At 35.2% G+C, this 130,950-nt stretch overlaps 9 protein-coding genes and 2 long non-coding RNA genes across 12 annotated transcripts; 6 read left to right on the top strand and 5 right to left on the bottom strand.

The window, feature by feature from the left end:
* Positions 1 to 1,458: 1,458 nt before the first annotated feature.
* On the bottom strand, positions 1,459 to 5,968 carry LOC119070478 (innexin inx2). The gene is made up of 2 exons (XM_037174836.1): positions 5,734 to 5,968; positions 1,459 to 5,639 (listed from the first exon to the last, which is right to left on the bottom strand). The coding sequence occupies exon 2, from the start codon at positions 5,632 to 5,634 to the stop codon at positions 4,549 to 4,551; it is 1,086 nt and encodes a 361-aa protein (XP_037030731.1). The 5' UTR covers positions 5,635 to 5,639; positions 5,734 to 5,968; the 3' UTR covers positions 1,459 to 4,548.
* A 22,724-nt stretch (positions 5,969 to 28,692) lies between these two features.
* LOC119070714 lies at positions 28,693 to 29,382 on the bottom strand. The gene is made up of 3 exons (XM_037175170.1): positions 29,238 to 29,382; positions 28,890 to 29,177; positions 28,693 to 28,834 (listed from the first exon to the last, which is right to left on the bottom strand). The coding sequence occupies exons 1-3, from the start codon at positions 29,361 to 29,363 to the stop codon at positions 28,751 to 28,753; spliced, it is 498 nt and encodes a 165-aa protein (XP_037031065.1). The 5' UTR covers positions 29,364 to 29,382; the 3' UTR covers positions 28,693 to 28,750.
* Positions 29,383 to 30,580: 1,198 nt separating this feature from the next.
* On the top strand, positions 30,581 to 37,313 carry LOC119070401 (innexin inx7). The gene is made up of 5 exons (XM_037174729.1): positions 30,581 to 31,155; positions 34,043 to 34,139; positions 34,426 to 34,603; positions 36,331 to 36,868; positions 36,933 to 37,313. Exons 1-5 carry the CDS (start codon positions 31,016 to 31,018, stop codon positions 37,291 to 37,293), a joined length of 1,314 nt encoding a protein of 437 aa, XP_037030624.1. The 5' UTR covers positions 30,581 to 31,015; the 3' UTR covers positions 37,294 to 37,313.
* A 6,953-nt stretch (positions 37,314 to 44,266) lies between these two features.
* On the bottom strand, positions 44,267 to 66,299 carry LOC119070789. The gene is made up of 4 exons (XR_005086551.1): positions 66,286 to 66,299; positions 50,259 to 50,328; positions 46,563 to 46,566; positions 44,267 to 44,278 (listed from the first exon to the last, which is right to left on the bottom strand). It is a non-coding gene; the product is annotated as an uncharacterized LOC119070789 (long non-coding RNA).
* LOC119070795 lies at positions 49,828 to 60,141 on the top strand. The gene is made up of 4 exons (XR_005086553.1): positions 49,828 to 49,840; positions 50,093 to 50,264; positions 50,632 to 50,636; positions 60,130 to 60,141. It is a non-coding gene; the product is annotated as an uncharacterized LOC119070795 (long non-coding RNA).
* LOC119070443 (innexin inx1) lies at positions 60,540 to 76,820 on the top strand. Of its 2 annotated transcripts, none has more exons than XM_037174805.1 (7): positions 60,540 to 60,592; positions 61,195 to 61,687; positions 69,001 to 69,108; positions 72,604 to 72,759; positions 72,859 to 73,211; positions 73,285 to 73,496; positions 76,748 to 76,820. In XM_037174805.1, the coding sequence occupies exons 2-7, from the start codon at positions 61,439 to 61,441 to the stop codon at positions 76,810 to 76,812; spliced, it is 1,143 nt and encodes a 380-aa protein (XP_037030700.1). In that variant the 5' UTR covers positions 60,540 to 60,592; positions 61,195 to 61,438; the 3' UTR covers positions 76,813 to 76,820. The 2 variants fall into 2 exon arrangements, with proteins under 2 accessions (XP_037030700.1, XP_037030692.1); XM_037174797.1 differs by having other exon boundaries at positions 60,592 to 60,976.
* A 2,624-nt stretch (positions 76,821 to 79,444) lies between these two features.
* Positions 79,445 to 100,261, top strand: LOC119070225 (ABC transporter G family member 20). The gene is made up of 10 exons (XM_037174499.1): positions 79,445 to 79,913; positions 95,215 to 95,345; positions 95,705 to 95,994; positions 96,274 to 96,403; positions 96,462 to 96,555; positions 96,619 to 96,962; positions 97,249 to 97,480; positions 99,068 to 99,432; positions 99,493 to 99,581; positions 99,657 to 100,261. Exons 2-10 carry the CDS (start codon positions 95,236 to 95,238, stop codon positions 100,130 to 100,132), a joined length of 2,130 nt encoding a protein of 709 aa, XP_037030394.1. The 5' UTR covers positions 79,445 to 79,913; positions 95,215 to 95,235; the 3' UTR covers positions 100,133 to 100,261.
* A 20,496-nt stretch (positions 100,262 to 120,757) lies between these two features.
* Positions 120,758 to 122,168, top strand: LOC119070504 (larval/pupal cuticle protein H1C-like). Its single transcript, XM_037174865.1, has 2 exons — positions 120,758 to 120,974; positions 121,048 to 122,168. Exons 1-2 carry the CDS (start codon positions 120,963 to 120,965, stop codon positions 122,050 to 122,052), a joined length of 1,017 nt encoding a protein of 338 aa, XP_037030760.1. The 5' UTR covers positions 120,758 to 120,962; the 3' UTR covers positions 122,053 to 122,168.
* A 55-nt stretch (positions 122,169 to 122,223) lies between these two features.
* LOC119070620 lies at positions 122,224 to 126,575 on the bottom strand. The gene is made up of 5 exons (XM_037175050.1): positions 126,277 to 126,575; positions 124,142 to 124,267; positions 122,617 to 122,762; positions 122,442 to 122,552; positions 122,224 to 122,385 (listed from the first exon to the last, which is right to left on the bottom strand). The coding sequence occupies exons 1-5, from the start codon at positions 126,418 to 126,420 to the stop codon at positions 122,241 to 122,243; spliced, it is 672 nt and encodes a 223-aa protein (XP_037030945.1). The 5' UTR covers positions 126,421 to 126,575; the 3' UTR covers positions 122,224 to 122,240.
* On the top strand, positions 124,572 to 125,882 carry LOC119070534. The gene is made up of 4 exons (XM_037174912.1): positions 124,572 to 124,926; positions 124,991 to 125,451; positions 125,506 to 125,616; positions 125,676 to 125,882. Exons 1-4 carry the CDS (start codon positions 124,822 to 124,824, stop codon positions 125,854 to 125,856), a joined length of 858 nt encoding a protein of 285 aa, XP_037030807.1. The 5' UTR covers positions 124,572 to 124,821; the 3' UTR covers positions 125,857 to 125,882.
* A 1,459-nt stretch (positions 126,576 to 128,034) lies between the features above and the next one.
* Positions 128,035 to 129,320, bottom strand: LOC119070520. The gene is made up of 5 exons (XM_037174892.1): positions 129,143 to 129,320; positions 128,914 to 129,051; positions 128,481 to 128,857; positions 128,314 to 128,424; positions 128,035 to 128,248 (listed from the first exon to the last, which is right to left on the bottom strand). The coding sequence occupies exons 1-5, from the start codon at positions 129,299 to 129,301 to the stop codon at positions 128,113 to 128,115; spliced, it is 921 nt and encodes a 306-aa protein (XP_037030787.1). The 5' UTR covers positions 129,302 to 129,320; the 3' UTR covers positions 128,035 to 128,112.
* Positions 129,321 to 130,950: the final 1,630 nt, after the last annotated feature.

The raw sequence follows: 130,950 nt of genomic DNA, 5'->3' as shown, positions 1-130,950 counted from the left end.
ATAGTAATTTTTTTGTGTGTTTCAATTGAATTTTCTTAATTTTATTTTGTATTGATAAAAATATAATTTTTAAATTCTAAACGATAGTAACCTAATAAAATTGTCTTCCTTATAATTGTATGCTAAAGATCACAACTCTTAAAAAATATCAAATATATAATTTACTTATTAAACTTACAAACGCTAAAATATTTATTTCCTTCTTCTTTTTTATTTAAAAAAAATTAATGGGAAATGAACTTCCCCATTAAAGACAAAAATAAATGGCTTATCGTATTTTAAAAATTTCTTACATTTTATATATTGTCCGAAAAGTTTTGTTTTTTTATCAAAATATAGATTTTCTTCATAATAAATTGTATATAAGTAGAACACGAGAATACTGATAATAAATTTATTATACACAACAATTGTATACATTGTATTGTCTTTTCTCTGTTTCAGTTATTTAAAAAAAATTGTTTTCCTTTAAAAGCTAGTAAAAATTGCTTGAAAATGTACACCAATCAACATGTAGAAAAATGACTGATGAAGATTACTAAGTTTTAATATACTCAGACTAAGCAGATCGATGGGACCGGAAAAGAAAAATTTAAACTGCTGCCAAGCGAGCAATATTACCGATTTACAATTGTGAAGCTACAGAAAGTTTTGTAGTCTTGTTCCATTAAAACAATATCTGAAACGCAATGTTGCTGCACATGCCAATATAACATTATCGAGTAAAATTTCTTGATTTGAGCAAATTTTGCGTTACTGCCCCGGTAAATGACGGCATTTCATTTAATTCATTTCTCAAAATAAAGTTTTCTTTAACAAACAAACCGCGCAGTTACAGTATGCAAACAATTCTGAGGAGGGTTATGTAGAATGATTTGTAATAAAGTTTTTTTTAAATCATTCAGAATGGCAAAAAAATTGTAAGGAGTATGCCGTAGCCTGATTATATAAGACCTTTTTGATCTTGGCAATCTGACAGCCCGTTTGGAACGAAATTTCTATGACTATGGATCGCGTTGAATGACTCACATTGTATTGGTTAAATTCAGAAACGGGACGTGTTGCATTGGCGAATTATAAGTAAAATGAAATTCCGTTTTTGAACAGGCTTATCGTTTTGTTTTATTTAAATTTGTCGAAAAAAAGACTTCGATTGACATCGTCGGCCCATTTGAAACTAAATCAATGAAAATTCATTTTTCCTATAATTCGCTAATGTGACACATCCGGTTTCCGCTTTAAAGCACTAATTATTTCAATTAATTTCAACATGTCGACCGATGTATATTTTCCAGTTATTTTTCATGAATCACTTATCTGAAATATAATGAATGACTCGTATCAACGAGTTAGAATGCCATTGATCAAAATCTGTTTCGATTAAAATGCATATTGCACTTTTTTTTTCGTGTGTGCTGCAAAAAGTTGCGTTTTTTGTCACTGTTTTCAAAAAAAGTATTTTCAAGGTATACAATACGGTTACGTCTACATTATTATAATTATGGCAGGCTATATAATTTGTTGATTGCAATTTGAACGTTTAAAAACTACTATGAAAATATAAAATATGATAAGCCCGAGATTCGACAAGCAATTTTCCTAATTATCCGAAGAGAATAATCTTGTCTGATTATTTTGTAACTTTTTTTTCGCAGTATAGATATGTATCGATATATATATGTCATTGAACAGGAATGTACAATTTGCTTTTCATTTTAAAAAATACAATTAATTAAATTGGTGCGCATGATGTGTTTTCGGCTGATAACGGTCTTTGTTTTAAAAAAAAAGTAAAACAAAATCGATCTATTTCATCGATAAAATTTGCAAGGAAAATTTTATTCGTAAGATTAATTAATTTGATTCTTAACCAATATTGACCTAGTTCATTTAAATGGAACCCAAATTGTAAGCACAAACAGTGTGCTGATTTCGCGTTGAATCAACTTATGTAAGCCAAACAAGAACTTTTCAAATGCAAATGAATTGTTAATGAATCGGTGATAATACACAACACAGTCCGAATTAGATTTCCAATAAATTTAAGTTTGTTCCACACTTTGTGAACATTATTATACAATGAACAGTTTGATGTTGAAAATCGAAGTTTATTCTATGAAAGGTTTATAATATTATGTACAATCGACAAATTAATCAGGAAAAAAACCAAGGTATGTCCATAGAATGACATAGTTCAAAATTATTTCTATAATTAAAATATTCCCATAGTCGTATTATTGCAACAAGACCTACAATACAAAAGTGTCAGACTTGTAGAACAATTGTTTTTTGTGTGCATTTGATGGACATTTTTATGGACAATTGATGGGAAGTTTAGATGAATCGATTTTTCGTAGTATACTATAGAACAGTTTGTCGGCTCAAACAGTTTATTAAACAATGTTTGTTGCAAGAAAATCGTTACAGATTAAAAGTCAATGAACTTTTTAACTGAAACTCGAATGTATTTGTGACCAATGTCTATTTTCGTGAAATGGATTTCACAAATTTCACGAAATTTCATGAGATTTCACGAAAATTTCACGAAATTTAATGAAATTTAACGAAAATTTCATGAATTCCACGAAAATCTCATGTATCACACGAAATGAATTTCACGAAATTTCACGAGAAATGCATGGATTTTTCGTGAAAACGATTTCATGAAAATCGTCACAGTTTGTGTCATTCAAAGAAATCTAATAAATTTTTTGTCCCTCAATGTCTTTTCGGGTATAACTTTAAATAGTTTTTCTTCAAAAAACACTATACGATAGTTGACTAAACTGGTCTCTAACGCTATATCGCCCGACAAAAAAAAAACGAACAAAACAAATGTGGGAATTTAAACAGTAAATATTCGTACAGCGCACATGGTAATGTTGTAGCAACGCCACGTTGTGTTCACGTTTTTAAAACAAAAAAGAGACAGGAGATTGATCTACTTAAGCAAAATATTTTTTTTTTTGTAAAAACGTTGGCCTGTAGGTAGATAAATTCGTACGGAGGAGTGCAGTCAAAACTCAATTTTCGAGTACAAAAAACGCATGAAACATTTCTATGAATAATAAATTCAAAAGAATTTCGCTTCGAATTCAATTTATCTTAAAAAAAAGTTAATTTCATAGAACCAAGAATACAACAGGCACTGCACAGACTGTGCACTGTACAATGACGAAAAGATATCTTTGGAACAAAAGATTCTTTTCCATTGATAAAAGTAACGTTTCGACCAAAAAAAAATGCTACGATGTTGCGTTTGAAAATGCACTGTAAACATAACATGGCCAATAGTGAGAACATGCGCAAAGAGAGACTGAAATACTCATCGGAATAACTTAGAAAGAGCGTGGTACGGAAGCCGAGCGTCATCCACTTCTTTACGAAAATGTTAAAGAAGTCAATACACTGCTACGCCGTTTCGATTGGTATAGGTATACCCACTTTTATCTACAATATATATTGTCTGTTACATTGAGCGCGTATAAGTCAACGAAAGACGATTTCATTTCTTTACATGATTGTGTATTCGTGTTACACATCCATATCATGAAGATGAATTAATTTTTTTTTTTTTGGGTTTCTTTGTTTACGATAAATCGTTTTGTTCTGAGACGAGATCCAGTTGTGAATGGTGAAAAAGATTCGAACAAAAATTGGAAAAAATAAAAATTTATTTACAATTTTTAACTTGTAAAATCTGTAAAATCGGAACAACAGAATGACCTTATCAGTATTTCTATTCGGTGTTCGAACGTACGAACATCTAAGACCGGAATCAAACTTTTTTGTTATCAGTTAATGCTTTAAACATTCGCTTTAAACGTAAAAATAGTACTCTCGAACATTTTTATCTCGCTTTTATGTCCAAAAAAGAATTAAAAAAAAAAAAAATTGAAACAAAAAATTCCAAAAAATTAATAATAAATTTGACCAAAAAATGAATTTATAAGAATGGTAAATAGGCAACAACGCTTCTGTGTTGTGCATGTATTAAGATTGTTTATGTATTAATATATCTATACATACAATGTCCCCACTCAGCTGCTCGTGTTGCACACCAATTCACACAATGTGTATAGATTGTCGCTTCGTTGCATTTCGGAGTATATTTTTGTAGTAAAGTTTAACATTCACAAGATTTTTTTGTTTGTTTCATATGTTTCGTTAAAATGATGAATTTTAAATTTGTATTTGTGTTTCGATCCGAAAATGATTTAGGTAGCTTGGTAGCTGATGTTGAAGTATTTTTCTTTGATTAAATTAATTTACTTAAACCACAAAAGAACTCGTTTCGATTTGATTAATAATTTTTTTTTTGTTAATTATAATTAAATTTATTTTATTTTTTCGTCATTTCGTTCATCGTCTTGGAGGCACATCATGTGAAGGCATTTTCAAAAATCATCGTTTTTCATTTTAAATATTTTACCGCAAATATCATAGTCGATGATTTTGTCGAACATTTTTTTTGTTGTTGTAAATTTGACCGTCGTTGATTTTCTTTCTATCTCTTCTCTGTTAAATTCGAATTCGTTATGGAACCCGTCAAACAATGCTCCGTTTTTTATTTTCTAATTTTGACGCTAAATCACTAATGACTTCTTTGTATATCATCGGGTCAATATTCTTACCCAATTGATACAGCACAAACCAATCACCGATTTGACACTTTTCGGCAATGCTTTCGATTTCACCGTGATTCGACAAGCGAGACCGGGCGCGCAACAAATATAAACGCACTCGCGGTCCGAAACATACGGCCGCCCGATACACCAACGATACACCGCTCAACACACTCAATATGATAAACCAGAACCACAAGAACACGTAAATTTTCTCGTTGACAATGTTCAGCGGCAATACGCATAGTCCGTCGAATTTCTGTACACTGCCCGACGGACCGTATTTGTGAAACGTACACTTTGTCACCTTCGGAAAGACGCGAGACATTGGATCGCCGCGCATTTCCGGTTCCATTTCCGTGAATCGCACCACATCACTACCGTACGTCGAAAATTCGCCGTCCAAAAAGTAGTCCATAAAGTAGATCTGCCCGACCACATTGATGAAATTGAACGCCTCGCACAAGAAGAATCGGAATGCGTAGAAATTGTGTCGATTCAGATTTTCGTCGAAATAGTCCACGAGAATTTTCTTCCGATCATTTTTACAATCATCGTTTACAATCGGACAGTTTAGGTCCAGCACCAACATCTTGATACGTCCACCCTCCCATGTCTTCCACAAGTATCTCGGCACGTAGAATAATATCGCTTGGAAGAATAGGGCAAAGCACACCCACTGATAGTATTTGTGATATTTCACTTCATCCTGTCCGTCAACATGACTAGCGACACCCGGTTGAACCATATCCTTTCCAGCAACGCCAGTTAAACGATTCGGAATCGTAAAGGTGCTGTAAATCCAACAATATGTGTCCATAACATTCAATGGTATCTCATCGACAATACAGTCAATGGGATCACCAATGTACTGTCTGCTGGTTACCAGCAACGAAAATGCAATCAAGATGATAACGGTGGCTTTGTAATGCAATCGAAATATGTTGTTGTCGATGCATACTTGGTCGAGTTTTAACAGCCCCTTCACGGAGCCGAATACATCAAACATTTTGGCTAAATAAACGAAGAAAATTGATTCAATTAGTCAAATTTATTGAAAGAAATTTCAACCAAAAAATAAAATCAAATCCATGGCTGCAACACTTACTGCACTAAATAAGAACCAAACACTCGCAAGTCGAAGTAATTGTCGGATTTAATTTATCATCAAATGAATGCGTAAAGACACAAAAAATTAAATAATTTAAGCCGTTTTGTTGTGTGTCTAAATGTGTGTATAATACACTTCTGCCCTAATGGGAGAACAAACTGTCTCCGGACCACAAAATTAAAATCAAAACCGATGCGATCGGCTTGAATAGCGATTCGTAACTGTCCGATTGTCGTACAACGAACTATTTCATAGTGGGGGAACTGGTTTCGATGTATTTCAAATTGAGGTAGAAAATTTCATGGGGATATTAAAACGGTTTGAGCCATCGTGTCAGTCATTTTTGAGGTATGGAACACACAGAGGTGTGCATAGTATACACAGTGCGATAAGCATAAAAGTTTACGCGCATCTTGTTTCACCATCAGTTTTAAGACATGACTTAGATCCGCATGAGCTCGTCTTATATATTATAAATTCTCTGTTTTGGCTCCGTTTACTCGATTCGATGCTTTACCAGACTGCTAGACTACAAATTCATCAAGTGTCCGACATCTCAACTTTGCTTAAGGCCAGGTTAAGTCCGCTTACATCTTTTAATGCCACTTCACTTTTACCTCTTGGTCAACGTTTTTGATTAGTTAATATAGTAAATGAGGGTGTAAAGACGCGAAGTGCATGTACCCTCTTACGGAATGCTATTTAAAGTCGGCGGTGTTGCTCAACATTAGAGATATTTCATTCGCAGGCAATTACGACTACGATTTTTTTTTAATGAATTTCGCAGTCTCACAGTTTGATTTTTCTCAAACCATTCAATAATCACCAAAATTTTGTAATTTCAAAAGGGATCATTCACAAATTTAACTCGCAAATTACTTAAATCACTCGAGAGATGTCAAGATATCATTATATCAACATGTCTGATTCCGCATATATCTTTGTGGTTTCATTTGATCGACAGCGCCATCACTTCATCTATCGAGTGTAGCTCTATTACTTAACGTTTTGTCAGTGCTGTCAATGACAGCCTGTCATCCAAAAATAAATCTTAAATAAGTCAAGCAATACGAGTTAAAACTATGTTCCACCCCTCCACATTTAGGAGGTATATTGTAGGTCTAGAATATTGTCCCCACTTCGCAAAACGTGTATTTCTGGAAGTTATTTAAGAATTAATTTTGATGACAGCACTGAAACAACGTTACGTAATTTTATGATCGATGCCTCAGGTAAATAACGATAACAAAACGAGTAAAATTGAAAATGTTTGAATATCACCATTCGCATTCACCAACACATCCATCCCAATTTCATACAGAAATAACATAAGGTCCAAAGAACGAGGGACTGCTATATTACTTTGAGCCCATTCTAACCATTCATATAAGTGTGTGTGCACAGCACATTACGAATGGAAAACGGCAGATGAGAATAGTGTTTCTATTGAAACCCATCAAAAAGCTCATCGTCTACACGGCTTGTTTGAGCAACAAATTGGGAAAGGGAAGATAAAACGAAAAACGCAATGGTTTTCGTAAAATAAAAGGGAGAAATGTCTTTCTTCTTATTTTGGGTCTACGAGCTAATGCGTAAATTTGTGTATGTGTCGACGAATGCACGAATTGGTGTAATAGATCGTACGAATCATGTTATGATTTTTCAAACGAATGCAATGCCATACATTTACGTTTATGCGTACAGCTGCACGTATAGCTTGGTATACCTGCACTGCCTACATTCTTTCTTCTTTTTTTGAATGGGATAGGGGATATACGTGTCACGTCAAATTATGCATTTTCATTTTTTTTGTATTGCATTGGCTTGCTTTTACTTCAGAGATGATTCACAGATTTGAATTGTTAAAATGCTAAAATTTTAACGACTTAGTTTAAAGTTCACAAGGTAAAAATACCTAAATATTTCCTCGAAACGGTTCATCATGTTTGGTAACGAGGTTTCACTTGAACATTCGTATTAAATTAGGTACTGGGATACGCTGAGCTGCGCATTTCCAACTGTGACCGTTTTTAATGACTATAATAATGGTATGGTACGCAAAATCTGCAATGAGTTAGAACATATTAGGGGCCATTCACAAAGTACGCACGAATTATACATTCATTTCATACGTCAGCGGAATTCAACAAATTTAGTTCAAATTTCGATGGACTAGATCTACATAGTATCGTTTTAAGTTTTTTGCGGCTGTGGGACTATCTCAATGGGAAAATGCTAAACTTGTTGATTACACATTGCCTTGGCTGCAAATATTATTTGCCAAATATTCAGATCGAAAGCTAGCCTGATAATCCGAAAGCCGAATGATTTTGTAGCAAAGGGATGCCAGGGCAATGAATACTCGATATAGCATTTTCACCAGTTAAAAATCATTTATTCAATTCGAGGTCGTCTACAAATGACGTTCTCTATTTCATTAAATTTTTAACCCTGAACCCCGCCAAAAAAAACTCAACTGTCACGTGTTCAAGCCCTCGTCATTGATACCCCTGATACAAATGGACATTATAACGCAAAATATTACGCTATCAAAGACGATCAAATGGATTGTCATAAATCGATCATAAATGTTGTTGTTGTATGGATTAGGAGAAGTGTTTATAGATGTTTGACAGAGATATCGCGTCAATGGTATTAACGGTAATGATATAGCAATTCGAAAAATACACACCCACGAATAGTTTAGGACTTAATCGTTTTTTTTTAAATAATACTTCTACCTTCTTTTGTTATTTTGACTGGAAATCGTTTTTGATCAAAATTACGGCAGTGTCAGTGGCACAATCTATTTATTTTCATAGCTGAATTCAAACCAAGTTACAAAGATATTCCAGTTGGTATCAAATCAAACGTTTTCAGTAAATCTATACCCGAAAATAATAAACTTTCTTCCACTTTATGTATGAAATTAAGGCTATGCTATTGATAGTTTATGTGTCAACTAGAATAAAAACCAACCTCACACGTTTCTCAATTTCGTTCAGCAATAAAACCAATTTCAAAGCTTTATTTCAGTAATTGGCTGTAAACATTTTAATTGAAAAAAATTTCGACACCTAAAACAATATCAAACAACTGTCTCACTCAACCCATAGTGGATTGATTTGACAGAGCGATTGTGGCTATCAATTTATTACGATACTTAGAGTTATTAAATTAATGCCGTTGGTAATTCGTTAAAATTCTTCAACGAATCGTCAATTGAATTCGAAACGTAACGTAGATCAGCAATAATTTTTATCAAATAAATATGTAGAAAAGTTGTGATTGCATTGATGAATTGGAATTGATGACGAATGATTCATGAGTCCGTTGAAACGGTCAATGAAAGCTCGATACGCCGTATATTATTCGTGGCAGGGCCGGACTGGCTACCAAAAGGCGCATCGACTGAAAAAGGCTCAGAGGCGCCTAAGAGCGCCCGATCGCCCAATGTAGCCAGTTCGGGCTTGATTCGTGGATAACGTTAAGTATCATCTGCTATCGACAGAAACGACAAAAAAAGACAACACGTCGGCTTATTGTGGCATTATATGTACCCAAATGTATATTAAAAATGAATGAAGTAAAAGATTTTGTATAAATCATTAGAGGCAGTACTTTAAACAAATGAAGTATTCGTTTGTTCACATTGCTTGTAAGACAGTTCAACCTCAAAGTTACAGACATCCCGAATAAATGAAGTAACAGATTATAATGATTGTATAATAAAGAAAGTTCGACTGGATTATCTAGAAGTAATAGAACTGGTGCAAATTGTTTTAACAACGAAACCCGATCCATTTAATGTTACATCGCACTTTGCACAAACAATAACATTTTCATTCAGCCCAAAAAGTGCATCTAAGAGTTCACAATTTATACCAAACAGAGGTGAACAACGTTTTTGATGAACAATCACAAAACGAATTCAAAACTCATCTATCACAACAATTCTTTTGGACGCGTGTACACATGAAAACAATAAATTATACAAGAAGAACCGTGATACGATAATATATTTCGTATACATTATGTCTTGGTGCCTACAAATGATAAAATAGTCTCGGTGCGTATGATAAGATAACTGAAAATATGATGAAAACAAAAATTTGTTTTTCTTTCTTTCTTTAAAGTGCAACAACGGCATTTAAATTGTATTCACATATCACACAGCGTTTAATGCTGGTTTAACGTTTTGTTTTGTTTCTTGTTAACTGTTTTATGATAATTGTTTGTTGATGTGATCCAATTTCTATTTCTACCATAAATCTACAATACCTTGAGACACGTTAAGACAGATAGTTTTTGAATGCTAATTATCTTGCATACACCATTTGTGTAATTGTAGTAAGTGTTTATCAAAAGGATCATAATATCTTCATAATAATTAACATCGATGTTTGATGTCGTCACCTTTCTTTACAATTGGTAAAATAAGAAGTTCCGCTTACAAATTATAAAATGCCTAATTAACAATTTGAGGTGGAACTTACGTTAAATCTTGAGGGACTTGAAGTACTAAGTCTAACTCTATATTCAGGTATGAAGCAGTCACAAACGTCTGTCGTTAGAGGTACAGTACTGTATGAAATCCACTTTATTTGACAAATGAAGAGCTAGATTTCTTTATTTCCTACTTCCTCTGTTAAGGGAAGAATCCTCAATCATTGTAATTAAATTATAAGGTATGCGTTCCTGCTGTAATACGAGCCACTGCTGTAATACTTTCTAATGAACAAAAGAAAACACAGAAAAAACCTTATCTAGTTCGTATTTGGTCCTTTTACCACTGGCATCATTCAAAAAGTATGTCACGCCTTGACAACTATTTGCATATCTTTTTATCACATTTTCATCGCAAATTTTGCATCACATTTTCAACCTTTGCAACCTTCGTGAACGATCCCCTGTTCGACATCCTACAGTTTAGTTAAATTTTTAAAATGTTAAGCGATCAAGAAACCAAGGTGCATCTATGGTATATAAAAATCGGCCCAATTAGTTGGATTTCGTAGATGCGGGGTTCAAATGAATCATCATAACGATCATCATAACGGAATGTGCTTGTCCATAGCACTGCTTCTAGTATTAACACTCATATGTTAGATGTCAAGAAACCTCCAAATGGTTTAAATTTTGAAATATTGCTGCGCGTACACACTTGTATGTGCTGTGTGTTTTAACTCGCACTAAGAAAACAGGAGTAGGAAAATAATCTAAAACCTAAATGTCTAAATTCTACAATTTAATATTAAAAATATGAATGAAGCTAATTCTCACTGCTCACAGTCCAATTTACGATTGAATAGAGCATTTGTAGTACTTACATACCTAGTTTAATCGGATTCGACCTTCGCCAGCAATAAGTTAATGATGAAGCATTTGATTTACATAATATTCTGAAGAATAAATATACTAGACAATGTAAATGAAGCCCATTTATGTCTCGTATACGTTTATTCTCGACCAAAGACTAGCAATGGCAAGCAAATGATAATTTATTATCTGGATTTTCGAATCAATTTATATAAATAAATCATTCAAAAGTATTTGTTTGTGTATTTAGAAATTGTAATGGGAGTTTGCTCGTTGATGATTTGTGTGAGGAAGACAAATTAAAGCTGTAAAGAAACTGCTACTCAATCTGAAATGAATTACATCTTTTAACGGTGATTGGTCGGTTTTTCCAAGAATTTTTTTAGCCGTTTTGGGAAATCATTGCATTCTCTTGTAATTTTCGAAATTTCTCCGAAACTTAAAAAAATAACGTTTATTGAAGTGAAACAAGTTTAACATTCACGTTATACCGAAAACATTGCTTACATCTCAAAGCAAAGAGACTTAGCATACACACATGTCGTTTGTGTATAATACCTTAACATTTCCAACGAAATATGTATACGGCCGCGGCATTTCATAATTCTTTTGTACATTTTTCGTTAATCGTGAAATAATCTAAAAACAAAATAATTCTGAAACAATGGATAAATGTACCAGTAAATCATGAATGCTCACTCTGAAGGTGAACAAACTCAAAAGTGATACCTAAAAAAAACCCAAACCAAAAAAAAATCTCATAAAGTAAACGTAACGATTTACAATCTCCATAAAAAGCCATATGGCAAGAACAAATACACATTCCGAAAAAAACGAAATTGAACCAAAACTAGAAAAGAATATTCTCATTTTGTTCTCTCACCAAATATGCTGAGTCCATAACATACGATGTCTTTACTGTGTTTTATCATTTAGTTTAATATGACGAAATATTAAGACATTATTGTGTATTATGTGATATGTACAGCCTTTTTGATCAATAAACTTAATGTTTATGTTGATTTTTGGTTGTGATGTGACACACACGGTTATCGTTAAATGAATTATTCATCATCGATATTTGAATAAAATTTATTAATCCATTAAGAGATCTCTATGGAGGATTTCGTGTTATCTGTTCTGATTTTCACATAAGATCTTTGTTTTGTGACTCTTCTGAGTCTACAGCCTCAGATGTTCGAAAATAATTTACCGAACTTATTTAACTTAGCTGAGAATTATCATTCAACCGTACAGCTTCAAATTTTAGCAAATAATAACGATTCAATAATTATAATTTATGCATGAGACACGATGAGTAGGTAGATTACCAAAAAAAAAAAGTTTGGGAAATAAATTATTGCTTGTCATTGCATCACCAAAAGATTTTTTTGTAGGTTTGTGCAGAGTACAAACGAGTTCTTGTTAAGTATTGAAAGACCTTACAAAGGTTTCGGTAAAGTTTTAAATAAATGCAAGAGGACGAGAATTAAAACTTAACTTCAACTTATAGATCCAACGGAAAATGATTGCATCACAATTAATTTAGCTCCTCGAGATCAATGGAATTATTGATAAGCAAGGGCTATATTGCCAGCGATATTAGAACTTCGATACAAAGGCCCTCAACCTTACACTCTCATAAATCCATGGTTAAAAGATACAGTTTCTCAACTCAATGACGAAAAGTAAAACTCGGAGATTAATGCTTTGTCATATGTGCGGTGTGATTAATCTTTTCTTCACTCAAAATGCAATGGGAAAATGACCTTTTGTTGATGCTTTGTCGGATGACATTTCGGAGGATAAAATGTCTATTTTCTCTCCTCTTATTTTGACAAGGTAGAAAATAGAAATTTTCTTCCCCAAACTGTCATCATTGCTTTTGTTTCAAAAAATTGATGTTAATGTCTTTGTTTGGTGGATGGTCAATAACACCTCGAAAAAAAAGCGTTGGGTTCACTACTCGAATAAAATAGAAAATTTCAACTTCAGCTCTCGCCGCAACACGTCACTCCTGTTTGAATTTCCTTTTTCTTCTCTTGGTAAACAAATAATTTTTTGGCACACAATGTGTATTGTCAGACGCTGGCCACAGCCTCGAGTGGCAATCTAGCATACACATCTAGTGCCTAAAAAAATATGATGCTTTACGGTGGCATAAATAAACGCTGTGACTATTCGCACGCGCGTGCGAATAGCCATTTCTCATTGGATTTGACAATTCGGACGCGCGTGCGAATAGTCATTCCACTCTGTTTTAGACTATTCGCACGCGCGTGCGAATAGCCATTTCTCATTGGATTTGACTATTCGGACGCGCGTGCGAATAGCCATTTCACATTGCATTTGACTTTTCGCACGCATTTAAATTTTTCTACCAAATCAAAATAATAATTTTTTGAATAAAACCTCAAATCAATAAATTTCTTGGATTTAATTCTGTTGTTAAAGGACAAAGTGGACTTGTGCATACACATTTTCAACAGCTTTGAAACGAAGAGGAACTGATAGTAGTATCGTAGTATGAGAGCGAAAACTGAATTCAACAAAAGAAAGAATATGATAAAAATGAGATGAAAGATCTGGGTTGGATTCTATATCACGGTTGGACTATCTCGAAGCTGCATAACTGTACTCGTAGATCAGTGCATTGTATAGAACTGAAGTTCTTTTAAGTATAAAAGAAAAGTGGATGTAGTGTAGTATCTTAGTACGCCTTATGAATTTATACATGTGTATTTATGGAATACTACCATTAAGAATCGGTAGAAAATATTTTTTGATCATAATGTGCAAAACCTCAACATTGACACTTACAGTTTGTTCATTTCATTTTTACACAGTTTTAGATATGTCAGAGTTTTAAATGTACCCAGTCAATTAAGTTCTTCCCAAATTAAGAATTTTTGGCGCAAAATTTAAAATTTCTATCGCGAATTCAAATATTGCGCAATTTGGGAAGAACTTAATTGACTGGGTACATTAAAAACTCTGACATATCGACAATCTTTAGAAACTGTGTAAAAATGAAATGAACAAACTGTAACACAAAAAAAATCTTTCGAAATTATTCGATTGACACATTTCACGTGGTGCCATCTAAACAAACTTGTGCAAGTGTATCAAATTTACTTCAGGATTTCGAATTCTACTAAAGAACGGAGGGTCATGATTTATATCAGCGACAAATATCTTCTTGAGAAGAACTTCGCTCTTGTTCTTTTTAGTTAACCATTCCAACACACTCAAAATCTCAAAATTGTTTTACAACTACAGTTACAGCCGTTTTATATCGTCGGTTGCACTCTTTTGTAATCATATGAGTACTGGCTGTTCGTACGCGGAAAGGACTGCTTATGAAAAAAACGAAGATGATTTTCGCGCGTCGCGAAAATCATATTCGTTTTTTCCATAAGCAGTCCTTTCCGCGTACGAATAGCCAGTACTCGTTGTTTTGGCTATTCGCACGCGAGTGTCAATAGTTAAATCCGATGTGAAATGGCTACTTGCACGCGCGTGCGAATAGTCTAATACAGTGTGGAATGGACATTCGCACGCGCGTGCGAGTAGTCAAAACCACTGTGAAATGGCTATTCGCACGCGCGTGCGAATAGCATCAGCCATAAATAAACTATTTCAGTCACAGTGCTTGGTGTGAAATACCACTCACAAAATGTGGAGTGAAGGAATTCATTTTTATGCAAGTGCTACTTGTAAGCATCAGTGATCTTTAAGGCCAGTTCATGGTCGCATATATCGCAAAAATGTATGCGAGTATGAACTGGCCTTAAGGCCAGTTCATGGTCGCATATATCGCAAAAATGTATGCGAGTATGAACTGGCCTTAAGGCCAGTTCATGGTCGCATATATCGCAAAAATGTATGCGAGTATGAACTGGCCTTAAGGCCAGTTCATGGTCGCATATATCGCAAAAATGTATGCGAGTATGAACTGGCCTTAAGGCCAGTTCATGGTCGCATATATCGCAAAAATGTATGCGAGTATGAACTGGCCTTAAGGCCAGTTCATGGTCGCATATATCGCAAAAATGTATGCGAGTATGAACTGGCCTTAAGGCCAGTTCATGGTCGCATATATCGCAAAAATGTATGCGAGTATGAACTGGCCTTAAGGCCAGTTCATGGTCGCATATATCGCAAAAATGTATGCGAGTATGAACTGGCCTTAAGGCCAGTTCATGGTCGCATATATCGCAAAAATGTATGCGAGTATGAACTGGCCTTAAGGCCAGTTCATGGTCGCATATATCGCAAAAATGTATGCGAGTATGAACTGGCCTTAAGGCCAGTTCATGGTCGCATATATCGCAAAAATGTATGCGAGTATGAACTGGCCTTAAGGCCAGTTCATGGTCGCATATATCGCAAAAATGTATGCGAGTATGAACTGGCCTTAAGGCCAGTTCATGGTCGCATATATCGCAAAAATGTATGCGAGTATGAACTGGCCTTAAGGCCAGTTCATGGTCGCATATATCGCAAAAATGTATGCGAGTATGAACTGGCCTTAAGGCCAGTTCATGGTCGCATATATCGCAAAAATGTATGCGAGTATGAACTGGCCTTAAGGCCAGTTCATGGTCGCATATATCGCAAAAATGTATGCGAGTATGAACTGGCCTTAAGGCCAGTTCATGGTCGCATATATCGCAAAAATGTATGCGAGTATGAACTGGCCTTAAGGCCAGTTCATGGTCGCATATATCGCAAAAATGTATGCGAGTATGAACTGGCCTTAAGGCCAGTTCATGGTCGCATATATCGCAAAAATGTATGCGAGTATGAACTGGCCTTAAGGCCAGTTCATGGTCGCATATATCGCAAAAATGTATGCGAGTATGAACTGGCCTTAAGGCCAGTTCATGGTCGCATATATCGCAAAAATGTATGCGAGTATGAACTGGCCTTAAGGCCAGTTCATGGTCGCATATATCGCAAAAATGTATGCGAGTATGAACTGGCCTTAAGGCCAGTTCATGGTCGCATATATCGCAAAAATGTATGCGAGTATGAACTGGCCTTAAGGCCAGTTCATGGTCGCATATATCGCAAAAATGTATGCGAGTATGAACTGGCCTTAAGGCCAGTTCATGGTCGCATATATCGCAAAAATGTATGCGAGTATGAACTGGCCTTAAGGCCAGTTCATGGTCGCATATATCGCAAAAATGTATGCGAGTATGAACTGGCCTTAAGGCCAGTTCATGGTCGCATATATCGCAAAAATGTATGCGAGTATGAACTGGCCTTAAGGCCAGTTCATGGTCGCATATATCGCAAAAATGTATGCGAGTATGAACTGGCCTTAAGGCCAGTTCATGGTCGCATATATCGCAAAAATGTATGCGAGTATGAACTGGCCTTAAGGCCAGTTCATGGTCGCATATATCGCAAAAATGTATGCGAGTATGAACTGGCCTTAAGGCCAGTTCATGGTCGCATATATCGCAAAAATGTATGCGAGTATGAACTCGCCTTAAGGCCAGTTCATGGTCGCATATATCGCAAAAATGTATGCGAGTATGAACTCGCCTTAAGGCCAGTTCATGGTCGCATATATCGCAAAAATGTATGCGAGTATGAACTCGCCTTAAGGCCAGTTCATGGTCGCATATATCGCAAAAATGTATGCGAGTATGAACTCGCCTTAAGGCCAGTTCATGGTCGCATATATCGCAAAAATGTATGCGAGTATGAACTGGCCTTAAGGCCAGTTCATGGTCGCATATATCGCAAAAATGTATGCGAGTATGAACTGGCCTTAAGGCCAGTTCATGGTCGCATATATCGCAAAAATGTATGCGAGTATGAACTGGCCTTAAGGCCAGTTCATGGTCGCATATATCGCAAAAATGTATGCGAGTATGAACTGGCCTTAAGGCCAGTTCATGGTCGCATATATCGCAAAAATGTATGCGAGTATGAACTGGCCTTAAGGCCAGTTCATGGTCGCATATATCGCAAAAATGTATGCGAGTATGAACTGGCCTTAAGGCCAGTTCATGGTCGCATATATCGCAAAAATGTATGCGAGTATGAACTGGCCTTAAGGCCAGTTCATGGTCGCATATATCGCAAAAATGTATGCGAGTATGAACTGGCCTTAAGGCCAGTTCATGGTCGCATATATCGCAAAAATGTATGCGAGTATGAACTGGCCTTAAGGCCAGTTCATGGTCGCATATATCGCAAAAATGTATGCGAGTATGAACTGGCCTTAAGGCCAGTTCATGGTCGCATATATCGCAAAAATGTATGCGAGTATGAACTGGCCTTAAGGCCAGTTCATGGTCGCATATATCGCAAAAATGTATGCGAGTATGAACTGGCCTTAAGGCCAGTTCATGGTCGCATATATCGCAAAAATGTATGCGAGTATGAACTGGCCTTAAGGCCAGTTCATGGTCGCATATATCGCAAAAATGTATGCGAGTATGAACTGGCCTTAAGGCCAGTTCATGGTCGCATATATCGCAAAAATGTATGCGAGTATGAACTGGCCTTAAGGCCAGTTCATGGTCGCATATATCGCAAAAATGTATGCGAGTATGAACTGGCCTTAAGGCCAGTTCATGGTCGCATATATCGCAAAAATGTATGCGAGTATGAACTGGCCTTAAGGCCAGTTCATGGTCGCATATATCGCAAAAATGTATGCGAGTATGAACTGGCCTTAAGGCCAGTTCATGGTCGCATATATCGCAAAAATGTATGCGAGTATGAACTGGCCTTAAGGCCAGTTCATGGTCGCATATATCGCAAAAATGTATGCGAGTATGAACTGGCCTTAAGGCCAGTTCATGGTCGCATATATCGCAAAAATGTATGCGAGTATGAACTGGCCTTAAGGCCAGTTCATGGTCGCATATATCGCAAAAATGTATGCGAGTATGAACTGGCCTTAAGGCCAGTTCATGGTCGCATATATCGCAAAAATGTATGCGAGTATGAACTGGCCTTAAGGCCAGTTCATGGTCGCATATATCGCAAAAATGTATGCGAGTATGAACTGGCCTTAAGGCCAGTTCATGGTCGCATATATCGCAAAAATGTATGCGAGTATGAACTGGCCTTAAGGCCAGTTCATGGTCGCATATATCGCAAAAATGTATGCGAGTATGAACTGGCCTTAAGGCCAGTTCATGGTCGCATATATCGCAAAAATGTATGCGAGTATGAACTGGCCTTAAGGCCAGTTCATGGTCGCATATATCGCAAAAATGTATGCGAGTATGAACTGGCCTTAAGGCCAGTTCATGGTCGCATATATCGCAAAAATGTATGCGAGTATGAACTGGCCTTAAGGCCAGTTCATGGTCGCATATATCGCAAAAATGTATGCGAGTATGAACTGGCCTTAAGGCCAGTTCATGGTCGCATATATCGCAAAAATGTATGCGAGTATGAACTGGCCTTAAGGCCAGTTCATGGTCGCATATATCGCAAAAATGTATGCGAGTATGAACTGGCCTTAAGGCCAGTTCATGGTCGCATATATCGCAAAAATGTATGCGAGTATGAACTGGCCTTAAGGCCAGTTCATGGTCGCATATATCGCAAAAATGTATGCGAGTATGAACTGGCCTTAAGGCCAGTTCATGGTCGCATATATCGCAAAAATGTATGCGAGTATGAACTGGCCTTAAGGCCAGTTCATGGTCGCATATATCGCAAAAATGTATGCGAGTATGAACTGGCCTTAAGGCCAGTTCATGGTCGCATATATCGCAAAAATGTATGCGAGTATGAACTGGCCTTAAGGCCAGTTCATGGTCGCATATATCGCAAAAATGTATGCGAGTATGAACTGGCCTTAAGGCCAGTTCATGGTCGCATATATCGCAAAAAATGTATGCGAGTATGAACTGGCCTTAAGGCCAGTTCATGGTCGCATATATCGCAAAAATGTATGCGAGTATGAACTGGCCTTAAGGCCAGTTCATGGTCGCATATATCGCAAAAATGTATGCGAGTATGAACTGGCCTTAAGGCCAGTTCATGGTCGCATATATCGCAAAAATGTATGCGAGTATGAACTGGCCTTAAGGCCAGTTCATGGTCGCATATATCGCAAAAATGTATGCGAGTATGAACTGGCCTTAAGGCCAGTTCATGGTCGCATATATCGCAAAAATGTATGCGAGTATGAACTGGCCTTAAGGCCAGTTCATGGTCGCATATATCGCAAAAATGTATGCGAGTATGAACTGGCCTTAAGGCCAGTTCATGGTCGCATATATCGCAAAAATGTATGCGAGTATGAACTGGCCTTAAGGCCAGTTCATGGTCGCATATATCGCAAAAATGTATGCGAGTATGAACTGGCCTTAAGGCCAGTTCATGGTCGCATATATCGCAAAAATGTATGCGAGTATGAACTGGCCTTAAGGCCAGTTCATGGTCGCATATATCGCAAAAATGTATGCGAGTATGAACTGGCCTTAAGGCCAGTTCATGGTCGCATATATCGCAAAAATGTATGCGAGTATGAACTGGCCTTAAGGCCAGTTCATGGTCGCATATATCGCAAAAATGTATGCGAGTATGAACTGGCCTTAAGGCCAGTTCATGGTCGCATATATCGCAAAAATGTATGCGAGTATGAACTGGCCTTAAGGCCAGTTCATGGTCGCATATATCGCAAAAATGTATGCGAGTATGAACTGGCCTTAAGGCCAGTTCATGGTCGCATATATCGCAAAAATGTATGCGAGTATGAACTGGCCTTAAGGCCAGTTCATGGTCGCATATATATCGCAAAAATGTATGCGAGTATGAACTGGCCTTAAGGCCAGTTCATGGTCGCATATATATCGCAAAAATGTATGCGAGTATGAACTGGCCTTAAGGCCAGTTCATGGTCGCATATATATCGCAAAAATGTATGCGAGTATGAACTGGCCTTAAGGCCAGTTCATGGTCGCATATATATCGCAAAAATGTATGCGAGTATGAACTGGCCTTAAGGCCAGTTCATGGTCGCATATATATCGCAAAAATGTATGCGAGTATGAACTGGCCTTAAGGCCAGTTCATGGTCGCATATATATCGCAAAAATGTATGCGAGTATGAACTGGCCTTAAGGCCAGTTCATGGTCGCATATATATCGCAAAAATGTATGCGAGTATGAACTGGCCTTAAGGCCAGTTCATGGTCGCATATATATCGCAAAAATGTATGCGAGTATGAACTGGCCTTAAGGCCAGTTCATGGTCGCATATATATCGCAAAAATGTATGCGAGTATGAACTGGCCTTAAGGCCAGTTCATGGTCGCATATATATCGCAAAAATGTATGCGAGTATGAACTGGCCTTAAGGCCAGTTCATGGTCGCATATATATCGCAAAAATGTATGCGAGTATGAACTGGCCTTAAGGCCAGTTCATGGTCGCATATATATCGCAAAAATGTATGCGAGTATGAACTGGCCTTAAGGCCAGTTCATGGTCGCATATATATCGCAAAAATGTATGCGAGTATGAACTGGCCTTAAGGCCAGTTCATGGTCGCATATATATCGCAAAAATGTATGCGAGTATGAACTGGCCTTAAGGCCAGTTCATGGTCGCATATATATCGCAAAAATGTATGCGAGTATGAACTGGCCTTAAGGCCAGTTCATGGTCGCATATATATCGCAAAAATGTATGCGAGTATGAACTGGCCTTAAGGGGAGGTTAAAGGCTTTGACATTCCGAAAGCAATTATAACGCCATCTATCAAAGAATCAACCAATTGTAACATTTCACTCACCCCGCCACCTCTGTGTGAAGTCTGAAGTTTCTCAGTTACTCGGCATAAATAATGAATTATGTGAACAACAGCTTTTATGCAGAATGTGCACCCAAACACCCAATATTAGTTAGAATATTCATCAGTTAGTCACTAGTTATCGTAATTTACCGATAATAACTCCATCTTTGTGTTTACCATCAACAAAACAAAACACAACGAACGACACGAAACACTGAAAATCATTCGACCGAAAAAACAATGCGGCGAAATTTTGAAATTCTTCAACAAATGGCACCTGACTATATTTATTATTCGCACAAAAAGCCACTATTTGTAACCGATTACCGACAAAATTATTCGAATACAAAAAAAAAATTGGCGATAGACGCGTCTGATCAGATGAAATTTGAATTTTCACTAATTTGTCAGCGACATACTTTGATTCAAATAATCAGCAATGTTTCCTAACGACGCAGAGGGTGTATGTTAGAAATAATCGAAGAATTTCAACGAATTCAATTTATATTTCATGTGCAATCAACTTTCATTGATTATGTGTCGACTGAATGTATGACATGCATCAATATATACGATTATGCGCTACGTAACAGCAGCCTAAAATTTACGTATCTATGGTGGACGGTTAGATTTATGGCAATTTCACGAGTTGTAGCCCGAAGGAAATCAATAAAACGAAAGTTCTTATAATTTCTTTGAACACCAGATAAAATATTTCAATAAAAAAAAAAATCATGGAAAGAATTCGAACTTGAACCTAAAAGATCCAAAAAGACTTATAGTCCGGCGCGATATCCATTACACCACACAGAACATGAGTTCCGTACAGTATAATTCCAGTGTATACACAACTCGCAATTTTTAGTTACTATAAAACCGTTTTGTATGGTATGTGCATGGGTGTGTGCATAAGATTTGATTTGAATTTTTTTTATGTCAAATCTTTTATGTAAATCAATCGTTGTTTCCATTAGGTGGATGAACATTATCAACATTATTTGACTCTTACACAGAGATTTTTTTTTTTTGAAACTGAATTCAAACAACTTTTATCCTCAACCTTTATGTAATTTTTTAAAAAATGCATCAAAAAGCCGACCGGCTGCTCTACTGAATATTGTGACAATGTGTAGAATATTCTACACATTATAACAATGCTCTGCAACGCATGAGGCTCGAACCCATGGCTCTAGAGTTTGTTTCCAAACTCTAGGCAGAGACTTGCCGCATGAGCTACCTGGTCGACTGAAAGACGTTGAATTTTTGTTGCTATTTATGCATTACGAAATTCGGTTCTCTATAATCTGAAATAATCGCAATAGTAACCGTCGACCAAAACAATTTGTCTATGACAATATTTCTACATTCTGTTGGCCGACCCAGTAGCCTATCGTGATTGTCTCTGCCTAGTGAGCAAATAATTCTACGGTCATGGGTTCAAGCCACTTGTGTTACAAGATATTGTAATAATGTGTAGAATATTCTTCAATTAGTCACAGGCCTTGGTTCGGCTTTTTGATGTTTTCTCATTGTATTTTTTAGAGAAAAAAAAACGAGCGAACAGTGAATAAGAATTCGAGAGTTACCAAAACATTCCGCAAATATTAATTTCGTATAATATTGATTATATTTTTGACGTTCATTTGCACCTATTTATATCAAAATGAAACTATAACAATCTCTAAAAAAAAAAAAGTTTTTGCAAAGGATTCGAACCTACGATACAGTAACCAAAAATATACCTAGTCCAGAACGTAAACCATTACGCCACAGAGAACATACAGCTTGTCTATTTGAATTGCACTGTAAACATTGCATGCCGAATTACATACAATATCGAATGATGAATTCTATCCAAAATCATTTTGTAATGGTATGTGTGCTCTAGAATTCAAATTTTGTCTCCTTTTTCTTGTCAAATTTGATTGAAAGAAAAAAAAAATCATATTTCAACGAAAAATTGTTGCTCTGCAATCATATTGTTAGTGGTCGTCACGTATCTTTAACCGGTGAATATCCCTTGATTAACCGGTGAATATCCGTTGATTAACCGGTGAATATCCGTTGATTAACCGGTGAATATCCGTTGATTAACCGATGAATATCCGTTGATTAACCGGTGAATATCCGGTGAAAATCCAGTGATTAACAATCGCAAAACATTGGGTGGTCGTTTTTCTGTGACTAAGTGATATGTACCATATGTATCGATCTGCTTCGATATGTATCGATCTGCTTCGATATGTATCGATCTGCTTCGATATGTATCGATCTGCTTCGATATGTATCGATCTGCTTCGATATGTATCGATCTGCTTCGATATGTAACATATGTATTGACCTGCTTCGATATGTATCGTTCTGCTTCGAAATGTAGCGATCTGCTTCGATGTGTATCGATCTGCTTCGATATGTATCGATCTGCATCGATATGTATCGATCTGCTTCGATATGTATCGATCTGCTTCGATATGTACCGATGCAGATCGATACATATCGAAGCAGATCGATACACATCGAAGCAGATCGATACATATCGAAGCAGATCGATACATATCGAAGCAGATCGACACATATCGAAGCAGATCAATACATATGTTACATATCGAAGCAGATCGATACATATCGAAGCAGATCGATACATATCGAAGCAGATCGATACATATCGAAGCAGATCGATACATATCGAAGCAGATCGATACATATCGAAGCAGATCGATACATATCGAAGCAGATCGATACATATGGTACATATCACTTAGTCACAGAAAAACGACCACCCAATGTTTTGCGATTGTTAATCACTGGATTTTCACCGGATATTCACCGGTTAATCAACGGATATTCATCGGTTAATCAACGGATATTCACCGGTTAATCAACGGATATTCACCGGTTAATCAACGGATATTCACCGGTTAATCAAGGGATATTCACCGGTTAAAGATACGTGACGACCACTAACAATATGATTGCAGAGCAACAATTTTTCGTTGAAATATGATTTTTTTTTTCTTTCAATCAAATTTGACAAGAAAAAGGAGACAAAATTTGAATTCTAGAGCACACATACCATTACAAAATGATTTTGGATAGAATTCATCATTCGATATTGTATGTAATTCGGCATGCAATGTTTACAGTGCAATTCAAATAGACAAGCTGTATGTTCTCTGTGGCGTAATGGTTTACGTTCTGGACTAGGTATATTTTTGGTTACTGTATCGTAGGTTCGAATCCTTTGCAAAAACTTTTTTTTTTTTAGAGATTGTTATAGTTTCATTTTGATATAAATAGGTGCAAATGAACGTCAAAAATATAATCAATATTATACGAAATTAATATTTGCGGAATGTTTTGGTAACTCTCGAATTCTTATTCACTGTTCGCTCGTTTTTTTTTCTCTAAAAAATACAATGAGAAAACATCAAAAAGCCGAACCAAGGCCTGTGACTAATTGAAGAATATTCTACACATTATTACAATATCTTGTAACACAAGTGGCTTGAACCCATGACCGTAGAATTATTTGCTCACTAGGCAGAGACAATCACGATAGGCTACTGGGTCGGCCAACAGAATGTAGAAATATTGTCATAGACAAATTGTTTTGGTCGACGGTTACTATTGCGATTATTTCAGATTATAGAGAACCGAATTTCGTAATGCATAAATAGCAACAAAAATTCAACGTCTTTCAGTCGACCAGGTAGCTCATGCGGCAAGTCTCTGCCTAGAGTTTGGAAACAAACTCTAGAGCCATGGGTTCGAGCCTCATGCGTTGCAGAGCATTGTTATAATGTGTAGAATATTCTACACATTGTCACAATATTCAGTAGAGCAGCCGGTCGGCTTTTTGATGCATTTTTTAAAAAATTACATAAAGGTTGAGGATAAAAGTTGTTTGAATTCAGTTTCAAAAAAAAAAATCTCTGTGTAAGAGTCAAATAATGTTGATAATGTTCATCCACCTAATGGAAACAACGATTGATTTACATAAAAGATTTGACATAAAAAAAATTCAAATCAAATCTTATGCACACACCCATGCACATACCATACAAAACGGTTTTATAGTAACTAAAAATTGCGAGTTGTGTATACACTGGAATTATACTGTACGGAACTCATGTTCTGTGTGGTGTAATGGATATCGCGCCGGACTATAAGTCTTTTTGGATCTTTTAGGTTCAAGTTCGAATTCTTTCCATGATTTTTTTTTTTTTATTGAAATATTTTATCTGGTGTTCAAAGAAATTATAAGAACTTTCGTTTTATTGATTTCCTTCGGGCTACAACTCGTGAAATTGCCATAAATCTAACCGTCCACCATAGATACGTAAATTTTAGGCTGCTGTTACGTAGCGCATAATCGTATATATTGATGCATGTCATACATTCAGTCGACACATAATCAATGAAAGTTGATTGCACATGAAATATAAATTGAATTCGTTGAAATTCTTCGATTATTTCTAACATACACCCTCTGCGTCGTTAGGAAACATTGCTGATTATTTGAATCAAAGTATGTCGCTGACAAATTAGTGAAAATTCAAATTTCATCTGATCAGACGCGTCTATCGCCAATTTTTTTTTTGTATTCGAATAATTTTGTCGGTAATCGGTTACAAATAGTGGCTTTTTGTGCGAATAATAAATATAGTCAGGTGCCATTTGTTGAAGAATTTCAAAATTTCGCCGCATTGTTTTTTCGGTCGAATGATTTTCAGTGTTTCGTGTCGTTCGTTGTGTTTTGTTTTGTTGATGGTAAACACAAAGATGGAGTTATTATCGGTAAATTACGATAACTAGTGACTAACTGATGAATATTCTAACTAATATTGGGTGTTTGGGTGCACATTCTGCATAAAAGCTGTTGTTCACATAATTCATTATTTATGCCGAGTAACTGAGAAACTTCAGACTTCACACAGAGGTGGCGGGGTGAGTGAAATGTTACAATTGGTTGATTCTTTGATAGATGGCGTTATAATTGCTTTCGGAATGTCAAAGCCTTTAACCTCGCCTTAAGGCCAGTTCATGGTCGCATATATATCGCAAAAATGTATGCGAGTATGAACTGGCCTTAAGGCCAGTTCATGGTCGCATATATATCGCAAAAATGTATGCGAGTATGAACTGGCCTTAAGGCCAGTTCATGGTCGCATATATATCGCAAAAATGTATGCGAGTATGAACTGGCCTTAAGGCCAGTTCATGGTTGCATATATATCGCAAAAATGTATGCGAGTATGAACTGGCCTTAAGGCCAGTTCATGGTCGCATATATATCGCAAAAATGTATGCGAGTATGAACTGGCCTTAAGGCCAGTTCATGGTCGCATATATATCGCAAAAATGTATGCGAGTATGAACTGGCCTTAAGGCCAGTTCATGGTCGCATATATATCGCAAAAATGTATGCGAGTATGAACTGGCCTTAAGGCCAGTTCATGGTCGCATATATATCGCAAAAATGTATGCGAGTATGAACTGGCCTTAAGGCCAGTTCATGGTCGCATATATATCGCAAAAATGTATGCGAGTATGAACTGGCCTTAAGGCCAGTTCATGGTCGCATATATATCGCAAAAATGTATGCGAGTATGAACTGGCCTTAAGGCCAGTTCATGGTTGCATATATATCGCAAAAATGTATGCGAGTATGAACTGGCCTTAAGGCCAGTTCATGGTCGCATATATATCGCAAAAATGTATGCGAGTATGAACTGGCCTTAAGGCCAGTTCATGGTCGCATATATATCGCAAAAATGTATGCGAGTATGAACTGGCCTTAAGGCCAGTTCATGGTCGCATATATATCGCAAAAATGTATGCGAGTATGAACTGGCCTTAAGGCCAGTTCATGGTCGCATATATATCGCAAAAATGTATGCGAGTATGAACTGGCCTTAAGGCCAGTTCATGGTCGCATATATATCGCAAAAATGTATGCGAGTATGAACTGGCCTTAAGGCCAGTTCATGGTCGCATATATATCGCAAAAATGTATGCGAGTATGAACTGGCCTTAAGGCCAGTTCATGGTCGCATATATATCGCAAAAATGTATGCGAGTATGAACTGGCCTTAAGGCCAGTTCATGGTCGCATATATATCGCAAAAATGTATGCGAGTATGAACTGGCCTTAAGGCCAGTTCATGGTCGCATACATTTTTGCGATATATGCGACCATATATATCGCAAAAATGTATGCGAGTATGAACTGGCCTTAAGGCCAGTTCATGGTCGCATATATCGCAAAAATGTATGCGAGTATGAACTGGCCTTAAGGCCAGTTCATGGTCGCATATATCGCAAAAATGTATGCGAGTATGAACTGGCCTTAAGGCCAGTTCATGGTCGCATATATCGCAAAAATGTATGCGAGTATGAACTGGCCTTAAGGCCAGTTCATGGTCGCATATATCGCAAAAATGTATGCGAGTATGAACTGGCCTTAAGGCCAGTTCATGGTCGCATATATCGCAAAAATGTATGCGAGTATGAACTGGCCTTAAGGCCAGTTCATGGTCGCATATATCGCAAAAATGTATGCGAGTATGAACTGGCCTTAAGGCCAGTTCATGGTCGCATATATCGCAAAAATGTATGCGAGTATGAACTGGCCTTAAGGCCAGTTCATGGTCGCATATATCGCAAAAATGTATGCGAGTATGAACTGGCCTTAAGGCCAGTTCATGGTCGCATATATCGCAAAAATGTATGCGAGTATGAACTGGCCTTAAGGCCAGTTCATGGTCGCATATATCGCAAAAATGTATGCGAGTATGAACTGGCCTTAAGGCCAGTTCATGGTCGCATATATCGCAAAAATGTATGCGAGTATGAACTGGCCTTAAGGCCAGTTCATGGTCGCATATATCGCAAAAATGTATGCGAGTATGAACTGGCCTTAAGGCCAGTTCATGGTCGCATATATCGCAAAAATGTATGCGAGTATGAACTGGCCTTAATACTTAATGGTAATTACGTACTGATTAGCAGATTTATATTCTCGCTTTCGGCTCGAGATGCAAACACCACACATGTCAAAATAATCATATCCGAAGCATATCAAACTCGTCATCTTTGTTATCGCTTCCTTCTCGAGACAGCAGCGTTGACCTAGAGGTGATCACTGAATTTAGACCTGACCTGGCATAATCTGATTCTACCTAAAAAATAATAATGTTGGGACGTGAAGGAGGCCGAGATTCCAGGAGTGCAGCGAGTAAACTTTTTTGAATGGAGTTCTACCGTTGTCCAATGTTCAATCAAAAAATACCTATTTGGCATTAATATTTATTTAATTGAACTATACATGACTAGACAGCTGAGCTTTAAGTAATAAACAAGAGACCAATCAAAGAATTCCCCAGTCATCAAGAAGTAAATGATTTCAGTGTAGCGAACAGTGATTAACTATAACCTGCGATCTATTTCATTGTAGTGATCAACGACCGCCAAATAAAACCGTTGATGGTAGGTATTCAACAACGAAAGAGTAATTTCAAAAAAAATGCAAAGTTTTTCCGTTGTTATTGAAGCAAATCACAGAATGAATCATTTTGTTTCCTAAATCCGTCATGGAATTGATTTAACAAACAAATTGGTTTATGAATCCAACCAGTCATCTGAAATTCTTATCAAATTTCTTGTAAAAAACCGTGAAATGATTTAAACGTCACGAATTACTTGGAACGTTAAATTGATTCAACGGAATTCACAACAACTTGTGGGAAATATTAAAACATTTGCAATTTGTATGCTTGACGGTGGTTTCTTTTGCAATGTGACTACAACAGTTAGGTAAAGATAGTTCAACATAGTTCAAACACAAAGAAATTATTAACACTCTTTAATGTGTCCAGTGATTGTAAATGTGACTATACCTAACGCACCTACACTCTAGGTAGTAATGGGACTTGATTCAATCGATTGGTCTTGACTCGGTGCATTGACTTTAGAACCATTTGCTTTGGTGCCAATGGACTGAAAAATGAATAGCATCAGTTGTTGGATATCACACACCAAATGTGTGTCGTACAAACAATTGAAAATCTTCTGTTAAAGATTGTAACAGAACATTGCACCCCAGATTATTAAAATCGTCCTCCAAATAGAAATCATTGGTATCGTACTCCTCACGAACAGACACAGATTCTGGATTTATAGCCACCCACAACTCATCTGTGGCTAAGGACTCTTCCAGGTGATTTGATACTTTTTCTTCTTGTAAATTGAATTCTTTTATCAAATCCTCTGTTACGTCTGACTCATCAATCCATGCGTTTTCGGAAGCAGGATATCCCAACCATTTTATCAAATATTCCGTCTAAATACGATACCAAATCAATCGAAAATTGCATTAGTGTCAAGACAATCCACATTCAACCTTGTGTCCGTTTTTTCGCTTCTTCAAAATTTGATCCACTTCAAATACAAATGGGTCGTCCTTGTATATCGGTGGTGGTTTTTTCGATTGATTTCGTCGATTTTTCTTTGATTTCGATTTGTCCATTTTGTTTTGTTGATAAGCAAAGTACTGTGCGACAACGAAAACAGATGTAATGACAAACCACCCTTTTTTCCAACAAAGCTTACTTGTACTATTAGTACATTTTACGTCCGTGGTTTAAAATTTTTGTTTCGACGAATTGGGGCGTTATAGCAAAGCATCGTTAACATTACCGTAACACTTAAAGTATTACAGGATGAGGATTGACGAGATGAGGGCTATCTTCTAATATGTATGTTGTGCGTTATGAAGTAGTAGATTTTGAATCGATTCACTGATAGAAAAACTGATGAAATAATGACAGAGGCACATCGCAGATGTAGCTTTTGTTCTTACCTGGGCGGATAGGAGTCAAAGCTCTGATAAAAAACATTTTTTATTATAAAAGTCAGAAAAGTTAATCTTTTGCCCGGGTAGTCGCGATAACCACTGATAGTAGATCCGCACCTGACTAACGAAATGGTGGTTGCATTCTTAAAACTTTCCACATAAAAGCAGCAGCACGAGTAAATGGTCATTACAGAGGAAATTGAAAATTTCCGCAATTAAATTGTCCTCGATTTATCGACTTAACTGACGATACGGCACCAATTTTCATTACAAATAAAAGTTCATTTTGTGTGAAACTCAATGAAATATCAATTTAGAATCTTTAATTAACTGATTTTTCCATCAATTGTATTCGAGGAGTTCTTTCATGCATAAATACAGATATATACACTTTGAAGAGATATCTAATATCGATGCCGTTTTGTAGTTCTTCGCACAATATTCCAGAAACTCGAGATAAGACCTTCTAAGTCGAATAAGATTCCAACGAATTAAGAAAGGTTAATTTTACAAGACCTCACTCAAGTATAACAATTAGCATGGTCACGCACAGTCGCAATTTTTCATCTCATATTACCGATGTGATTGTCTGAGAAAATCCATTCACATATCATCAAAGTTACATTAAAAACTTTTTCTAACAACCGACGATTCTCATTATTTCGTACTTATTTGTTGTTGATTATCGTGTAACGAAATCAATTGAAAACCCACATCATTGATAATTTATATACGGATATTCGGTCCGAGAACGTTTCCTAAACGTGATACACTTGGCACTCAAGAAATAAACAAAAATCAAAATTGTGATTAGACTAAAAATAAAAGTTTTGAAATTTCGGGAAAAACGGAAAATATAATTACTTTTTATCGGTGTCTTGTAAGCGATATGAAGTGGTTTTTGTGTTATGACTACAGATAAAGTATCTATATCAATAATTACGTTTGTAAGACATTGCTCGACGAAAAGAGTTGATAACAAAAGTGAATTCTTACGTTAAATACTTGACAATTTTGTTTGACTGTTTTAGTATCAATTTTGATATGCGATGTTTCGCATAATAAACTGTCGTTGCATCGAATTTCATATATTTAAATTGAATTAGATACTCGTGTTCGCCGGTCTGTTTCGAATTGTATCAGTGTGTATCAGTATCAGTAAAAAATGAACTAACGGAAAGATTCGTCTTCGGTCATATTAATGACGATAAGACCGATGAGAGACACTTAAGTGAAAGAGAAATGACCTAAAAATTGTTGTGATAAATCATTCGTTTAAATCCGAATTTTAATAAAACCACTTGAAACTAATACATATACCGAAAATGTTATCATCATTTGCTGCTATTGCACCACATCTACGACATAAACTCCGAAAAATCTCAATCGATAATTTAGCATTTAAGTTCCACTATAGGGCTACGTTTATCATTCTCTTAGTTTGTACAATACTTGTCACGTCTAGGTGAGTATCGTTTATAGTCAGGCCCGGACTGGCCATACTGGGCGATCGAGCGAGACCTGATGCGCCTTTCTAATTTGGCGCCTCTTTCAATATTGGTGACTATTTAGGGTGCGTATTTATTCTACGAGCTCGATACGCCTTTTGGTAGTCAGTCCGGCCCTGTATATAGTATAAATAAACATGTAAAACAAATAAACTCAAGTAAATATTGACGGAAAAATGAAGATTTTTTTTTTGTAGAAGATAAACTAATTTCCTGTCGGAATTTTGAATTTATGAACCTTTAAGTTAGATATGTATGTAGGTCGGCTTGATGTATTAATGTCGCTGATAAGAGAAATTATTCCCTTTATTTCTACATATCTACTTCAAGTCTAGCGATGCATCTGTTTTCACCACTAAACTAAAAGATTTAAAAAATGAAATCAAAGTACTTGACAAGACAATCAACGGTATTAAGAAATAAAATATTTTAATGTGTAGGCATCCTGTACGTTGTATTTACATTGTCTGCGATGAGAATGTAAATGAAACTTACATGTTAGGTTTTTCGATGATTTACATGCTATGCGCGATCATTTACATGCGCTGGTCGGAAATTTTTCGATGATTTTGTTTATGTTTTCACTTCACACAAACCACGACATAAATTAGAATCTACACAGGCAGAACTATTTTTTGGTACACCTGCCATCGATAACATTGAGAAAACACTAAAATCACACTGAATTTATAGTTTAATAGTAGATTACAGCAGAGCCTATGTAAATGAGTAATACATGTGTGCGATGTTTGCGGCGGGAGAGCCGAAGGCGAGCCGCCGAATATCGCACACATGTATTACTCATTCACATAGGCTCTTCTGTACTGTACTTTAATGTGTAGGCATCCTGTGCGTTGTATTTACATTGTGTAAGATGAAAACTACGAAACAATTTTGCATAAAAATAGCATTTCGGAACCTTTCCACTTCTCACCATTTTGCACTAAAATTTAATTTTCATTTAGTAGGCATCGATTGTGCACGACATTTCGGCGATATTTATTTGACTTCTTCGTTGTTTGACAGTTTCTCAGTTTCAGTTAAAAATATTTGATTTTGTTGTTTAAAATTGTAAATTCAGTGGTGATTTTAGTGTTTTTTAAATGTATCGGTGGCAAGTGCACCAAAAAATAGTTGTGCCTGTGTAAATTCTAATCTATGTCGTGTTTTGTGTGAAGTGCAAACATAAACAAAATCATCGCAACATTTCCGACCAGTGCATGTAAGTGATCACGCATAGCATGTAAATCATCGAAAAGTCTAACATGTAAATTGAATTTACATTCTCATCGCAGACAATGTAAATACAACGTACAGGATGCCTACACATTAAAATAACAAAATCAAAACTTTTGCACTGAAACTGAGAATGACAACAACAAAGAAGTCAATTAAATATAGCCGAAATGGCGTGCACAACCGATGCCTACTAAATGAAAATAAAATTTTTGTTCAAAATGGTTAAAAGTGGAAAGGTTCCGAAATGCTGTTTTATGCAAAATTGTTTCGTAGTTTTCATCTTAGACAATGTAATTACTACGCACAGAATGCCTACACATTAAAGAACAGTACAGATGAGCCTATGTGAATGAGTAATACATGTGTGCGAAATTAGGCGGTTCGCCTTCGGCTCACACGCCACAAACATCGCACACATGTATTACTCATTTACATAGGCTCTGCTGTAATCTACTAGAAAGAAGGCAAACGTGGATAATTTCGGCAATGTCATACAGGCCTCAATCATACAGGCCTTTCTTCGCTGCTTTCAGTGTAGATAAATGGGTTAAGAGGTCTGTCTGACTGTCTCATCGAAAGTAATGTTATATTGATTGTTACAACTCATTAAGAGTAATGATCCATCTGGAGGAGTAACGAATTTTCGACGATTATGATTACTATTATTACAAGCTTTTGAGGAGCAGGAAATATCGGAAATATCGAAAGTTATGACTCTTCGAGAGGAAAGTTATTACTCCTCGAGAGTTATTACTCCTCGAGAGTTATTACTCCTCGACAGTTATTACTCCTCGAGAGTTATTACTCCTCGAGAGTTATTACTCCTCGAGAGTTATTACTCCTACATAGCTCTAACTCCTAGAGAGCTTTTACTGCTCGAAAGCTATAACTCCCTCGAGAGGTATACCTCTTTTTGAGCTAAGACTCCTTGAGAGCCATAACTCGTCGAGATCTAATGCTCCACTAGAGCTATTCTGTTTTATTTTTCGTTCAGTGGTATCCCTACCATCCCTCTCTGGATAATTAAGTAAGAACTTTATTTATGGAAACTGCGATAGTCTGTGCACGCTACCATGACAATCGTTTCCCAAAGCATTAATTTACGTTGTAACCATTACCACAATCACAATTTGCTGAAAAGTCAAAACCCGTATTAACTTATCCTTACCCGAGAATAATGATTCCTTAATACTAAGAGTCTTAGTAAGAGATCGTCGAGAGCTTCACAATGACAAAAAAAAGTTTCAAAAAACTCACCGGTCGCAGGTAACTTTGTCTCCAGGTAATCCAGCTCATCTGCCTCAGCTGTATTTTTTGTATGGGGCGCTACAGCTGTGGCAGCTATTGTAGATTACTTGGAGACAAAGTTACCTGCAACAGCTGAATTTTTCGAAACTTTTTTGTCAGTGCAAGCTATGCTTATCTACGTTATCTGCAAGCTATCTAGATTAATTCTTGTATAGTTATGACCGTAAAAGTGAAATATCAGCGTTTCTTAAAGCAAACTACTTTCTGTAACGACTAAGACTGAGATTGAATTAGCTATTCGCAATTTAAATTATATTTTTCTTGATTTAATCGATTCATCTGTACTAACACTTTCAGACAATACATTGGGGAACATATTAGATGTATTACAGGTGGTACAATACCTGAACATGTTATAAACACATTTTGCTTCTTCACAACAACATTCACAGTGGTAAGAATTTACTTGTACGACTTGATTTATCTAATTATTTCACGTGTGTAGCAATTCCATAATAGATTAATCATGGAAATCATGGGAAGCTAGCCTTTTTTTCTGTTCGAAGAAACAAAAAGTGTTGAGTCATTTCAAACCTATGTTTCTTACACAGAGCATTTATATGCTCTGTGCACACATACATATTCACAAACGAGCCCAAGTTGTAATTCATTTATTTAAATCTGACAAACGTTTTACGTTGAATTTATGAATTAGAAACTGACCTTTATCCGTCCAACAGATTCGTCATTTAAACGAATCACAGCTGCAGAGTGGACTGTTACCCCATCCGGGTATTGGACCGTTAAAAGAAGACGATCCGATTCGTCATCATGCGTATTACCAATGGGTACCGTTCATTTTATTCGCTCAAGCAATGATGTTTTACTTGCCACATAATTTGTGGAGATCTTGGGAAGGTAGGTGATATTTTGAATGTATAAATGTGTCGCTCGTTCGTTCAGAATGTTTAATCAAACAGCGTTGATCGTTGTCGGAGATTTTTTTTTCTGTAAATAATATAAACGAGCCATCAGTGCTTGTATCAATAAAACAGCGCGATATTGCATACATCCATTAATTTAAATGTGATGTTCGAAACTTGTTTAACTCTGAAACTGACCACATAAAGCCATATACAAAATAAATAAAAACTTCTAAACGCATGGGACCAACAGCACCGATTTAGGAGCCTTAAACAAAAAAATTATTTTTCATTATTCGCAGTATTAAATGTTGCAAATATTTGCATATGAATGTGATCAATAAATTTTAAATTAAAAATTATTTGGAGTGACTCAGTCACACACAGCTAACGACGAAAAAAAAGATTACAATAATACACCCAGGATTTATATTTACAAAAAAAAAAAAAACCAGAGTTAAGAAAGCCATAAGCACAACAAAAGATACGATCGAAAAATGACCATAAATTTTAATTCAGAGGAAAAAACGGGTCTGCGACAATTTTTGGCTTTTAAATTTGCATATAACACCGTGTTCCCGCACTGGTAAATGTGAATTACGTGTTGCATGTTGAGAACATAAACCGTCTTTTGGTTTCTGTGTTTATTTTACTTTGATTTTGGCATCTTTATTTATGCTCAAAAACTGGATGGATACTCGATTAAAATATTAATAAGCTTGCTGTTGCTAACACTAAAAATTCACATTATCAATGCGGAAAGCTCAGGGCGAGGCTCAGGGCCTATTTTTTTAAGAAAATTTTAGCAAACTTTGGAAAATGTTATTGAATTTTCGGAAAATATTAGCGAATTTTGGAAAATCTTTATGAATTTTCGGAAAATCTTAGCAAATATTCGGAAAATCTTAGCAAATTTACGGAAAAACTTAGTAAATATTCGGAAAATCTTAGTAAATTTTCGGAAAATCTTAGTAAATATTCGGAAAATCTCAGAAAATTTTCGGAAAATCTTAGCGAATTTTGGAAAATCTTTATGAATTTTCTGAAAAGTTTAGCAAATATTCGGAAAATCTTAGCTAATTTACGGAAAATCTTAACAAATGTTCGGAGAGTCTTAGTAAATTTTCGAAAAATCTTAGTAAATATTTTGAAAATCGTAGAAAATTTTCTGAAAATCTTACAATCTCTAAACCGAACTGAATGGGAATACGTCCCATTTGGAATTGTATGTGACCAACTGGTGCAAAATAACGTATGCACACCAGTTCGGTTTAGCGATTGTAGTGAATTTTGGAAAATCTTTATGAATTTTCTGAAAATTTTAGCAAATATTCGGAAATTCTTAGTAAACTTACCGAAAATCTTAGCAAATTTACGGAAAAACTTAACAAATGTTCGAAAAGTCTTTAAAAAAATTCGGAAAACCTTAGTAAATATTCGAAAAATCTTACCAAATTTTCGGAAAATCTTAACAAATGTTCGGAAAGTCTTAACAAATATTTGGAAAAACTTAGCAAACTTTCGGAAAATTTTAGTAAATTTTCGTAAAATCTTAACAAATGTCCGGAAAGTCATAAGAAATGGTCGGATAATCTTATTTGGAAAATTGAACCGAATTCAGAAAATCAATTTTCCAGAAATAGGTGCTGGAAACCATAAAAGAATTCATTGCTGGTGTCCAAGATAAAATAAATTGAACTTTAATTTATTCATCCAACTAAGGTGGAAAAATCAAAGCCCTAGTCGATGGTCTACAAATGATCAGTCTTTCCCGGCACGTGAAAACGGAAGAGGATCTAAAAATCAGCAAAACCTACACACTACCATCACAACATACGGTCGACGGCCGAGTTCGACGAATCAAGGCGGCATTCCTTCAGCACATTCGAGTCAATCGTTTTTGGGCTTCACGACTAATCATCTGTGAACATCTTAATCTGCTGAATTTGATCATTCAAGTGGCATTCACCAATCGCTTTTTGGGCGGACAATTCTATTCACTTGGCGTCGACTTTATACGCGACGATTTCGATGGCATTATGGATTCACTGGATGTGGTGTTTCCGAAAGTCACCAAATGCCATTTCTTTAAGTACGGTGCATCGGGGACCATACAAAAACTGGATGCACTGTGTGTGATGGCATTGAATGTGATGAATGAGAAAATATTCATTTTTCTATGGTTTTGGTACATCGTTTTGGCGTTTGTATCGTGCATGGCTTTGATGTGGCGTATAGCGACAATGATTTTGCATGCAAGGTATATGTCCGAATCGATTGATTGCACCAATTAAGTTTTATTAATTTTTAAACATTTCTTATAGATCGACCCGTTTCAACGGTTTTGTCTTTTCAATGGCATGTCCAGGTCGATTAAATCCATGGGATATGTTGACGGTGACACAGCATTCATCGTTTTCGGACTGGTTGTTTTTGTACTATTTGGCGAAAAATATGGAACCGTACCTGTTTCGGGACATGTTAATCGACCTTGCTAACGAGTTGCGGCAAAGTGATGCATCCGATAATGAATTGCAAAGTGTGAATGCCGATGACGAAGTTGCAGATAGCGACGATGACGAGGAAGATTATGTGCGTCGGTATCGCAATGATAAGGTCACTGCAAATGAAAATGATAAAAATGACGAAGTTGATAAGATGTTGCTGTCTAATGAAAAGAAATAAATGAGCGAAGGGAATGGTGACTTGTTGTTGTTTCTTTCGTCGCGTAATTAATGTATCATTTAAAAGAGGAAGACACGGTACATGTGCAACCATCTGTGGTTGTGATTTGAAAGTTTTAAATGAATATGCTAAGATCAACACAAAGAAGAATTTCTTAAAAAATAACCGAAGAGGACTGAAACAAATCAAACAACTTTATGTGGCCTGTACACACATATATAATGTATTGCTGTATCTCTCCGGTATATTATGGTGACTGGTTAAGCACTCGTATTGGAATGAAATATCTTCAGGTAACAAGCATTCACAATGGAGATACTGGAGATACATTATATATGGTACAGTTTGGCATTAGCGTAGCCAGAAATTATGAAAATGAAATTTTTCTTGTGGTAACTTCTCTCTCACCAAAGTCTCCAAACATTCAGCATGCCAATGAAGAGGTTACGTGCGTACGATGACCTAAGGCGACGCCATTTAAAGGTGCTTGGTTATTGTTATATGGCATACAAAATCGAACACACGGATTTTATGTTTCTCTCCGCATTTTTTTTTCTGTCTTGTTGTTCCGTGCCTTTCCTTTAAAACAATATGTATGCGGTCGGTTATTTGATTTATATTTTTCTTGTATTTCTTACAGAGATTTATATTGAAAGACTGCGATAAAGTGGTTGCGAGGTTTTGTTGTAACTATATGGATGCGCGACATTAATATGCCAAGACGTTTTTTTTTGGTAATGTAAAAGACAAAAGGACAATCGAAAAGTTGTCTTCCAGCAGTTTAATATGTTGGTAATCTCAGTACGTATTCATATATAATACGTACATGGTAGGCATTACAATTTGCGGATGCGGTTTTCGATAAAGCATCCGATATTCATTAAAAAGAATGTTGGCAGATTTTTCGTACTGATTGAGATCAGTTGTGTGTTGGTGAATTGCCATCAGTGAACAGCGAAAAATGAGACACCTTTTCTGTAATGTGGTTTACGTTAGTGGATTACATATTGTGGTTAACAAAGGAGGAAGTAGATTTTTGGTTCTGGATTCATAAAATACGCTCGATCTACAGTAAATTGAGGGTCTGATAAAGGCAGATAGATCTATACATTTTCGAAATGTTTGGTGTATGTAGGGGGTGGGATGTCTGAAATCAGCAATTTTTCGAATGCGTTATTAGTAAAAGACCTCATACGCGTCCGAAATGCCCAACTCATAATTTTTCTTCTACATTTGTCACCTCAAAAATTTAATTCACAAGCACCCCATGCAGCTGAAAATGATATCGGTTTTCATATTTCAATAAATTTTCAAAGCCTTGCGATGCCTTGTACGCACTGGAACTAAAAGCTATGATATGTATAATGTACTGACGTATTTATTCCTTTTACAATGTAATGCCTTCACTCAATTATTTTAAGTGAAACACGAATGCATGTTGAGAAAGGTTTCCAAATATTTTGACACAAAACAGACCTTCGTGTCATAGGTTTATTTATTGCAGTGGTAAAATTAACATTAAATCGTTGCATTCGTTGTTGATCTCATTTAATGCGTCTTTTGACAAGAAAGTCATAAAAATTTAAATATAGCTTCGTTGCGGTTCACCCTCTTTTTTCCGAATGTGCAGCCGATAATACATTTCCTTCATCAGCAAAAGCATTCGAAAATTGATAAAAGAACCGAGGGGTAAACTACTTCGAAAATTGGCGGGCCATGACTTTGTCTTTCTATAACTTTCTGTGACTTTTGTGACTTTTTTGAATCTACCAGGGATTTTCCGGATATCGCAAGAAATTCATGGGTTTCGTGGCTTTTTCTTGTTTTGCGTGACTTCGACCTCGTGACATTTCCTGATTTTTCGTCACTTTTCGTGAATCGACTTTTTTAATTTTCGTGACTTTTTTAATTGTTTCCTGGATTTTCCTAATATCGTCATTTTTCCTGACTTTCGTGATTTTTCTTACTTTTGTGACTTTTTCTTAATCTTTGTTACTAATCTTTTTAACAAATTGTCGGAAAATCTTACCAAATTTTCGGAAAATCTTATCAATTTTTTGGAAAATGTTGATAAATTTTCGTAAAATCTTACAAAATATTTGGAAAATCTTGACGAGTTTTCGCTAAATCCTAGTAAATATTCGGAAAATCTTAACAAATTTTTGGCAAATCTTAACAAATGTTTGGAACATCTTAGCAAATTTTTGGAAAATTGCAGCGAATTTAGCAAATCAATTTTCCAGAAATTTTCGTGAAATTTTTAATGGTTCCGGAATTTTTCGGTTATCACAGGATTCACATGACTAACGTCACTTTTCCCTGACTTTCATTACTTTTCTTTCTATCGTGACTTTTACTTAATTTTCGTTACTTTTCTTATTGACTTTTCTCTACCCTAGGCCACAACATTCCAGAGCTGTTTACCCATCGAAAAGAACAGACAAAGACATTTAAATGCGACGCACATACACTACGCCTTAACTTAAAATAACCCCTGCGTTTGAATAATGTAGAAATGAATGTACTTACACCCATAACTCAGTCAAGCAATATGCAGCTTATTACGCACAAATTTCCTTAAACAGAAAATATCTTGTGTATTGACAAAGATATAGGCAATGAAGGATGGAATGTCTATATATACATGACTTTCCCTTCTTAAATTTCATTTAATAGCAATCCATGTTGAAATGTTTGTTAATATAAGCCTTGGGTTAACAAGACTGTTCAGCAACTAAATATTCCAAAATTGGTACTACAATTTAGGAAAATATCAAGGCGTATTGCAGTATATGACAGCAAGCAATTATGATTAAAAATCGAATGAATTCGCTGTGGGACATGTTACATTTAAATGGACATTTCTGATTGACTTTTGTAAGTATAACACGGCCACGATGGTAAGTTTTTCTTTTTGATGTTCCCTTATTCGTTGAGTGGCCTGACAACCGCATATAGACTTACTCAAGTCAATTTCAACTTGCCACAACAAGAAATTCTGAACTCAATCTCAAATTACTCAATAAACGAGCTACTGCATTTAATTTTTACAAATTCGTTTTATACCTTGTATATCGTCGATACGAAACAGGTAACATACGAACCGAGAAGAAAAAAAAAGCTTACAGCAAAAGCAGACATAAATTCTCGTTACGTGGCATTTTCATAGCCTTAAACAAAGTATTTTTTTATTACTTAGAACCAGTTTTGAGATAAATTTTTTATTGTATGCGAGCTCAAGTGTTGCGACTGTGGAAGTATGAATTTCTTGACCAACAAGTACACCTCTATACAGTTTATACATTATGTAGGTAGTTTACGAAAAAAAAAATGCTGTCGGCTGAAATGCATAATTCGTGCGCTGCACAGCATATTCCGAAAAATGCAAAGTTTTTTCTTATAAAAAATAGCCGGACTTTGGAATTATGTTTTTGGTAATACGTGCGTCGGTAGTCGGTTCCAATAAAACAAAAGAGAATGCGAGATGTGCACGGAATAGTAAATGAGTCTTTTTTATAGCGATGAACAGTTTAAAAGAAGCTTCGAGTTAATTTTGCTATTGCCTTGCTACGCAACAGAGCCTTCAGTTTTTTTAGGCCAAAAACGAATGAGACTGAATCTCAATCTCGAAAAAATTAGTTACAAAGAATTACAGTGCCAATTACAGTGTCATTAAATCTCGACTGAAATTTGTTTCAGCTGACTTACAGCTGATTTACTCATACAAACAAAACTGGCCATGTATGTTTATACGGTTCCACCATTACCATATCCGTAAATCCGTAAAAACACTCAAAACCAGTTTTCTTTGTATGAGTGAGCCAGCTGAAGCAAACTTAGGTTGAAATTGATTTGCCCTTTCCTGTAACCGGTAATAAACATAAACTGCTGGTAATTTGAATAGTCCATCGGTTCAGAAATCATTCATCTATATCAAAAAACAAAAACATATCGAAATAAGAGAAATAGGGAGAAATAAGGCATTTCTAAACCCTTGTACTATTTGGATGCTAAACACTACGTCCCCGAAACGTTAATATTTTGGAAATCTAATGAAACAAGCGATAATTCAGTCATAAAGTGGACTAATGGATAGTCATTCCAGTAATTGAAACGTTGATTTTTGGACAATGTTCCGTTATAACAGTTTAACTATTTAGATACGACAAAAGTTTCGCTGTATTATCATTAAAACTGCTACTTTCCTTGTTTAAAGTACCGCCTCAAGTTAATACAAAATCAAGCAAAATAACATCCAGAAATTGATTGCTACAGAACCGGTAATACAAAACTCCAGTTAATACAAAATCTTGTACTTCATTTGTTTAGACTTCATTTCACTACATAAGACACTTTTGATCGGAAGAAATTGCTTACTTTTTTGTCGTTACTGTCGATAACAAATGATTGTCAGATGTCAGGACCATATCGGAATTCATTTGATCTAACAAAGGCGAAAAGGCGAAAGTCATAGCGCAAAATTAGATAAATGGATCAATAGTATAGTACTTCAAACGTTCATTATTTGTTTTTTGTCAATCGTCTGTGATAACGGTTTAATCATTTAGAAACGACATTGGTCTCGCTCTCGCGGTACAATCATTAAATCTGACACTTCTTTCGTTTAAAATGTCACATCAAGTTCATACAAAATCTTGTACTTCATTTGTTCAGACATACATTTCACCATTAAACGGAGTAAACTGCTTACCTTTTTGTCGTTACTGTCGATAACAAACCATTATCCGTACAATATTGACATTCTATTTTAAGCAAAATGAAAGAAATGGATCAGGTCCTGTACATCAATTTGATTATTTGTTTTGTTTCCAATATTCTGTGATAACAGTTTAACCAATTAGAAACAATTAGACAAGTGTCTCACGGTATAGTCATTGAATCTGTTACTTCTTTTGTTTAAAGTATCGCCCCAAGTTCAAACAAAATCTTGTACTTCATTTGTTTAGACAAACATTTCACTATATGAGGCACCATCAAACGGAGGAAATTGCTTACCTCAGTGCCCAAAAAGCCAATTGCTAATCAGCCACCGATTGTCATAATGACGAGCATAATGACCATGCTGTCTTATGCATAAATTGTAAGATATTTTTGGAACGAAACAAATAAATTAGTGACGAGTTAATTAAAATTCTTTCCAAAATATTAAACTAATAACCGAACGAATACACACATATATAACATAAATCACGAAATGCTAATTGATTTTATGTGCACATAAAATCTGTATACCTAACCGAACGCAAGACGTTTATTTCCAATATACAATTCAGCATTTTATGGCCAATTTTTCAACGTTGGAAAACGATGGACAAGAAAACGAGCAAGTTATTAATTGACTAATTTACAGTTAATTAAGACCAATATCATAATGACAATAAACAGAAAAGTTTCGCAACCAAATAGACATAAATTTCGATCTTTTAATTTTCGAACGAAAAATGTTAGCAGCAACATGTGAAACAATTTTCTCATACACTTAGCCACCGAGCACATCTCAGTCATATGCTACAATAGAAAATAGTTATTTGCCATAGTTATCACAATGCCAAATATGTTCTTAATTATAAACTTTGTCGCTAATTGAAACTAATTACAGAAAATTGTTTTCATAAAATTGAAAGCAAGGTGATGTTGCATATGGAGCGAATTGATTTTTGAATCAGAAACATTTTTCCGTTTAATTAAATCATTAAGTCCGTATGTGATCAACGTAATGGTTGTCAATTCATCAACCATTTAGGAGATAATGTCTGACGTCTATTAGATAACTGAAATTGGAGCATATTAATGTAGCCAATTCTAAGACAACTCGTTCAGAACTGCATGAGGAACACATCTCTAACATCATGTACCACCCATGATAAAACCGCTCCTTTTATGTACATTTTTGTTAATAATGTCATGGCTATTTGTGTACCCAGTAACGTGTGCATACAATATCTGGTATATTAATAATAATGAAACGAGTCTTAAGGCTAATAATATCTTGTATTTTATAAATTATATAAGAAACGGAACATACATCTCATATAGATAGTGTACAGCAATATATTGCAGTGAAACAATATCCAACAAAGCTCAAGGCATTCACATGTAAAATATGATACATAATTCAACGGCTTAAAACAGCGAAACTGAAAAGACTCGTTTTTCGTTTGGAAGGACTGATATTATACACGTATTGCATTAATATATGCATATATTGGTCATTGATCGCGATCAAAGTGCATTATTTATGCAGATCATGTGTGTGGAACATGATTCTTTCGATTTTTTTTTTCATTTTTGTAAAAATTTATTAAACTAATAACGTCGACAAATTGGCGCAGTGAACTGGTTTTGTTCAGAAAATGGTTCCACAAAACATTACAGGAAACGATAATTGGGAACTGTAATCGGACCTATCGGAAAATTCAAATAATTATAGAGGAAGCTGTAAACTTTCTGATCCAAAAGCTCGATCATTTGATGGAGGTATCCGAACTTTGTCATTATTTTCTTCCTAACATTGTGATAACCAGTGGAATTTTTCGTTGTAAAAACATACGAGTGATAATGGTATTTGGTATGATCTCTTTAAATGCGATTTTGCGACAATAAATAAAATTAATCTTATTGCCTGCCCCATGCGAAAGTTGACCATTACGTTGCAGTTTGGCGCCTACGAAAATGAACCATTACATGAAGTATATTTTTCGGTTTATTTTACGTGATTTTCTTTGCAATAATCAACTTTCTCATGGGGCAAGTGATAAATCAGATTACATTGGATGCTGCTACTCAAAAAATTAATTCGGAATTCGGAAAAATTTGTGATACTCGAAAATGTTATTGAACCACTTACTTCCGTAACTTTTTCTAGACAAGAGTAGTTGCATTCGGTTAACGTATCAATGTATGCATTGAAGTAAACGATTTTCTGACAATCTGTCGTTATACTTTAAACAGAAGAAGTAGTAGACTCGAGGATATGCTTGTAATCTTTAAATTGATACAAATAATAAACATGTCTTTGCTTTAGTACTGGTAGCTAGGCCAGATTTACAATTCCAGCGCTCAGGGCTGTTGACATTAAGTAGGTAGGAAATGATCACGAGCGAAGCGAGCGTAAAAATTGTCAACGCCCTTCCTTTACTGCTCCCGGCCCTGGTTGTAAGTACGGTTAAGTCACCTAACTATCATTTCTCAGTTCTCTGGACCAAGGAAAATCTATTTAGAAATTTATATTGGACCAACCTTAGGTCGGAGGTACTCTGAATTCTGATAAAAACAGAGGCATAATGATGTGATACACATGACTGACCTACATGGAAGAAAAGTGGTTAAGATCCCAAAAAAATCTAAATTTAATTTTTAAGTCGAAATTCTGATCCGAATCAAAATATTTTGCTGAAACATGAATTTCCAAGGACGTCAAGCGAATTTACTTCCTTCACTTCGCACTATGACATTTTTTCCTGAAGATAATTTTTTATTGTCGCCCCATTAAAACATCAAAGCAAACAAATAACAAAATAACTTATTGTGACCGATGGTTTGTTTATTTAGCAGCCAGCATCGATAAAGATTTTAAAATAATACAAACAATTCATTAGAAATCGGTAAACATTATCTGTTATTTATCCATAAGCGGCCGTATGCCATATGTAAAACGTTTCTGTTGGGACAAAAGTGTTTTGTTCGTCGATATCACATTGAATTTGATAATGACTATATATAGGACATTCAGCATAATATTTCTGATGACCATTTCAATTATCGTGTTCGTTGGATAGAAATATATAAATTCGAGTTGCGTTGACAAAATGTGACTATTCTGCAAAAAGTGAATTTTGTGAACGAAACGAAAAATAATTATTGTTAATCTATCAAATTACTATGAGTAGGCAGTAGTATTATACAAATGACCGAAAATTTAGATCGACATTTTAAATATTCACAAGAACAATAAATAACAGATAGTGTCAGTGACGAACGAAACTGAAAACCTTGCTGAAAACATAATGGGAAAATATGTTGCACCCACAAAATTTCTGAATTACTAATGGAATTGGTCCTTTTACAAATGTTTTGGAACACTCTACCGTTATTTCACCCAAGGTGAAGGGTGAAGGTGACGCAAGTCCCTGTGTCTTAACTTAAAAAATAACTGATATCGTTGTAGGTGACGCATTCTGCACCTGTACACAAAAATTTTGACAGCATAAAGATCCAGAAAATTTTACAAAAAAAAAGTTGCTTTACAAAGTAGCAGATGATTGTGCTTTTTTCCTTCCTTCCAGGACATACATATTTTCTTCCAAAAAATTGCCAAAAACTGCGAACGTCCAAAAACCGAATTTTTCCATCATTTCGAACTGTTTTGCCAACTCCTGAGTTCAGCCTTGCTTTTTAGCTGACTCTAAATTATTTTATTTGATTCCAAAAAAAATACAAAAATAGGCCCTGGTAGCTTCATAAACATCTGCCTCTCTGTGACGCAACTTTTTTCAAAAAATTTCTTTCTACAACTTTTTATGTCAAATTTATGCTGCTAAGTCCCTAAAAATTTTTTTGTAAAATTTCGTAGTAGAGGACTTGCGTCACGCCCGCTAACTAACGTAGCTCCATTAAATATAATAATAAAACCACATAAAACACCGTTCGAATGTTACCATCCAAAACATATTAATGATGATGGCTCATGCTTAGTATGCCTCGTGGTATGCTCTTTTCAGTAATAAGAAATTGTACGGCGGATTCTTTTGAAAAACAGCGAAAGAAGAGAAGAGAAAAGAGATAATTTCTCCAGGTATTCAAGGTTCAAATGCTCATATCTCACTTGATGTCCACTTGAAAATTTATCCGATTTCTGTAGGCTGTTTTTCAAAAGAATCTTTCTATTTTCAAATAATGTTCATGGGTCAGCTACCTAGTGAAAAAGGAATCCTCAAACCGTTGAAATGAGCTACCTTGGTCCATAAAAGACAAGACAATTTGCAGAGTGAAGATGCTCATTTCGACCAATTGAGGGTTCCATTTTCATCCTCTGTTCAGAGAATTTTCATTCTAGGATTTAGACTTTGGCGTGATTATGACAAGGTCCAAGGGACGATTGTCCACACACCACGCAACGTTTTATGCGCCAGCTCATATCATGCACATTTCTCCGTTCTATATTTTCCTAAGGTTCCCATCAATGTAAAACCGTTCAGATTCATCTGTGATCAATATTAATTCATTTTTTTTTGTATCAGACAAACAACATAACTTCAAAACACCTAATAAACATGCAAAGGACATGTGAGAAAAAGAAACTGCTACACCCATTAGCAATAACAATAAACCAATTTAATAGTCCACCTCAGTCCGTTTATCTTAATCGCAACTAATTCAACGTTATTCGCTCCAATTAATGTGTCACAATTTTGTTGACGATATAATGGACACTAAATTAATAAAGTATTCGTGTACGTATAGAGCACGGCACTGCAGTTGTTATACAGTGGAATTTAATCTGAAGATTTTTATTTTAAAGTTCCGTTGAACTGAAGAAAGAAAAAAGAATCTGAAACGATAATCTTGGCGATTTGATCAACCATAAAGCCAATTAAAAACCAGAAAATATCGAAACAAAATTTGCATATAAAATAAACAAGAATTTAAATCGAAGGTTTTTTTTTCGGTTTATTTAAATGCACGAACAAGTGAGTTAGTAACACTGTGCATTTTTATGAGTTTTGTATCTCGAAAATCAGTGAAGTGTAAACCGATTTTATGAAGTTGTTAGATTGAAATAGCCGCTTATCGGTGTCATTTAGAGGTATTTAGAATGTCAGACGCGGATTCACCTATGTGCGGTAGTTTCACCAGCCTGGTTCAGATATGTAAGTCGAAGTCGTTGCGTCAACTTCCTTTAGTTTTGTCCCAAAATCTGCATTCTCTTTTATATGACTTTAACGTGACAGCGTCTTCAGTTTGTTAGTTTATTAAAGCTTCCACATTGTAACTATTTTAGCGATGAAACAAAAGCTGATTTTCAAAAGAACTGGGGAAACTAGGAGATCTTTGAGTAATAAAGCTCCTAGGAGAAGTTATTAACACCAGAAGAAACCCAGCATTTTGTTTGAATGTGAGAAGCCATTTCCTTTACTCGTTTAATTTTCTACTTTGCGCTTAGCAATAGATAGGTATTTTGTTATAGGGAACACTTAGAAAGTAGACAGAACGATGCGAGTGCAACCATTTTTTAGAGATGATTTTTTTTTGTGTGAAATATCCGACAATTAACTAGTGATCTCGGAACAAAAATCTGATGATCCGTCGTTCCTTTCCCGGTCATCATTTAAATCACAGAACCTTCCTGAGCCACGGGGACTCTGTCTAGAGTAATATATCCCAAAGCTTCGATTTCCGAGGGTGCACATTACACAGCCCCTCAGTTTATTGTGGGGAAGTTAACTGACATTTGAAATGACAAATAAAACCCATTCAATTCATCTTGAAACAATAGAACTAACACTTGGACCTCGACTTACCTCGACTTGGTATGTCCAACCCAATAACTTCTTAACCCGGACCTCTTAACCTCTTAACTCAGCTCCGCCTCGATGGGTAAAGTTAACAAAAGAACCATTTCCAGCACTTGTAGGGACGCAGATATAGCAAAGATATTGACGTACAAATAAAAAAAAATCCAGCAGAGATTGTACCAGCAGGAGATTGGCGAATAGATTCCGTCATCTCGACGAAAATCGAAAATAGCTGAATTAAACTATTCTCGGTTACGAAAAGACAGAGTTTCAGAATTTCATATTTTTTTGACCTAAAAAGACTAGTAGGATCTGCGATCCTGATAAATGAGGATGTCGCTCTGGCGTGATTCAAAATGACTTAAAAATTCATATTTTCCTTTTACAAAATGTATCATTTTTGTATCATTGTGAATCATGTCAGCACGCCAAAAGGAGCCAAAATTGTGGTCAGAACCCTTCGATGATAAACACATCCCACATATGCGTAATGTAGTAATATACGATCAGTGCTTATATTCCAAAAAAAAACTCATGCAATATGTATTCGAAAATGTGCGGTTATCGATACATTATGCAGATATTTCGTCAAAAGTAATGATAAATGTGAGGGGAACAGAGCGAAGCGAGTTCAATTCACTAGACATGATTTGTTTGAAATACAACTAGACTTATCAGGGCCAGTGATCTCGTAACACATATTTGATGATTGTATGTTACTTTCCCGCACAACTGTTGAACCACGGAACCTTCGCCACTAGGAACCCTTCTAGAGTGACAGGTCATAAAGCGGCAACTTCCAAGGGTCCAGTAGCCTGCATCTTAGCAGAAGGATTTTTAAGTAATCATAGTCAGTTTACCCAAGGTAGGTATGAAGGTATTTTTTCGCACTAGATGTTGATTGTCGACCCGAGGCGAAGCCGGTCGGTATGATTGTGTGACTCTATAGCCGAATGGCTATAGTCGCTGCTTTGTGTTCAAAAACCTTTTGGTGTCGGGGGTTCGATTTCTGGTCAATGCAAGATTTTTATTTATAGAAATTTAGCCTTCGTTGAAGGTATATTAGGTTCTTTAGCGTGCGAAAAAAATTTTGATGTCACAGGAATACAGTAAATAAATACCTTCAAAACGACATTAAATGGATGCATGGAAAGGTGATGATTATGGACCGGAATTGCGAAAAGTTATTTAAATAAACCGAACCACGTACCGCAATTATTACCATGAATATTTTTTAATATTAATCCAAGTTAAATTGACGCTAAAGTTGAAAATGATTTTATCATAAAAATGTTTGGACATTATGGACATTCCGCCGGTTCCGGTTGAAAATGAAATTAAAAAAAATATTTTGTCCACAAATGCTGCATGACGATTCACATCAATCAGTCGATGATATGATTTCGAAGTGCTTATTGTGGTGTTGTATAATGCTCCTCATCCCTTTGGCTGTGCAGTTGCATGTAAGTACATTACAAAGATCGACATGACAAATATTCTGTAACTTAAGACTTCTTAAAGGATTATCTCGGGATAAGATTTTCTCACTCGAAGTGCGAAACATTCAATCATGAAATCGTATTCAACATGTCTTGTGCATCAAGAATAATTAATCGTACCAGACGTGCATCACTTGATGTCAACTTGCAACCTGACGTAGAGCTCTATAATGTTTACGTATACGATTCAAATTTACCACCATTAACATCACCTAAATCACATCGCACATTTTTAGATGATGGTAACATTTTACTATAAATTCGGAACGGTTTATCGTCCACATATGATCAAGCTAGAGCACGAACTGTGTGACTTTTTAAAGGATAACACTACGTCAAAGCTTCTTTCGATTTTTGTGAACACGTGGAAAAATAGTACATCTTAGATCCCTGTCCAATAAAGGTATAAGAACTTTCAGACATATTTCTGATCAAATAATTTGATAAACAATTTTGTAGGGTCGCAGATATATCAAAGATGTTGACATAGAATTAGATAATTTTCCATTACAGGTTGTACCAGCAGGAGATTGGCGAATAGATACAGGTGTCTCTACGAAAATCAAAAATACTAAAATTAAGCTTTTCTCGGTTAGCGAATACTATGAAGTAAAGACAAAAACCGCTTTACAGTGGAAGAAGTAGCAAGCATTCATCAAAAATTCTGCTGGAGTCGGTTAATTTTCGCATTTTTTGCCTCCGAATTTTAAATGGAAAATGCCGTTTGTTTTCGAAAGCTCGGAAAATTAATTAGTACAGTCGGAGTCGGAGAAAAATAGATTTCTGGATTTTAAGAGGCGTCATCGTTTTCATCGTTTTTCTGTATTCTCTCATTTCGCATGTTATTTCGAATGGCAATTGAGAGAATTCGAGAAATGATGATATCTCTAAAAAACCCGAAATATATATTTGTCCGACTGGAGATGATTACGTCCTTGTTTAGAACTTTATATTTTGCCAAGTGTGACGTTTGCAGCTCGAGCCGAAGGCGTGGGATGCAACTACACACACAATGGTCATGCGACAAAAAGTATTCAACCAAACCATTTTTTTATGCAAGAACATTAAAAAAGAAACACTTTTTGCCAAAGTTGGAATGGCACCTATACAGTGGCTAATTCTTAAAAGAGTGGCTTGAGAATTTCAAATAAATCCACTAAATGCAATTCACATTACATTCCATAATTTTTGGCAGTTGTCAATAGTACTTTAGCTGCAATTGCTGCATAAACTAGCGGCTCTTTTTCAGATACCGAATAAATGTGCTTCAAATCAAATTCAATTTTTGCATTGATTTTAATTAGTTTTGGTGATCATTCTAGCAATTATTACGTACTATATGGTAATAGAGTGGAGTTAAATTCTACTTTACACACATTAAATTTGTTAGATTATCAATTTGAAATTGTTGCTTTTGTTATGCAAAAAATTTATTCTACGAAACCAGTCCACTCAACCAAATACATTTTCTATTGAATGTCAAAATGACATCAAAGCCATTGATTTATGATGACGAGAAGGTACATTTATCTCACAGAAATGTTATATAAAAATTGCAACTTAACAAAAACAAAATTCTGATTTTTCCAAAAAAAATATTTTCTTCAAGTTGATTTCTCACACTAACCTGTTCTTTCCAAACCTTGAATTTTCACATAATATGTAATGAGTGCGTTAAAAAATGTATTACCTTTTCAAAACCTTGACCTGAAAATAGTGAAATGAAATGAAATCATTGATGATAGATGTAAATGTTCAAGATACGGTGTGTACTTTCAGAGATAGCCTAACTTAAGGTTCGTCAATTGTTTGTTTCATTCATTTGTATGAGATTCTTTTAACGTGGATGACATTTCAAATAGCCTTGAAGATGATCTGTTGACGTCAGTTAAATTTGTCCGGTCAAAAAACTAGCTCTGAATAAAGTGACAGTTATTAAAAATAAGAAAAAAAAATATATTTAACTCGATGCCTGACCATTGAGTTACACTTTTCAATTGCTGTGTTTCAATTGCTTTGGAGATTTTTCGAAAGCTTTGAGCATCTTCTGGATTCCGTTGGAAAATTGGAATATTTCTGTGGAAATCAAAATTAGCTTAAAGCTCTTTAAAAGCAAATACGCAAATACGATACGGTGTTTTGGGTAAACACGGCAATCAATCTGTGTGCCAGTTAGCAGTGACAATATACTTAAGAAATAAAACGAACTTAGTCATTACACACATGATTTGTGTGCGGAAAATTCAATTTTACAATAAATTAAATTAGTTTCAGTTGAAGGTTTGACATAATGGTACGTTTTTATCGTAAAAAAAGTTGAGCTCACTTTCTCATGTGCCGACATTACTTAATTCTTCGTTTTTATATTTTTAGAAATTTAAATTTTATTGAATTAAGTCATACCAACGTGTACGATTAAAGGTACACAAAACAAATTGCTTAAAATTTCGTGAACTAAGTGAAATTCGATATATTTGGTATAGTTATATCCATTTTTTTTTCTATTCCATTTAAATGTACAGCGAAATGTTTGTTATTCAAACTGAAATAGGATAATTGTGAAAATGAATCACAAATTACAAACATTATTTCTGTTGTCATACTCATGAATAAACTCAAAAATCGGTTCAACTTAATTTAAATTCATTGTGTACTGACGCAGTGAATTTCAAATAAAAATTGCAAGATTGACCTTTTTTCGGTAAGTTTCAACCGAATACTTTTTTTTTAAGCTTTAACATAGGACAGAATTTCTATTTAAATTGGAATCATGAATGAGTGAACGAGAAACTGTATCACATTTGAGTCGCTCTGGTCATGTCGCCAGTTTGATAAAGGATCTTCATACCCAAACTGTGCAGGGCTACTTTTCTGTTCACTGTTACGTTCTTTAATGTAGGTCTTTTCAAATCTGTTACTTCATTTGCATCAACTTTTTTTTTGCTATAACTATAGTAGTTTGGGCTTATGAACACTTATGTTCACGGTTGTCGATAGCAGATGACATAACCGAAAAGTTAAGTTTAAGGGGCACCGGCACTTAGCTAAAATTGTAGCCTACATTTGCGTGTTTCGTATTTTATTTTTGTTAATATCGTTTCATCAGAATCCTTTTTGAAAAATGTACGACCGCAATTCCGACCACGAATCTGTTAGCTTTAAATAAAAATTAGTTTTGGTTGTAGTCGTTTGACCAGCTTTGAGAAAAGTGAGCAGTTTAATAAAATTTTCATAAACTGCTCATTGTTCTCAGAAAGGTCAAATTGCTGCAACCAAATCTATTTTCTGTTGAAAGCTAACACATTCGAGGTCGGAATTGCGGTCGTACATTTTTGAAAAAGGATTCTGGTGGAAAGATATCATCAAAAGTAAACTAAAATCCAGTATTTAAAAATTGCCCTAATGTATGCTTTTCCGCAAAGTACCGGTTCCTCTTAAGTTCATCATAAATAAATTTCAGTCTCATTTCAGTTTTCAAGCACAAAAATCGTCGTTTGTGACTCGTGATGAAAGCTGAATGTTTCGGTACACGTCGTAAGCTTGTCCTAACGAGGCGGAGCCGAAAATTTCAACTTCAACTTTTCATCAATAGCTCGCACCAAAATGTACTATTTTGTTCTTGTCATTTTGGGCGCCAGTCTTCATTTTTTTTTCGGCCGCCAGTTTTTTTTCCTGGCACTGGAAGTTAACCAGTTTTTTTTTTGTTACACATAACAAACTTCATGCATGAGTGGTACTCTAAATCAAAGTATATAAACATTGAAGGTAGCGCAGACCCTCAGGGAATAGCAAGAAATACGGATCCCAACTTTAAGGTGAATTTCGTATGACGCCAATACATATATTTACAGCATGTTGTACGCATGTGTATTGATATACAATAAATTCACCTCAAAGTAGGGATCCGCATGTTTTTGCGGATCTGCGCTACCTTCAGTGTTTATATACTTTTCTCTAAATAAGATACTGAAACTGGACAGTGTATCGAACAAATTTTTGCACTGCAAAAATTTGAACAATTTTTCACTCAAAATAGTACTCTATTTGGCAGCTGTCATTAATAGCACTTTTGCGTTGTGCGTTGTTCAACATCATTCCATGTGTTGCAAGAGAAACGAAACAAGAACCTTTGTTATCCTTACTTACTTGTGTGGAATGTAAGAGATTCCCTCACTAGTTAGTAGTCTTTCCCTCGCTCGTAAAGTAAAACACCATACTTGTGTGGAATGTAAAAGAAATGTAAGGAGTGTAAGGAGTGTGGCCATTCCCTCACTAGTGAATAGTAAAGTAACACACCATACTTGTGTGGAATGTAAGAGAAATGTAAGGAGTGTAAGGAGTGTGGCCATTCCCTCACTAGTGAATAGTCTTTCCCTCGCTCGTAAAGTTAAACGCCATACTGTACACGTGAATGAATTTGATATCTCGTTTCACGATGAGTAAAAATATCTCGGGCTGACGCCCTCGGATACTTTTACTCATCTGGATACGAGATATCAAATTCCTTCACTGGTACAGTAATCTACTATTATGTGATGACGTGGAACGACTGGATCGAGCAAAACGTGTAAAAAAGTACGAACTTATCTTGGGATCCCTTACAAAACTTTTGATTTTTACGAAATAGAAATAAAGTTTGAGGTTTCATGAGTGGGATAATTGTTCGTATAAATAAGGTTTTGCTAACTAATGCATATGAGGAATAACCTGCCAAAAAGTGGAAACGAAAATTCTGTACAAATTTGTTGTTTATGTTTACACTTTGCTATTGTTCTTATGATATTTCGACAACTACCCTTTTTAGTACGTGGGAACGGACAAGAAATTTCATTAATTTTCTGCCAACTAATTATAAATCGATTCAACAAAGTCAAATCTTTAGGACCTTTAAATACCAAATATCACTAAATGATCAATAAATAGTTCCCTTTTTGCTGTCAAAGTTGAAAAATCGTGTGCTAGAACGAATGTTTTCAGACGCATACCGGAGGTCCATTATTATTAAGGGTCATTGTAAATTCAAATATTCCGCCGGCAAGAAGAAGTACAAGAGTCTATAAACGATAGATAATTCAAAAATTGTTAAATGTAATGGCGTGTAGGCAGGAAAATTGCATTTTAATTGAAAAATGTTGTCATTACCGAGAAAATAAATATTTTTTTCCAATAAATTATCAGAAACGGTATGTTACTTTGTGCATAATGTGTATAGAGTCACAACAAATTCATAGGTACATAATAGCTACTTCATCTACATGTTTTCGTTTCATGAAACATGTTCATCGCTCAATTGAATTATAATTCACAGGAAGATGTTACTTAAGTTTATTGAAGTAATTTAAATGGTCAGTTGCCGAACAGTGTAGAAGACTATAACGAAGGTAAAATAGCTAACAACAACATTTTTAATACGTTCAGTTGAATCTTGTCATTACAATTATAGTCGCATGTAGAGGGAAACTTTAACAAAAAAAAACTTATATTCGACGCAAGACATGGGATCATGCAAAACAAAGAAAGTCATTCAATTCAAAGAAAAATTAATTACCACTCTCATTATGTAAACTAATGGACTATAACGGCGAGACGATTCGCATATTACATTCGATTGTAGTTCTAATTGGTCGTAAGCGGTAACTGTGTATGAATGTGTAGAACCATACCATAAGCCATTTAACGTTTTTCTTACAGTTTATTTAAGACTCATAATGACGTCTTGTGAATTGAATTGGAGTAACATAATACACAACACGCATTCATGCCGTATACAGCGAAGATACACACAATTTATTTGACCTTTCATTTAACCCAATTCTGTGCCAGTGTTGCTGTTCTCTCAAATTCTTAAAGATTTCTAGATTGATTGTGCAACGTAGTGGAGTGCGCTTGGAGTCATTTTCCAGATGGCAAAAATTTTAATGGAAAATCAATTGTGCCATCATCGTTAAAGTTTATCGTTTTCACCAACAACCAAACTGAAAACTGGTACCATGTCGCAGTACTAATAAGGTTTGTCAGCGAGTATATCAGCAGATTTAAGTATTTTCAAGAGAATGATTTCAAATCTTTTACTTCATTTCTTTGAACATGTTTTTTGCTATAAAGGTCTGCATTAGCCAGAGCTTGTCGGTTATTCGTTCGTCATCCGGTAATAGGTTGTAACTTGACAAAGAATATATTTTTCCTTAAATTCGAACTCACTTCCCTCCGTACTATGGACACACTCTCACAGACTCACAAATATGGTGGAATTGATAAAGAGACACGTTCAGGATGAAACATGTGACCGTTGAACTGATGTGTAAATTAATTCTGTATTAAAATTGTTATTTCGCAAACAAGCAGTTAATAAAAGGTATGTACAGCAATGCTTACGATACTCATGCTCTAGATAAATAATTGATTTTATGAAATGATGTTATTGAATTCATTCATTAAGATTCTATCTTTTTTGCGTTGATACAGTAGTTACGGTGAGACCGTTAATTGAGATTGTAAATTTGTCGCAACAAATTTATTCCTAACCTTTTATGAGCGTGTCGCCATATGTAATCGTTCAATCAATTGATAGAGGACATTCACCATGATTATACTGTGCATTGAGCAAACATATGTCACTCTTCATTGGACTGAACTTTTCTTCGAGATAATTTCTCCCCAAAGTTGGTCAATTTAACTGACAGTTTACTTGGTCAATGGGTGCAAAATCAAATTAATTTAAATCTGTCATTTTCAGTGAAATTGAGATAAATTTCTTTCAGCTTTTTGTCAGCTGGTCCGCTTATACAAACAAAAGTGCTTATACGTCTTTCTTTATACGGGTGTCAGAGTGACCCGCACGCTTGTGGAAGTGGTAAAACCGTATAAAGACGTATGAACAGTTTTGTTTGTATGAACGGACCAGCTGACTAAATTTCACTGACATCCCTCGTATTTGAATAAATTTAATATCTGAAATTACAACAAGAATAATCCTTGAATACTGTAAACTATACTTAACAACACTTTTACCAGAATTCTCCCTAAATTTTAGAACTTTGCCACTTTGTTTATGAGGTAGTTGACAATGATCCTAACTTTGTTGTTTAGTTATGAATTGAAATTTCATTTTCTATTACGATTCGTTAGAATCGTTAGTGTGTAAAAATGACAGAATTCTCATCTATTCCAAAGCATATAAAAACTGAAGGTAATACAAATGCGCAGTTATGCACGGATCCTTACTTTCAGGTGAATTTAGTTTCGTTATGTTTCGTCAAGTTGCAGCTGGTGGTGAGTCGAGATTCCATACAAACTAAGCAGGTGCAACAACATTAATCACAAGAAAATATGAGGATGGCAACATAACAAAAATGAATTCACCTCAAAGTGGGGATCCGAATTTCTCTGATCGGCTGAGAGTTTGCCTTCAGTATTTTTTTACTTTGATCAATGAAACCATGAACGGATTGTTGGATTTGCAATCCAAATGTGCCTTGACGTGAGATTGAGTATGTTAACTTAGTTGGTTGTGAAAAGCATTCTGTTTAAGTCTCTCTTTGAATAAAGACTCAGTTTTTCTAAATTGAATTTCACTTCCGTAGTTCTTTAGACCAGTAATAAAACCAACAGGTTATGGGCCCAGGATAGGCTTTGTTATCAAGATTTGCACAAATTAACATTGAAATTGACCGCCGATATTATTTACCCGTTATCAAAATTTGATTCGAACAATTACATGGCAAGAAGCTACCTTGAATGTTGACGAACCGGACTAAAAATGGACATGAGATGAAGAAGTGATACCAGATTTCACATGAACAGTTGACAAACCGGAAAGAAAATTGACCAGAGATTTCTCCAGATTTTACCAAAACAAAGAAATTTTACCAGAAAATAATTGAACCGCAGTTATTTTGGCCATCAAGAGTTGTACCAGAACTTAACCAGGATTTTACAAGAAACGATTTTACCAGAACCGAATTTACCAGAACCAGGTTTTTCCAGAACTTTACGTGAATTTAACCGAAAATTCAGAAGTTATATAATGACACGGCAATTACTCGGCTAAGAAATTTATTGATTTTATTGATGGAATTGTGAGACCCGATTTGAGAGCTACAAATTTATGAAGTTAAGGAGGTGCACAGATTTATTGACTGTATACAAGACATTTGGCTTGAGGAGGTGTGTTGGATTTGCAATCAAAATGTGCCTTGACGTGAGATTTAGTATGCCATGCAATCGATTTGTAAACTTAGTTGGTTGTGAAAAGCATTATGTTTAAGTCCCTCTTTGAATAAAGACGCAGATTTTCTGAATTGAATTTCCCTTCCGTAGTTCTTTAGACCAGTAAAACCAACACTGATGAGAAATGGTAAGTTTGGACTGCATATTAATGCAAAAGTCGAAAGATACTTTAAATCTTCTCCCAGTCGAAACCGTTTTTACGCATTTTCTGATCACAAGACAACAAAGTACCGTACTGTCTTGCTTGGAAATTTTTTGTTGAGGCGTGTGGGATACAATCTCCCCACAAACGAGTCAGATCTTTGTTCCATCGATGGACACCGCTATTCCGGATAAAACATGGAACAACCCTTCTTATCAGTTGAAATTTTTTAACTATTGTGAATTCATTAAATTACAGGAACCGACTTTTAAACATGTCCTTACATTTTAGTAGTTTTAAGTGCATGTATGAAGCACGATCTAAACAGCAAATAATTCCTCTAAATACTTGACCCACTTCAACTCGTTTATTTTGCTTTTTGCTCTAATCACAATAATAAGATTTCTACTACTCGTAATATTATTACACTGTTTACTCAATACGGCACTCAATGACCATGCAATATTAAATTTACATTTCGAACTGTGAGTTAATTGTAAATATAGAGCTGATAAGAGAGGTGTATGCACACAACAGCTTTTTATTTGCAACTTAAAAATGGTAAACGACAAATTGCATCAAACATATCAAACAACGTGCCAATCTTAAATAAATCAAATAAAAGCGTAAAACCGAGGCCAGGCTGTTGATTTTTATTATCAAAAAATTGAAATTAATCTGCTATTTTGTAGTAAGTGAACTTCAGAAACACTTTAAGTAAATGAGCCCAACTTGTTCTAATCAGTCACTGTTATGTAGCATGAATGTCTTTGCAGCCAAGACGCTTTTGATCAAACAAAGGAAGACATACTGGTTGATATGCCGACAGTTTATTTACGGTAGACAAAAGAAAATATTAAAACGAATTATAATGACGAACAATGTTCCATTCAATAAATTCTTTGAAAAATTCACTTCCTTTTTTAGCAGTATTCAGCTACTCACGTTCAACATTCAACATGCAGGAATATTGTTTTCGTATAGGAATGAAGAAAAAGAAATCAGGACTATTTCACAACATGAACGAATATTATGTCATATACACACATCTGCGTGCGTTGGAAGCATGATGAAAGGAATGCATTCATCTATTCAATCCCTTTTTCGGTTTAAATTCCTTGTGTGAACAATTGGAAAAGTCATGCCAACGAATTCGAATATAAATACGAAAAGGAAACCGTTTTTTGCAGGACCAAACCAAAATGAAACCAGCAGTTCTTGGAACAGAGTTCCAACAACGTAGTTCTTTTGAGATGTTCACGTTTTTAGTTTCCTAAGGGATAACATAAATGGCATTGCGTGAAGCAGAACATACCAAGAATCAAACTCAATTAAATACGCATGCAAACAGCCAGTTGTTTCAAGGCGATTAAAGAAATGGAATCAATTAAAAATCAATTCAATAAATACTTGGTACGACGTCGACGTAAGCACCCATAGGTATTTTTTTTATTATAGCAGAGTCAGACTTGCTATAGACAGACAAAATAATGACGAAATAACATGCAATTTTCCTGCGTAATCTTCCCCTCCTTTTCAGTTTCACTTTGTGGTGTTCGTTCGTTCATTTATAGTATGTCAGCTGTCTAGCACCCTACATAGAACACATTTCCATGGAAACTTTGAATTACACTTCTGATCACATACACTCAGTGCATAATACATTTTTCAGGGTTATGCAATTCATTCTCGAATCCTTGCGACAGATGAATAGATAGATATGCAGGGTGCAGGGCTCCCAATTCATATTTTGTTCGTCAAATAAGGTCGCTTCGATAAAATTCATTTAGTTACTTAGCCAGGGCCGAATATTTGATTTTTTTAAGCAAATTTAGTGAAACTTAGCGAAGTTGTGTGAAAATTTTTAAAATTAGGGAAATTTATTGAATCTTAGCGATATTTAGCGTAATTTCGTGAATTTTTTGAAGGTCTAATAGAAGCAATTTTTGTAGTGTGACCGACCTTTTACACACCTGCTTTGTCACATTACTGTTATTTACTCGAAATTTATTGAAAATTTGTGAAAATGAGTAAAAATTAGTGAAATTTAGTGAAAATTGGTGAAATTAATGAAAACTAGCGATATTTAGCGTAATTTCATGATTTTTTTAGGTCTGATCGTTTTGTAGTGTGGCAATTCACAGAGGGATGGATTTGTCCAATTACTAGTATTTCGTTAAATTTAATGAAACTTAGCGATATTACGCGTAATTTAGTGAAATTGTTTGAAGGTAACTTCTGATGGAAGCTTTTTTGTAATGTGATATTTTACAATCGGCAGATTTGTCACATTACTATTACTTGCTGGAAATTTAGTGAAAATTTGTAAAATAAGAGAAACTTGGTGAAACTTAGCGAAAAATGGTAATTGGTGAAATTTAATAGAAATTCTTGAAAATTATGAAACTTAGCGACATTTAGCGTAATTTAGTGATTTTTTTTAAGGTCTGATCACAGATTTTTGTAATGTGACCTTTTACAGGCGGCAGTATTACTCAAATTACTGGTACTTTCTAAATTAGACAATGTTAATCATATTTCACAGCTCAATTTTGTCGTAAAACAGACAAAACTGTCGCCTCTGAAAGACTACGATCCAACTATTGGTTGGATACATAAAAAATATTCTCGTGAATCATTCTCCCCGAAAAAAAATGTTGGCCTCACCTGAATAAATCAGAATTTCAAATACCGAAAAAAAAATACAATCATCGTTACTCTCAACGTGTACACAGCCTCATAATATTACTAAACCCATAATATATAAAAGTCGAGAATGAAAATGTTGAGCGCTTGTTTTTGCTTCATTTTTATATTCTCCATGGCACATACAGTGTGTGTACGATAGTCATCTTGGAGGGGGTACTTGCGAACCGCTTCTATACACTTTCATGGTAGTATCACATTTGAGTAAAGCGAATACAGTTCGTTTCTCTTCAAAATACACCACACGCGGCATTTTGACTGAATTGTTTTTTTTTCGTCGTAAATATACGCGTAAAATTTTTACAAATATTTTGATTTATCCCAGAATATTGGGAAGAAGTGTATGTTGTCCGCTGGAACAACCGTAAATTTTTATTTAAATTAAAACAGGAATATCATTGACATATCGTGGGTGATGAATTGACACAGTGTCGTTTGTGGTTAACCACTTCAATTGAGAAAGAAACAAAAAAATCTTCATTGGGTGTTGTTGTGATTGTTCGAGTCAACATTCAGGAACTGGATCAATGAATCGTTGTTGAATGCAGTAAAATTAATTAATGAAAATATAAGTGAGTGTGGGAACGACGCTGAGAACAATGTGTCTTTCAGGCGTACATCTGTATTATTAATTGAATTATACTTATGACATCATTGTATCGTATACTTGTGTAACATTGTCTACACATGCACTTACTTTCCATGTGTTCAATCAATTTAATTAGCCGTAGATCACAAGACATCGTTAATTGCTAACGTTCGACCGAACTAATTCATTTTAACCTTACAGGTCAATAAAGCACAAATATTCGCCGATAAATTCGTCCAACAGAGCGCTTCATATCAATGACCGAACGCCAATAAATGAATACAATTTCGCATTGCACACACATAGAATGCTAAAATAAAAATTGCTCAGTGGAAGCCTAAACATTTTTAGCGAAGAGATGAATTAAAAAAACGGCAACAGATATAACCGACAATTCAATTCGAAGAAAAGCTCATCGTCATCACGTTGATTTAATCGCAACACAATGTATAAGTTACTCGGTGGACTGAAGGACTATTTCAAATGGCAGGAAGTGCAAACAGATAATGCAGTGTTTCGATTGCATAACGTCTTCACGACCGTCTTATTGCTGACGTGCAGTTTGGTCATCACAGCGACACAATATGTGGGCCAGCCGATTAGTTGCATTGTCAACGGTATACCAACGCATGTTGTTAATACATTTTGTTGGATCTCTAGTACGTTTACGATGCCGGATGCATTCAATCGACAGGTTAGTATTCGATTCTTACATTTTACCTACTGAGAACGTAATCAATGGATCAACTATATGTATGTGTACAGACACAAGTGGTTCGTCTCTCTGTATTCATTTTCTGTTCAATCGAAAGACACCTAAAGACGACTTTTACAAAAAAAAGCGATGTATGGAATATGCTGAAGGTGATTGAACTCACCGCATTGGATTTGAATTTTTTTCTCATTTTTCTACGCTCAATTGTCACTTTCAATTTAAATTAAATTCTATCGTCGATAGATAGAAGACAAACACTCTGAAATGAATATTCTTTAGAGCTAATGAAGAAGAGACGAAAGAACCGTAAAGAGATCTTGAAACTAGTTTCTTCACGAATTTTAGAAGCTAAGGTCGTGATTACAAACCGACACCTAATGCTAATGTATTTTGACTTCGTGTAATGTGAAATTAATGAAGCAATGGAACCCAAAACCATTTTCGACCGTATAGAACAGCGTTCATCTTCGTAATACATTCATTGAACTAAAATACAATTATTTCTATCAAGGTCATTAGTTAGACATTATCAGGGCTCACCATAATAGGTATACAATGAATATGTTCCATCTCTTTCGTTCCACACTTCTTGTTCAAGTTTATTTGGTTCACCTCAATTCAAATTGACATAGACAATGAAAAGGTAATGTTTATGTTAATGGGCAATTAAAGTCAATTGACAATAAATGAGCCAAGCCTTCATTGTGCCATCAGGTACATTTTACTTACGGGCGTTGAAATTTCACAATAATTGAGAATGTTGTGTCATCACCAGTTTAACAAAATCAATATCTATTATGGATCAATATCAAATTCAAATAAAATGTTTCACCATTCTTAATCAATTGAGGTATGAGGTCGAGGTGTAACGGTGTTAAAGGGACTTGAAACTGAACATTCACCAGCATCGTTCATGATGTTATTTCCAAAACATTTTCTTGTGGCTCGAACTTACGACGTACGACTAAGATTCTGTATATGTGACAGTTGCCATCAAAAGTCTGTCTATTGCTGATTGCTGTCAAAGTGACGTACCAGAGGAGTTACAATGTCATTAATTTTTATTTCATTCTATTTCACTAATAGAACTAAGAAACAATAAATGATTTTGTTAATAATAGAGTATTATGAGGCATATAATAAACTGGTCTTCGGTCTTCTTACTTGCATCATAACATGTTGAAAGAGAAGCAAATACTTTGACAAGTACCCCAAGGCAAGTTATAATTAATTGGTCTTACACTTTCTCGCTCTGATCATAATAGAGTGTTATGATGAAAGAGAAGAAATATTGTGACAGGTACTCCAAGTCAAGTTATAATAAACTGGTCTTCATCTGTCCTCTCGCTCGCATCGTAAGATGTTGAAAGAGAAGCAAATACTTTGACAAGTACCCCAAAGGAAGTTATAATTAACTGGTATTCGGTGGTCTCACTCCGATCAAAACACTCTGACTCTATTCGTATATCCTTTTTAACGCTTGACATTCAAAACGTCACTTTGACAGATTAAATAGCCCGACTTTTGATCCCAACAGTCACAATATATATTCGGCAGAGTGTGGAGTCTGGATCTGGCTTAGAGGTGTGCGTCGATCAATTTTCCTTCATCGGCTTTTGGCTTAAAAATAGTTTAAACTTTATGGGCGGGTCGAGTTCCCATACAATTTGCTCGTTTTCGGCGGCTAAAAATGTCGTCATTGACACAAATTTCTAACACATCTAACTTGGCTTCTCAAATGTTAGATTGAAGACGTCCAGTGAACTGTTCGTATTCATTGGAATTTCAATTATATTTTTATGATGAATGTTAATCTGCTCACTAAATTTTGTTACAAAGAAGTCAGCAATTTGTGTGAATTATAATACAATGGAACCAACTACCACGCATTACTGTTGCCGAGTAAAATGCAAAACAGAAATACTAAAATTGGACTAGATCGATGTCTGTTATTGAGACTTTCAGCCTACATATTTATTCCATATCACTCTCATGCTATTCTCATATTTAATGAAAAACAGCGAGACCTGATTATTTGTAGGGAAGACTACATCACCTCAATGATGTTTGGTTATTGTGTCGCCTTTCATCATTTGTACCATTGACATGAACAGTTACAGCTGTTGCTGACATACCATATTTATCGCCTAATAAAGTTACGCTTTCCGGCACCGAGTCATGTAAGAAGACATACTTCTTTTCTTCTCAAGAACCTCTTTCAGTTCAGTCAACGCACTTCAAGCAAAAGTGCTATTTATGACAGCTGCCAAGTAGAGTAGAGTAGAGTAGAGTGTATGAAATTTTATCCCCACTCTTTTTACAGTGTAACATTTTGTAAGGAGCACTGTCAAGTTTCAGTACCCTATTTAGAGTAACACTTTTGCTTGAAGTGCGTTGGTTCAATTCATGTAAAATAAAGCTGAAAGAAAACACACGAGCGATCTGAATAGTCGATCTCAGCAATTCTCACACAAGTTTCAGTACTAAAATAGTTATTTATACCACCGAGTGATAAATACTATTTTAGGCACTAGGTCGAGTGTGACAATACATATCATTTGCAAAAAAAGCATTCATTACCGATTTGCATACATCATTTTCCCAAAAAATACCAACGAAGCAGAGTCAACAGAATCTAGCGCGAGAAGACAACTTTCCATCATTACATAAGCCCAGTTTTTTGTCTGAATTCTGTTGGGTCATAGACAAGGCCGAGGTCAATAAACACACGAAAACTTGTTTTCATTTACAGGCCCAGTTTTGTTAAGTTATGTAAAACGGTTACGCTAAAATTCTCTATCGAAAATGTTTTCTTGCAAACTTTATTGTGAGTGCATTGCAGCACATTGTTGAATTTTTTTGGTCGTTTTTTTCTCTTCACTTTAAATAAAAATGTCCAACAAAAGATTTACAAAAATTTTGTGTGGAATTACCATCCGATACGAAATTCAATCCGCTAAAAACATATCAAACTTAACGCAGAACTAATTTGCGGTTGAAAAAAAGCACACACACGATTGTTTGGAACTGTTTAAATCGTAAATGGAAATCGTAGCGTCACAGGTGATAGGAAATTGTATTGTTTGTTTCTGGAAAATTGTTTTGCGGTTAAAAGAATTCATTGTAATTATTACGTATTACAATGTAATAATATGGCTGTATGTTCGTATATATAGACTTGACTGACTGACTGATGTGGCATAGACTGGCATTGTTCATTATTATCTTTTCTGCATTCAATTCCACACTCAAACCAATTTCAATCCCATGAATTTCACATATAACTTTGAAAATGGTCTTCCTCTGTTATTATTTTGTTTTTTCTTTTACAAAAAAATATTTATTTTTTACCATGATAAGAGCTTACCACATGTAATATTCTGTTTGTTTCATTTCGTTAGGCTTCGTTGCCTTTTGAAGTGACATTAAAATATTAAATCACATAAAAAAATGAAAACTTATGTATTAGCTGGCACCAAATTACCAGTTTATGAGTTGAATTTGTGGCAAGTTTGGAGTCGGAATCCATTCAAAAATGATGTCATAATTAAACATTCAAATAGTCGCAGACTTTCCTGAAAAAGGTGGCTTTAGTTGGTATCAATTCGTTTGTTTACTTTCACAAAGATCCTTTCTTTAACGACCATTGTGTCTTATCAATCATTAAGTGACACTTTAACTTGAATTAACAAGAAATTTTAGTCCTTAAGTGGCGGAATGACTGTATGTGCTATGTTGTGGTTAACGTTTTAATATAGCAACATGTTTCAATAAGTTCCAATAGCAGCAAGTTCCAATAGCAACAGGTTCCATAGAAACCGTTTCCATAGCAACAGGTTTCAATAGCAAGAGGTTCCCATAGCAACAAGTTTCAATAGCAACAGGTTCCATACCAACCGTTTACAAAGCAACAGGTTCCAATTAGCAACAGGTTCCAATTAGCAACCGGTTCCAATACCTACAGGTTTCAATAGCAGCAAGTTCCAATAGCAACAAGTTCCAATAGCAACAAGTTCCAATAGCAACAAGTTCCAATAGCAACAAGTTCCAATAGCAACAAGTTCCAATAGCAACAAGTTCCAATAGCAACAAGTTCCATAGCAACCGTTTCCATAGCAACAGATTTCATAGTAACAAATTACATAGCAACCGTTTAAATGGTAGCAATTCCCAAGAGAATTTCTCGAAAGTCACAACATGTCAAGATATTAACATCCTAGTGTTTCGTTTTTTTTAAAATATAATTTTGTTTCGTTTGATGTATCTTGAGCTTGTCAGAAGCGAAATTGTCTAAAATCAGTCTCTATAGATACGCAAATAACTATTGTTATACTATTACAATAGCTCATTACAACTAGTCCTCGTTTCACGAATTTAAATGAGAAACTGTAATTGTAGAGTGCAACTTTTCTGATAAATTCGTGTTTAACTGCAATTGCTTCCATTCAAAAGACGATACATAAATGACTTACAATTCGAAGCAAAAAAGCATAATTCTTGGTAATTTGATCAACCGTTATGGGTACATAAACACTGGTCGAACAAAATTTTCTGTTACTAAAGGACAAAAGGTCAACCGCTCTGTCAATGATATTTTTTTGAATAAAAAAAATATTTATCACGAATCGTTTCAAGTGACTGTGTAACGTGAGTGTTAAATAGACATTCAGCATTTTTTTTCGGTTCTCTCAAATTTTGTTTTGATAAATTGCTGATCATAAATTTGAATATGATTCTGATTGTTTTCAAAAAAAAAAAAAGTTTTATTACATCACACTAAGCCGTAAAAAACGATTATGAGCTTATGTGTATATTATGCATTGATACTTTTTCGCTTGTCAGTTATAATAGAAATAGGTTGCCTTATCTTCGATCTTGACTGAATTTTTATCGATCGTTTGAGACTATACTAATTTTTGCTGACTAAGCGGACTCTACATATAAATGATATTCCACAATCCATCGTTCTTGTCACTGGACAATGCAATTTATATGCGATCAATCGAATCATTTATACATTTCATTCAGCCACTGATTAAAAAACGATTTTGTTTATTATTTGCATTAATTTATATTCGAAATCTGTTCTGTTGTTATAATGGCACGGCATAGGATGTAATTAATCTCAATAATAAACATAGCTAACGCCGACCCGTACGAAACACCTATTCGTATCAAAAGCCTTTAATGTGAATTTCTTCATTTCTCTTACTTCATTTTCTTCTCTGCTGAAAAACTATTCTCCCTTTAAAATCACTTACATTATCCACTCTTTGCCTTGTTATCATATACAACTAAATTGCCGGAGGCAATATAGACAGCCCCGTACGAAGACAAATTTCATAAATTCCTATTTAAACAGCTATATACCGCTATATTTAACTATATTTCACTATAAATAAACATTTCACAGATAAATAAATGCTATTATATAGCTCTATATGCCTGTATATAGCTCAATATAGCTGTATATAGGTATATATAGATGTCCGTATATGGAATCCCTGAAACCCCACACACATAACAAATTATTTCCATGTTAACAGAAACTCTCTAAGTACCATTTTTCCCAAGATATTTCTATTTTACTAAAATCCAATATGGCCGCCGGCAGCCATTTTGTTAGGAGACCGGAAATAGTACCGACGCTTTACATTCGTTAATACCTTTCAAACAAAAAAAATTCATGAAATTCGGTCAAAATTTACTCGAGATATTGTCAAAATACACCACGTTCACTGTACTTCCGAGTAGCCAGATAAGAGCTCACTCCAAGAGACCTAGCTCACGCTCCGGAGAACATAATTTCATAAAAAAAATTTTCCCTGATTGGTACGGTCAATACCTATCTAATAAAGCTAAAACAGACGAAATATGTTCAAATGTGGCCGACCTACAAGCAAAAACTGCTTGCCGCCCTGTGCCTGTTCCACACCAAGGGGTCTAACTCACGAGTCGGTCATCCGATTTCCATAAACTTTTTTTTTGTCGATCGGTATTGTAAATACCTTTTATTTGACGTATCACTTACAAGTTTAACGTTTAAATGTCCGGAGATATCTTCGAAAAACCGTAAAGCACTTATTGGGCCACAGCTCGGGAGGGGTCGATCCAAAATCACTCATCTTCGAACTTAGCCTGTCTTTTGACATTACCAAACAGGAAAAAAAAAGAATTTTCAAAATCGGATGCGTTTTACTCAAGTTATCGTGCAGACAGACAGACGGACAGACGGACATTTTTTTTTCGCGGATTTGGCATCTCTAGACAACCACAATAGGTTTCCCCTTACTCAGTGAGTCCAATTCGACGTGTTACAAACGTATGCGTAAACCTATAAGACCCCAGTACTTCGTACGGGTCTAATAATAATAAACATCAGAATATTGTTCTAATGCTAAACGCTCTGGTCTAGTGTACACGATATTCTCAACAGCTGGATTTGATTACGGCACGATTTATCGAGAAAATGACTAATTACATTTACAAGTAATGTGTTCAAGGATATCCCTTGTTATGTAATAAAAGTGCATTTATTATGTGGAATAAAATCCTCTAGGCTAGGTTATACAAACCAGACATTAATGTTAAGTATCAACGCCGACCAATTATTATGAAACTAAATTGTGCTGACATGATCATACAGTCGACGTCAGTGAAATTTGAACATGAATTTGATTCAGCTGTTTTTCCATCTAAACATAAGAACGAAAGAAGCACCTGTCTTTAAACGGTTTTACCACTACATGCACGTGCGTGTAATTGTTTCACTCGTATAAAAACATTTTTTTGTGTGAGTGTACCATCTGAAGCAGATTTATGTCTAAATTAAATTGACGTCAACTGTATATCAAAAGTCCATTAAATCACCTAATTGACCTTAATCGTAGTAAATTCCATATTAAATCCCCAAGATTACAATTAAGCTTGTCAACCGCAAATGGACCGAATTTGCATTTTCATCGAAGTGGAACAGTTGATTGAAATCGTTTAACTTTATATGCAAAAGATTGTCCAATAAGTTATCATTGCACGCATTCATATAACATATCCGAGCTTCGTCTATATGCGTATACTAATTACCTTTAATTATTCACATATAAAATCATCCGACTCTTTTCCCGTCCGGTATAAATTATATGTTTCGATGGACATGCAAAACCGTTTTATAAATCAAATATTTCGTCACGTAGGAAATCGCATTACCATTAACTAGTTAGCAGTATGAGCATAATTAGTTTTTCTACGCAATTTTTGTTTAAATTAATTTGAAAAATTTCTTACTCTTTCAGGTTGGTTCCGAAGTAGCGCATCCAGGTATTGACAACGATTTTAACGATGAAAAGGCCAAAAAGTATTACACATATTACCAATGGGTGTGTTTCGTGCTGTTCTTTCAGGTAACGTATAATCAAAAAAATGTTTTTTATTTTGAAAGGTCTTCTTTCATTCGGTAAATCAAAATTCGAAAGTATAAAATACACAGACAGTAAACGGCTTGAATTGCATCTTCACAAAAAAAAGAGTATCCACTCCATCCGTTCAGATAAGCATTTCGCCTTTGAGCAAATAAAATTCTTTTCGTGTTGTTAATTAAAATTGAATTTTTTTATCGAATAACAAACGGTTGTCTTGTATATTCGTAAGCATTTTTCATTTTTTTTAAAGCACGAACGAGTAGTGTATAACATGACGGCGCGCTTTTTTTAGAGACAAAAAACCAATATATTATTCTAACGAATAGTTATCTCTTGGTTGTAATTGAGATCACGCTAACTCAGCACAAAAAAAAACCAACCAACCAACGACTCAAATATTTTAAAAACGAGTTCAGTCCCTGATATTACATTTCTGACATATCAAATCATAAAATTAATAAATTATAAAATTCAAACATTTTATACACAAAACTGGTCGCGTTCTATATGAAGTATAACAGCATTACACACAGTGCAAAATACAGCAACAAAATGATATGTTGGTACCTACCAATAAAACTTCCATTACATCCACACCACATGTCATTGTACTCAATTTATTCTTAATTCGGTTCGAATTTTAAATTCGTTCTCAGATCTCAGAATAGATACACTCGTCGCATTTTCTTCTGTTATTTTTATGATTTTCCTTTTATTGGAAGTGAATGATGCACGCCATCCAATCATCATTTAGAAAAAATGATATTGTCTTACGCCGCCGACCGCAAGAGTACTATCTCTCGCAAGTAATTTCATATTGAAGAGTATCTTAGAAGATTTATGTTTGTTCCGCGAAAGTTTAGTTGAAAGTCTATTATACCTTGAAATGAAATATATTCCATTTCAAGCAATATCTTTTGTCGGTTTTAAAATTTGAGTTGATGGATTTTGAATGAGATCGTTTTTTTTTCAAGCACTCGAAACGAAACGTTCGACAAAAAAAATGGATTCATTTGATTGATGAGTGTAGCAGACTCTTTGCAACGAAATGTCCAAGAATGGAAAGCTTAGTGAATTGGATTATTAAACTACTGTCTCGTATTTTCTGATGATCATCATTGTCCATTTAAGTGACTACGTCGGATTTTATCGATAAAATATAGGAGCGTGTGCAGTGTTATCTTTGACTTATCAGTCTTAGTTCATTAATGGGTCACGTCGAGCTATTGTAGCATAAGCGAAAATTCAAGAAAGATTTTATCAGGGGGTGCGGAGCTGTCCAGAATGAATATATAATGAGAAATAATAAGATCTTAAATTCAAAAAAAAGCCAACCATTTTGGCACAATTTGTTTATTCGCGCCATAAGTCCGCCATAAATTTAAATATTTTCAATTGACAGTTTGACAAAATACCGCTGACTTCATGTAACAAATGTCAAAAACTGTGCGTCAAAATGTACCGATATGCGTTATGTTTTAAATTTAAAGGCGCCCTTACGGCTTGAATTGCAGTGCCTATATTCGCGAAAATATTTTCACGAATTTTCTAAAATTTTCACGAATTTTCTCAAATTTTCGTGGAATTTTTCCAAAAAGTTTTTTGTGAAAATTTAAGAAAATCGCGAAAATTTGTGAAAATATTTTCGCGAATATAGGCACTGTTAAATTGAGTCCAAACAATGATAATCAAGACATAAAAGTTACTATTTCAACGTATTGAATCAGACTGGCTTTACTTTACTCTAGTTACAATGTGCATTGCAATTAAATAAAAGGATTCAATTGACTCTCGTAGCTCGATAACTATTAACCCATTATATAGTTCCTACGCCTGTTCCTACATAATGTAGTCAGAATTTAAGAGGTGCGGGATTCCTCGTCTACTATTTTACAAACCCGATTTTCTTAAAAATTAAGAATTTGGTTTCGTCTCGTCAATACCTTACATTTGACATATATGGTAAGCGAAATAATCCACAGATATGCTTGAAGAACTAGTGAAAAACAGACAAAACAAGCAAAACATCAGTTGGGATTAAAAACGAAGAAAGAAAGAAAAAAACGATCAAATATCTCACCAAGGGCCCTTTTTAAAGGGAATTAAATTCTTAAATTTTACAAGCGATTTTCGCTATATTCACTCCCACGATCGCTTATCGAAATGCCCTACGTCCGTTTTATGGCTTTCTCGATTGTTTTTGATGTCCTCGAGCCAACTAACTAAACTCGAATTTCTGACATTTTAAGGAATTTTAAGAAAATTTGCAATTTAATTCCTTAAAATATGCCCTGCAATAACACGATATTTCCAAATCCGAAGCGTTGCGCAGATCCTGAATGATCATGAAACGTATTTTTTGGGTAAAAGTAAACTGAATAGGAACAATTGGTTTGGAAGATTTGTTCGTCTCTGTTCTACCTGATGTCGATCACTGGAAATACTAGTCAATAAGCTCGCGTTACGTTGTTCGAGATTTTCAGTTAGCCCATTCGATTGGAAACGAAAATCTATGTAAGAATTTCGTTCCTTCGAAAATCGACTTTTTCCAAACATTTTTCGCGTTTTTTCGTGTTTTTTATGACACAAACGTCTGTACTATACACGCAGTAAAACGAGTTCTTTGAATTTGGACACCGCTTGAGACGAGGGGCAAGATAATCAATCGTGCAACAGAATTTTTCTCAAACGATTTTCTGGGATTTTCAATTATTTTTCTTAAATTTTCAATATTTTTAAAAGATTTTCTTTGATATTCAAGGGTTTTCTTAAGATTTTAATGATTTTCAACTAAATTAAGGATTTTCTCATCAAAGGAGTTTCTTTTGAGTGTAAATGAATTTGCAATCTCAGATTACTAATCTGAATTCCAATTATTGAACGAGTTACCCGAATGAACTTGTCATTTTATCGTTAGATGTGTAAGTTCTAGTGGTCTCGGTAAAGTCAGTACAATACATGAAAGAAAACTCACTTTTTAATGCAACGCACACATCGGCTCTCGACTGAATCATTTTTTCGGGAACTTAAAAACGGGGAAAAAGATATACCTGTTGTGGTTATTAGTGATTATGAGATGGCGAAATAAGCTTGTAATCCTTGCTGAGGTTACGCAGCTTAATCTACCTATATGACCCCAAAAATGACTTTTTCACACACAAATTTCAAAGGGTGGTCAGTCCCTACTTCGCTCATTCATTTTTTTTGGCTATATGAATTGTAAATTAAGAACCAGCACAAAATAACAATAATATTGTTATTGAATCAATAGTATTGATGATCTTATGTTTTGATCGTAAGAGCTGTAGATCTTGACTTAACAAGGATACAATCAAGGTAGATCTACCTTAGATACAATGCCAATTTTTGTAATTCTTGTAAAGGATGTACTAATGCTGAAATAAATATCATTCATTAAACTATTACATTACAACGAAGAAGACTGGTGTACTAACAATGCTTTTAACTCTTTTTTAGGCTGTCGCATGTTATACTCCCAAATTCTTATGGGATGCTTTTGAAGGAGGCTTACTGAGAACGATTGTTATGGGACTCAATCTTGGCATTTGTCGCGAAGAAGAAAAGAAAGCGAAGAAAGCGGTGCTTGTTAGTTATTTAAGGACCCATGTAAAGGTAATTGATTCACTTGAAACCAAAAAGACATCAACGAGGTGACGAACTCTCGGCCGAATGCAACAAAATTAACATCCTCCGTTTTTCAATTCTCCATAGCGACACAAAATGTATGCCATTCGGTATTGGATCTGTGAATCACTGTGTCTGGTCAACATCATCATTCAGATGTGGATGATGAATAAATTTTTCGACGGCGAATTCCTATCGTACGGCTGGAAAATCATGAACTATTCCGAAACGCCACAAGACCAACGCATCGATCCGATGGTCTACGTATTCCCGCGCATCACCAAATGTATATTCCATAAATATGGTGCGTCCGGATCGATACAGAAACACGATTCACTGTGTCTGCTGCCGTTGAACATAGTCAATGAAAAGACGTACATTTTCATCTGGTTCTGGTACATCATTTTGCTGGTGTTGTTGTTCGGTTTGATCATTTATCGGTGAGTTGAAAATGCATATTCTAACACAAAGGTGATTGAGATAACATTTGTCATTTGTTTCTGGTAATTGCAGTGCATTGATTATAATGATGCCGCGCGTTAGAGCACAGATTTTAAATGCCAGAAACCGTATGGTACCACGTGACGTAGCATTCGCAATATCAAAGCATTTAGACATTGGAGATTGGTGGCTGGTTTATATGCTTGGACGGAATTTGGATCCAATCATTTACAAGGACGTACTCACCCAATTAGTTGAAGATATTCCGGAAGAAGACAAGAAAGGTAGAAACTAGAGAATAGAAATTCCTTTTTTTTAAATCGAAAATTCGTTAAGTTAGGATAGGAAAGTAAAGAAAAAAAGTTTTTTATATTTGATTGCTTGAAGAATGAATTTTTTTTGTCATAATCGCTATTATGATCGACTGCCTTTTTTAATGATTTAATTATTACGGAAATAAAGTTTTGTAGTTCCAATGTGCCAATTTTTTAAACAAAAGTTAACAAATCGATGGGATTTTGTTCACGGTTTTTTGGAATTATTACCCGGTTTTTCTGAAGAGAAAAATATTTTTTTTATTTCCTTTCCAATTAGATACTCATGACGAGGTCCCCTACCCATTTAAATATAAATTGAAAATAATTTTTCTTTTTACAAAAAATAAATAATAATTTTACGTTATCACCTTATCGACAGATAAAATTGTATAGAAACTAGCTTGTATTTACTGTGATTAATGGGTTAAGTGAAACGATGACAAAGGCCTAAAGAAAAGACAATTTTTTTTTTGTAAAAAATAAGACAAAATTAAGTATTAAATGATTCGCTCTCTCCATTTCATTGAGATAAAAAAAACAAAAAAATTTTAGAAGAAAAAAATCAAAACCCATTTTAAAGCGAATTAATTAGTTTTGTCAATTAAAGGAAACGAACAATTTTCTTATTCCAACATTTTTAATATATTTTATAATAAAATTTCAAAGATGATTGTTTTATTGAAAAAAGAAAGAAAGAAAAATATTTTAATAAATTTAAGTTTAAGTTCAAACAATTTACGTTTTCATTTTCATCTGCTTTCTGCTTCTATCACTGTTGCTGCTGCTATTAAAAACTATAGATCACGCTTTGTGCATGCCTTTAAAAAAACACACAATTCTTTCTTACTGGGCTACGGTAATGATCTGAACAGAACATAGTGTAAGAAATAGGTCTGACGCGCAATATAGCTATTATATGGTCAAAACGTAGGATAGCTAGGTTCCTAGAGCATCTTCGCCACCAGAGAGGACAAGAGAGGACTTTCATGGCGGATGTAAGTTCAAAAAAAGCATATTCGTAAAAAACAAAGCATCAGAACAGTCGGAGTGTTTGCTGCGACTTAGCCCCGTACGACCCGTAATCCTATTTCGTCCGTAACCATAGTACGTCCATACAGTGAGTAAATCTCTAAAATGTTTGATTTCAGTATATTTAGCTAATCCTTCTGTCACATCTTTTGACAGGTTTTTACGTTTTAGTACGTTTTCTCTCCCAGCAGCAAAAACCCTATCCCAGCAAAAAAAGAAACTATATCGAATGCCGCAAATGCATTTAAAAACGAACATTCGGTGAAATACTTTTTTATCACACCAAATGTTTATCATTTTATACAAATTTGTTTATCTTTATAATAACATCGGTGAAAAAAAAAACCTAATTTTGTCATGCAAAAATATAGATAAAAATTGACAAAATTGCCGACCACAAAAATATGTCGTCGATTCTCATGCATTTTTTATGCATAGCAAAAGAAGACAGGATCAAGCAACGTAATATTTTGTCTCACATAAAAGTTCAACTTTCTTGTAAGACAAATATTACGTTGCTTGTTCCTGTCTTCTTTTGCTATGCATAAAAAATGCATATAAATCGACAACATATTTCTGAGGTTGATAAATTTGTCAATTTTACTTCAGATTTTGATGTCTAGTATGTTTCACTAAATAATAATTTTTTACTCGAAGGATTTTAGTCAAACTATATGCCTTCGTAGGGTAGGGTACATGATCTCAGGACTCTGGAACAGTATTTAGTTTTTAAATCGGCCGTAGATCTGCTCGAGTAAGAGTCTTAAAAAAAGATATGATGAAACGATAGCAAACGTGTTTCCAAATACTTATCTCCAAGAAAATATAGGTCCAATTGAAAAACTGAATGAAATCGGTCAACTTTTTACAGACAGTAACTATATCCAAAGTTTATAATGCAAATCTTCAGTGGATTACAATAATGGAACAAACTTTGAGGTGAATTTAAGTGTAGCGTCATAGTTCGTCGGTGTTGCGCTAAAGATTTCGATAAAATGATTTAATGTGGTGAATAGTGGAAAAGTATTTCAACACCACTCCAATTTTATTAAGATAGTAAGCGTAAAAGCCTAATTTTTCTAAACAACCAAGAGAAAGGTCTTCAATTGATTTCCTGTATTATACGAAAAGACCCAAAAAAATTAGTAAGTTACTATTGTACAAGGGAAGTAATTTGCTATCTCGTACCCAGATGAGTAAAATTATCCGAAGGATTCACCCCGAGGTAATTTTTCTCATCGTGATACGAGAAAATCAATTACTTTCCTCTCTGGTAAGGTAAACTCCATTACAATAGTACATTACGTCCAAGGTTTCGAATTTTTATTTTGACGAGTGGTGACATTATAGCCCGACCCGATGGAAAGGGTTGTATTCCCACCACGGCAGAGTAAAATAAACCAGGCAGGAGCGGTTCATTTTCGAAACGTCAAATAAGGGACCTAATACACTGGATGAAAATGAACTCAAATGAACAGTGACATAAATTGAAAAATTTTATTCGCAAAAAATATAGGGCTACTAGATTATCCAGGTCCCTTGTCAAACGTCCACTCCTGCCTGGTTAACTTTACTCTGCCGTGATTCCCACTCGTGAAAATAAAAATTTGGAACCTCGTATGTACACAATGTAAATGCATATTTCATATGAGCTAAGACGTACGTACAGTTTAACAACGAACAGATTCAACGAAAAATGCGATTTATAAGGCCAAAGAAAGTAAGAGTGCCATATATCGTTCATGTAACAAAAATCGTACCGTGGCTTACATTTGCACCTAACTTGCTTGAGACCGAAAAAATTAACAATAATTGTTTATCTAGAAGCAACAAATTATCAGGCTATGGGCACTTGTACAGATTAAATCAAAATAATTTTAATTGTAAATAAAATGAACGGTGGATGGTTCTTCTCTGCCATAAATATTGTACTCCCGTCGAGAGAAAGAAGCGAAAGAAACAATATGTGTTTACTTCCAAAATAAAACCAAAGAAAATTGTGTCGACATTTCAGAGGACATATTTCAAGTGGCATTTGTGTTCTATGAATTTTAATGTCGATTCCTACGAAAATTGCTCCTTATTTTGTACAATCAACTTCCTGTTTGACAATTTGTTGTTATCAGTTAAACGTACCATTTAGAAATGTGACCGTAGCTTATTAAAACAACAACAATTCTCCACTTCAGATGAGCATAACTGGCTTTGGTCTGATGAATTGCTGGGAGATGATGGCGGCTGGAGCGATTATTGATGATTATCCAAAAAAAATACCTTGACGAACATTACCAGCAGAGCTGTGATAAGCATTAATGCCCATTTTTACACAAACAACCGAAACTTATTGATTATATTCAAAACATTTGACTGCGCATTCGTTGTATACGAGAAAGTCTACTTAATAATTGATTCGTTATCATTATGATGATACAAACAATCGATTTATGATAGAAATAAAATAAAAAAATTTTGTATCTCACTTTTATCGGGTATTGTATGTAATTCAAATAGAAATGGTTGTGATTAGTATGATGTAACTACGATACAGTGGACATAAATAACAAGACATCAGTTTAAAGTGGGTTATCTTAACCCGAAAGCCCAGTTAGGCCACAGAATAAATTCACTACACACTGAGTGGTTTAAAATTGTGTAACTTTAACGATCTAGTAGTAAAGGAGAGGTGTGTACCTCATCTCGGGCGATACACTTTTCGATGTTTTGCACTTTCAAAAAGTAGGAATAGTGGATTGAGTATCTGTAGATAAAATGATGGAAAATGGATCACAAGGTGATTGTGTGGTGTAATTGGATTTTCCATATGCTCAACAAAACGATAAAATCAAAACACATTTTGACAGCATGAAGTCCTATTTAAAGAAAATAAGATTATTGGCATCTTGAACATAAAAGAAAAATATTTTCACTCGAGCTGCGTATTAAACTTTTCGTGTGTAGAATGTCGAAATACCTGCCTATGCAACTCAGTATCATAATGCTTTAAGTTTGAAAACTTTCGATGCCTCTGGTGCATAAATCGTTGTATGAGTCTCGGTGCAAAGTATTAGGCTCACGATGCGATGTGCCTACAGCCTGGTGTCATAATTACGCATCTGTAGCCTAATAAGGAACTTTGCACTCGATGTCATAAAAAAAACTATTTCGTAACAAGTGTCGTAATAAGAAGATTTACCAATTTACACAACCAATTTGCACACGACTCACTGCCTCGCTCACTGCAGTATATGAGTTTTTCACACTTGTTAGATATGCGAAAATATCCATCTTCGCTATCTCTAAGCGTGATGTCTAAACAAATTCTGAAAGCTACTAGAGCGACTCTTGTCAAGTATTTTTTATCATTTCAATGGAGTTATAAGAGAAAAATATTCCAAGAACGTGACACATCCCTATATTAAGAGATACTTAATTCGAATGACATTTGTTCCAGTCTGCAAATATATAATTGACTAACGTTTTCAACGCCAAAGTCTTGATTATTAGAAATCCATACCCGAGGATTTAACGCTACAAACACAAGTCGTCCGTTTTTCAAAAAGTAAAAAACGGCACAATCAAGGAGACAGGTCCAGAAATTTGGGTTCCTGTCATAATCAAACCATCAAGTTTGTAGCACCGACCAAGTACAATACCCTCTGATATACATAATAAAAATAAGAGTTTCGATATTTTTGTGGACATATAATTTGAAATGAAAAATTGCCTTACAAGTGGGACACGAACCTGCAATCTTCACCTTGACGGAGTAATGCTCTAACCAATTGAGCTACCATGTACACTTTCCAATTCGATTAGTGTAGAGTAAATGGATTTCAGTGTGTTGACCAAGTACCATAACTTCAATAAATTCACCTGTTATTGACAGCGAAAACGAAAATAAGCGATGAAGACTAGCCAATGAGGTCTTATATAGCGAAATGTATGTAAAATCTATGGAAGTACAAGATATTGTTTCGAACAACGCTTTGATCGAAAGAAGTAATAGATTCGATACTGTTGACGCCGTATGTGAAAGGTTAATATATATATATATAAGACCTCATTGGCTAGTCTTCATCGCTTATTTTCGTTTTCGCTGTCAATAACAGGTGAATTTATTCAAGTCTATTAATTAATTTAACGTAAGTGTTTTCAACAGGTTGATGCGAAATGTTTTACGTTATAAGTTTTACGATGCATCATGACCACATTATAACCTGAATTATTATTTCTGTCGTCACTATGGATCACAGATCACACAGCAGTTTAAGGTAAAAGGTAAAAAAATAAATGCAGAACGCCTGTTGGCTATACTCATCATGCGATTTTTTTCACACATTTGAAAGGTTTAGCTGAATTATTGAAACTGCCATCTGTAGTGTTTTGTGAAAATCCGCTTTCGGTTGCATAAAAATCGGCTGATCAATAACATTGAAGTTATACTAACTACCTGTAAGCGTATCTGCAATTAACCAATCCTACTCAACACAGTCGATTTTTACGTACTTAATGCACTCTCATAAGTGCTTCCATATTTTACATTCTCTCTCGTTCAAACTGAAAGTCAATATGATTTCTACGACTCAAACTATCAACATAGAACAAAATACTTTAGACTAAGCTCGAGCCTCCAACAAAGTCATAACAAATATCGTTTTATTTGTCTCTCCATTGACCACTTATCATGTAAAATGTATGTACACATAATATACACATCAATTCATTACTTCATCGAGTCTATAATCAAACGTTGAGTTTTGAAATTATTATTAATTTTGAATATGTTTACATACACATCTAGTGTTGGTATAGTTGAATTTATTCTCTCCGACTCTTGGCTGATGTTGATATTATATTGAACGAAAGTAATAGTGGTTTCGGAAAAACTTTAAACTTTAGTTCAGCTGCGGTATCGAAAGTGTTAAGTCGTGGTTCGTGTGCACACACAGTTAATTGATTTTTCTTCGAAAATTTGAAACAATTTTTAATCCCTTAAACATTTTTGCGTTTATTTTAATTACCGTTCGTCCATCACTTTATGTGATTTAAATGTGCGATGGGGTCATTACGTTGGAGACATATTTAAATGAGTGTTAGCCACACTATCTTTCTTTAAAAGTTATAAAAATAATAACGATGAAGCAATGATTTCGTTTATGCAACGAAAAGTTAAATAATTTTTATTTTCAACACCTCACACTCTGGTGACTGCTGCTGGTATATATAGTTATATTTGGACATATACATTTAGTACCTTAGTGCAGTGATTTATCGGACACAGATGTTCATAATATAATTTCAATTGGAAGCAACGGATGCTAGGATTACTCGATAAATAATAACTGAACTTTAAGGGTAAGCTTTGATAGTTTAAACTCCTTTTTTATTGTAATAGTGGCGCAGTTTAACGTTAACCTGTCACTAACAGCAAGCATATCTTCAGGTTGACAATCTGGTCTGATCTCAGACTTTCAAGAGATTGAATACAAATCTTTTACTTCATTATTCTGAACATGTATTTTGTTATATAAGTTTGTCGTCCATTCCTGTCGTTGCTATCGATGACAGATGATAGTCTTCTGTAACAGGTTTATTGTTTTTGTTAGAAAGTTTCAAACAGAACTATAATTCTCTTTTTTTCTTGTGTCCATTTCATAGTTGTGTGTATATGACCTTGACCTAGAGTAACCAAAATCTTATTACCAGAGAAAAACGACATGATTTTTGGTTCATTATTTGTGGCTTAATTTATGAATAATGATTTCATCTTAACAAATGAGGAACTAGATTTTGTAGATTTTCATTGGTTAATTGGTAATGATATTTTCACGTTAACAAATGAAGAACTAGATTTTGCGGATTTTTAAGTGTTAAATAGGAATGATATTTTTATGTTACCAAAAAATGAATAACTAGATTTAACAATTAACATATAGTCACGGGCTAAGCAATTCAACTCGTCATTTAGTAACAGAGATGTGTTTTCACTTTTCTCTGATTGTAACAGTTTTTGTAAAATAAGTAAAGATACGCGGAGCAAGGTTTGAGGAATCAAAACCCGTTCCGAACTAAATTTTAAATACCAGAGAATCTCAACGCTGTGTTTCACTCATTTCTTCCCAGGAAAACTAGTTTCTGAATTTTCGCCCTTCAAACATGAATTATCATAAATTCATTGAAAACCCTACGCGATACGAGTTAACTGTTGAACTGTTAGTACCTGATAACCGAAATGCCGATAAAAGTGAATCAGATCAATCTCGGTTCGGGAATTCTTTCAACAAATACAGGTAGTCTGTTCATCTCCAAGAAGAAGCCAATCATCAGACAAGACAATTCGCGAGAGGTTCGAGAAGATTTAACGAAACGTTTCATAAAAAATTAAAGTAGAAAGAAACGATCAAACGCTTGTGTTTCAGACCTCGTACCGGCGTACCTGCTATTTATTGAAACAATAATTTCACTACCTAAATTGTAGAGCATTTAAAAATTGCTTTTATGTCGTTTTGTATCGAGACATCGAGAACGTTTTCAGAAAATATTCAATATTGATTTGAAAATTTCGAAAAATCAGGTCGAAAACGAGGTCGTAGATTGTTTACAATATTATTTCATTCTCGATTCTCGACACTGCAGTCAATAAATAAAGAGTAAGAATCTTTAATTGAAAAAGCTGTTACCCCCTACCAACGATATGCATTTTAAAACACAACACGACCTTCATGCTAACTACCTTAGAGAATTTATTCCGTAGACTGATTAATGAATAATTTACTTGAATATAACATTTTGTGGTGAAGTTTGTCGATTGCAGGTAAATGATGTGTTAAATAGTTTAATGAAATTAGAATGAAACTAGTTTTATTCAGTCCTGAACACTTGTTTTACGCGAACAACTTTTTTTCCTCTTTTTTAATTGTCTGGTAAAGATTTGCAATGCCTGTAGTGGAAGTGCTAAAAATTGACTTTTTTTTCAAAATCATTACCTGCATTACGCGTTACAAGGAGAAATGTGTTATAATAGTGTCCATAATTAAATCTACCATAACATCAATCAGATCAATTTGACATGCTATTGTTGCAGCGATGGTCACTGAAAATTACGACATGAAAAACGCTGAAACTTAATTGACACGCTCGGATTTCACAGCAGTTTTATTAGAACCACCAGGATTTGTATTTCGTTGAGCATCATGGTTTGTTATTAAGTAATTTCTCATTTTTTTTAGAATTTGTAAGAACAAATTTTATATTCAAGGTTCAAGGTCTGTTTGTTCGATCGTAGCATTGGATAGTAGGATGTTAAGAAACCAATTAAGCGAGAAATTGTTTTTTGTGAAAGACGTAGAATTATAATCTAAACACAGAACGTTTTGTTTTAGTATCTTTTGTCTCTTCGACAAATCGTCATCCCGACAAATAATAAATTTGTGTTTAACGTGTGGGTTTTCCTTCTACTTATTTTTCTCAGGGCCGGACTAGCTCGAAAAAGTTCTTTGTAAGTTCTTTGTAAAAAGCTCGTCATTATCCTTTATTTATGCAAGAATTGAAAAGCCATTCGGTCTTTGATTTCAAAAACTCAATTCAACTTTACTTAAGAGACCTCTTCAGAGGAAGCTGCTCTTGGCTTCAGTTGATGGTTGGCTTAGTTTTCATTGTGTTGACGGTGTTTTCAATCATAAGTGTAGATAGGGAGAGATAGAGAGGCTATTGCCTTAAACCTCACAGATTCAACAGAAAGGCTCGACTTTTCATTTTCGGCTTCAGTTGATGGTTTGCTTTCTTTTCAGTGTGTTGACGGTGTTCTCATTCAATCGTAAGTGTAGAGAGAGAGAGAGAGAGAGACGTTAACATAGAGAATGAAACGACTAGCTGAAGCAAAAGCACGAAAGTGTAAGCTCAATGTTGTTTTTTGTATGTGTTCAATTAGCATAGTCCCTGCTAATTGAACAGATAAAAATTCACAAATTTCATCACAATTTGCCACATTTCCTCAAATTTTCCATAATTTTTTCAAAAATAGTCCTTGTCAAGGAGTCTGAAGAACCAAAAATGTAAATGAGGTGAGAATGAAGGCTGCTGTAAGCCTCGAAGAACCAGAACTGTTGTTGTGATATTTTCAGAGGATTTTCATAGAGGAAAATTATTTTGAATGAAAGAGAGCTATTAACAAACTTGAAGAATGAACTTATGTCTTGTACTTCAACTGTACTTTCCTCTCACATAAAGAAAATTTTTACTTGACTTTAAAGAAATATTTTCTACCACAGAATATCGTCAACATTTCGTATTTTGTATGCTGAGGGATTCTTTTGACAAACATCTTATAGAAATCGGACGTATTTTCCAGAGGAATTTTTTATATGTGCCTAGAAAGTAATTTGACCCTAGAAGCCAACACCACTTTAAAAACTTTTCTTCGAAGCTTGTGTGGAACTGGAAGGTGATCAAAAACCTAAATGCACTTTTCTTGGAATTTCTCTAGGTACAGGAAGCGTACATCATGTAAATGGTTGTGTGGGGTGTCATTAGAGAGGTAATTTCATGGCATATAGGCATATAGGATAGTACATGCAAAGACCGTTCTAAGAGTAAATTTGCCAATTCGTCAGCCAAATTTTCAATTTCTGAAACAAGCTATCGTCGATATTATTGAGATATAGCTCATTCGATTTGTCGTTCAATTCTTGCGAGGGGGTGTCTGCCATTTTTTCTCAAAAAAATCCAGTTTGGGTGTATTGTGTCTACATGTGATGTGATGTGATGTCAGAGGGTGGTCATAACACTTTTTTAGCTAAACAAGTGTTCTGACCACCCTCTGACATCACATCACATGTAGACACATTACACCCAAACTGGATTTTTTTGAAAAAAAAATGGCAGACACCCCCTCGCTTGAATTGAACGACGAATCGAATGAATATAACTCAATAATATCGGCGCGAGCTTGTTTTTATCTAGGACATAAACTGAAGTTAGGTCTGGACAACCAAACTGCAGAAATAAGACGTAGGAAACGTTAACTTTAACGAAAGCATCCGAAGATAAATTGAGAGTGACACAAAGAGCCATGGAACGGAGTATGCTTGGAATAACACTCAGAGACAGAATGACGAATCAATAGATTCGACAACAAACCAGGGTCGTTGATGTCATGGAAAGAATAGCATCTCTGAAATGGAGCTGGGCGGGACATATTGCAAGAAGGACAGACGAACGTTGGACCAAAAAGATCATGAACTGGCGACCATATAAAAGACGAGCTATAGGTAGACCACCAGAGAGATGGACAAACGGAATTAAGAATATTGCAGGTACAAACTGGCAGCAAATGGCAATGGATCGTACAAAATGGAAAGAAGTTGGAGAGGCCTACATCCAGCAGTGGATAGAAACAGGCTGAAAAAGAAGAAGAAGAAGAAGAGCTTGTTTTCCAAGTGGCTGAGAAATTGGCGAATTGACTCCTAATGTATAATGGTCACTTCCCACACAAGTCTCGAAGAATTTTTTTGGAAGTGGTTTTGGGATGGAGTACCTCTCTGACCCAGATCAAAAATTCCACTAGAAAATACGTCCGAATTCTCTAGGCTGCTTTTCAAAAGAATCCCTCCACTATCTGTTCCAGTTAGAGTGTAATTACGGCGTAAATGTTTTCCTACCTCGTGTGATTACTTCACACTGGTCCATAGAACATTTACTCCCTAATTGCATAATCCACCATTAATGTCAAAATCAACGTTCCAACCGTCTTGGTTCGGTAATTAATGTCTACACTATGATTATCTCGAATTTGCAAAATGTTCGTGCTGATTCAGCACAGTCCTCTTGGTTTTTACTATGAATAATGTATATCATCATGTGTGTACTCATATACAACGGAAATTTTAACCAAAAATAAACGCAATAACCGACTGACCTTATGAAGGTGGTAAGTGAATTTCGTGACGTCTGTTTCAAAATTCTGAATTGTCGTCGGTAAAATGTTCATTGATTTGGTTTTTATTACCGATATAATAAGTTGTAACAACATCACTCTGCTGTGTTCATGCTAAACAATGTACACCATTTGATGAAACAAAAAAAAAAAAAACAAAAACAACACTACGAAGCTACCAGCCAAGAAATTGTTATTAAAAAGTTGTATAACTTCATCCTCAAGTTGGTTGGTCTTTTTTTTATTACTCACAACAGAGTTGAGTAGGTATATATATATGATTGTTACGAGTGCGTTCCACTTTCGATTATATCATTTTAAATGGTTTATGTGTGTCCGAAAAACTTGAAGAATGTTCACCTAGATATTGAAGCATACGTTTTCCATATTATACGTAACTTGTGAGAGATTGTGAGCAACCGAAAAGCGAAGAGAAACAAATTATGAATTGTAGCAATGAAAGAGAAATTGGTGATGGAATTCACCAGGCATCTAATTTTCGTAGAGGCTTTTCGGTCGGTTATATATTTTATGAAAAATTCTCCACCGTTTCGGTGTATAACGTTAATTATACTAATTGTAAACGTAAACCTATGAAACACATGACGAACTGTATACAACACTGTTCAGTCACCATTAAATTTAATATACTACCATTGTGGACAGATATTAATCGTTTCAACAATAACAAAAATGAATATGAAAACTACTGAGTTACCTGGGATCCTACATCACATTTATTGGATATGTACGGAATATACTCAGCTGTATGTATTCGGATGGAAATATAATATTGAAAAAAAGACACACATCAGAAAACAACTTCATGAAGGTCACAGGTTTTTTTATTATTTCTCTTCATAAAATATTATTACCTATACTTGAATGTGAATTGGTTACATGAATGCATTTCAATTTTTGTTTATGGTGTTACAATGTTACATGGAAAATCTGCAAACTCAGATGTTGCATAAACACTATATTGATCTAACATTGCTTTTAATATAGTCAATGGATCGTCTTGCTCAATCATCAGGATGGTTTATGGTTGCAATTTTATAGTGAGATACTTTTTTTTCGTCGAAGTTGTAGCTGGTGCTGATGTGTTTCATTTCTCCATAATATTATATCGATATTGTGATCGTCGTCAGCGCATTTTGCATTAGAGATGAAGACATTTAATTGATTTTTTTTTGCGTAATCTTTTGTTGGAAATTACTTTGTTTCGTAATTCCGGAAGACTCTTCAGTAAATTCTTTTGTTTAATTCCGCAGTTCAATGCTGCGGAAAAGCAAATAGAAATGGAAATTTATTTGTTTGTCGACGAACATTGTTTGTTTCGTCGATGTTTTTGGGTTAGCATGGTTTTTCATGTGAACCAAATCTAGGGCTTCCGAGTTTGAAATGTGACTACGGGTGGAACTTTTAATAAAATACAAAGTTTTTAAAGCATATCTGTTAGTACCAATCAAAAGATTGTTTCAACTGAATTCGTTTCGTTCCATTCTGGAAATTCAGTGAAACATGGGAACATCTAGAGATGACCTAATGTCTTTTATATTCTTCTATTTTTGTTTTTATTCTGTCAGAAGGAGAATTCTTAGCCCGGACCGTAGACTCGTTTACTAAGGACTTCAATGACAACTCTAATATACTTCCATCCGTATTTGTTTATGGAAGATGACACCAATTTCGGTTAAGGTTAAGCTAAAAAACATCAAAACAATCCATACTTGAATGTGACTTGAATTTATCATTTGCATTTCGAGCTATTATTGTGCGTGTATTTTACCCTTGGAAAATTGTTGTTTCTTTGAACGATCGTCTTAACAGTGTTAGAATCACTTTGAATAATAGAGATGAAGTAATTGTTTAGATGATTAAATAAATCATTGAGTTAGCTTCTGATTAATTAGTTCAAAGTTCTTTCGAACATTAATTTACTTGAATGCCTACACTTCTGTGCTTATTCGAGGAAAAATAAGTAGTTGGATTGTACTCGTTGAAAATGTGATTTGTTCATTTTCTCGCACTGTAATGGACGACACACTAGGTTGTTTCTCAATTGATATTTACGAAAATTGAATTACATTTGTTTACTATTTTATTTGTCGATTTCTCCGTACCGGTACCATTAAAAAGCTTCAGATCAGAGAATGGTAATTGCCACCGTACGTACATAGAACCTTCATTATTCCGACCTTCGTATTAATTTTTAGATAAATGTTAAAGAAAAATGCGCAACATTTCTACAGCGTCACACTCTATAAAACTGGTACATTACAAAACATATTCGTTGCACCGAATGACAACTTTTTAAAAATATTAATCGGTATGGTATTGACACGGAAACAATCCGAAAATGTAAAGTTATCAATGATCCAACGAAAAAATTTCAAAAAAAAATTGTTTTGATCCGAACGAATGCTTTTGCGACAGAGGTAAAAAATGAGTGCATTTTCAGCAAAATACCTCGTAATTAACCTTGTTCGGAGATGTAAATTAAATTATTAATTGAAGACGCTTCTTTGAGAAATTGGGGGCTTTGTTATGCAGAGTATGTAGCACAGCAAGTATGAAGATGAAATAATACGTAAGTTCACTGTCTGTTTCGGTCTAGCCAAACCTATCGATTGAACCACTAGCAATAAAAAAAGAAACAAAATTACTTTCTGGCGGGTTTGCCAGTTTCATTGCCTTTGGAATCCAAAGTTTGGATGTAGGTAATTTTGAAATGCATTGTAAAAATGCAAAGCATTGAAAGATGCACATAACTATTTCACAGCAGCTTCGTAGGACTGTGTCTGAAACAACCAACAAAGACATAAAATTGTAAATATTGTGTGAAAAATAGTGCCCTTCCTACAAATTGGTACCGCACACAAATTTCTTCATTTTAGTTCCTGCACATTTTTCACTTTAAATTCCAAAGACAAAGAGTTTCTAAGAAGGCCAACAACACACGAGTAGTTTAATGATGATGAGATTGACGATTATGCTGCGTTTTCCATTATACTGCAATATTCACCACAGTATAAACAATGGAAATCCAACGCAATTGTCGATCCCATCAACCCAAAATTGCTCGTATGCTTTCGGCCTAAGATCTTCATTTTCATCTTCATATGTTTTACTGATATTTTTGAATCGAGTGCCAGTATGACTAGTATACACCAGTTATGGTGATTGATTCAATCGTTTACTTATCTTGGTCTAAGTATTTTCAACATATTGATGTAAAATCTTTTACTTCAGTTGTTTTAACATGTAAAAGCTTTGTTGTGGACTCCAGTGTGAATGACAGGGAACTAATAACGAAAGTGCTGATGTTTCTAGAGATGAATGTGGGATCAGGTTAGGCCGAAGCTATATAAAATATCAGACTTATCAACTCAAATGAACTCAATTTTATTTAAAGCTTTCTTTTTAGCGGAAATGCCTTTATTTGAATAGAATATGCGTCACAAATGGCAGCTGATGAGGAAAGCACACGAAAGTTTGATCAACAAAAATTTTACCCGAAAAATTTTAGAAAGAAAATTCTAACAAAAAAAATTGCGTCACAAATGCAGATGTTGGAGAAGAAAAATTTTTAAAATTGTGAAATATATTGCTTTAAAGAATGGAATTCAAACGAAAGAAAGCCGAATCATCGCCACTTGTTGACGCAAGTTTTTTTTTATAATTTTCTTTCGAAAATTTTACGGGTAAAATTTTTGTTGATCAAACTTTTGCGTGCTTTCCTCATCAGCTGCCATTTGTGACGCATATTTTTTGCGCGTCGAATCTGTAAGCGTCACCTACACCGATATCAGTTCTTTTGTAAGTAGATAACAGGACATGCGTCACACCTCCACTGTAAGTGGTTTTGGGCGATTTTTGTTTACCTATCAACATTTTTTTAATGTTTTCTTCACATTTTACCGACTGAATTAACACGAAACGTATTGCAGGGATTTCTAAGCACAAATATTCAAGAAATTGATCACTAAATTGCACAATCGATGCTAAATAACGTGTCAAATTTTCACAACACTAACACTGTTTTAGTAAACTAATTTGACTTTAGAAGTATTTCGGCGAATTAGTCGTAATTTTCTTGTAGGACACTAGAAAGCGCACACGCGGAACTATTTTCTGGCCGAAACTGAAACTTCGATTTCAAATATTTGACACAAACTTGTTGAAGATTAAAAATTTACTTTGGCGATTTGACATTTCATCAAAGTAAAATTCATTGAATCTGTGAAGACTGGGTGAACTGCGTCAACAATGCTACTGTAATTGTAAAGTGGCAAACTTAAGACCTTGTGTAGAATTTGGGTGGAAAATGGCGCAAATCACGAGATTCTGGAATAAATAAAGTGAAAAGTCTTTCCGGTTTCACGTTTCTTCGTCAAAAGACGAAACACGGCTATCTTTATTTTCAATTTTTAACTACTTTATGCAAAAAAATATGAGGAAAAAAGTCATTTTGGCATAGTCTAATATTTTTTTCGATCAGTAAATATTTCTTAATTAAATATTAATTTATCGATCTTAATTTTGCACACCCAAAAACACATTAAAAATGTAAAAAACCGTTCTTAGATTTTCGGCCACAAATCGAATCACAATCAAATAGGTCATGTTGAACCATCGGGCTCGGAGCAGGTCTGGATTTACCTAACCTGAAAGTACCTGTTATGATTAATTTTGACCTTATCTGAATAAATGTACATACCAGGTATGGCTGATTCTTTAAAATCGATCGATTTATCTTTCACAACACTATTCATGTCAAAATAATATGACAATGAGTGCGTTTAAAGTCGTTTTTAAAATTGTTATGTTCTTTGCGGCAATGAAAGTCTAGAACAGGTATGGTCGATCGGCGAATTCGTCTTAAACGCACTCACATTTTATGTCAAAATAATATGAAAGTGAGTGCGTTTAAGTACGAAAATCAAATTTTTATGTCCTCTGGGCGGACAATAGACCATACCTGTTGTACACTTTCATTGCTCTGCGGTGGCATACCTGAAAGTTTATATTCACTGATCTGAATTACCCTAACACCTGAAGACAGTCTTGAACAGGCTTAACCTCTACGATCAGATTTAATCTTCACCTGAGTTTTGTACATAAATAGGCTGAAACTATTAAATAAAAGCAGATGAGAATGTAAACATCAGTCCATTTGGTTACAAATGTCTGATCATAGTCAAATATGTACATAAAAAATTATGCAAAAAAAATTGAAACAAAAAACTTTAAAGAAGATTTGCTCCGTAAATAATAAAACCAAAAAAAAAATTTATTCATGTGGTTTAGGAAAGCCACTATAACAAACTTGAACTGTCTCGTTAAATATGTTTTATATCAGTTTCATCTGTATGCAGTCCGCTCCGAACGTGCACGCTTAACATCAATGTATACAGACTTACAGACTTAATATCAATGTTTTGATAGACATAAACAATTTAGTGCGAGCGACAAACAGTTGATGTCCTTGTGGGTATATTATAATTCTTACAATAAATAATTGTACAACTATTTATCGATGCAATAAATGTCCATACAACAAAAAATCTTGTGTTGTTCATAGACATCATTGACAAAAATGGAATGTTTTCGTATAATTGCTTATTATACCGATGCTATATCAAAGCTTCTAGACTCATCAAAATGAAAAAGCCAAATGTTGAGGTTGTTATGAAGCCATTGTATGCACATTATGTACTATACTGCTTTATCGTCTCTCAAAAATATTTAAAGTGTTAAACAAACATGTCTAACCAAACTTTACTTAAAATATAAATAAAACTCTTTTAGCTTCTTAAATTTTGAACCGGCAGACACTGCAGTAAACCCACACAGTCTTTTTTTTTTAACTTTCATTCATCATTGGTTAAGTAATAATTTAGCGCACGTGTAATAAACAAATATATTTTTTTAAATATTTCGTAAGACAAGTTTTATGCTAATTCCTTGCGGTTGTGCGATTGTTTTTATTATTATTTTTAAAATTTTAGCAAAAGACACATGAACTCGTGTTGGATGATTAAGTGGACTGATTGATGGATGGGAGAAACCACGACGCAATTTTGGAAATAACATCATCCATCTGTCCGTTTTCAACGGCTCAAATTCACAACTTTAATTATTTTCTCCGATATTATTTTAAATTCCTTTAGAGATCTGTAAGACATGGGCAACTTTTGTTCTTGGCCAAGTTATTCAGTAAACATAAATAGAAAGCTTGATTTCAGTTGGTGGTAAGCATATCACCAAAATAACTATCGAATCTAGTACTTCTTTGGATGAAATTATTTTAAAGTGATTGAAAAGAAAGACTGAAGAGATTGATTCAGTTAACATAAATAGGAAGCTTGATTCCAGTTGGTGATAAGCATACGACCAAAATAAATATCGAATCTAGTACCTCTTTGGATGCAATTATTTTTGTTGTGATTGAAAAGAGAGGTTGATGCTCAATGGGACAAGTGGGTTGGCCTGTAGAGGCGCCACATTTTTTTCATAGTACTTCATTCTCTGCAGCTTATTTTCATGTGAACCAACTTCACATTTGTCATTACAGAACAAATGTCACCATATGAAGTTGATTCACATGAAAATAAGCGCAGTGACAACAGTAATTTTATGACAGAATGTACTAAAATGCGGAATAACTCTATTACATTTCTTCTTAGTGTCTAAACATCACTCCTATCTTTCACTTCATTAGTTTTAACTTACACTTGACTGAGCTAATCATTTATGGTTGTTGTAGAAAGATACTTCTCATTCCGTATCAATTAGAATTAAACGTCAAAGTTTTTATATCTATGTTATAAAAATAAATCAATGACACATTTAACACAATTAAAATAAATTAAATAGATGAACAAGGAATCATAAACGTAGATTAATTAGCAATTAATAGAGCTGAATTACGTTTTTGACTCAAGACTAAAGTTAAGTCGTATAAAATAAGTGGAGTAGCAAGTTCATTTTGTTGGGTAAAATAAATAAGCAAGGCTGTTGATGGATACGTAAAATATGTACATATATGAGGGGTATTCCAAGACTCGACTTTATATTCAGTAGGTTTTTGAATAAATTGCATAAATGATAACTGTCAACAGAAAAATAAATAAATATCGACTCGACGGATTTTGGTCAAGAAAAACGCCAGTGTTTTAACCAATATCTGCTGACCGATAAGAAATCGTTTTTTCATGCCTATCACCTCGTGTTTTCAAAGTCATATCACTCGGCAGATATTGGTCCGACTGAAAAAGTAATTATTTTACAGGACTCCTGAGATCGTGCTACACACACTGGCATTTTGTTTTACTAAAATTCGTCGAGTCGAAATGTATCAACTTTGCAGTTGACATGTGTAATTTATACGATTTACAGTCGATAATACTGAATATATAATCAATCAATGACATAAAAATACATAGTGGGCCGGTCTATACTCTACTATGTCATTGTGATCAACATACTTTAGTTTAAAGTCGAATCTTGGAATACCCTTATGAGCAAGGTTGTTGGGGAAATCGTATATTCATCAATTTAAAATTTTTAAGACAAGTGCGTGGTTGAATTTTACCATGACTGTAGTAAAGATATGTACGATAAAATATTGTCTGCTTAAGAACTATTCAGAAGAAGAATGACGAAAGCATGTTATGGACAATTGATTTGAAAATGTACGAAACGCACTTCCTCAATGAAAGTCTACAACAGGTATGGTCGATCGACGAATTCGTCTTAAACGCACTCACATTTTATGTCAAAATAATATGAAAATGAGTGCGTTTAAGTACGAAAATCAAATTTTTATGTCCTCCGGGCGGACAATAGACCATACCTGGTATGGTCGATCGACGAATTCGTCTTAAACGCACTCACATTTTATGTCAAAATAATATGGAAATGAGTGCGTTTAAGTACGAAAATCAAATTTTTATGTCCTCCGGGCGGACAATAGACCATACCTGTTTTACACTTTCATTGCGATTTCTTCTGACCCCCTTATCCCATGCGTATGTACTTTGTGAATACACCCTCATTCTATCTATGTTACTTGGCTGAACAAGGCTCACGACAGATCAGGTCGCTTCTAACCTGAACGACAGGTCAGGTCGGCTCAAAGAAATCGAATCGATCTACTGACCCACTTCACTTAAACCTGAATATCGTAGTATATCATATCTGACCTAATTTAACTGTTTACGATTATCAGATTTCAGGTAAAATCATGTCAAGTTAAATGATGTGCATTTACCTCTATGTAAAGCCAATTTTCAGGTTCAGATCAAGGAACATATGACTTGTTCTGAACCACAATAATATTTAGCTAATCTATTGGCAGCAAGGACGCCGACTTGTGTTAGGGAGTAGTGGTGCTCATACAACAAGCGAATCTGGGAGTAGTGGTGCTCTTTCAAGTAAAACTGGAAAGATGTAGTGGTGCTCATCATTCGAGTAGTGGTGTCCGAGCCTCGCTTGTCCTTAGAAGTCGGCGCCCCTGATTGGCAGTTATTCAAGTTTCAATTTTTAGGTAGATCTATTTATCTAATTCATTACTATTGATTGACAGCATTTTCTTGAATAGAAAGAAGCAAACAAATTGTTTGCAGAACATTTTGCCAATTTGGTGTCACGTACAAAATAGATCTTCTGCAAAAATTGACTTTGTCTGTTCTGATTACGTTTCTTTTAGATAAAATCTTTAACGATCTCTACTTTTAATCTCAACGACTCATCTGCATCAGACCATGGAACAGCAAGCAAACAAAGGTTTGCGCCAACACGTAACGAAATTAAATTATGAAATTTGTAATTAAATGAGAACTTGGGTAATATAAATACGAAATTAGTACGTACTCACCGGATGAATCGAAGGATCCCATCAGTTTCGTTTGGCTCAACAATTATAATTTTACCAAGCCAAAATTTGGTATATCGGCTAAGACATTTTCAAAAAATGTGATTGTCATTCAAAATTTATGCTTTGTTGTGTCGATATTTCAATTGTTGTCCATTCTTCTCAATTTAAGCGAGTCAGCAAAAAAATAAATTTTATTTTGTATTCGTCACTTCAAGCGAATTGACGGCATCATGACGTCTGTACAAATCATTAGATATAAGTTAATTAAATTTGTATGATCTTTGTATTCTTCCGCTGTTAATTTAGAGTTAAGAGAGTCATAATCACGTTCTTTTCGATTTCTATGGCGATCATAGACAAGATGTCTACATAATGTAGCAGAGTTGTTATAGAATGAATTTCAATCAAGAAAAGAAGTGATTCTTGTAGCACATTCATTGTAATTTGATATGTCTTATCGATGAACAAGTAAATATTAGAGTCTTTCTTAGCTTTCAATAGCACTTCATTTATGAAAGAACCTCACTTATTGTACTTTTACATGCTTATGCACCAGAGACTATTTTTGAGAAATTTTTTGACAATTTTGAGAATTCTTTGAGAATTTTGAGAAATATTTCTTTAAATTTCTCAAAATATTTTTCTTATTCTTCTGAATAAAATTGAGGAAAATTAACTTTGTTACGTGTCTAACGATGTAGACAATATTTTAAACGTTTTTGGAACTGATTTAGACAGCTAGTTTTGATAAATACTTTAAAACTGAATATCGAAGGCTTCAATTACTTATTCTTACTCTTTTTCGACTGTACGAGTTCTCTGGTTACTTTTATGTCTGTACATAAAATTACATTGTTAAACCATGTTTTAAACTTTGAAGAATTAGAGAAATTTTTGAGAAATTTGAGAATTTCTTGAGAATTTTGAGAAATCCGTTTTCTCAAAAATAGTCCCTGTTATGCACGGTAAAGTGCACTTTACATCACTTATTGTGACAAGGAAAATGCACTTACCGTCCACAAACATGTAAAATGTGTTCGCTCTCTCACGGCTCTAACACGGAGTACTTTTTGTTGAGTGGAAACCGTACTTAAAAACCGAGCCGAAAACTAGGGATGCTGGTGCGCATATCACAACTACGAACAAGACGGTGTAAAATCTTGTGTACGTATATGTTCTCTTGATCCGAGGCGAAGCCAAGTAAATGTCATTATCTGCAGAGTTATGTTACACAACTTTACACACAAACAACAAATCAAGAAATAATTTACAATCCTAGTGATGTAAAATATAATCCATTACACCACTAGTGGATGAAGTCTTTTTTACATAACGATGAAAATTAGTGTTTCCGTGTGAATTTGGTTCATCCGAGGCGAAGCCGAGGTCAATAAATATGCGAAAACGAGACTTTTCATTTGTATCCCGAGTTATGTAATGAGCGTCGAAAAAAGTGCTTCACATCAAAATGTTTACTCTCTGAAAAACGGATCAATGCTTAATTATGATGAGCGTTAAAACTCCTTTCCCTTAGTAAAATAAAAAGTTCCAAACGACGCGACGGACGTAATCTGCTATGGGAGAAAACGTTTTCCGCTTTGCTTCAAACACGGTACACGCCTAATCTGCTTGACCTGAAATAAATTGACTTGTCCTGACCTGACAAACTCAAATTTTCAAATTTTAGGAAATCAAAGTTTTGATTAAGGTCAGATCAGGTTTTTATAGATTGGCATCTCTCAGGTTAAATTTTTCAGGTTCAGGTTGTGAAAAAAAAACTGTCCTGTTTCGAGTTACACTTCATATCAGTCTAACCAATGCTTCTCATTTCATTTCAGACTTAAACAAAACTATCAACAATGGCTGCAGTTGAAGTGAAAAATGGCTACAAATACTACGGAAGTGCTAAAGATCCCAATAAGAAAATCGTACTCAACTATTTAAACATGAACGTTATGAATGGATCGATGTAAGTGTATTTTCAAAAGCTGCACGTATATCCATAGAAGACAAGATAAATATAAACCATAAAATCGAATTTAACTCTGCAAACAAGAGAGAATGATTTGTAAAAATAAAAATTTGAATATATTGCACGTTTGGTCGGTCAATGATGTAATTTTCTCGATCGACGAACTTTTTTTTACATTTACGTAATGAGCTTTAGATCGACATTTTACAATTATTATTTTTTTAGAGGACTATAGAATGCAAAATTATTCATAAATCATCGTCACCATCATCATCAGACTTTTTATCTGATTTACATTTGTTTCGAGTTAACGATTGGACGAAAATAAATTCAACAATTTTGTTTACTCCATTCAGATATGGCCTATTAGGTAGTTCCGGTTGCGGTAAAACAACATTATTGTCATGCATTGTTGGACAAAAGAAATTGCACGAAGGTAGCATCAACGTTCTAGGTGTTGGTATTAAAAAAAATGCAAGCTTCATTGCGCCCTGTATCGGATATATGCCGCAAGACATTGCACTGGTTGAAGAACTGACGATAAAGGAAACCATTTTCTATTTTGGCCGAATATATGGCATGAACGATGACAAAATACAAGAACGTCTGACGATACTGCACGGTTTGCTGGAATTGCCACCGAATGGTGAGTGCATTGCCCATTGACTTTGTAGCCTAACCGAACGTTATTCAGACCCAATGAAATATACGGTTTTTCAGTGCTGCCATCAAAATTAAATCTTAAATAACTCGAGAAATATGCGCTTTGCAAAGTAAAAATTAGGTCCTTCCACCGTATTAAGGAGGGATAACATAGTCCTAACTCTGCAAAGTGTGTATCTCTTGAGTTATTTATTTGATTTTGATGACAGCACTAAAGGTTACGCAATGAATGATCTCTAATCTGTTTTTCGCTTTCCCGTAGAGAGAATGGTCGGCAAGCTGAGTGGAGGACAGAAAAGAAGAGTCTCATTCGCCTGCGCATTAGTACACGAACCAGAATTAGTTATTTTAGATGAACCAACGGTCGGGCTCGATCCAATATTGAGGGAAAAGTATGAACGTTACAGATAAAATGCGACGGATTCGTTACATCGCCAATTTGTGTTTCAGAATATGGGAATTTCTAGTGGAAACAACAAGAACCAGCAAATTGGCTGTCATTATAACGACACATTATATCGAAGAAGCCAGGCAAGCGAATACGGTACGTTTATTTTATCAACGAGTGATTGCATTTTATTGAAAAAATTCAATTTTCCTCCACCAGATCGGACTTATGAGGAATGGAATTCTGTTGGCCGAAGACACGCCCCAAAACATAATGACCATGTTCAACACTAGTACACTGGAGGATGCTTTTCTGATTCTCAGTCAAAAACAAGGCGAATCAGAAGAAGCCGACAATACGTTAATGCGAATCACCAACACCAGCGAGTCCGACACATCGGAAACGGCAGAAACAAAAGACTCTGAAAAACTAAAATTACGACGCAACAAATCGTTTGCGGAACAGAAGCCGTCCGGAATACTTGGCAAATTATGCTTTACCTCAAAGAGCCGCATGAAGGCATTGCTAACGAAAAACTTTTTACAATTAATCAGACAGAAAGCGTAAGTGTCACAGGTTTAGATCCTGTACAATGGTGTATCCTGTCATGTTAAGCCAAAAAACCGTATCGCATTCTTTAAGTGCTTTGGAGGTCTTTCGAAGGCTTTGAGCTTCTTTTGGAGTCCATTGGAAAAGTTTAATATTTCAGTGGAGTACTAAAGAAGCTCAAAGCTCTCGAAAGCTCTTAAAAATCGATGAAACAAATGCGACATGGTGCTTTGTCTTAACACTGCAGTAATGGATTGCTGCGTATTGGAGTAATTTTATTGAACGAATATTTGTTTGCAGTGGTCTCCTTCTCCTATTCCTATTCCCTGTGTTACAATGTACATGCTTCTATCTAGCTATTGGTGATAATCCGAAAAATTTGAAAATTGGCATCGTAAACGATGAAGTCGAACACTACGAGGAATGCTTTAACACATCACTTATAACCACTTATGTGCACGATGACACATGCGATCTGAATAAAGTGTCTTGTCGGTATTTGAGTAGAATACCGCCAGATTTAACCAGTCAGGTAATTCTTATGAAATACACCACAAAAATGTGAATGGACTGAGACTATGACAATAAACACTGCACTTTCAACACACTGAAGACAATAGGAAACAACAGGTGAAAGTGAACGCAACAACGGAACTTGATTTCAATTTTTAAGCTTCTCTAGCACTTACATTGACAGTCAAGCATTTTCATCAGAAAATGGACGAAAGAAAATGAGGACCGAAATATTCGTGGATTTGATCGAATTGCTTCAAGCAAACGCACTTCAAGCAAAAGTGCTTCAAATGACAGCTGCCAAATAGATCACTATTTTGTAGACTACCACTGATGGTTGAAGTGCGTTGCTTCAACGCATTTAATATTCGAACAGCTAATATAGAATCAAGATTCAAGCCGACGGCGATCCGATCGAGGTGTGGCTCAAATGAATCGTTGTTCAATTCTGAGAATATTGTGGAAAAACTTTTTTCCCGAAAAAATTTTGTTGGGCTGTCATGGCCCTTAGAACATTTTTCTCGGAAGTGGTCATGAATATCGTTTTTTATCAATTACTCCAGCATGCGAAATGTGAATAATGCTCGTCAAACGACGATTCATTTGGGCCATACCTCGATCGGATCGCCGTCGGCTTGAATCCCGACTGGTCGAAGTTTTGGCGAATTCACTCTTAAATTCCATTTGAATTTTATGAAATCCAGCATAATGGTTCGTCTGCATTCCACTAGTCGATTGACACATGAGAGTTCAAAATTGAACGACACACAGATTCGAACTGTTTATCAATTTTGTAAACAAACTAAATAAAGCAAACCTGATTGAATCGGTACGGAACAGAGCATGCAAAAGCATTGAACCGGTATTACTACTAGTTTCGCCCCTAGTATATCATAGATGGCGTTAGTTTTGTTGCTTACTATTGGCAATGAAATGGTTTCAAAGACTAATGATGTTGCTTACACCCTTTGTGGATTGTTTAGGCTGATCTTTATCGTTATTATCATCGCCTCAACAATTGCGTAATATTGTTCAAAATTTCCTCGGATAAAATGTTGACGAAATCTTATTGTTAGATTTTCCATTCAAGAAAATGCTTACTTTCTAATGTTTTAGCAACTTCTGTTTCAGTTAGAGCATCATACCAACTCATTGCAGGACTACGACGAGCTTTTGACTGTTACACCAACTACTTTCACCTTCACCCCACTCTTTTCAGAAATTATGAAAATTTCATATGAATGACATTGCATCAGAATATACATTTTACTCCGAACTGCAGGATATAGCAATCAAATTTCAGCCAAAATTTGCTTCAGCTGATTTGCAGCTGGTTCACTCATACAACGAAAACTGTCTGTTAGAGTTAAAACGGATTGAACAGCATACACATGCACGAGGTAGAACTGTACAAACATGCATAGCCAGGTTGTTTGAATGAGTGGATCAACTGAAGCCAATATCGACCGAAATTTGATTGCCCTTTCCTGTATCAAAATATCATCTCAACATCTACCAGTTATAATTTTCGCAATTCTTTTCAGAGATTAGGGATATTAATAAAAGCAAACCCATTAATCGCCTCCCATCTGAAATCTAATTTTAGATCTACTACAAAACCGTAGACGAAGCGTACAAAGAGGCTCGGGAAGCGTCAATCATTGGATTCATTCATTTCGCATCGAATTTCACCGAATCAATTGCACAGATTCGTGATGAAGGTCGCAGTGCTGACGATGGTTCGTTTATAAATAGTGAAATTCAGATCCGTTTGGATATGTCCAATCAGCAAGTGGCCTATTTTTTGGAACGGAAATTGCGCGAAATTTACGGCGACTTTGCACAGAATTTGATGGTGGACTGTGAATTACCCAAGGCACTAGGGAGCATTCCGATTCGGTTCGAGACACCAATTTATGGGGCCTTTGACACTCCTTACAAGGATTATGCAGCACCGGGTGTGATTATGACGTTGGTGTTTAAGTGTATTGCGTCTCGAGAATGTTATGCTAAATGTTTTCCATGTTTCAGAATGATCTTTTTCTTGGCAACACTAGTCACCGCTTCGGTATTCATCTCTGACAGGAAGGAAGGCATTTGGGACCGAACATTAGTTGCAGGTAATTACGTTTGTTATCGAATCTCGTGGGTCATTGAAATAATTGGTTTTCCCGCCCTTTCTTTCCGTCTAACAGGAATCTCGATGCCAGAATTGCTATGCGCACACATACTCGTCCAATCAACGATCGTCGTCATACAATGCGTAGAATTGATATTTTACATTGGATTCATCTTTGAAACACCGAATCGCGGCGATAACTTCACCGTCATTGCTATGTTAACATTGAACGGTTTCGGCGGCATGTTGTTCGGTCTATTGATATCTGTTATTTGCGAATCGCACACGCAGGCAAACTTTGTGGCCACGGGTGTCTTCTATCCCATGATCATACTATGTGGCCTGCTTTGGCCTTTGGAAGGAATGCCATATTTTTTGAAGAAAATGGCTTACACATTCCCATTCACACTCCCAGCTATATCGGTACGAAATGTTATTGACAAGGGTTGGCCGATCAGTCATCCGGAGGTGTACAATGGATTTCTGATAATGTTTCTATGGGTGGCTGCATTGTTCGCTTTGTGCTTGTTAGCCTTGAGAAGGCACAAGTAAGTTTGTTTGATTGATTTATTGCACTGTGATGGTGATAGTATTACACCTTAGCATGGATGGATGATTTATTTGTTAAGGTAATTAACCGATATTTTATGTGATTAAATAAATAAAATGATTGGGTACTCATATGGGTGGTCTTTGAATTTAAATCCTCAAGCATCTCTGGAATGTACCCGTCTTTCTAACCACATTTTATCACATTTTCCATAATCTCTCTAACAGTCATTTTGTGAAATGATTGGTAATTGGTACAGTCGAAGACTTTAAATAAGTGATGCGTTTCGTTTCTGCTGTATTTCAGCTCATCTTCTCATACACACTAACGTGTTTTCACGTCTTTAAACGGTTTTACCACTACCAAGCGCCTGCGTGTAGCTATTTCAGCCGTATTAACAAGCGTAAGCATTTTTATTTCTATAAGTTGATCAGTGAGAACTCCCGTAAAAAATCCGAATAGCGAAAAACAGCTGAACTAAAATGTTTCACTTATTTCAAACTTACCAACTGTAAAATGTTCAAAACAATAGTATATTTCATTATGTGCGGCGAAAAGTATGCATATCATGAGGGATCAATTTTGTGATACGAGCCGAACTAACGAGTGTGTGTTTAAGCGCCAAGGTTTGAAAACTGTTATTTTGACAAGGGTAGAGTTTTTAAACCGAGGCGCTTAAACACACACAAGTGAGTTCGCGAGTGAACAAAATTGATCCTGAATGATATGCATACTTTTCGCTGCACACATTGAAAGTTATTTTTTTGCCTATCCCCCCCGGAAAGTGAGCATAACAAGTATGTTTACCCCCTTAGGACACAATTACAGATTCATTTAATTACTTGCACTTTAATTTTAAATATACAATTTGCATATTTGAATGTTAACCGCGTTTTGAAATGATAAAGTCGACTCACACTTCTGCTACAATTTTGATCCCATAATGTCACATCATCAGGCTATCACCGTGATCACGCTGATGACAACTGTTCTGTTTGACATTCGGTTTAATTGTTTCGGAAAATTTGCAAAAAATGTGGAAACGATGCAAATGTAATTTGTGGAATAGTTTTGTTGTTTTAGTGATATTTAATACAAATTTTGCAGTGTTTAGTGTAATAGCAAGAGTGTTGAATGGTATTGGAAAATAAAGTGATGAAATAAATGACAAATTTTGTGTGTTTAACCAATATGCTCGCCATAAGAATTTTACAAGTTAAAATGGCCGACTACCATCTTCAGTTTTATTTTGATTTTGTTTTTGCTTTTGTCACTATAACGTTCAATTAGATGAATAATAATTGCAAAATTTGTAGTGAAAAACATTAAAACAACAAAAACCATAACAAATTATTTCATCGTGATTTTATGAACAATATTTGTGTTAGCAGGTATTCATTCCATCACTAGGGAGGGAATGAACTTTCCCTCCCTAGGTAAGAAAAGAACTTTCCCGAATGGACACAAACACTCAAAATATCCCTACCTGATATACATGCTTTCCGTAGGGGGTAAACATACGTGTTATTCTCACTTTCCGGGGGGGGATAGGCAAAAAAAAACAGGTTCATACCTTTGAGATTGATTTTTTTTGTGGCTATAAAAGCCACTATCACGGAAAATTCGTTGATTTCGATAAAGGCTGTGGAACTTATAATATAGCTGCAAGACTTATAAAAATATAGCTACTGAACGCATATTCTATTAATGTTGGTAATTTACGTGCAATATGAGTTACACAACTATATTACGGATCACACAGCTACATTATGCACCGACAACACATGTTATAGCTAGGATTTGCATATTGTGGCTGTGTATTCTATATCATAGCTGTGTAACGCATATTTGACTTATGAAAAGTATAGCTGTGGGCTGCATATCAGAAAATGTATGGGACCATGCATTCAAGTCATCCGTGCTGATGTTCAATGTTAATAGATAAAGAAAAATCGCACCAAAAACTGTTCTAAAATAGCTTAGCTGATTATAATGAGGTTTCTTCATCAGGTTAATGGTAACGTGTTCAGCGCCTTCAGTCAGAATCCGTAGAAACACAGACAATTTCACTACATTAGAAACGAATTAAGTAATTAGCCAAGTATTGCTCCTAAAAATCAAAATCGTCATTTCACAGAAAATAATTGAATTGGCGATTCTTCACGCAGTTTCAATTCACTTTCTTTCAGAACCTAAAACAATTCTCCAAGTGGCAACTCACCAAACTAAAAATGCTAAATATAAAAACTGCACACTTGAATTAGGCTGTGTGCCGCATAATATAGCTGCAGAATTTATATTGTGGTAGCAACGCTTCGAAATAAGAACGTGTTAATGCACAAGCAAAGTTAGCACAACAGCAGCATAGGTGACGGTCGGATTCTCGGGTTAAGCATCAATCGGCGTAGTTAGTACTTAGATGGGTGACCGCAAAATTCATGAAAGTATAGAAGAAAAATAGTATATTTCAACATACCCCAATACACACAAGATGTGTGTGCACGCGCGGGCGAAGCCCAAGCGAAAACACACATCGAGTGTGTATTGGGGTATTTTGAAAGATATTTTTCTGTAATAGTGAGAGTGTGTTGGTGCTTTCCTTCCCAACCGTTACTTTCCTTCTCGACCGTTTACTTTCCCTACCGACCGATTCATATCATAGCTCACCAATAAACTCTCACGTATACAGAAAAAAATATTTCTCGTGATAGATTTGAAATGCGGCTCACAGCTATAATATAAGTTACACAGCTATTTTAACTACAGTCTTCGCAATATGCATTACACAGCTATATGCCAAAAAATGGGGGTGCTAAGTCCACTTATAGATCTCACACGTATATTGGGATTAAGCATCACGCAAGTACACAATATGATCATGCAAGTAACTCATTCCCACTATGCCCCAAAGAACTAATACAGTTTCGATACTGAATAATGTAAAGTACATTTACAAGCATCGAATGAAAGACAAACAGCTGGTAATCCAACTTCACAAATTGTAACAAGTTAAGGGAATCTAATCGCGGAGGATGACTAAATTGAAGGGAACATAATCGAGCAGTGCGTGGATTGAGTTCAGCCTGGTAGACGTTTTAGAAACGGCTAGTCACATATTATCGACAACTACGTAAAACACTGGAGAAGTAACATATTATCAAACAATAGACGATACTTTAAATATGAAGAAGTAACAGATTTAAGTTAAATTAACATACGATAGTTTCTGAGGAAAGGTTAATTGAAGCTGCTACGAACGATACTTTAAAAACGTTTCCCGAGAAATCCGAAAAATATTAAGGGGTCTACATTCTTGATCTTTATGGTGATTTCTTCCGTGATCGATATAAGCACTTATTTATGTGCAGATCGTTGGTTTTCTAAAAAAAAAACATTCTATTTCAACCTGTTATCATGCATGGATAACTGCGACAAAAATAAGCAAGAATGTTCAAAGAAGCGAAGTAAAAGATTTTGTATCAGACTTTAGAAAGTAATTAAACCAACAGAAGTAACAGATAATTTATCATTTTTAAGTAGATATGCTTGGCGGAAGTGGAAGTTTTTATTGTGAATGTATGTCCATCAACTTATAAGTACCGTTACGTATACATCACTAATAATTGCTGTTAATGATACTTGTTATTCTAATTATGAGTTTTCATATTATTTCCATTGAAAGTTTATAACTCAATTTTCTATCATATATCTTTAGCGACATCTCTCACACTTTATAAGAAGTTTATTTTTCAACTATAAAAGCCTTTTTAGAGTCAATATATAATAGAGACATTCGACTACTTGATGATAGAGGACATTGTTAACAAGTCTGCGAGCGTTTGAATATTGATTTCATTGTCGAGAGATTGGTGAAATAAGTCATTTGTTCAGATAAAATTGAGGTCGTGTTACTTGCCCATTGATTTTGCATATCAAAGTATAGCAAACAATCTGGAAACATACGATTACGATATTTAATTCGATATATTTATCCGATTCTGAATTTTAAACACTGCATTACAAGTGGACTTTGAACCGATTGTTCTTTTTTCATTGAAATTCGTATCTTTTATGTGAAAAACCCAAGATTCATTGTTGCATTTTCCGTTTTTAATTTGCAGTGACGACGTTACGTTTATGGGAAGTATTAATACTCTCTCTAGCAAACAAACTCTCTGAAAAAATCAATTAGGGGGCACAGCAAGTTTAAAGAACTTTGCTTCTTGATAATGCTTTAAAATCAAATTGTGAGCATTGATTCACATACGTCTTGACCATCTTAATAATTGTAGTTTGTTTGCTAGAGAGAGTATAGGAAGTATCGGAAGAATCGGAAGTAGTAGGCTGTGAAAGTAAGTGGTCGCGAAAAATTTTGCTCCGAAAAATTAATGAAAATGTTAAATGATAATCGGTGAATTCTTAATAATGAATGACGCGAATCACTCGAAAGTATGTTACGTGTACGCGCGAAGCATTATAGGATATCCAGGGAATCCCTGGCAGGAATGGAAATTAGAGAAAAACGAGCGAAAATAAGAAATCGTCCGGATGTCTCCTTAATGTGACCGTGATGCAGTCGCAACCTTGACAGTGGACGTGGATGACGAGAAGGGAAATTCTGCTTCAGTGAAATTCTGCTAAATGGAAATAACATCGTGGATGCTTCCCATATGCGTGATCACATTCGAATGCATGCTGTTGGTTGAATGATATGAATGAATGGTTTATATGACGTGTGGTTTGGTAAGTCACCTGCTACAGGTAATTTTCTTCATTTATACAAACGATACCACTTTGATACAAAAGTATTTCCAACCAATGAAAGAGCTCAGGTGGTTGGTTCATCTCTCCACTGCTTTGTAGTTAGTCCGACCACATAGATCGTGCGACGGTGGTTGAGTTAGTTACCACAGAAAATACTCTGTGGTATATAAGCAAACAGTAGACCAGAGTGTAGTGCCCTACATTCAGAACACATATAAATGTCAATAGGTGGAAGTTGAATTGTAAACTAAAGACATTTTGTGATGTGTGCTTTGAACATTATCAAGGAGAACGAAAAGGGGGATTCGGCTATGACTCACAATCGTGTCAAAGTCCTCACGTTCAATGTTCTCATGGGAGCGCTCACAGGAGCACGTTTTGGTCATGTCAAGTAGAGAGAGTATTGGAAGTACAGGTCTGGTATTTCGAAGCTGAGGGTTATGAGTATTTGCGACGACAGTAGTACAATTCTTACCTTTTTGTACTTAAATTGACCTTGACAACTGCTTTTTTTTTACATTTTTTTAGATGAAAAGACTCAGTTTAATTATTACGATTTTTTTACTGTTACAGAGGCAGTTTTCTATATTTTGTATTCCACATTGTAGAAGGAATGATAATAAAAGACATTGAAAGAAAGAATCTCTTACCTCATTTTCCAGACTGAAAGTGTGGAAAAACTCTATGCTCCTTCATTTTCCAATTCAATCCAAAACAAAGTTTAGAACTTTTTGTTTACAAATTATTTGATGAAATTCAAAACAAAATTTGTTTACTTTGTAGTATAAATTGTATAATTTTATTGAAACCATTCGGAAGTAGTGTCTGGATAACATGTGCTAATTGGTCCTTCAACGTCAACGTACAGCATAATATTTCCCATTGAATGGCGCAAGCAATTTCGTTTGTAATGTTTTCAATTTTTCATTGAAAACGAAAATCCAATCGAACAGTTGGTCAAATATTTTTTTAACATAATTACATGAAAGTCAGTATTAATATCCGATTTTCGAAAATAGTTTTAGTCATTTTAAGGCATTTACACAGGTGATTTAACGACACAGTCAAGATAAAATTGCGTAGACACTAGATATGTCTTGGGAAAACCGTGTTCAAGTAACTACTGACTTTGGTATAAAAGCCAACACAATTTTCCGATAACATATCAGTCAATTTTAGACAACATAACCCAAGAACAGTGAACAGAACATAAAAAAAATGAAATTGATCGTCGCTGTATTTGCTGTGCTATTCATATTTGGAGGAGTGAGTTTACTTCATTGTCATTTTCTCACAGAATAATAACAAAAGATTTTTTTAGGCCACAGCCAATCCTTTATTAGGAGGCCTAACCGAAACAATTGGTGGTTTAAGTGGAGTAGTTGGAGGAGTAGCGAGCAGTCTTAATGGAGCACTTACTAAATTGGTTAGCGAATTAACGGCCAATCTCAATGTTATCGTTCAACCAGTCGTTAGCATCGTCTCCACATTGGAAGGCATTGCTGGATCCTCGATTCAATCAGTAGTATCAACTCTAAACGAATTGAGTGGAGCCATTGCCAGCACTTTAACCAGCACCATTTCGATTGTTAGCGGTATTACTTCGATACCCGATGATCTCGCCAAAGATTTGAATGCTGCAATAGAAAATGTTGGCATTTCACTTGTAGAAATTGTTCAAGCTATTAACATTGCCTGTGAAGCTGGACCGGTAGTAAGCAGTGTTAACGGTATCGTGGCTATAGTTGAGGGCATCGTTGCAAGTCTCACTGAGGACATCACTAAATTGATTGAGTGCGTTATTGCGGCTATTGAACCACTTATTGCCAACCTAACCACTGCTGCTGCCAAATCGATTGCCTCCATTCAATTAGTTTTACAATCGAATCTAAAAGTCGTCTCCGAAGTTTTGGCCTCCGCTCAAAATCTGATTTCCAGTCTTACACCCATTGCTAGCGCGGCTTTGTCAGCTTTTATTTTAGCAATCGATGAAGCTTTATCCGGTGTCAGTAGCATCGTAACGCAACTTTCAAGTAATGCTAGTGCAGCCATTAAAGGAATCGTTTCATCGTTGAAAAGCATTGCCAGTCAGCTGTCGTCAGCCGTGTCTTCGGCCGTGTCGTCAGTTAACAAAGGTCTTATTAGCGCTATCGGAGCTGTTTCAAATATAATTTTAAGCGTTCCAGATGGCTCTGCAATCGTTTCATCTTTAGACATTGACAATCTCCTATCCAACCTTCTGTCGGAAGTTGCTGCGACTGTACAAGGTGTGGTCGCTAATATCGAAGCCGCCATAACCTGTATCGCTGTCAATTTACCAGGAATCGTTGGTACAGTAGATTCCTCTCTCAATACTGTCAGTAACGCCATTGGATCAGTTCTTGCAATTGTTGTATCACTCACTGAAGAAAGTTGCCAAAATGCAGGATCCAGCCATGGTATCGCTGATCAACTCAATAACGCTTTAAATGCTTTAGTCGCGTCAGCACAAGGAGTCATCAGTTCAATCTTATCTGTTATTGATAAATCAGTTAGTGCTCAGCTCGCAGCCGTACTCGAGCAAATTGTTTGTGCTGTTATTGCTTTAGTCGAATCAGTGGCTGCTGTTATCGCTGAGGCATTGGAAAACATTGTAGCATCAATCAACAAGATCGCCGACAATCTTCCCGCAATTATTTCTGGCACCTTAAAGAACCTCTTGTCATCGCTTCACGGAATCAAACTTAACAGCATTCTAAACGACTTATCGTCGTCGGTTTCTGCTCTAGCAGATAATCTTACCGAATCATTATCTGGCTCTTTAAATGCTGTAGTTAAATCAGATTTTGGTGTTGTTGGATCTATATCTGGAAGTTTTGATGGTATATCCGGTGTTCTGATAAATATTTTACTCGGAACAGTCGGGCAAATATCAGAGGTCGTACCTGGGGTTGACGTAGCTGCTAGTGGTACAGTTAGCGAAATTGTTGATACCACTTCTGACATTGTCTCAAAAGCTGCTACTGCCATTTCGCTTTTGGCTTTCAACGTTGATGTTATTGTCAGCGATCTAGATGGATTAATGTCAAGTACTGGGAATATCGGTAGTCATTAAGGCGGTTACGTTTATAGTTTAAGTTTAGAGTTGTAGTCAAATGAAGTATTGTTAGTAAAGTCTATAATATAAAGTTTAATGTTTGTCTGTTTGTTGGTTTCTTTTTTGTATGTCTCTTTATCCCAGTCGAAAATTCCTAGCTCAGGAAAAGTTACGAAGAACAAAATGAACTGGGGAATGAAAATATTATTGACGCTTGAAAATTGTTCCTTGTGGAAGTTTTGAGTCAAAACTTTTGACGCAAAAAAGACAGTTTTTACTGGTACGCCAGCACATGAGAGAAACCAGCACATGAAAAGTAAACACATCCTAAGCTCTCTCTTGATAGAGAGAGTTGAGTTTCTGAAATAAAAAACCGCACATCTCTGGGACCGAACACGGACCCTCTCGCACATCAGCTTATGACAATTCATGTGAGCTAAATCGTTCTTACATGAAGTACGGTAATTGTCGAATAGTATTTATCTAAGCTCATTGTACCAATTACTTTTATTGCTTTTGATATTAAGATTTCAAAATCCAAAATACCCCATGGGTCCAAGACTTGGGCCGAGATATAGCTTCTAGAATTTTTGATCCCATACAAAGGACTTTGATCCAGAGCTACCATAAGTCAGCCTTGGACCCATGTCTCACTATGATGAATCGATAGCTACTGGTACTAGATAAATACTGACAAAATATTATATGAGTCCAGGACTACTGGCAAGAGATATAGCTTCTAGAATTTTCATTCCATACAGAGGACTTTGTTCTAGAGCTACAAGAAGACAGCCTTGGACTCATGTCTCACTATACTCAATCGATAGCTACTAGTGCTAGACAAATATTGACAAAAACTTATATGAGTCCAAGACTCCTGGCCCGAGATATAGCTTCTAGAATTTTTCATCCCATACAAAGGACTTTGTTCCAGAGCTACCAGAAGTCAGCCTTGGACCCATGTCTCACTAGGCTCAATCGATAGCTACTAGTGCTAGACAAATATTGACAAAAAGTTATATGAGTCCAAGACTCCTGGTTAGATATATAGCTTCTAGATTTTTTCATCACATATAAAGGACTTTGTGAGACATGGGTCCAAGGCTGAATTGAGAACCAAAGAGAACCAATTTTGGTAAATTTAATTGGACATATCTGTTACAACTTTCTAAAACACACAGAAATCTGTCAAAATTCACTAAATTTTCATCAGGGGTTTCATCATTAACCTATAATTCTATACATTTTCGTATGGTTCTTCAGTAGTTTTCACATTATGAGTCTTTCAGATTTAGTCTCTGATGTTGTCTGCAAGCAATGCAACTACTTCAATCTGAACCAGAAGCTTTTAAAATACAGCATTTTTCTCTTCTTCTTGCAAGCGGGAAAACCCACTGCAGAAATTGGTGGTCAATTGAATTTTGGAAATAGAATGGAATTTGCAGATTCAACAGTTTAGAATTGGGTTGGAAATTCGAAGAAAGGTTTATTTAACAAAGGAAGAACATATCCCAAACCAGAAAAAATTATATTTGAATTGAATATTGGTAGTTGGATGAAATTTTTACAATTGAATGGGGAATTTCGTGGAATTTAATGGCATTTTTGGAACTTTAGGAATTACATGGAGTTTTTTGAATTAAAGATATCCAAATTCCGATTTTTGGTACATAGTTTTTAGAGTTATTTCCCCTCGTCTCTTTGTGAATGCCGCAGAAACAAAACGATTATTATATTCAATTAGTTTTTTGTGGTTGTGTTATATTTAACACTAACCTACCATAATCATCAATAAGGTGTTCGAATTGCTTACAGAGTTCATTCACAAACCATTTCTTGCGTATGCGTAACACGCAAAAATATGAAGTGACTTTGTAAATTCCTCTAAATAAAATGTCTAAAAACTCATGTGCATTCAATTTGCTAATATTATTCTTAACTTGTGCCACGGCTTCCAGATCTTTGCAACGACGGTTTGCAAGTTTTCCTAAGGACAGTGCAATCGGCGTAAGATTACAAAGCTTTCCGCCCAACTGAACTAAAGCTTGTTTGCTTATTTTTAGTATATTATTGCTCTAGCCGTTCCCCTTAACGGCATCTCTGAAAGCGTGTTTCTAGCATTCAATTTCGAGGCTAATTATTTATTGGCGGATTATGAGTCTGGAGTTGCATCTTATTATATCCCGAAGGTAAGAATTGTTCTTAAGAAAATTGATTAGAATTTTAAAATCTTCAAAAATTAGGATAGCGAAAGAAAAGGGTCCACAGACGACGACCAAGCAGAAATTGCCGATATATACAGCAGTATCAAGAAGACATTTACTAGAAAAAATGTCTACGCCTCAATGGAATCACAACTTTTTTCGATCGGTTTCAATGGCACTGCATGTATTCTGAAAACAATTTGTCAAGCAAGTGAAATTCCCGTCTACGATTCCAATGGCTTATTTGGCAGTTTGTTCCACATCGTTTTTACGTAAATTTTGATATTCATTTTTAATAATTAGAGTCTTGTGAAACGTGTTCCGTTTAAATTGTACAGACCATCAACATCAGAAGATGAAAATTTGCCATATGATGTGTATGTTGCGGAGCGAAATGGTATACAAAATCAATGTAGTATATATGATGCAGACTGTCCGAAGAGTATGTTGGATCACATCGATCAACTTCTTAGTATTATGTCAAACGGCTAGTCATCTGTTATCGACAACGAAGTCATAAATGAACGGTAAGCTCTGGCTAGTGTTCATTTATATATCAAACGTAAAAACTAATGAAAACATCCGAACATTACATTAAACCATAGAAGTAGTAGATTTAATGATTTATATCACTGCATGCTAACAGTTTCTAAAACGTTAAAACTAATAGAGAAGACTGGAACAAATGATTGTCGTATTTTAATTAATGGTTCGTTATCCTTTTGACATTCGTTTATGAGTAGAAATCGTTCATCTAGTTATTGATAACCGATTATATGAACACAGTTGGGATCAAAAATCCGTCTGTCAAAGTGACGTTTAAACGTCATTTTTACAGGTGGAAAAGACCGACCTTTGATACCTTTGAGGAGTGTGCTCATTTCGACAAATTTAGGATTCCATTTTCATCCGGGAATCATAATCGATATGTCACTCATTAGCAAAATTTATTATCCATTAACATTGAAGCCTAGTCGCCATCATCATCATCACAAATTATTGTCAAACACAGAACACGTTTTTCAGTAGTTACGGTACTGAGCCAAATGACAAAACTAACTCATAAAATTATTCATTCAAACTTCAACTCGAAGAAATTCCTCAGACACATGTCAGAAACACCAACAAAAAACGAACTATTCTTAATACGTACAATGTCATATCGAAAATCACTTGTTTGTTTGTTTCTACGTGTAGTATGAGTTACACACTTCAGGTCCCAAAACGAATTCATTATGAAGATTGATTTGATTCACAGCAACATGTGAGTAGAAAAACCGTTTACAAAAGATTTTGTGGATAGATTAAGGTCAACATACTCTCAGTAATTACTTTAATAAAGAAATATTAAGGTATACATCGTACCTCCACTACAAAATTTGAATGATCAATTGGTGGTAATGTATGGTTAGTTTTAGTTTTACGACATAATATCGGTTTTCTCGTACACACCGCTGCGTATGTGAATCAGACATATCGCCTACCGAATATCATTTGTGTACATAAAAAAAATTGGGCAATTGTTTTCTTCAGAGTCGAATAAAAAATTTAAATAACAAAAATAATGGTGAAGGTCACAACCAATTTTTTTGCAGTAACGTAATTAAAGGCTTCGGATGATAACCATTTTCGAATTGATCTCTCTGTTATTATTTATTTTCTCAAATTCATTTAAATAAACAATAACAGAGGTAATTGCACTACATCTGACTATTGGTCGATACCAACATACCAATGTTACAGGGCTTGTTTCGGATTATTATTAAAAATCTGAAGAATTTTGAGAAATAATTCTTCTTAAGCTGTTACAGACTGAAAGCATATGACCAGTACGGGTCTATTACTTCCATCGATCAAAGTATTTTTAATCTGTTGATTTCAAATCTTGTACTTCAATTTTTTATCATTCATTTTACTATATAAATGACCATATTACCCAGAGCTTGTCTTTTTTTGTCGTCATTATCGATAACAGTGTGAGACAGGTTAATATAGTCCTGTTCCTGTTGTCAGAAAAGTGGATCCGATCGCCAAAAATGTGCTGAAAAAGTCTATTTTTGAAAAAGGAAATGTGCTCCACAACTTTTCATTCCCAATCATGGATGATAACTGAAAAGCTCGAAAAACGGGAAGCGACACAAGGGAAGCGATAATTAAAATTCTTGGAATTCTTTGAATTCTCAAATTTAAGAATTAAAATTCCGAATAATAAGTCCCACAGAGTGTGATTCAACATTGAAGTAATCAGTAATTTGTATGAAATTTTGGCTGATCTATACCACTAATTCCATTATTGGTTTACCCCTTAGATAATCAACCCTCATCTCATCACACGGGTGCAAAATCTATTGTGCCTCTTATTCATTAAAACACTTTCAGACTTATGAATGCAAGGTAAATGCTCTAATAGGGCACTAAAATTACTGAAAATTGTCATAATCTACCAAAAATATACTGATTTTTCCAATAAGCAAATTTCAGTAAATGTTTGGTAAATTTCAGTAGATTCTGAGTAAATTTCAGTAAACTTTCGGTAAAGTAAAAAAATCCCAAAAATAATATTTGCTCATATTGACTCGCACATTTGTTTCTTTGACTCATTGGGAAACATCAGTAAATTATTGATAAATTTCAGTAAATGTTTGGTAAATTGCAGTAGATTTTCGGGAAATGTCAGTATGTTTTTGGTAAATTCAGTAAATTATAGGTAAAGGACTCGCGTATTTGTTAACCAATACAATGACACCTTCGGAATCTTAAGGATTTTCTTTGACTCATATAAACAATATTGAATTCTATTCGATTCATTAAGATACATTTTTATCGAATTTATCTGGTGAACAAATGAGTACGCAAACAAAGATTTGATCCAGACATTCTCTTATTATTTATCTGAGACCGTTGAGGTAGCACCGCAATAATTTCTAAGTATTTGTACCATGGGAATGTTCCAACCAATTTTAAACAATTCTCCAAATTGTCAAGAAACATTTCGTCATCACGGTCGTTATACCTGGTATAAGCAAAAATTCTGCTCCTCGGTCTTGCAAAAACATTAATTTAATGTTGCTAGGGACAACAATGAAATTCCATTAAACTTTTTTTTACTTTCGCTCGTACGACACCCGAAAGATAATGATTTTGATCTTGTTTGGGCTTTTTTTTATTTTAAGTTTTTATTAAGACTCAATGTACAGTAAAAAAAAGACAAAAATTTCAGAAAATTCATGAGAATTATTGCGCATACCGAATGCTGATATGCACTTTTGGTCTTTTCTTATTATTATCCATATCCAAACCTAGATCTTTCAATCAATAAATGGAAGTTCGAAAACTTTGACGAATAAAAAAAATAATGCCTCAACCGATAGTTCAATTAAGATGGTTACACATTTTGAAAAAAATTGATATATTTGACTGATTTGACCCAATTTTCACTTTACCAAAGAAAATGATTTATGTAATATGCAGACAAAAGCTACAGATATCAACTCCAAAATACATTTGCCAATTTAACTAATAAATACTGTTCAGCATATTATGTGTGTGCATTAATTAAATAACAAAAATAAAGCTATTGCGAGTACACATTACAATGTTTTCGAATCAGACTGACACACCCATTTGTTAGATTTCGTTTATGTTTTTTTAAAACAATACTTATAGTCGCTCTTGCTCAGGTTCACAATTGAGGTGTACATAAAGGTATGTATAGACGATTTATTTTGGCGAACCACAAATCTATATAAAGGTGTTAGGTGTCATACATTCAGTTGATGTAAAAGCAAAGATGCGAATTCGATATGCTGTTGAGCAATAATAATTATATTAATTTATGATATAATAATTGTTATTTTGGTAATGAGTAAACGATATACCCTTACCATATATATACACGATCATTTAGTTATGTCACCGCAGAGATTTAAATGTTTGACTGAAGGCAGGTATACTGGTACCTTAACTACATCGTTTTCTTGAACAGTTTAGATATTATCTTTCGTTCGATTTATCTCAAATTTAACTCAACTGTCTCAGAAAATATTTACTTTACTTGAGTAACCAAACGAGCTACTGCAAACACTCTCATGAGAACATTAAACGTTAGGACTTTGGCATGATTTCTATTCTTACCCTAATCACCCTTTTCGTTCTCGTTGATAGCATTCAAGATTCTCTACATCGGACACACCGATTCCCTCACCCTCGTCACCACCTCCGCCAATGTTATCAGTGTATTGACGTAATTTGCATAAGAGACTTGGTGAAAAGTTTAAACAAAAGAATTCTCTTATGCAAATTACGGAAGTGTAGGTAACACCATTTGGCGCAAAGTATATAAAAACTGAAGATAACGCAAATCCGCAAGAACACACGGACCCCTACTTTCGGGTGAATATAGTTTTTGTAATGTTGGACACAAATCAGAGTTGGTCAGTCACAGTCACAGAGAACGGACGTGTTTATGCGTTGCTCTCTAAAAGTGTTTCTTTTGTGTGGCTGTGTGTGAATTCATTTTCGATTTTGTCTAATTTCTGTGCCAACTTTTACGGCTTTGGTGTTTTTATTTTGCTGTAATGGTTAAATGGTGAAATTATTTTAAAGGTTTTATTAACGAAATCAAAGTGTTGTTCTCGTAGGTCATTTTCTCTTTGATCAATAAAGTTGTTCTCGCCTCATTGTGCGATATCAACAATTGTGTTATTTCCTTTGTTATTTAACATGTGCTTCGTGGCGTCGGTGTACGGATTAACAATCGACTCTACCAGAAGCTAATGCTAAATTACGTGCTCGATTAATGTACGAAAATGACACATTGCCGTATGGCATCTGGCAGTCAATTTTAGTGCAGGTAAGGTACAAACGCCTCGGGTTCTCATTTGACACCCCAAAACCACATAGCAAATTTTTACAAATTTGCTGTGGTACAATCCCAAGATACAGAAACTATCTTGTACTCCAAAATGACCGCGAGGTTTAACAGATCTTTTGATTGATACGTTGTATGGATGTCAAGGGATATGACGAAATACGAATCATTCAAACGCTACAACCTGCAACGCCAGAACGAGTTCAGTCACATGGTGGCATGGCGATTTATACGAAGAGGCAACTCATGGCCTATGGTGATTAGACACTTGCTATTACCTAAAACTAATAGCCGTAACCGTAACAAAGTCGGAAATATCAAAAAACCCAACATTCGCTTTCTCCATAAAAGAAACCATATCGACATAACGTCAATAGTAGAAAGAGCTACAACATGACAATGTTGATAGCGCCATCTTTGGGAAAATGTACAGGTCAATTAGTGATGGTTGTGGTATTCGCATACCACCCACGGCTTGGAGAATTCACAACGTATGGGACGTTAACACACGGTCGATTTGTGAACAATCTAAGTCGGGAGAGATATGATGTAAAATCACAGTCCATATGATCAAGAGACTTGTACAATAGCACAACAGGCCCATCTGAGGCTTAGGTGCTGGGCTTACACCCTCCCATCTAATCTAATCTAATCTAATCTGGACACAAATCAGATTTACTTTGTTAGGTTGCAACACATGCCAAAACTCAATACTATACAACACACTTCCAACAACATTATCGCTTGGGGTCCGCATTTCTTGCTATTCTCTGAGGATTTGCGTTACCTTCAGTATGTATATTTACCTTGATTTGGCGTACTTTTATTAACTTATTCACCGGAGTGTTAATTCTATGATAAGTAACTCAACCACCGTCCCTTGACTTGTGGTTGGACTAACTTCTAAATTCAGTCAATCTTTCTCGACCACATTTTAAAAGTTTATATTTTAGATATTTTAGATATTTCAATATGAGCAAATATTATTTTTGGGATTATTTTAGACAGAATTACTGTCATGAACAAAAATGAGTTGTGACTCACATTGCCAACATATTGAAATTGATCTAGATTACTACAATCAGAAGAGCTTCTGCCTCACCAGAGAATATTACATCATCGTTGCCTTTACTCACACGTATATAAAACTCATTATTTTGAAATCATTGTGAGGTAGAATGCTATAAGTGAGACATTCTAGAACTACAACTGAGTCAATAAACACCGTGTACAATTCACAGTGTGTTCATCTTTAGGAAACACAATTTTATAAAAAAAAGTCATCCAACGCTTTCCGAACATCGGTGTAGACAACATCGACCTGATCACCCGATTCAACTGCCCGCACGGCTCCTTTCACAAACTCAACCAGATTGGTGGTCGTAGAACGGCCGAACATAAAACCCGACATAAAACTTTTCCATTAAAAAATCACAAACAATCGATTCGAAAAGCTTCCCGAAAGTGGGCAAAATTGCTACTCCTCTGTCCTCCATAATACTCGACGTCAGATCTAGAACCACTCTTTAAAATCGGCATATGACATATGACTCCTTGCCAGTGAATGACAAGTTAAACATAACTAACGCCGACCCGTACGAAACACCTATTCGTATCAAAAGCCTTTAATGTGAAACTCTTCATTTCTCATACTTCATTTTCTTCTCTGCTGAAAAACTATTCTCCCTTTAAAATCACTTACATTATCCACTCTTTGCCTTGTTATCATATACAACTAAATTGCCGGAGGCAATATAGACAGCCCCGTACGAAGACAAATTTCATAAATTCCTATTTAAACAGCTATATTTACCTATATTTACCTATATTTCACTAAAAATAAATATTTCACAGATAAATATATGCTATTATATAGCTCTTTCTGCCTGTATATAGCTCAATATAGCTGTATATAGGTATATATAGATGTCCATATATGGAATCCCTGAAACCCCACACACATAACAAATTATTTCCATGTTAACAGAAACTCTCTAAGTACCATTTTTCCCAAGATATATCACTTTTAATAAAATCCAATATGGCCGCCGGCAACCATTTTGTTAGGAGACCGGAAATAGTACCGACGCTTTACATTCGTTAATACCTTTCAAACAAAAAAAATTCAAGAAATTCGGTCAAAATTTACTCGAGATATTGTCAAAATACTCCACGTTCACAGGGGTGATATGCTGTCAGGGCCGTCACCCTTACTGATATCAATGGACTCGAGCGCATCGACTATCCTAGCTTCGTCAACATACATATAAACAATGTCTGCACTCTTATCCAAACCAAAAATTCCGAATGTAATTTTTGTTCTTCTAAAGACATTGGAATAAATAAGTAAATAAATACACATTTTCGAAGAAATCGACGAACAGGTCACAATACAGTTACTTGGAACACACATATTCAACCTACGTAGCTATAGCAGACTGCGTATGTCGATTTATCTCGCCCTATGTTAAAAATGTGTCGAGGTGCTGATGATAATGTCGCTAATTTTTCCACAAAGAAAATACGTCAGTTTACGGAAGCTTTCGGAAGCTTATTTGGTAGAAAAACTGATGCATTTTCTTATGAAACTGTAGAGCTGTGGTCCAATTTCGCTTAGGTAACTCAGAGATTACAGCACAGTATAGATCGGAAAATATTTGAGATTTTTAAGAATTTAAAAAGTCATCGATGTTCCTAGTCAGTGTGTTTCCAGGTTATGATATGTGGACACAAAAGTTCAAAATCACTTAGCGAATTCAAGTTTGGCGGCAAAATATCATATACTGGAATCACTTAATTGACTGGGAACATCGAGGCTTAGCCCGCTGTATAATATATCAAATTGAGGGGGTTTGTTAACTTATCAATTTGATGTAATCATAGTCACCGACTACTGCTTGAGAATAAGGAGGTAATCTAGTGATCAATGTTTGTGGATACTTCAGTAGCTTCCCCAATCCAGGAAAACCAACACGCTGGAGCTAGAAAATTAATAATTAATCATGCTGCATAATGAATACGAGGTGAAAATATTGACAAAATGACCCAATACCATATATTCATCGCATATTCCTGCAATATACCTTTAATGGATCACGGATAGTTTTACAGCTGCAGCATTTATCGGTGGTTGGGCATTCTTGTCCAAATTTAGCTTAACAATTAATTCCGTCGTATTGCACGCTACCTAATCAAGTCAAAACGAATTCAAAAGTGTTGAGTTCATGGAATTTCTGTCACTCTACCCAAATTAAATTTACTTTGAGCTCCCAACAATAGCCCATTCCACTCTCACGTTGCATATCAACGATGCGATTGAGTTGTTCCATATGTTGTCATTATGATGGAAAATTGCCAATACAGCTGTGTATGCATCAACATCATATAATTTTGCGATGTTTCTAGATCGATGATGAATTGTTGAACGGTTTTGGCGATTTGATACAATGAAAGTAGATAAGTATATATGGCCAGTCCATAGAAGTCGGAGCACATACGGATTTGCATGGCGCCACCTCAAACGAACTCATTTCTAGTGGAAATTTGCACTAGAAATGAGTTTGTTTGAGGTGGCGCCATGCAAATCCGTATGTGCTCCGGCTAGAACAAATTTGAACGTTTGGCCATACCTATCTATTTACTTTCATTGATTTGATATTCCACCCCATATAAGATTGCTCTGAACAAGCTTTTCAACCGAATCGATCGGTGATTTATATGGAGTAATCTTCAGAACACTAGCTAGGCCACCACGGGGCCAAAATAAAATTGAACTTGCCTGCAATGACAAAATTTGTATCATGTGTGCCATAAGAATCATTGTGTAAACAACAGCATCTGGCAGACGTTTTATCTTCCCAATCTTCTTGACAGCTTTGCAAATGCTAATCGCGGAAACATCGTAAATCGAAAAGAACAGCCCCCGCATTTCTGCTAGCATTCGTCCTATGTTTCAATTCATTAACCTGTCACATACGGCATTCATCTGTTATCGATAACGACTACAAAAACAATGACAAGCTCTGCGTAATATGATCCTTTATAAAGTAAAGTGCATGTTAAAAAATTGAAGTACAAGATTTGGAGTCAAACGATTAAAAATATTTTGATCGATGCTTGCCGTCTGTAATATGTAAACAAAAAACAGTACAACGATTGCTGTTAAATGAGTTCATACACGACAGAGTAAAGTTAACTAGGCGCTGATTTGACTAGGACCTGAATAATCTAGTAGCCCAATATTTTTTGCGAATAAATTTTTTCAATTTATGTCAGCGTTCATTTGAGTTCATTTTCATACAGTGTATTAGGTCACTTATTTGACGTTTCGAAAATGAACCGCTCCTGCCTGGTTTATTTATCACGACACTTCAAATGAATCCGGAAAATGGTAAAATCGGCGTTTGCCAACACGGCAAGCGTTCGGGTTTCGGTAATGTGTGTAATGAAATGTGTAATGTGTGGATGAAATTTGACAGTTATTTGACAACTAATATGGCCTTGGAACGAACCTATAGATTTGTAAAATTGCAGAACATCAAATTTACCCTTTTTACAAAATGCAGGCCTAGGATAGTCAAAGTAGACTGATGCGTATACTTATGTATCTCTACCATTGTCAAAAATGTCCCGAGTCAACGCATGAGTGGTACTCTAAATAGGGTACTGAAACTGGACAGTGTATCGAACTAATTTTGACACTGTAAAAAAATTCGGACGCTTTTTTCATACAAAGTAGTACTCTATTTGACAGCTGTCATTAATAGCACTTTTGCTTGAAGTGCGTTGCCCGAGTTGTTGATCTCGCATTTTTTATTCGTTATCCTCCTAGCATTTAAGTTCTTTGGTTAATCTTGATCTGTTGGTTTTCAAACGGATTCTTTTGTTTTTCTTTAAAGACGAAGAGCGATTTTGACCTAATGACTAAAAGATTTTTTATGCATAGGCTGACAGTTTTTCATTTTTTCGAATTGTGAAATGTACAGTAACAGTCAAGGGACCCAACCCACCCAAATGGTGGGAACTAGTTTTAATTGTTGGAAATAAGTTTATTACTGTTGCCAATCCACATAATGGACCTTTGACAAGGGTACTCGATTTGTTGAATTTCAAGGTATATTTATGAGTAAGTTGGACCTTGGATCTTCAGTTCGAGGAAACCATAAACAATTTTTAATGGTTAGTAGAAGATTTCTTCGGCAGCTTTTTAAGTCGGATCATTTCCTCAAACATCTGAAGCACAAGCAATGACAAACCGGTAAAATTTACTCCTTTCAATCCTTTGCATTGATTGAGAACTATAAATTAAGAGTATTAGGATGGTATTTGATGTAAATAGTTTTTTTCAAACAAGATTTAAATCCATACACAAATTCCTATTTAAGAAAAGTGATGTATACCAATTGTCTCGCACAACAGCGGGTGTGGGTGCTTTTTGTAGTTATTAAAGTCTTAACGAATTAAGCTGTTTGTCTGACTCTTAATTGCTTATGCAAACTCATACTTATCTAATTAATTAAGAATAACAAATTTGTTGGCGGTTTCAACATCTATTAAAAAACTTATTATTATCTCGAGTGGTGTGCCCTTCGACATTTTTGTTATTGTTAACCTGTTATGAGAACAAATTAAAACCCATTATTTATACCATTATACATTGCCTTAGCCTAGTATCGATTCAGTTTTTTTCTTTCAACGATACACAATGTGCTATTGAAACTCTCGTGTAAAAGTGTTTTTTTTTTGGGAGGTGAACGATGAAATCGAAAGTGGTGGTACAAGATCTATCGCAAAATAATAATCCGAAAAAAATTTGCTGAACTCATTCATATTTGGCGTAGAAATTGTATATAAAGATGTGGAGCATAGTACATTTGTTACCATTCAATCAATAACAATCATCTATTCAACTAAAAGAAATGGCATTTAAGGTAAGTGCAAATGAACATTCCATTGTCGTCGCAATAAAGAAATATTCATTGAGACTGTCTTCTACTTCAACAGATTGTCTGCACATTGGCTGTTTTGACTGTAGCAGCGGTCAGCGGCGGTTTCATCGATGCTCCTGGACATTTAGCATATACCGGACATTCCCATCAACATGAATACGCTCCAGTAGCAAAGTTTGCTTACTCAGCACCATCGGTCAATCACGTTTACAGCACTGTTAAAGACATTTCACACACACCATTCCACCATTACACTGCTCCAGCTCATGAAAGTGTTCAGTACGCTCCCGTTCACAAATCAGTGGAATACACACCAGTCGTCCACAAAACCGTTCAGTACGATCACCATTCAACGCCATCCCATACATTGGCCTATCCAGTTCAAAAGGCTGTTTCCCACGAAAGTGTTCAATACGCACCGATTCACAAAACAGTGGAATATACACCAGTCGTTCACAAGACCGTTCAATACGATCACCATTCAACCCCATCGCATACATTGGCCTATCCAGTCCAAAAGGCTGTAGCTTATGCTCCAATTGCTAAGACTATTTCTTATGCAACACCTGTAGTACACCATCATGAGCCAACTTATCAACACACTCATGAAAGCGTCGAACGTAACCATGCTGGCACTGTGTCCCATTACGGTAAAACTGTGTCCACCCCACATTCCCATGTCCAAAAATACGATACCCGTGTCACAAATGAACAATACAAAGTAGCTGCAGTACCAGCTGTTCACTATAAGGTTCATGAAGTTCCTCAAGTTCATCATTACACACACTCGAAACCAATCGGTCTTGAATACAGTCAACCAGCCCCAGTCCAACAATACGTTCATTCGACTCCCGTGCACCAACACTACAGTCACTCGGCTCCAGTCCAACAGCATCATCAACATTCCGCTCCAGTTCAACACTACAGTCATTCCGTTCCAACTCAACAATACGCACACGCTGCTCCAGTAGTTTCTTACAATAAGGCTGTTAACTACTCACCCGCCGAAGCTGTGTCACACACAAGTTTCCATTCCAACGATGCTAAATATGAATGGTAAGTGAATATCACACGTGGATCGTGCTGCAGTTATCTAATCTTAAATTCATTGTGATGATTTGATGTTGTAATCGTCAGAAATTGATTGAATAAAATTTATTTATTTATTTATTCAAATGACGGTCGTATTTCTGTGCCAGGATTAGTTGAACCATCACTTAAAATCACCGAAGGAAATTTGTGAAATTTTTATTTTAAAAACATCGTTTTGGATACAGTGTCTAACATATTATTCGGACAGTGACCATTGTAGGCTGAACAGTCTCCCATCGCACCGTTATTCTCGGCCTCGTAAAAATCATTTGGAAGTCCTTCGTCTTCAGATGACGATGGTCTAAAATGATCAATCCGAATTAATTGAAATTCTCAATGAACTCTAGAAAAACCTACGTAAAAACGACGTGGAATATACTGCCCAGTATGCCATTATTAGGATTCACAGGTACTTCGGCTGTTTCACATATAATTTTCAGTAAGCACGACGTTCCGTTATATCCCAATCTACGACAATGATCAATAGTTAGAAATAACGATGACTCCATCAAAATCAACTCATCTCACTCACTTAGACAAATTCCTTTTTATTGCACCATACGCACGGGTTCTTGTGAACAGTTTAGTGGTTTTACTGTTGCTTCTTAGCGGTGTCGGTTGAATTTCATTCGAAGGTATCGACAACGGCATGTTGTCAACAGATCTTTTTCCTTTGAACTACAGAGAGAGATAAAAAAAAGAAACCATGAAAAATTCTTGAATACGCAGATCGTATCGGAATGCTTGGACAATAAACATCTGTTAGAATTCGTTTGACCACCCGAAAGTGATTCTACTATTTGCTCAGCTATGTAATCGGATTTAATTAAAGACTTAGGCTAACGTCCAATGTTCGTTAAACTCTGAATTTCATTTCAAAAACAAATTGCACGATCGGGAACGAATTGCTGGGGGTAAACAATTATGGTTCGTTAAGTTCGTAAGTAAGTCAATTTCTTAAAATTTCTTATAAGCAACGCACTTCAAGCATGAGTGCTCCTCTAAATAGGGTACTGAAACTGGACAGTGTATAATGTATATAACAAATTTTGACACTGTAAAAAAGTTCGGGCAATTTTTTCATACAAAATAGTACTATATTTGGCAGCTGTCATTAATAGCACTTTTGCTTGAAGTGCTATGTTATAGCAACAGTTAAAAGGTGAAAGTTATAAGGTCATAGGTCAACAGTATGAAAATCAAAAGTTATTGAGATGGGACACTAATGAATCATGCAGAGGAATTAAACTTTAGGAACCAACCTACAGTGACATCATTAATCCCAAAAAAATTGAAAACAACCCACAAAAACATGTAAAATCCATCAATATCTTGAAGTTCTTGGGCTGAGAAGAGTTCGAAGCGCCAGAGTAGGACAAATTTTGCATTATACTTCTTAACTCGACCCCAAAAACACAGTTGATGTGAAAGATTCGGGAAATATCATCAAAAAATGATAACACTTCAGTTGTAGCTCCTCATGATGAAGTGAAAAAAGTTTGGTCAGCAAGTTTATTCCTAAGGCTAAAAGAATTACAATGAGCAAAATATTTTCCCTCGTTGACCATTTTTAACTCTTCTTGATCCAAGAACTTCAAGGTTTTGATGGATTTTGTATGTTTCCTTGAGTCGTTCTCCAAAGGGGTGGGATTATTGATGTCACTGTAGGTTGGTTCCTAAAGTTTACTATCTTGGCATGGTGCATCATCTTCCCATCTCTATAACTTTCGACTTTCATACCGTTGACCTACAAACTTTGATGTTTGACTTACTCATAAAATTCGGATCTGTTTATTGAATGTCAAAATTTTACGAAATTGACTTACGTACGAACTTTACGAACATTAATGGTTTACCCCTACTATATTATGTAGAATCAGCCTGATATTGAGAAATATTTCACTAAATTTCACTAAGTTTCACTAAGCTTGGTAAATTTTGTAGCGAAATTTGGTGAATTTGTTTAGTGAAATTTAGTAAAATTAAAATATTTCTCAATATCAGATCCTGACATACATTTATGCACGGATCTGTGTACCGACTTAAAAAAAACTAACCCAACTGTTGACGCCAGACGGTGAAAAGGTATTGTTGTCAGCTAGACCATAATGCGCCTCAAAGTTGAACGCCATGAAAACGTGTCTGCCAATATTTTGTAATGGAATTGCCATGGCTGCAATGAACTTGAAAGAAAACATTGATCCATTAGTATAACTGAAAGGTTTTTTTTGTAAATATAAACCGGTAGTCAAAAGGGCTAACCTACTAATCCGATTTCAGTTTTTTTTTTTATTTATATTTATTCGCTGGTATTGAAGTCAACAACCTAGCAAAAATCAAACTTTAAATAACAAGAACATGTTAAATGGTATTCCGTTACATATACTTTTTAAACGTTGCGTTACACATAACAGAAGGTGATAATTGAATGATGATCATTCTATTGTCGTATACTTGTTCGAAGTTTAGTGGTTATAGCAAGTTGAAATGTTTCTTGCATAGAGATTTCTTCGAATTTTTCGATGAAGAATATACTTAGCTGTGAGTTGATTGGCTGTTAGTGCTTGGTTTACCTCTCAAAAGACATATTCGTCATAGACTTGATGAGGTACAATCTACCTTCATACAATTTTACCTACCACATCGATCATCTCATTAGAATTTGAAAGCTACTTCAAACGACGGTCGCCTTCATCTACAGTTTTATTTCTGTGCAACGAATTCAACTTCTCCAAATATGATTATCTTTTTGATACTAATTGTACTCGGAGTCAGCATGGCTGATGTTCATCGATCTAAACGTTATCTGATTTTCCCTCCAACCGCTCCCACTAGAGTTCAGGTAAAACATAATTTCAAATTTACAATTTTTGGGGCGAAAAAGCTACATCAAACAAATTGGCTAGTTAATCGGCGGTATTGGTATTCCAGTCGATTTGGACTTTGAATCTGTCACACTTGGCTATGTGTTGAAAGCAGAATACTTTGTGCCGGACAATACAACTTTAGTGATGCACTTTATGCAAGATCCATTTAATCCGATCACTCGTCCCGTAACCAGTCGTCGTAAAAGAAGTTCTTTGAATGATCAACAAACGGAAACCGTCGACGAACATAAAATAATTGGAATGCAAGCTAATCAAACAAACAGTTCAACCATTAGCGATGGTTACGAGAAATACGATATCGAAGCTGTAGAAATTGATAGAGGTAATGACACCACCGGTGAAGACTCAGAGTATTATGATGATTTCAGTGATGACGAGGACAAGGTATATACGGCGGCGGACTATCGCATATCTAAACCGAATGATTTTGCCACCGCTCGATGGAGTTTATTCAAGGGTATCGAAATGTTGGCGGAGAGGTTTGTAATGTCCTTATCACAATTTTCATTTATTAAACACCGATCCCATTGTAGAAGTGGTCTAGCAGGAAGACCCTGTATGCTCCGAAGTATATGTGAATCAGCGCAAGCACCGTTTACCTTTAAAAGTGGGATACTTGGCGAACTGATGCACATTATAATGACGTAAGATCTCTTGATTAAAGTTTGGTGAAGTAAGAGATTCACTGATCCATTTTACTTAGACCTTCATCGACTAAAGATAAGATAAACGATCACTCGCAAAACGAATATCTTCGTGCGGAGGAGTTTGGTAGATCTGGAGCTCCATGTGAGAAAATCTTTAAAGAATGTCCAAAATCTTTGTTGGATCAATTTACCGGTATTTATGGCTCAATGGAGAATATAATAAAATTGATTGGTTGAAATCTAGCGTCTTTTTGTTCGATAAAAGTGTTATTCATTGCAGCGTAGAAGAAGTTTTCTCAAAACAGAAAATTTCAAAGAGTTATTCTATGGACAAGAAACAACGTAAACAATTACCGGTTGAGTCGATCGAGTTCTTAAAAAAAACCGATCTGAAAGACTTGATTACGTAACCAAAACTTTTTACGGACGGCTATGTCATCTGTTATCGACGATACATCGAGAAAATAAGCAATGTGCTCTGCTAATCTGGCTTGTTTCTAGCAAAATGTAACGTAACATTGCAACTCCTAATGAAGTAATAGATTTTGTAATCCATTGAAAATTGCTTGGTCAAAAGGAGCAATAGGCTTGATAGTTACATTGCACATACGCTCATCGTCGGCGAAAGGTTGATAACAAATCGGAACTTATACTCACACCACAACCTGCAGTTTGTAACCATGGTATCACTCTTTTATGCCTTTGCAATATTTCATTTTTCGTTTCTTTTTTAGCAAATTCACAAGTACAGCAAGCAAAACAGAGAACTAAGGCAAGCAGAAAACAGTCTTTCGCGAACATAATTTTCTTTAATTAAATTTTAATCGTCCACTATGAAGATGTTAATCCGTTGGCGGCAGAATATTAGAATGCACCGAATGGTAGCAATAAACTGAACGCTAAAAACTATGGAAAGATTTTTTTAATTATTTTCACAAAATTTCTAGTGGAGATGGTAATAGTGTTAATCAATGGAACAAACAAGACAATTAAAACAATAGCTTTTCTATAAACGTGAATTGGAGTATGTACTAATTAGCCTGCTTTAAGATGTAAAATCATTTGTGAACTTGACTGACTTTAATAATAGTTGATGGACTACACTGAAACACACCTGATTTTGACCTGAACCTGCAATTTTCGATTTCGGATCTGAACACGAACTTTTACTTTGGGGTTCGAGGGACAAACTTTGACATGAAACCGGAATTTTCTGGTTACATCAAATGAAGTTCGGATAACCCGAAATTTTTCCTAAAAATTTGTGATTTCTGATGCTGGTTTAAAATTTTCGGGTTACCCGAACTCGACCGGATATAATCTGAAAATTTAATATTAGAACCAGGGCTTACTTTTAGAGAGTTTTAATTCTGAAAATTCCGAAAATTCTGAAAAAGTTCCGAAAAAGTTCTGAGAAATTCCGAAAAATTATTTCACAATTTTTCGGAACTTTTTCGGAATTTTCAGAATTAAAATTCTCTAAAGTAAGCCCTGATTAGAACCCGAAATCGAGAATTTCAGACTCGGGTCAAGTTCAAGTCAAGCCTTAATCACCTTATGGATTTAAAGCCTTAGCAGATAAAGGTTCGATAAGTCTTATTTCCTTAAACGAGGTATCCCAAGTACGAATTTTTGTTTGTATGTCGAGTCTAGCCTACATTTAGGCGAGATGCCTAGATAAAAATTAAGGAGAATCTCCGCAACGCTAAATTATAGCCTAAATTTGTGCGAAAAAATTATATTTTTTCGATGATAACTTCGTTCCGCGTCCTTTCTGAAAAAATTGGGACCATCGTTTTGTGTTAAAATGTGTTTGCTTTGAGTGAAAATAACAAAGGTTTGTGGTGGTGCAACCTACTATGAATCTTTAAACAATTAAACGATCCAGTTCGGTTTTAATATATACACAGACACATACGGAAACGGCATTCATATCATTAGTTTAGTTATACAATCTACTACTTCATTTGATATAGATATTTTCAACAGATTAATATCAAATGATTTGATTTGACTTCATTTTTTAGCATGCCGTTGTCGATAACAAATAATAATAAATAAATAATAACAAATAATAATAAAACACGCTGATCAGAGTACTTCCAGGTCTTATCTATCTCTTGATTCATCGCAACCTCAAAATTGTTTAAGTCGAGTGGGATTGAAAAGTAAGAAAATATCTGGCTGCAGAGCCATCAAACCGATTGAGAATATATAGCTTGAACAATGCATAAAGCACAGCAAAAATAACTGTTTACTCGTTTCTGTTGAAGAAAAAAAAATGTTTGGATGAGTGAGAGGATGTTAATTGGACAACAACGCTCGAAAAGAATGATTTCTATTCTCATTTGGCTTTCTTCTAATATTCCAGCAGTAGTAAATACTTATTTACGGAAAAAAAAGTTCTCTTTATCCTACTTGTTACATTCACAATCTACAATGTATGTAGGCGTAAGAAGTACGAAAGTAGGTCGTCAAAATGAAACAGATTTTTTATATTATCTTTGATATAAAGTCGAATATACCCTTCGGACATTTTTTATTATATGAATCGCACTTTCCTGACCGTCCATCATTCTCCGCTTGGTAGTATCTCTTGGGTAGTTTCTCATCCTTCGATGCAGACGGTCTACAAATAATCTGATTTGCTTGGAAATGTTTCTTTCTGAGTAGCCTTGAATGTTAACCACTTACAAGAATAGTACGTCGATGACACTTCCAATAATGCCGTTGTTTGATCCGAAAGCTGTTTGTGCAGTTTCGCAAATGGCTTTTAAAAGGCAGACATTCCCTTGCAGTCCGGATCTAAAAGTATAGTAGTGATACACCGTGGCTTTTTGTATGAAAATCTATGCAATCACCTGTCCAGTTTACTCTCCATTAATTTAAAAAATCGCCTACGCGACATGAAATAATTTTGCAAGAGGCTACGGTTTTTTCTATGAGTTTTCTTCGTGTTCTTAACATGCGTTTTCGTTGTCTTCTTCAACGACTTAATTTTCTCTTTGGTCACTTTAATTTCATGTTGTAGGTGCTTCGTGGTAACATTTGAAGATTGAACTAAGTCTATCTCTCCTTTCACCAATTTCCCAACAATAGTTTCTCTCGCCAAATTTTCATCAACGGTTCCAGTAACCAATTTTTTATCTATACCTTCATCAGCATCATTTAGCTGTCTAGAAGCAGGCGGTAAATCAATTCTATGCTTGGTTCCAGCATTCGCTCCAGGTTCATCGATCTAGAATAAACTGTGCGAAATGTTGTTGTTCTCTCTAGAGACTTTAGAAGTTTTACCCAAGTAAATGGCAATGGTACGATCCCAGCTGCACTGTCAAAATAGGGATAGTAGAAGTTTGTTTCGAAATTATAGGCAACGAAGACTGATCTACCTACAGGCAAGTCATTTAGAGGTAGTGACAAAACGACGGCCAGCTGACATTTTCCAAAACAAAAAAATTATCAATTTCATGTTGGACGACCAACTGTGCATCATTTTACGTTTCGCTAATGATGTCGCACTTACCGCATAGCAACTGTTGTGAGGAAAATAGAAATTCAACGTTCGCTTGTGACGAATAGTACTCGATCCATTTAAAGCCACCGTGTTGTCTGAATGGCAATTCACTAAGTACATTCGAAGCACATACACTAAGATTATTACGTTGAATATTTTTAACATCATTTCGCATTTGTTGCGTGCACTCTAGTCATCTGAGACAGAATAAAACACTTTGTACCGAAAGGCGGTTTCCTTCTTCTGATCAAAGAGATGATGTGTTTGTTCATTCAATTTACTTTGTGAATATTTCTCATTTTGTGTAATGTCCACAACAATTGATCTGAGTACTCATCTGTTTCATAATACAGCCAGGTGGGGCTGTTTATTTACCTAATTATAAGTGTTGACTGCGGTCAAGTTCAAAGTTCAACATTTAATATGTGAACCGAGACTTACCACTGGGTAAGAAGGATTTTGAATTGAGAAGATTTAAAAGCGAACATCTCCAGAATCTGGAGTCCAGATATTGTAATGTTTGACTACTGTAATGCAATACCTTAGATAGAATGAAATTGTAAAACATAAGTAAGGAGATGAATAAATGCTAAAGTATCCTAAAGTAAATGCTACCTGAACTCAGGACCCATTTTTAAGAATTTAATTCCATAAACTTATTAAATATTCCTAAATTTAGGAACTTATTTGGGCTCACTATATGTGTAGTATGAGACATAATTACACATCTGGAGCCTAATAAATTACTTTGCATCGAGTTGCATCAATAGCTATTTCACCAGCCTAATAAACTAATTTCACTAGGCCATGTATCTAACTATGAGGCTCGTGAGAAAGTTTACATTACAGCCAATTGTTTCTGCGTACCTTCAACTCCGTGACCTCCCCAACAGTATACAGTATGGTGTTGTGGAATCGTTTAAATAATCTGACTGTTTTATAACATTTAATATTCAATTGTACTAAACAAAACGTATTGCGTAAAATATAGGCATGTAGGCGGTTGTTAGAATGTCATCGATTTACATTCACTGCTAGATTTTAAAAAAAACTTTCGCAAGTCTCACACTACTCAATAAAGGTGTAAGGTTTCCATATAATATCATCAATAATTAAACGGTCAATTTGCTGTAATTGAGTAAATTAAATGTGGAAAAGAGGTAGCTGTTCAACAATCTCGTCCGATACTTACCAGCATGAATTCACTACCATTCGAAGAAATCTTTCTGAAACGTCCAGTGAAATTTACTCTACATTTTCATTTTTCATTTGTGATCAAACTTTGCAGGGAAGCTGCGGGAATTTGCTCATAGATAGGCCTCACAGATAAATGGAATTTTTGGCTAATACTTAAAATTAAATGTTTTATTATTTTGGGAATATCGTTAAAAGTCGTGGGGAACTTTCATTCTCTAAAGTTTGGTGAAGATTGATCGGATATTTTGGTCACATAAGAACATTTGTGGGCAAAAAGGTACGACTATCATTATTTATTATTTATTTATATCATTTCATCAATGGCCGGGGCCCCCTGACTACTTACAATTTAAACAAAATCAGTATTCACAGTTGAGTGTACAAATTAAATTCTTTTTAATCTAAGTCGCACAAAGCATACAAATTTTATTTTAAAATCACAACAAAATTGAATTCAAAGTTCATAAAAAAATTGAAAGCTCATCGATGCCTTAACGGTTCACAAATTCCCTAGCGATGACATTGCCAGGCCAGAGTTTATTATTGACTACAGCATGAAACAGTTCTGACCTAACGGTGACTTTAAATGATACGAAGCTAACCGTGTCCAAATCAACATT

This window comes from Bradysia coprophila, chromosome II (assembly GCF_014529535.1).
Source record: "Bradysia coprophila strain Holo2 chromosome II, BU_Bcop_v1, whole genome shotgun sequence".
Lineage (NCBI taxonomy): Eukaryota > Metazoa > Arthropoda > Insecta > Diptera > Sciaridae > Bradysia > Bradysia coprophila.
This window is presented reverse-complemented; position numbering and strand designations above follow the sequence as displayed.

Excerpts from the sequence above, each read along its gene's own strand:
- LOC119070478 (XM_037174836.1), bottom strand. The coding sequence starts at position 5,634 with ATGTTTGATGTATTCGGCTCCGTGAAGGGGCTGTTAAAACTCGACCAA.
- LOC119070714 (XM_037175170.1), bottom strand. The coding sequence starts at position 29,363 with ATGGACAAATCGAAATCAAAGAAAAATCGACGAAATCAATCGAAAAAA. Across the intron at positions 29,178-29,237 it reads AGCGAAAAAACGGACACAAG|ACGGAATATTTGATAAAATG; the intron begins GTTGAATGTGGA and ends TATCGTATTTAG. Across the intron at positions 28,835-28,889 it reads CAGAAGATTTTCAATTGTTT|TCCATTGGCACCAAAGCAAA; the intron begins GTACGACACACA and ends TTCATTTTTCAG.
- LOC119070401 (XM_037174729.1), top strand. The coding sequence starts at position 31,016 with ATGTTATCATCATTTGCTGCTATTGCACCACATCTACGACATAAACTC. Across the intron at positions 31,156-34,042 it reads ACAATACTTGTCACGTCTAG|ACAATACATTGGGGAACATA; the intron begins GTGAGTATCGTT and ends TAACACTTTCAG. Across the intron at positions 34,604-36,330 it reads TTTGTGGAGATCTTGGGAAG|GTGGAAAAATCAAAGCCCTA; the intron begins GTAGGTGATATT and ends CATCCAACTAAG.
- LOC119070443 (XM_037174805.1), top strand. The coding sequence starts at position 61,439 with ATGTATAAGTTACTCGGTGGACTGAAGGACTATTTCAAATGGCAGGAA. Across the intron at positions 61,688-69,000 it reads CGGATGCATTCAATCGACAG|GTTGGTTCCGAAGTAGCGCA; the intron begins GTTAGTATTCGA and ends TTACTCTTTCAG. Across the intron at positions 73,497-76,747 it reads TCCGGAAGAAGACAAGAAAG|ATGAGCATAACTGGCTTTGG; the intron begins GTAGAAACTAGA and ends TCTCCACTTCAG.
- LOC119070225 (XM_037174499.1), top strand. The coding sequence starts at position 95,236 with ATGGCTGCAGTTGAAGTGAAAAATGGCTACAAATACTACGGAAGTGCT. Across the intron at positions 95,346-95,704 it reads AACGTTATGAATGGATCGAT|ATATGGCCTATTAGGTAGTT; the intron begins GTAAGTGTATTT and ends TACTCCATTCAG. Across the intron at positions 99,582-99,656 it reads GGACCGAACATTAGTTGCAG|GAATCTCGATGCCAGAATTG; the intron begins GTAATTACGTTT and ends TCCGTCTAACAG.
- LOC119070534 (XM_037174912.1), top strand. The coding sequence starts at position 124,822 with ATGATTATCTTTTTGATACTAATTGTACTCGGAGTCAGCATGGCTGAT. Across the intron at positions 124,927-124,990 it reads CCGCTCCCACTAGAGTTCAG|TTAATCGGCGGTATTGGTAT; the intron begins GTAAAACATAAT and ends CAAATTGGCTAG. Across the intron at positions 125,452-125,505 it reads ATCGAAATGTTGGCGGAGAG|AAGTGGTCTAGCAGGAAGAC; the intron begins GTTTGTAATGTC and ends ATCCCATTGTAG.
- LOC119070620 (XM_037175050.1), bottom strand. The coding sequence starts at position 126,420 with ATGTTCGCGAAAGACTGTTTTCTGCTTGCCTTAGTTCTCTGTTTTGCT. Across the intron at positions 124,268-126,276 it reads TACAAACTGCAGGTTGTGGT|TTCATTGCAGCCATGGCAAT; the intron begins GTGAGTATAAGT and ends TTTTCTTTCAAG. Across the intron at positions 122,386-122,441 it reads ATATTCCACGTCGTTTTTAC|ACCATCGTCATCTGAAGACG; the intron begins GTAGGTTTTTCT and ends TGATCATTTTAG.
- LOC119070520 (XM_037174892.1), bottom strand. The coding sequence starts at position 129,301 with ATGATGTTAAAAATATTCAACGTAATAATCTTAGTGTATGTGCTTCGA. Across the intron at positions 129,052-129,142 it reads CTCACAACAGTTGCTATGCG|CTGGCCGTCGTTTTGTCACT; the intron begins GTAAGTGCGACA and ends GGAAAATGTCAG. Across the intron at positions 128,858-128,913 it reads TACCATTGCCATTTACTTGG|ATCGATGAACCTGGAGCGAA; the intron begins GTAAAACTTCTA and ends AGTTTATTCTAG.